Here is a 122,985-nt window from a genome sequence, read left to right on the forward strand (position 1 = left end):
AAATAAAGGTGGAAATTCCTTTCAATGCTGTGGTGGCTCCTATTCTTCCTGCAAGACAAATTCCAAACAGTGACGTTAGAGGATGCAGGTCTGAGACATTGATGACTGGTTGATGATGTCAACCAGGGTTGTTTTTTAACATCGACACGAAGCCACTGGGGGGAGATCATTAATGTGAAGAATACTGCAAAGTCCATTTTGAGTTCAATACTCCATTTTGAAGCATGCTGGGAATTAATCAGGGGAAAAAGGCCTGTGTCCCCAGTACCATCAGAATGAGTGCTAATTGGAAATGTTCTCAGGAAAGACACCTGTACTAGCTAGACTGACAATGGACTTGAAGATTGAATAACTAGGCCAACTTACTTACAAATTGGCTCCAGCTGGTTGTAAATAGGGAATAAGGAGTTTAAGGACCAGGGGGATTAAGGCAATATTAAGGATTATGTCAAACCACCATTTTCACTTGACTTTTCACCAGTTAAGGAACAGCAGTGCCTTTGCAGTGTTGACAGGAGGGGAAGCATCAGAACTCTGGCAGCAGTTTAGACTCAATTTTATTTACTTTCTATTAACTTTAGAACTTAAAGTTAACTTTAACTACTTAACTATATTACTTTCAATTTATTTTAAAATTTTGCATCCTATCCCCCCCCCCCCAATAATGGGGATTTAGTTGCTGAACTACACAGAGATGTAAGACTATAATGTGACACCTCAGGAGAAATCTCAGAGTCCCCGTACTCTGTACACATGAACACACTGGTGCAAGAACATGTCTCCCCTGCTGAGGGGTGCAAAAGAGACCAGCATTATGGGATTGTGGCTATTATTCTTCCCTGGAGCCATACAAATCACAGTCATTCTGGTGGAATCTCTGAGGGATTCAAACCATTAAGATAAAAACAAGAAAATTCAGGAGAAAACATACTTGGGATAGACAGACCTCAAGTCTGTCCAAACTGAAATGAGAGGAGTAACAGACATCTTGAGGCCTGATCATTCCTCCAAGTGGTCTACAGTCTGTGGAGGAAGTTTGGTAGCTGCACTCAGGGGAAAGGTCTCCATATGAGGTTGATGGTTTGGCTGTTGCTCTTCTTCTGGCTCCTGCCTCAGCCCAGACAAATGGCCCTGAGGACCGACTTGCTCTTGAACAGACCTTTGCAACTCCGAGAAGGCCGTAATTGGCAGCAACAGGGAGGTCTCATTGTTGGCAGCCATTTATCTGTGAGCAGAGTTTTAGCTGCAACAGAAGACTTTAAATGCAGCCCCCAAACGCAGAACCTTATTCATATGTACGTTTCGCACGGGGACTCTGGGAGAGATCCTTACAGCACAATCCTTTGCATGTTTACTTCATCCAGTTGAGTTTTGTAGAGCTTGCTACCAGGTCATGGAATATAGGATTGCAGCCTAAAATGACCTGTGACATCAGCTGAGAGTGATAGTTCCAAGAATCTGCATGTAGTGATATTGCTGGTTTGTGATTTAAATTAGAAGCCACAGCATTTTGTAATCATTACCACCAAAGGAGCTCTTGGAGATGTTATCTAGCTTAGATTGTTATAGACTCTGAAGAGATATCTTCCAGCCCTGATTCCCACAGTGGCTGCATCAATGCTGCAATGGGAGTGAACCAGGAATGCTGCTTTACAACTTTTTCCCCATTTCATCCTCCCACCTCCCTCCCTGTCTGCATATGTACAATGCATGCTAACTAGTCATTTAGCTATTTTTAAACAAATTCTGGTGATGTTGTCTTGCCTTTGTGCCCATCAATAATCTGGGCTCCTCAAAAACCGGATTATTGATGCAACCATGCCAGCAATATGTGTGCTGCATCCTGGGGAGGGCCAGCTATGGAGGCCTCCTCAAGGTAAGGGAATTTTTGTTACCTTGGGCCTGCATTATGACTGCATTGGTGCTGGAAAACAGGATAGGATTGAACCCTATCTCACTTCTGATGTCTGTATGACCCCCTCCTCTCTCTCTCTCTCTCTCTCTCTCTCTCTCTCTCTCTCTCTCTCTCTCTGTGTGTGTGTTTTTACACAATTACTTGATTTTTTTTTTTTTAAGATTTCTGTGATTCAACAATTAATGGCATTGAACTGCTATTCAGCTCCAGAAGTTTGTGCCCCTGTGGTGGTGGTGGTGGTGGGGAGGGGGGTGAATCTTCTTTGATACATGTTATTTCTGTTGAATATTCAGCTGGATATTAGGATCTCCTCAACTCACCCAATATAATTCTCACTGCAGCTATGAGTCCATGAAGTACCAGCATGTGCTTGCATTGGTTTTTGCCATCAGTGAGATCAACAAGAATCTGGACTTCCTACCCAACATCACTCTGGGATTCCGCATCTATGAAGATGGCAGCTACACAAGATGGAACAACCAAGCCAGTCTCTCTTTGCTTTCCACTTGGGGCAAGATGATTCCTAACTATAAATGCGACAAACAGGACAAGCTGCTCTCTGTCGTTGGGGGTCTTGACTCCAAAACATCAAAGCAGATGGCTGTCATCTTGGACATCTTCAGGATACCTCAGGTAAGGAGATTTATGTGGGAATACATGGGTTAGAAAGACTGATTGCACAGCTCAACTAAAAATATATGCATTCTCTGAAAACCATTTTATTGATACTATGTGTATATGGTGCTTGTGCTTTACAACAAATGAATAAGTTTTCTAGGTACTCCAAGCTTAAATAAAAATATTACTTTTTGTGTGGCACTGCTCTAGGGCCCAATCCTATCCAATTTTCCAGTGCCGGTGCTGCTGTGCCAATGGGGTATGCACTGCTTCCTTTGAAGTGAAAGCAGTCACAGAGGCCTCCTCAAGATATGGGAACATTTGTTCCTTTACCTCAGGGCTGCATTGAGGCTGCACCGGTGCTAGAAAGTTGGATAGGTTTGGGTCCCTAGTCAGCAGATGGTTATGGCCAAAACAGATGCACACCTGTGACAAAGTGCGGCTGCATAGAGGTCCATTCTGAATAATAATAATAATAATAATAATAATAATAATAACTTTATTTCTACCCCGCCTTTCTCCCCGAAGGGACTCAAGGCGGCTTACAACATATTAAAAACAATTTAAAAACAAATAAAAACATATTAACACATACTAAATTACAGCAGTCAGAGTAAAAAAAAATAGGTAAAAAGAGCATAGAGCAGCAGCAAGTCATAAAAGAATCAGGCCTGTAAAAAATATTAAAAGATGTTAAAAAGATGTTAAAAGGCCAAGAACTCAGAAGGCCTGTTTAAACAGAAGGGTCTTCAGGCCTTGCCGAAAGGTCTCAAGAGAGGGAGCCATTCTTAAGTCAAGGGGAAGGGAGTTCCATAGCGTTGGTGCCACTACTGAGAAGGCCCTATTTCTTGCAGCCGCCCCACGTACCTCCCTAGGCGGCGGCACTTGTAAAAAGGCCTTCTCTGATGACCTGAGAGGGCGAGCCGGATTGTACGGGAGTAGGCGATCTCTAAGATACCCTGGTCCAGAGCAGTATAGGGCTTTAAAGGTCAATACCAGCACCTTGAATTGGGCCCGGAAACGAATGGGCAGCCAGTGCAGCCGCTGGAGAAGCGGACTGACAGAGTCGAACTGCCTACCTCCAGTAACCACACGGGCCGCCGCATTCTGCACTAGTTGCAGTTTCCGAACCGTCTTCAAGGGCAGCCCCACATAGAGCGCGTTACAGTAATCTAATCTCGATGTCACCAAGGCATGGATCACCGTGGCCAGGTCTGCACGATCCAAGTACGGTCACAGCTGGCGCACCAGCCGAAGCTGAGCGAAGGCCCCCCTTGCCACAGCCCCCACCTGGGAATCCAGGAGCAGCTGCGAGTCCAGGTGGACCCCCAAGCTGCGGACCTGCTCCTTCAGAGGGAGTGCAACCCCATTCAGCGCAAGCCGATAGTCCAGCACCTGCATCGAGGATTTCCGAACCAGGAGAGCCTCTGTTTTATCCGGATTTAATTTCAGCTTGTTAGCCCCCATCCAGATCCTCACTGCCTCCAGACAGCGCTCCAGGTCCTCAACCGCCACCCTGGAGTCTGGAGGAAAGGAGAGATAGAGCTGGGTGTCATCAGCATATTGATGGCACCCCACTCCAAACCCCCGGATGACCTCTCCCCGGATGACCTCTTTACATTCTGAACCAATGTAAAGGGATGAGGAAGACACTGGAGAAAAGTAGGGTTGTGGTCTGACAGCCCAATCCTAACTAAATTCCCAGATGGCAATACAGCAGTACCATCAGGGGATCCTCTGATGCATTGGGCAATGCATTTTTTTGTTGCTGGAAGTTACCTCAGATTAAGGGGACATTTGTCCTCTTGTTCCTGGGTAAGCCCCCGCAGCTGCTATGGGTCAACTCGGACGGGTTCGCATTGATCTGTGCAGGCAGATCAGGCCTGGGAAGGGGAGATATGCCGTGGGCTGGCACCACAGATCCTGCCCCCTCCCAGACCTGACCTACACACCTCATTCCACCCCCTAGCTTATAAAAAGAAGATACTTGTTTATGACTAATAATAATAAAAACCATATTTGGAAATCAGTTTTTTTAAATAAAGTTCTTCCTTTTTTCAGCTAGGTTATGGCCCGTTGAACACAGTCTAGAGAGAGAAAAAACATGTTTCCTTCCTTCTACCGGATTGATCCTAATGAGCTCCCAAAGTCCATGGGGATAGTCAGGCTCATCTTATATTTCCACTGGAACTGGATTGGGCTCATCGCTCCAAATGATGACAACGGTGAATATTTCACTCAGACCATGAAAATGGTTCTTGCACAGAATGACATTTGTGTGGCCTTCACTAAAAGAATCAACGCAGAAGAATTGGAGAAGAATACTGCAAAATTATATGACCCTTCTTTGATCCTTGATGTGGAGAGAAAAGCCAAAGTAGTGATTTTCGCTGTGGAGTCTGGTGCCATGCAGTCAGTTACGTGTATACTTTATTTCCTTGCGAAACAAGTCAACCCCTTATCTCAGAGACTTTGGGTCATGACATCTCCAGTGAAATCTGTTGTGGAAAAATGGCAAGTTCAATGGGAAGATCTGAAATCTTTCTATGGTATTCTTTACTTCAGAGTCAAAACAGGAGATGTGCCAGGATTCCATCATTTTCTTCACCATTTAGATCCCTATCAACCCCAGGGAGATGTCTTTCTCCCATACTGGTGGAGTCAGGTATTTAACTGTGGGTTTCTGAAATCAGGTGAGATGGTTCGCTATGGAAGAAGAAATTGTACAGGGAAGGAGAAGGTAGAGCACTTGCCACCCTCTGTATTCCAAATAAGCATGACTAGCCACAGCTACAATGTTTACAATGCTGTCTACTCTGTGGCACATGCATTGCATGCTGTGTATGCGTCAGGATCAAAACATGCAATGAGAAGGGATGGCAAGAGACTCCTGGATGTGCAACCATGGCAGGTAACTTTCTTTGGTATGCCTCCCTGCAGGAATAGACAGTAAACCGATAACGGCCCCCTTGCCTTCTGAGAGTGCAGTCCTGATTGCACGATCAGCCAGCGCATGTCCCCTGCACCGACCCAGGAGTGTCACAAACATGCTGAAAAGCATGTTCATAACTACTGTTAAGCTAGCTCAGCTGGCATGGAAGTTCACACTAGCCCCTGGAGGCCAAATCTGGACCCAGAGTGGGTATGTTTGTGCCGGCCTGGACAGGCCAATGCAGGGGATGGGAGAGGGTGGCAGAAGGATGGAACGGAGATGGAGAGGTTGCATTTTGGGGTGGAGGTGAGTGGGCCGAGAGGCAGATTGGGCTCTGAAAGGGACGGGATTGGGCACAGCAGCAAAGGCCTGTCCACTGACCAGTGGTCCACTCCTTGACCAATCGGTCTTACACGGGCTGCTTGGATTTCTGTCAGTGAAATTGCCTGTGCAGATTCAAGTAGCCTCGGAAGCTAAGCAGGGTCAGGCCTGGTTAGTACTTGGATGGGAGACCGCCTGGGAATACCGGGTGCTGTAGGCTTATACCATAGTCTTTCGAGACTGAAGGTTGCCAACCAATGGACTTGTGGACTGTACTCCTTACAGAGACACTGTTGGCCCCTTCAGGGGATGTAAAAAATGTGGCATTTTGTTCTGTTTTTCAATGAGGGTTTTGTCAAGCAGAGGATGATTGTTGGCTGTTACTGTTAGGATTTTTCAGTTGTTGATTTACTGCCTTTTTAATTAAAATGGTTCTGTTGCTGGCCTGATCTTGAGGTAAGCTGGTGCAGACTGCATCAGTGGTGGGCTGCAAGCCATCCAGAGGGGTGGCAGATTTCGTGTGTATCTCACTTTGCGTCTGCCATGGCTTTCTTCCACCCTGCCGCAGATGTGATCATAGTGATCCTGAAATAGACTGTTTCCCTCCTTACCCTGCGTCTTCCACAGCAACCTTACTGTTAGATGTGAAGGACTTCCAGTTTTATTTACAGGGCAATGTACACAAAGGAGCAATCCCTTTAAATAAACCATCCCTTTAAATAAAACTGGGAGTCTTGCAATTCCAGGTCTGATGAAACTGCATGAGACATACAGTAGGAAGCTTTTCGTTTTTTCTTGTCTAAACTCTAAAGCAGGGACGTCAGACATAAGGCCTGTGGGCCAGATGTGGCCCCCAGAAGCAATTTCTCTGCCTGGGCTCTCCAAGCATGATACTCAGGCTCTCCCTTGTCTTGAAATTATGAACAAGATTTGCCCATTTTCTTTTCTGTCATTTGCAGCTAGTGCGTTTCTAGGTGAGAACAAAGTGCTTATTTCTGGTCATCATCTGCTTAATGATGTCACTTCCTGCTTAATGAGGTCACTTCCAGCCCTCAGCAGGCACCATGAATGGCATTCAGCCCACTTTATGAAACACGTTTGACACCCTCGTTCCACAGCATCATAGCAGCCACACTGTTAATGTGGTGTAGTGCTTCGGCTTGTGTCACCACTGATTAATTTGCTTTGTTTTGTAAATTGCTTTGTTATGGTGCTTTTCTTGGCTTTTGTCACCTTGTGTTGACTTATAGGCAAGAAAGGTGATGTAGACATGTTTGTAAAATAAATGAGGCAGAAGAACCCATACATTCATCATCACTTGATTATTCCAGGTTCCATTTCATTTCAGATCCATGCCTCTTTGAGGTACATCCAGTTTAACAACTGTGTTGGGGATGAAATATCTTTTACTGAAAATGGCAAGAGATTAGCTCACTATGATATTCTGAAGAGGATCCTTTTCCCAAATAAGTCTTCTTCTTTTGTGAAAGTTGGAAGGATGGATCCTGCAGCTCTTCCAGGACAAGAATTCATCTTTAAAAGAGACATTTGGACTACTGAGGTGGGTACAAGGTGATTTAGTAGAAGTTATAAGAACATAAGAACAGCCCCACTGGATCAGGCCATAGGCCCATCTAGTCCAGCTTCCTGTATCTCACAGCGGCCCACCAAATGCCCCAGGGAGCACACCAGATAACAAGAGACCTCATTCTGCTGCCCTCCCTTGCATCTGGCATTCTGACATAGCCCATTTAGTGTATGTTGCAGTCCAACATCATAGAGCATTCCTTGAAGGATCAGGCCATCTTTCCTGGTTTGGTTCTTCATTAAACATCTGAAGAGATTTGTCCTTCTGAAATTAATTGGACTCACAGGAGTAACCCCTTTAGTAACTTTGCATCCTTTTCAATACAGTTTCAGTTCATGTAATTCTTTCTTCCGTTGCAGGGGCTGCCATTTGGACGGTGTGTGGAGAGCTGCTCTCCAGGGCACAGCAGAACTGTTCCCCAGGGGCAGCAGGTTTGCTGCTACAAATGCAGGCGCTGTCCAGGAGGAACCTTTTCTAACCAAACAGGTAACTTGAAACTCGAAACATATTGTAGTGCGGATCCTACTACAGTGAGAGAATGGCGGAGTGGGAAGTCACCCATCATGGATGAAGCAAAGCACTGACCATTTCCCCCAAGAAAATTTTAATGGAAATTGAGTTTTGGTTTGCATACTTTGGTGGTTTCAGTGGTTCATTAATCACAGATTACTAGCAAAATATTCTAGTCAAACAATGATAGGCAGCAAATAAATAAGGAATGATATGGAAGTAGATGTCTACTATCTCCTGTCGGCCCAGAGCATGCAGCACTGCCAATGGAGCACACGTTTATGCTACGGTGGGAGGGCAGACATATGACCTGGGAGAGGCAAACAAAATTTGTTTTTGCTTACCTTCCTGTAGGCTGACTGGCCTCCAATGTGTCTCCTCAGATCTACCTCAGCCATTCAGTCTGAGGAAACTTGGGAATCATGTTGAGCTGGAAATAGGATAAAATCTGGGATACACCACTGCTGCCAACATGCTTCACCTCCCATGCCTGAGTTTAACCCACCTTGATCCTCCCCTGAACCAGCCCTGAATTGCCTCTGCCACCACCATACCTGCTCCAGCAGGGCTTTTGGTCTTTTGCCTTGGTGGCTCTGAAGTGCACAGTGGAAGAGATCTATCAGTGTAATCCTAGCATTGGATTGGACTGTTTGCTAGGTTTCACCTTTACTCAGATAGGCTGAGTTTTCTTGGAGATGCTGCTTACTTTCCTGTACAAGTATTTTCCCATTAGCAGCAATGTTGGCATCAGACCAGAATATGTACTGGTTGATGGTTCAGAGAGCTAATGAGATGTCAGTGGCATTGCAACTACCTAATCACTATGCACGTACATATCCTTGCACGCACCTCTCAGGCTGCAATCCTATGAACACTTTCCTGAGAATAAGCTCCACTACACACAATGGGACTTACTTCTGAGTAGACAAGTATAGGCTTGTGCTCTCAGTTTCTATTGAGAGACCCTATTGTATATTCTATTGTATATTCCTTAGCACTGCCCATTGCAAACTCAGTTCATTCACTTAGGATTCAAGTTTGTTGTCTGTTCATTGCAGTGGTGAGTGTTGTTTACAAAGTTGTGAAGCTTCTCTCAAATAATCCTTATATGTGCATAACATTTATTAAAGTGTTTTGTAACTTTTAGAACCATTTATCAGAAGTAAAAATAGGGGGGATAAAAAGAAATGAGTACCCTTCGATTTACAATGAATATAACTTTTCTTCTCCTTTTCTATGGGCTGAGTTGGCCCAAACAAGGTGCATTTGAGTCATGTCTGAAATATTTCCAGTGTGGTTCTTTATCCCAGATGCACGTCACTGTTTCCAGTGCCCAGAAGATCAGTACCCAAACGAGAACCAAGATCAGTGTCTCTCCAAGAAGGTCAACTTTCTTACCTATTATGAATATCTGGGGGGCATTTTAGCTTCTCTTGCCCTGTTGTTCACTCTCATCACATGTCTTGTGCTGGCAATCGTCATTAAACATCGCAACACACCAATTGTTAAAGCCAACAACCAAGACCTCACCTACATCCTCCTCATCTCCCTCCTGATGTGCTTTATCTGCTCTTTCTTGTTCATCGGTAAACCTGGGAAGGTCACCTGTCTTCTCCGGCAAACCACTTTTGGAATAACCTTCTCTGCTGCTGTTTCTTCCACGTTGGCAAAAACCGTCACAGTGGTTCTGGCCTTCATGGCCACCAAGCCTGGAAATATGGCAAGAAAAGTACTGAAGAGACAGCCAGCAAACTCCATCATCCTGGTGTGCCCCCTCATCCAGGTTGTTATCTGTGTTACCTGGTTGGTCACTTCCCCCCCATTCCCAGACTTGGACTTCCATTCCTTAGCTGAAGAGATTGTGGTGGAATGTAATGAAGGGTCAACCACCATGTTGTACATAGTTCTGGGCTATATGAGTTTTCTGGCCCTTGTCAACTTGATGGTGGCTTTCCTAGCTAGGAAATTGCCCGACAGCTTTAACGAGGCCAAGTTTATCACCTTCAGCATGCTGGTGTTTTGCAGTGTTTGGATCTCCTTTGTACCAACCTACCTGAGCAGTAAGGGGAAGTTCATGGTGGCCGTGGAGGTCTTCTCCATCTTGGCTTCTGCAGCTGGTCTCCTGGGTTGCATTTTCCTCCCCAAATGCTACATCATTGTTCTAAGGCCCAAGCTCAACAGCAGAGATCATCTAATGAGGAAGAAGACTCAGGACATTTAACATCCTGGAAAATTCTCTGTCTGCTTTTCAGCTGTCTTTTTTGTCTGTAGGATTACATTACATATGGAATGCAATAACTTTATGCAGAAATTAATATGATCAGCATGGTTTTGTGCTCATTCATAAAAGCTTGATCAAGCTGCCCAGACTGAGTGTCAAACAACCTGGAACAAAGATAGATGGCATCACAAGCTGTGAATGGGTGGCCATGCTTATCCTACATCCATTTGAACTTTGCTATGCACCATGATCATTTGGACCTACTGTTTACCATTTCCTGCCTCCTCTATGCCTCCATGGTAACTTTTTATTTAATGGACATTGTAAGTTGCAAAACAGAATTAAGCTCTTGAAACATTTTTTTTTAATATACTGAATGGGATGTGAATGTGATTCTGTAGAGATGCTCCATAGTTACCTAATAAAGTATCTTCGGCTTTACAAGTAAGAGTTTTGCTGTCACTTATGATTTACAAGAGAGGTGATGTTTGAGTATTCAACACAGAGAGAGAGAGAGATGGATAGCTTACTTATGGTCAATCACAGATATCCAAGATGGTTGCTACACCGAGAGCCATTTGGTGGTCTATAAGGGAGCAACCCTTATTATTGCTCTTATGTTGTTCTAGACATCACACGTTTAATTGGAGATAAATCTCCAGGCAGGAGGTCTGGTCTAGAGGGTAGAGCCTCCGTTTGCCTGAAGATAACATCCGATGGTCACCAGTTCAAGGCCACCGGCACTGTGAACAGCGAGACCTTGAAGCAGCTGACAAGCCTAGCCGAGTTATGCCGAGTTATTCCACCTGCTCTTTGGCCGCTGTCAGCCTGTGTGGGACGAAAATGGAGGCCAGAATGTGATACCAGATCATAAAAGATCCATCTGAAATGTTGTGGTTCTTGAAAGACAGAACCTTCTTCAATTGTAAGAATCCCTATTGAGATTTAGTATAGCCTGCCTATGTAAACCGCCTTGAATTAAAGTCTGAGGAGAAATCTGACGACCAAGAAAGGCGGTATATAAATACCTGTATTATTATTATTATTATTATAAATCTCTCCAATGAGATAGATGTAGGAGCCCAAAGTGACATTGACATTCTGACTGTCAAGGCCAGAATGCACTGGTCTTCCACCATGCTATAATTCCACTCTTTGTAAAATTAACACCAGTGCTTTATGCATTTTACTTACTATTCTGATTCTATAGCTTAATTATATGCCACCTTTGCTGAGACACTCCTCAGCAGGTGTTCCTCTCCTCCTGCTTCTGCTTCCTTTCCTGGGTAAGTGCCAGGAAGCAGAGTGGTACATTGGTGCTGGGGGGAGGCATTCCTGGGTGGGGGGAGGGAGTTGGGCAGGTGGAGAACGGAACCAGCAGAGCAGAGCTCCGCTGGATCCAGAGCCTTGCGTCAGGCCTCCTGGCCTAACACGGGACTGGTTTACTCTGTGCTGGCTAAATAGAGTCAAGTAACCCCATTGTGTGGCCTCCTTTTACCTTGGGGAAGGGAACAAATGTCCCCTTCTCCTGAGGAGGTGCTGGCAGATTCAGGACAACTCCCCAAAGCTGAAAAACAGGAAGCAGAGACAAGGCTTAGAGGCTGGAACTGAGACTGAGAAGAGAAATGACAGTGTAACATATGATATGCTTGACCCTTGCAATGTCCTTCAGAAGCTAAAGGAATAAAGACCATGGATAAAAATGTTAGGAAATATATTAGCGCTGCAATTCTATACATATTTTACAAGGAGGAGCCCACTGGACTCAATGATATCTACTTTTGAGTAAACATGTATAGAAATGGGTTAAAAAAATCATTAATATGGAATCAATAAGCATTCACTTGTAGCTTTTGTTGTTGTCGTCGATCTGGGTTTTGGTGTTGACCTGCGGGACTCCAGAGGGGATTGAGCAAGAAGCAGAATTAATTACAGTCCTCTGGTAATTATATAGGACTAAATTCAAGGTAGTGTATTCTCTATGGCACTACAGAGAGAAATGTCACTTTTTGTCAATTTCAAAGAGAAACACTGTTTCACTGCTTGAAGCAATCTGGGGCAAAATGACTTTATTGATGTGCTTCATGGTTCCACACTATTTACATGACACCTGACTTTGCTTTTTGTCCCAGGAAACGTGGCTGGCTTTAAGCCAGTTGGCCCAATTGCTTCCAATTTGGCCCTTTGCCTTAGAGCCCCCCGCATTTGGGTAATCCAATCTTGTATGCAATTTTATATTTATATGTGCTTAGATACATTTGGCCCATTAACTCATGGGTACTTTCGAAGCACTTGCTTTGATTGCTTTCCCTTCTAATATAGACATATAAGATCAATAATCAATTTTATTTATAGCTCTAAGATTCTACCAACCTTGCCTGTAAACCTGTGGCCTAACCCCCCCCCCCCAAAAAAAAAAAATCAAATTGGGCCCATAGTTCCTAAGGCCAGCCCCACCAACAGTATAGGATATGTGGAGCGAGGCCACCAATTTTTCAGTGTTTTTGTCTTGGTGGCATAGTGAAAATATGTATGGAGTGAGTGAACATTCCATTTGAATCTATTATTCCAAGTGTTCTAGTGTTGCCTTAGACACATGTGTTGACAGTATGGATTTCTTGTAAGAGGGGCCAGCAAGATAGAGAATAGCCAGGGCTCAAAAAAGGCAGGAGGTTCATGAAATTAGATGCCAAGGAGATTTCTGACACAGTAAGTCCCGTGTCTGTGGCAAAGAGGAGCATGTTCTACATGCTGATTCAATGATCAGCAAAATTGAATGAGTAGACAAAGAGGAGACAACTCCAAAACTTTCAAAGTATTTATTGTCACAACTTGGGTGTTTATGAACTGTGTAAAAGGGAAACAAGCAGTTTATAGGCAGTATATATGTCACAGGGGAAGTAGACTCAACTGTTGGAGTTGGGATGACTTTTGGAAGTTAAATAAGATGGATGGAGTAATGGGCAATCAACAGACTAGGACAGCTGTTGAGGGCTTGCTTAATGCCTGCCTAGCGGGTTAGAACCTTCTACTCATAGCAAATGATAGGTCAGGGTTGAATAGGACAGACCCAGGAATTCATTTCTTGTGCCTGGTTAGCCATGTCAGTTCCTCTTGAGGTAGTGAGTGAAGGCAATGTCCCTCCAGTTGAATTTTTGGCTGATTCCTTAATAAAAGTTGCTGCCCATTTTATCTCAGTTTTTCTGTGATACCTCTTTATTGCCACTGTGATAACCAACACACATTTAACTGAGCCTGGAAACCAACTGGTAACCCATGATGCTAGTACAATGGGAGTCAAATGCTACCATCATGAGCCCCAGCAAATACCCTAGCTGCAACATTCCCTGCCACCTTAATTTTTCATATATACATGGAAGCAGGAAGAGCTCACAGGAAGGGAGTTGGAGGACAGAAAATAATGCCACACTAAGTTCTATTAACTCTATGATAAGCGTTGCGTTCTTTGAGTTGAGTTCCAACTTGCTTCCTGTAAAAGCTTCCTGCTTCCTGTTAGTATTTACGGACAGCTAAGAGCCTTCCATACACAGGGACAGGAAGGCTGCAATTCATTTGCACTGTGGGGGGATCTTTGAACCACAGATAAATGAAACTACAGATACGGGATCTGCATATATAGTGGGGGAGAGGCTGTACCAATTTTGATATTTGAGAAAATTCACTAACTTTGGTCCAAATGGTTATTTACTTCAATACACGTGAGAACTGGAATTATTTGAGACTTTCTTTCTGAGTGGCATTTCAGAATTCAAATATTTCAAACTTTATAGTTAAGGATAGAGATGCATCAGTATCTCACTGATTTCTCCTTACTAGCTGTTCCCTTTTGTTCAGCTCAGGCCTAAACACAATAATGTACAATTTGGGGAAAAAAATGCATCCAAGCAAACCAGCACTGGAGGCTAAGATAGAGAAGATCTCCACAGCTACCATGTGTTTTCCCTTTGTACTCAAGTAGGTTGGAACAAAGGACAACCAAACACTGCAAAAGACCAACATGCTGAAAGTGATCAACTTGGCTTCATTGAAACTATCTGGTAACTTCCTAGCAAGGAAAGCTATAGTGAAGCTGACAATGGACAGGAAGCCCATATAGCTGAGGGCAGAGTAAAACATAGTTATGGAGCCCTCGTTACATTGTAGTATAATTTCTTCAGTCACTGAGTGGTAGTCAGTATCTGGGAAAGGGGGAGTGGTTGCCAGCCATGTAATACAAATGCCTGCTTGAATGAGGGAGCAGGAAAGAACAATGGAGGTGGCCAGTCTTGTTCCCACCCACTTCCTCATCCTGCTTCCAGGCTTGGTGGTCATGAAAGCCAGAACCACCATGATGGTTTTTGCCAGCACACAAGAAACAGCCACTGAGAAGACGATACCAAAAGCAGTTTGCCGGAGGAGACATGTCCATTTTTCAGGTTGGCCGATGAAGAGCAATGCAGAAAGGAAACAGAGCAGGAGGGATATAAGGAGGGTGTAGGTGAGATTCTGGTTGTTGGCTTTGACAATGGGAGTGTTGTGGTGCTTCATAAATGTTTGCAGTACCAAACCTGTGATCACAGAAAGGGAAAGGGCAGAAAAGGCTAAACTGATCCCAAGAGGTTCTTCATAAGACAAGAAGCTGATATTTCTGGGAATGCAGAAATCTTGTGCTTCGTTTGGATAGTAGTTATCTGTGCACTTAAAACAGTCATTCATGTCTGAAAGAAAAATATGTGGTTTCAATTCCATGTACATGGAATAGATGTTCTTATCAGAGAATAAAATACTCTCTGACAAAGTTTTCCCCCCCCCCCAGTTCAAATTTAAAAATGGTGAAATGTGTTAGAAAATCATGGTGAGTCTAACCCAGGGGTGTCCAAAGTTATTGGCAGGAGGGCCACATCATCTCTCTGACACTGTTGGAGAAAAAAAGAATTCATTTACATTTAAAATTTGAATAAATTTACACAAGTTTACATAAATGAATATATTAGAGATGAACTTATATGAATGAATGAAGGTCTTGCAATATCTCAAGGCCTATAAAAGGCCTTGCACAAAGCAAGGCTGGCCTTTCCTTTGCTGCTGCTACTGTGTCACAGACGTGAAACAGCAGGCAGTGGAGGAAGCCCTCATCCCACAGCTCACGCGAGAGGTCAAACAGTTGCCCTCACGCTGAGAGCAGTTGCATCGGGCCAGTGCGGGCTCCAACAAATCTCTGGAGGGCCAGAGGCTCATTGGAGATTGGGGGCTCCCTGAGGGCCACATTGAGAGACCTCGAGGGCTGCAAGTGGCTCCAGGGCCGGGGTTTGGGCACCCCTGGTCTAACCAATCATTTCATGTAAAGCCTGCAACATTAACCAAAAGATGCAAGCAAGTAGTTTGGAGTTCATTCAAGACAGCTTCTACCTAGGAATCTATGGGAAGTCAATCGAGATCGCAAACCCATGCTATATATGTTGTGTCCCGCACCTTTGACCAAGCAATCCATCATATTCTTGCCTAATTATATCTTCTATATTGGTTCAAGCTCTGCTGAAAACCCACTGTGGAATAATGGCCAGAGAAGGCTATGGCTTCATGCCCTGCTTATGGATTTCTCATAGGCAACAGGAGGGCCTGAAGCAGATCTCATCTTGCTTTGATGACACTTAGTATAGCTCTCTTACCCTCTTGGTCTGAAATCTTTCCTTCTGGACATGGGATGAAATCATAGCAGCAAAATGGCTCCCCCTCCTTCATTTTCTTGCTATAACCAGGATAGCAATGGTCACTGCACAGTGAAAAAGGTTGCATCTAATTAATAGATAAAAAAGAAGAATGCCAAGCTTGAGGGTATTGAACTTGAAATCATTAACACTTTGGAGTCTTTCATCATTCACTCTGATGGGAGTGTTTGTGGCCCCTATGAATGACTTTTGGTAGGAAAAATAGGGCCTTCAATCAACTGCAGAGAGCTGGGTTGAATCTAAGGTGTGCTGAATGTTTCTGTGGTCTCCACCAATTGACATACACCAGCCATTTTGGTGGCATATGTATGAGGAGAGAAAAAAGGGAGTGGGAAGTTTTGAAAGGTAGGGAACAGATCCAGTGTGTGAGACTGCTGCAGGGTACACGCCTTCCTCCTCATCCTGTTCCCCAGTTCTTTCTCCAACATGTCTGATTACTCCCCCTTCCAGCTTGTGGTTCACCCCCTTGCTGACTTACCAGTGTCTGAGAAGGGTCATTCTCTCGCTGTTTACTACAGTGCCCAGCAGCACATGACAGCAGCCCAGCTCTTGTGCCACCATACAGGATCTTGCACAGCCAGATCTCTAGGTTCCCCAATAAATTTGGCGCATATGACTTCTAAATGGCTTACAGTTGAACCCTACCTGGTTAAAACAGCTGTGCCATGTGATTTTCTCCTCACTGATGGTCAGGGCTTGGTCTGGGGGAATCTGGGGATCCATCATCCCAATTTTTACTCTATGAAAGGACTGGTTTGGATAAATAATCCAGTTGTTTATATCCAATCCAACTATCAAGTTCCCATTGTGATCAAAGGACACTTTATCCCCAGCACTGTTGTTAAACGAGACACTTCTTAGGAAAGGATGAGACTAATTTGAAAAAAAGCCATTAAAAAAAATAAAGAAGATAGAACTGGACAGTTAAATATATATAGTCAGTCTGCATCTTATGCACACTTTACTTGCACAAATTGAACTGAGCTCGGCAAAACAAAAAAAGAGAAAACAAACACCAGTTTATTTAATGCAGGTGATTCTGCCCTCCATTCCACTTACGTACTAAGTTTATGCTCCGGTGTTAGAACGAAATGAGAGAGTGTATTTATTTAATTATTTTTTATCCCACTTTTCATTCATATGAACCCCAAAGCATCTCACAAATCATATAAAATATGCAAAGCATATACAGGCATGCACCACTTAACAACCTTCCGCTTAACAATGGAAGCGTATATACAATAGTGGTCAAAGCACAACAAAGAGACTTTCAATGAGGCAGTCAGGTCTTCCATAGCCTGCAGCACAGTGTCTGTTTAGATTACAAAGGGCTCTTAATGCAAAGAAGAGGCAATCTGTCTCCAGCAGCCTGTGCAGCCAGCTAGTGTCTGACACGGAGTGTCTGTCTACACAACAAAGGCACTAGATTGGGCTGAATGTTCGCTTAATTACCTAATCGCATAACAACAGGGATCAGAGAATACGTTCCTGTCATTAAGTGCAAAAAGATATATAAATCAATTAATAACAATTAAAACCAAAAACAACTAAGAACATTTTAAAAATCATAACATTAACACATTGCTAAAGCAGTTTTTAAAAACCAGCTGAAAACAACCAGCAGGATAAGAGGGTAAGAAATGAGATGAGGGTGAGGTCTCAGAAGCAAAAGAAGTTAAGACCCCGATCTTCATATGTCAACCAAATTAAATTTGGTGCAGTCCCTAGCCCAGCAGTTTCAACGTTTTTCATCTCATGGCACGATGACAAGGTGTTAAAATTGTCAGGGCGCATCATCTGTTTTTGAACAATGGACAACGCACACCATGCTGTTGGTGGGGGGCTCATATCCTCCAGTGATCCTAGTCCTAAATGTTCCTCCCCCAAAGCCCCGCGGCACACCCGCAGATCATTCATGGCGCACCAATGTGCCATGGCACTGTGGTTGAAAATCGGTGCTCTAGCCAATAGGCTCATAGTGCTTTAAAAGCAACAGGAAGTGACCAATCAGCTTGGCCCAGGCAATTTCCAAGGCAGCATCCACAAGGATACAACCAAAATGATCAAAGGGTTGGAACACATCATTATAAGGCTGCGGTTTTCAAACTCTCAGGGAGTTTGAAACCCGCAGTAAGTCTTTGCGGGGGAGGGGGGAGGCAGCAGTGGCAGGGGGAAGGCAGCGACGTGATCCCCAGGGGGCTGCAGGGACTAGGGTGCACCCTGCAGCAGCTGTCCCTGGGTACGGGGAGCTGTGCACGAGCGCCTGCAGGGCTCCCCAGGTCAGGGAAAGCGAGAGTGGAGAGATCGCGCTCTTCCTCCGCAAAACCGGAAGCAGAGCACGATCTCTCCACTCTCACTTTCGCTGACCTGGGGAGTCCTGCAGGCGCTGTACCCAGGGACGGCTGATGCAGGGACTGGAGGGTGGACCCCAGTCCCTGCAGCCCCGTCAGAAGGGAAAGCGGAGCAATCATGCTCCGCTTCCAGTTTAGCAGAAGCGAGGCGCGATCGCCCCACTCTCACTTTTCCAGACCTGGGGAGCCCTGCTGAAGGTCACGCAGGGCTTCCTGCACCCCCAGGAGGCTTCAGGAGGCTTGGGCAAGTGTACCCAAGCCCCTGCAGCCCCCCTAAGCAGCGCAATCCTGGGGATCGCGCCACTGCCTCCTCCCTGCCTCCTGGCTGCCCCTGCCCCTTAAGGGGAAAGTGACCAGGACCCTCAGTTTGAATACCCCTGTTATAAGGTAAGAGTAAGAGTTATAAGGTAAGAGTTAGCATTTTACATTACGAGGTAAGGGTACAAGCATATTAGCTTGACTAAAGACAATTGGGGGTGACCTCATTGAGACATATAAAATAATGCAGAATGTTGAGTGAGTGGAGAGAGAAAAGCTTTTCTCCCTCTCTCACAAAATTAGAACCAAGCATTATTCAGTGAAACTGGTTGACAGGAGTTTAAGATGAAATGTATTCACATACCAAAAGAGGCAAAGAAGGAAGGCCCAAAGCTAGGGAGACAGACCAGGGACAGACTGCACTTGCTCCCAGTGTGGAAGGGATTGTCACTCCCGAATCGGCCTTTTCAGCCACACTAGACGCTGTTCCAGAAACACCTTTCAGAGCGCGATACCATAGTCTTTCGAGACTGAAGGTTGCCAACTATTCACATACCAGATATATAGTCCATCGAATGTGTTGTAACAAGATGTGATAATGATCACAAGCTTGGATGGTTGGGTAAATGGACACATTCATGGAGAAGAGGCCTATCAATGGCTACTAGTTATTAGTCACAAGATAAAAATATATATACAAATCCCTGTCTGAAGACACATTTTATTTATGGCAACAGCAGCATCAGAATGATACCATAGCTTGGTGGGACAAGGGGGAGTGATGGAAAAAAGGTCATCCTTTACAAGTCAGACACAGCAGGAGAAAAAGAGGGAATGCTGATTTAAACAGGAATGAGAATTGTCTAGAATGAAGGAGTGGAGAATGTGAGCACTAGCCAAATTTTGAGAGGCCGTACAGATTAGGACCAGTTGTTACACCCACAGACATAGCACTTTCCAACATGAGATTCTGAGTCCATTACCTGCCACAACTGTTGATTCTGAAGCTTCAGTTCTCCTCCATTGCCCACTGTTCTGTGTCTGAGTTGTGATGAGGACATAACACATAAAGCATGGGCCACAGCGTGGACTGCATTGTAGATGCTGTAGCTGTGGCCAGTCATGCTCATTTCAAAAACAGACCGATGAAGGCTCTCCAGCTTCTCTCTCCCTGTGCACATATTTTCATCTGCATTGCCCACATCTGTATCTGGGAATATACACCCAAAGGCCTGTTGCCAGAAGTCCAGAATAAAACCGTCACCTTTCATGCTAGAAGGGTTTGTGTCATCCACAAACTGGTGAAAACCTGGGGGGTCACTGGAGTGAAGTGAGAAGGACACAGCACCATGGAACATGTCTACATTCCAAGTCCTCTGATATACCATCGAAGTGAGATCCATCTGGGTTGTGATGATCCACACTTTTCCTTGTACTTTATCTGTCAAGTTAAATAATTCTGAAAGATATGGCAACCACCTTAAAGATGTCATAGAAAAAGATTCTCCATGGCACACTAACACATTGGCTTGGCTGTTAAAGATTTTATCATATATCTTGGCCCCAATTTGCAGCATTTCTTCCATGTCACTGACAAAGTTTATTCTTCCAGCTCTTTCAATGAAAGCAAAACAGATGCCACTCTGAGTAAACAAAGGCAACACCCTTTCTACAAATCTTTCTCCAATCTCATTGTCCATTGTTAAAGCTCCAATCCACACCCACCTGAAATGCAGGAGTAAGGAGCAAATCCCCACATATTGTAGATCTTTACTAGGGGCCATCTGATAGAAGGGAAGGCCTGGGGTTTTATCGTTCATCTCCGGAGCAGAGCCATAGATGAGCTACAAAAAGGGAGAAGAGGCAGGACTATTGAAGCAGGAGATATTGATATTGGGTTCAGAAGAGCCACAACTGATAATAAATCTCACTGAAAACCTTCTTATGAACTTATTTATTTTACGGAAGCATTTCCATCCTCCAGGCTCATTTAAAATACTGAAAGCTACTCACAAATAAAAATAAATCCAGAAATACAAGAACTGTAAAAAAAAAAAATCACAAATGAAAAGGGGAAACAGTCTGGAATGCAAAGACAGCAATTGAATCTTAAGTTGCAGCTGCTGAAAGGCAGGCAGAGAGATAGAGGAGCAGTTTCCACATAGGAAAACCTTCAACACTCTAGCCCAATCCTATGGTGCTCTGGCACCCAGTGGTACAACAGTACCAGAATGGCTACTGTTATATCCTATGGAGCTAGGGTAGCCACTGGAGTTTCCTCAGGTAAGTCATTCCCTTACCCAGTGCCGAGCTTACAGTCATTCCCTTACCCACTGTTGAGTCATTCCCTTACCCATGGTTGGCAATAGGTCTCCTCAAAGCTGCTCCCAATATTTAGCGGGTGCAGAATCAAGGAAAGGTGTTTGACCTTTCAGGCTCCGGAGGGGGCATAGGATTTGGTGGCAGATTCTGCCGCCATCCCTGCACCCCTCAAATGCCCAATCCTCCCCTCGGTCTGTCCTCCCTCTAGCCGGCTATGCCCTCAGTCCTCCTTCCCCCTGCTCTGAAAAGCCTCACTGCCAGCTGGTGGGAACACTTACTGGCCCTCCTGCTGTGGGCTTACCCTCACACTGATGGCAGCAGCAGACATGGGGAGATGAGGGTAGGTGGTTCCAGGAGGCGGAGTTTGGCAGCTTGAGAGGAGAAGAAAGTCTTAAGAGTTTGTTCGTTTGTTTGCTCAAGGACTTGACTTGTTTCCCAAAATAACTTGGAACTCAAGTCAAAATTTCCATGAGTTGAGTTGCACTGGTATGACTTGTGACTCAAGTCATGGGATCACTAACTTGGGATTCAACTTAAGACACAGTGCTCTGACTCTAGCACATCTATGGCCTGAGGTACTTAAGATATTCTTTTTTCAGATCCACGCCAACACACATGAATCAAGTCTCCATTAGGTGTATCATTTTGTTTTGACTCAGTATTGCAGATCACTCAGAAACGCAGGTAAAATAAAGAACTGGGTTTGATGTTCACACATCAGCTAAGTCTACAATAACATTTCTAAACCACAAAAATACATTTGAAAGGAGACTGGAAATTATGACTATGGGAGACATATACACAATTGTACATGCACAAATGCATACATCCTACCTGTGGAATCTTATAGATATCCAAGACAGTGGCTACATGGAGGTAGGTTTGAGAGTCCAGTCCCACAATGACTGCCAACAGATTATTACGGACATCACATTTGTAGTTGGGGATGAATCTGTCTGGAGTGGATAACATTTCCATGGTGTCATAATAGGTCCACTGTGTATTGAAATAGTTTTCATTGATGTGGAAACCCAAGGTGACATTGGGTAAGAGCTGAGGGTTTTCATTGATCTCCCTTACTGCAAAAGCCAAGGCCAGGATGTGCTGGTAATTCTTAGTCACTCCTCTAGAAGAAGAGTTGCATAAGGAAGAAAAAGAATGAAAGTTGCCAAGAGTGCAATGCATGCATAACTACCATGTGTATATAGGCACACAGCTGCACAGAGTTTGTGTCTGGGTTTGCCTGGCTCAGAATTAAATCACATTGGGGAATTTATATTCAAGAGGTCAAAAAGCAGTTGCTATTTTAGGATCCCTGACTGGTAGGAGCGTGAACAACCCCAAAGTACTTCCAGTTAGGCTAACAGCACCCACCAGCCAGAGTTTTCCAAATGAATATAGATTTTATTAAAAGCGATAGGAAAACAAAGGCAATGTTTGCTTCACATATGAGTAGTATTGAGATTTAAGTAGTGGAGGGTGAAAGAATATTTGTGAAGAGCTCTGTTTGGTCAGGCACAGGTTAAACAAAGGAGGAAAAGAAGGAATGTGTCAGACTGCCAGCTGGGCTGAATTCTACCTGCTAGAGATGACCCAGAATTAAACCACATTGGGGGAATTTATACTTGAGAGGTCAAAAAGCAGTGTGTAGCTATTATAGAGATTTAGGAGAGACAAAAGCGAGTTTTTCATGCAGAGCAAAACTAGCCTATGGAATGCCATCCATGGCACATGATGTAGTGATGGCCTCTAGCTCAGGTGGAGTAAAGGAGGAGTAGACAAGTTGAAAAGAGGAGTAGACAAACAGCCCAATCCTGAGTTGCCTGGGGCGCACGGCTGCATCGGCGTCAAGAACGGCTGCCACCTCATCCTGCGCACCTCAGCCTGCCGTGGGAGGCACCTTCAGAGAAGGAGACTTTTGTCCCCTTCTCCCAGATAAGGGAAGCAGCCCCGCAATGGGCTACTCACTTTACCGCAAACCAAAAGGTCGGCGGTAAGGTAAAGCTGTTTGTGTAGGGCACCAAGCCCTGCATGAACAGACAGGATCCGGCGCAGCAGAGCTCCACCGGACCTGCCTCCTGCCTCTCCACTCCCTCCCCCTGGCACACCTCCCAGTGCCCTCTCCCCACCCATCACTGGTCTCCCCGGAATGCCTCCTCCCTGCCCCCCTCCCTGCCCCCGCTTACTGTGCTGCGGCTTGGCGGTCCATGAGACCGTCCATGAGCATGCAAGTGGCTCCTCCCCTCCCCTTTGGAGCCATGTGGACGGAGAGGGGGAAAATGGAGGTGAATGGCTCCTAAAGGAAGGAGGAGGAGCTGCTTGCACACTGCAAGGAGGTGCCCTGCTAAACGTAGTGCACCCCCCTCTAGCTACGCCAGTGGGCAGAGGAGCAATCGCAGTCCTCCTGCTCTCACCTGAAACAGCAGATATCACGCAGTAGAAATTGCCCCTCCAAAATTCACAGCACAGATCACCATAAAAATCACCTCTCCAAAGTCTCTGCAAAGAGCCACAGCCTGCAAACAGCTACAGCCTCCGAGTCATAGAAAAGTACATGAGGCAGCAGCCCTGAGGATCCAGGAGAGCAAGGAAAGTGAGAAAGAGGCCATGAGCCCCAAGCAGCTCTGACAAGCCAAATGCAGCAACTAGCCCTGAGAGCAACGCAAAGGAGCAACACAAGCAATGCATTCCGTTTTCAGCCAGCAGCCCAGTCCTCCAAGGGGCTGTTTTGCAACCAACCTTGCAGACATGGAGGAAAAGGTTGCAGAAATTGCGAGGCAGGTTGCAAAACAGCTCCTCAGGGACATGCCAATTCACAAGCAGCAAATTTGTGTGTAGTGAGAACTGACTGTACTTCACTTCAGAAACAAAAAAAAACAAAGAATTCATGGCTTACGCAAGCGCTTCAAACCGTGTTGGCTGAGGTTCTTCGCTGAAGGTGGCTGAATTTGAAATGATGAAGGTCTGAGAAGCGATGCCACCAATGATAAGGTCTCCTGGCTGATGGTATTTATGGAGTGGAGGGTGTGGGTAATGGGCCTTGCATTGAACAAGGCTAGCCTTACATGTTATGGCTAGACGTGGTATCAGCAGCACCACTAAAACCAACATTCCGAGTAGATTTTCACTCCGGACACAATTTCCTTGATTTTAATTCCTAACACCACTAACAAAATTTACACAATCACAACAATCGGATTCGAATAGGCACTGAGGCTGCAATCCTATCCACACTTTCCTGGGAGCAAGCCCCATTGACTATAATGGGATGTACTTCTGAGTAGACATGCATAGGACTTGGGCTCTGAGTCTGCTGATTTTCTGGAAGCCTGAAGTCGAAATGTTAAGTGTCTGAATTCAGACTGGAATAGCCTTCTCAGTCCCTGCAGCCTAACCCCATGCACACAGCACAAAGTATATTTATAAATAATTGGCTCTTACATTCACTAGTGCCCATGAAACTCCTCAAAGGTTTTGCTTTGTCTCAGAATTAATTATGGCCCGTTTGATGTTGAAGAGGGATGGTAACCACCAATTTTATGGTGAGGATTCCCTCTGGAGACTTGGAAGAAAATGTGTTTGTTATATCCAAGCAGAAGTGGCTCAGGTTGTTTTTTTTGTCTTTTTTTTTTAACTTTCACTTCCTTTGATCACAAGAGCTTGGAATGACCACAGCAGGAAGTCGATTTGGCAGCCTTTGCCATCTTTCCTGTTTCAAATATATGACAATTAAAAGTTACTTATACTGTATTACACATGCCCAATCTCGTCTGATCTTGGAAGCTAAGCAGGGTCAGGCCTGGTTAGTATTTGGATGGGAGACGGCCTGGGAATACGGGTGCTGTAGGCTTATACCATAGTCTTTCGAGACTGAAGGTTGCCAACCATATTACAGGTGTGATGTAAATATAAAAATAACAAATGCAACAGGCTAGCAAGCCCATCCTAACCAGCGCAGCAGGGCCACATGGCCCTGGCAGGCTGGATGTTTCCTTGGGATAAGGAAACATTTGTTCCATTAACCCATTTCAAGCCCCAACTGAGAAGCTCCATGTCAGGCTTTCAAGCCCAATATGGGGAAGACTGGACTAGAGGGTAGAGCCTCCGTTAGCCCGAAGATAACATCAGAAGGTTGCCAGTTCGAGGACACCGGCAGCTCCCTGAATGACTAAGAATGGTGAGACCTTGAAGCTGCTGACAAACCCAGCTGAGTGATTCCACCTGCTCTTGGTGTGAGCAAGAAGTGTCTTGGCTGCCCTCCATGTGAGAGATGGAGCTGCTTGTCAGCCTGTGTGGGAGAACTGGAGGCCAGAAGTGAGACCAAACCAGGAAGATCCATTCTGAAATGTTGTTGGTTCTTGAAAGAGAGAACCTCTTGTTGTTGGCAACCTTCAGTCTTGGAAGACTATGGTATCACGCTCTGAAAGGTGGTTCTGTCACAGCGTCTAGTGTGGCTGAAAAGGCCAATTCAGGAGTGACAATCCCTTCCACACTGGGAGCAAGTGTAGTGTGTCCCTGTTCTGTCTCCCTGGCTGTGGGCCTTCCTTCTTTGCTTCTTAGCCTCAGATTGTTGGCCAAGTGTCTCTTCAAACTGGGAAAGGCAATGCTGCACAGCCTGCCTCCAAGCGGGCCGCTCAGAGGCCAGGGTTTCCCACCTGTTGAGGTCCACTCCTAAGGCCTTCAGATCCCTCTTGCAGATGTCCTTGTATCGCAGCTGTGGTCTACCTGTAGGGCGCTTTCCTTGCACGAGTTCTCCATAGAGGAGATCCCCTTGAGGGATTTAGAAATGCCTGCCTATGTAAACCGCCTTGAATAAAGTCAGAGGAGTAATGCGATGACCAGAAAGGCTGTATATAAATGCCTAGTTGTTGTTGTTGTTATTATTATTATTATTATTATTATTATTATTATTATTATTATTATTATTATTATATGATACATAGGCCAGCACCGCCAATCATGCCGCCTCCTGGGCCTGAAGTGCCCTATCTATATCTTCCCTCTGTCCCTTTACACCCCCTCCCTGCACCTGTTCCGTTCTACCTGCACCTGTGCGCTGCCCAGTGGACACTTATCTGTTCCGGCAGGTGTAGTGTCTGGATTCAGCATTCTGGATTCAGCATCAATGGGATGGCACAGGCCTTCCCACTAGAGTGCTGCACCCTAAGCCAGTGCCCCAGAGGGCTTCCTCAGGCCTCCAAACCTGTTATAAGTAATTGAAAACAGCACTTCTGATTTTATTGTAAAACTGGAAGTTTTTTAATTTTTGATTTTTTATTAATTTTAATAACTGAAATCTGTGGATGCCTCACCAGCAGGCCCACTGTACTGCCAAAGAACACGAGAGGTGTTCTTAAAGGTTCTTAAAGGTTTTTGGTTTTTTTTTCACAGATTTTGTTTTTTCCTGAAGAGGTTTTCTTCCTGGTTTGGAGAAATAACCCAGTTGTTACGTGTTTTTATTCCAAGGCCACACTTTTATAAATTATAATAACTATACATTATAATAGTTTTTAAAGTGCATTAGATAGGTGAGGTAGGTGGTATAGTATCAGCAGATGCAGCCACCAGCCCAATCCTGAGCTGCTTGGAGGACGGGGCTGCCGTGGGGCCGAAAATGGCTGCCACGGCGTCCTCAGAGCATCCAGGCAGCTGTTGATGGCTCCTTGGGGAAGGGGACTCTGTCCCCTTTCCCTGGGTAAGGAAAGTAGCTCGACAATGGGGGTACTTGATTCTGTGGCAGCTCTGGAGGTGCCGCAGAATCGAAGAGTTCCATGTTGGGCTGCGCAGCCCAACACAAGAGTTCAGGATCCTCTTCATGCCCCAATCCCTCCCCTCAGCATGCCTCCTTCCTGCCCACTCCCTCCCCCTGCCCCAGATCACCTCCCCACCTCCCCTACACCCCACCTACCTCTCCTCTGCCCTGCAGTTTGAGCAACCTGAGTGGCGAAGCACTGGTGTTCCACGGGCACTAGCGCAGAGTGGCTGGCACTGGGCTAGCTCCAGCACTGAGCCAGCACTGAGGGTCCACAAACAGCTTTGTAGCATGTTTGTGACAGTGTGCACTGATGGTGAACCACCACGCACTGTTTACGATTGGGCCCACAATCATTATCCATGCACCCCCCTGCAGTCCAGCCCAACCAGCCTACAGTGACCAATATATAAAGGTGTTTTGTTGTTGTTGTTGTTGCAGATTTCTAGGGATTTCTTTTTTGCAAAAATGAGAAGTGCAGAAAGCAGTTTTATGTGTTTTTATTTCATTATCACCAAAAAATCACACCTCTACTCATGACCCAGAATTTCTTTGAGATTTCTCTCTTGAAGGGATGAATTTAAGGGATTCAGTGGTGACCATGAGGTATCAATGTATGCTTAAAAAAAACACATTCAGGGTGCAATCCAAACTGCGCCCTAGGCTGGCGCAAGTCTCTTGTGCTGGCCTTTGGGTGTTGCAAAAGTGCCTTAAGGTACTTCTGCAATGACTCCGGAGCAGCGGAAGGACACGCAGGCCTGCTCTCGACGAATCCAACCCTGAACTCAGTAAGTAAGTAAGTAAGTAAGTGCCAGCCTGAGAAACCTGGAATGGGGGTTGGTAAGAGCAGGGGAGGGTGCTTCAGGGGTGATCTGGGGTGGAGGGTGAAGGGCAGACAGCAGTCCAGCTGTTTGGAGGACTAAACCCAGAATGGGGGTGGTGGTGCTAGGATCTGACACTTTGCTGGATCCTAACCCCTCCCCCTGCACTTGAGTGGCTCAGTCTTACAAATGGCAGCTCCGAAATGCACCTCCTCTTTAGGTGGTACAGATCCAAGTTGCCCCATGGGGCAGCTGCCCTGCAACACAGGGTAAGAAGAATGAATTCCCCTTACTCCGAGCTATGCTACAACTCAGCCCAGCCCTGATCTAGATGCAGTGCAAGCCTGCCTGCCTCCCTGCTCCAGCCCATGTTAGGATTGGGCTGCCATTCATTTAAAAATTGGGCATCCTTAAAAAAAAAAAATTCAATTTGACAAAAATTCTGGTATTGGTCTTTTACCCCAAAAGTAAGGCCCCCAAAGTGGGGCAAAGCCCAACTTCATCCTGGCAAACTGGAGGGTGACAATTCATGACACTTATTTAAAAAAAAAAATGATTCAGTTTGCAGATCTTTGCAAAAGATATAAAACAGTTGTTGAAAGTGAACCATTCTGAAAATAATAATAATAATAATAATAATAATAATAATAATAATAATAATACTAATATGGACCATATACTAAACAAAGAGACACACCAATTTCTCAGTGATTTCTTCTTACTAGCTGTTCTCTTTTGTTCAGCTCAGGCCTCAACACAATAATGTAACATTTGGGGAAAAAGAGGCATCCCAGCAACCCAGCACTGGAGGCCAAGATAGAGAAGATCTCCACAGCTACCATGTGTTTTCCCTTTGTACTCAAGTAGGTTGGAACAAAGGACAACCAAACACTGCAAAAGACCAACATGCTGAAAGTGATCAACTTGGCTTCATTGAAACTATCTGGCAACCTCCTGGCAAGAAAAGCTATAATGAAGCTGACAATGGACAGGAAGCCCATATAGCTGAGGACAGAATAAAACATAGTTATAGAGCCCTCATTACATTGCAGTATAATTTCTTCAACCACTGAGTGGTAGTCAGTATCTGAGAAAGGAGGAGAAGTTGCCAGCCACACAGTACAAATGCCTGCTTGAATGAGGGAGCAGGAAAGAACAATGGCATTGGCCATTCTTTTCCCAACCCACTTCCTCATCCTACTTCCTGGTTTGGTGGCCACGAAAGCCAGAACCACTGTGATAGTTTTTGCCAGCACACATGAAAGAGCTGCTGAAAAGATTATGCCAAAAGCAGTTTGTCGGAGGAGACATGTCCATTTTTGAGGTTGGCCAATGAAGAGTAGTGCAGAAAGGAAGCAGAGCAGGAGGGAGATGAGGAGGGTGTAGGTGAGGTTCCGGTTGTTGGCTTTGATGATGGGAGTGTTGTGGTGCTTCATAAATGTTCCCAGCACCAAACCTGTGATGACAGAAAGGGAAAGAGCAGAAAAAGCTAAACTGATCCCAAGAGGTTCTTCATAAGATAAGAAGCTGATATTTCTGGGAATGCAGAAATCATGTCCTTGATTTGAGTAGTAGTCTTCTGTGCATTTAAAACAGTCATTCATATCTGAAAAAAGAAAAGTTGCAATCTCAGTTCCATAACATGGCCTAAATCAGGGATGGGAACTTGAGTCAACTGAGTCTAGCACAAGTTGCTAAAACACATGTTTGTGTGACTCGTGCATAACTCGAGTTGCACATCTCTATGACTCAGGACTTTACTCGAGTTTCAAGCCACTAACTCAGAAATGAGTCCTCATGTGTGCCGACTCAAGTCTAACTGGGTGTGCTTGCTTACTTTTTTGTAACTTCCACATCATGCAAACGACAACTTACAGCGATCTGGAAGTCAGCATTAACTGATGCGAGCAGCAGGGTAGGTTCGTTCCAGCCAGTATGCAGGGACTGTGGGTGGGAGGGGGGTTAGGAGAGGAGGAAGGGTTAAGGTTTTTGTTTTGGGTAGCTAAATCGAGCATGAGGCGGGGGGAGGAGGTGCATTTTTGTGTTGTTACACTTCACATACACACACTGCCAGTACCTCAGTTTTTTCTTCTGGAGTCACGCCAGACACATGTATCAAAAAGACTTATGACTTAAGTCAAAACGAGTCAGTAAAGGGCTCTGGATGAGACCCAACAGCCACCCGTCATGACTTGATTATGAGTTGAGTCAAAGGGGGCAGAGACTCGGGTCTTGACTCGAGTCTGGGGAGGCTGCCTCTGGCACATCTGTGGCATAAGTCTCACTGCCATACTGTAAAGAGCTTCAAATGGAAAATACTGAGAACTATATCAGTTCTCAGTGGTGAGTCTTCCTAGTTGTTACATATAAAGCTGACCAAATTATATACTGAAGTCAGTTGGTTTTAGGTTTGGATGTTTTAAAGCATCCATTTGTTTCTATCCCTAAGGGAAGTCAATGGATAACTTATTTTATTTATTTAAAAATATTTCTATCCCTTTTTTTTGTTTGCAACAACAGCCCCAAGTTGACTAAGAAACGCAAATATTAAAGTATGTACAATGAAATCTCTATAAAATACAAACCCCCACAAAAATCAACAGTAGCAATAGCAATAGAATTCACAGAGTTGTGTAATATGTGTCATGTCTCAGATTTCTGACCAAGCAATGCAGCATGTTCTGCCTTACTTGAATAGCATACAATGCTTGAAGCTCCTCTAAATACTCCTTGATCTGTAGGAAGGGTGACATCAAGGTATGCCTTCATCTCTCACCTCTGGATTCATCAGTGGAAACTGGTTGACTTGATCCAACAGAACTCATCTTTCTTTGATACTACTTTATATTTTTCTTACCCTCTTGGTCTGAAATCTTTCCTTCTGGACATTTAATGCAATCATAGCAGCAAAATGGCTCTCCCTCCTTCACTTTTTTGCTAGAACCAGGGTGACAGTGATCATTACACAATGAAAGGGGTTGTATCTAATTGAAAGATGAAGGAGAAGAGTGTCAGCTTTGAATTTATTCTGTTTAGAATCCTTAACATTTGTTTTCATCATTCACTCCAGTAATAAATCATGGGGCTTCAATCCTGAGTGGTTTGTAAGCGAGAGAATCTGACTCCAACCAAGTAGGGTGAAGTTGAAGAATTCCTGGGGTGAGGAATTCTGAAGGTTAACTTCTACCAAAATGAAGGACTAATAGTCAAGGACTTCTGTAGCTTACTCAGCATTGATGGGAAGAGAAAAGTAGATCCGGATGCCCAACAGGGAGATCCCTGCTCTTTACTCTGGCTTTTGACCTGCACTGCAGCTGCATTGGATCTGGAAAATTGGATAGGATTTGGACCTAAATCAATAAATGGTCCCCTGTTCTCAAAGGGCTCATAATCTAAAAAAAAATAAAATAGAATACAGAAGAGACACCAGCAACAGGCATGAGAAAAGATGTCATGCTGGGGTGAAGAAGGACAGTTGCTCTCCCCCTGCTACTGAATATTGAGGAAGCTGTAGAAGGGAAGCACATTCTCTCTAATAGCACCGCACAGCCCATTCCTAACTTCCACCACTCCACAGCATGTAGCCGTGCCAAGGTAGTGCACTTTTCATGCTCTGGTGGGGGGTCTACCAGAAGGCCAATGAGATGTAAGTAAAAAACTTTTCACTTATCCCTTGGTAGGCCTTGTGGTCCCCCATGGGTTTCCTTGGATCTATGCTAATAGCATATATACTTTCATATTCATTCTCATTCTCTTTTAGGAATAATAACTTTTCATTAATTCTTAATTAATATCCATGAGATTGAAAGTAGTATTTTTTTAAAAAAATTGTTCATGTGTCTATGATTTCCAAAATTATATATAGGTGATTTCTACCTGCTCAAACCAGCTGTGCCATGTCATAGCATCCTCATTGATGGTCAGAGCTTCACCTGGAGGAACCTGGGAATCCATCGCCCCAATTTTTACTCTGTGAAAGGACTGGTTTGGAGAAATAACCCAGTTGTTTATATCCAATCCGGCTATCAATTGCTCATTGTGATCAAAGGACACATTGTCCCCAGCACTGTTATTAAATGAGACACTTCTCAGGAAAGGATGGAGCTAGTTTGAAAAGGAAAAGTGGAGTGATTAAACAAGGGGAGGGGCTGTAATGGAAAAGAAAATCAGAATGATGTTTAGAATCATCTAATCTTGATGTATGGTATTATATTTTAAAAGATATTTAAATGGGGTAAAATTGACCTCTGCGCAAGCATTTTCTCCAAAGTTTCTTTTTCGTTTTCATTTATGAAAATTATTTATTTTACTATGGAATGCAAAAAAAAAAAAAAAGAGAAAGAAGACTTCAGCTCCAATGCACAAAGAAGATTACCAGTGCATTGGGGGCAAAAACAATCCTTCTCATTATAACAATGTATAGGTGGAGCCTCTTTGTCTGCAGGGGTTCCATTCCCAGACCCCCCCCCCCCCCGCAGATACCAAAAACCAAAATCCATGGTTTTTGGAGCCCACCTCTGCTCCAAACATGACCAGAGCCTAGTCAGAGGCAAGGAGAGGTAATCCAGGGATTCCTGTTCTTACAGCCACAGTCCTGGGGCTTTCCCACATCAGATGTGAAGTTCATTACCTGCCACCACAGTTCATTCTGAAGCTTCAGTTCCCCAGAATCAGCCATTGCTCTCCGTGTGAGTCTCGACATGGCATGGAAAGCATGGGCCACAGCATGGACTGCATTGTAGATACTATAGCTGTGGCCTGTCATGCCCCTTTCAAAAATGGACCTAGGAAGGCTCTCCAATGTCTCTGTCCCCATGCAAGGCTTCCATTCCACCTTGTCCCCCCATGTACTTGGGAATACACAGGCAAAGGACTGTTGCCAGAAATCCCTGATGAAACCATCTGTGGTCATGCTGGAAGGGTTTACGCTCTTCACATATTCATGGAATCCTGGTGGATCACTGGAGTGAAATGAGAAAGCCACAGTACCATGGAACATGTCTTTATTAAAAGTCCTCTGGAATGTGAATGATAAGAACTCCATCTGGGCTGTGACAATCCAGACTTTTCCTTGTACTTTTTTGGTTACATTTAATAGTTCGGATACATATGGGAGCCAAAGTAAAGTCGTTATAGAATACGTTTCTCCATAGAGCAACACAACATTGGCCTGGCTGCCAAAGATTTTATCGTGTATTTTGGTCCCCCTTTGCATCAAGTCTCCTACATCACTGACAACATTTGTTTTGGGAACTTTTTCTATGAACGCAAAACAGATATCGCTCTGGGAAAAGAATGGCAGCACAGTTTGCACAAACCATTCTCCTTTCTCGTTATCCCTGGTAAGGACCCCAATCCACGTCCACCTGAAATGCAGAAGTAACGAGCGAATCCCCACATACTGCAGGCCTTCATTGGGGACCATTTGGTAGAAGGGAAGTCCTGGGGTTTTATCATTCATCACTGGAGATGATCCATAGATGAGCTACAGAGAGATGTGGAGATGAGGAAGAAGAAGAAAAGATTCAATTAATAGAGCAGGTTCAAGTGTTTAATTTGTGTGATGGCTTAATTTGTGTTCAAGTGTGAATTTGTGTGATGGCTTTTTCATGACATCTAAGCTAGTGGCCATCTAGGGTTGTCCACAGATCAATCATAAACTGTGTGAAGAACCACTTCCTTTTCAGAACGGCATATTTACCCCCAATCGGTTTCCTGGATAACAACTGGCTTCAGTGTTGCAGGAGGGGGAGAATAACTTCATCCAATTTCTCTCTCCAACATACAATTTAAATAAGCCTCAGTCATTTGTAGACACTGATTGAGAGAGGATGATGATTCGGGGTTATAAAACCACGCTTAGCTATGGAGATATTGAAGGAAGAAGAGCTTGTGTGACTATCACAAAGTTAGAATCACAATTTGCTCAGTTGATTTGAGTGGTGGGATGTTTAGAAGACATTCTTATATGTCATCATTCTTGTCGTGGTATTATTATTATTATTATTATTATTATTATTATTATTATTATTACTGAAGTGCAAAGTGGGTGCCTCAGTCAAAGTCACACTTCAGTTTGAAATTGTGGGTTCTTTCCTACAAACACTTAAAGAGTGGGAAGGGACTGTGCAAGGGAAAAAGCATGCCAAAAACATTTGGTATCTTATTAATTGTTTACTCATTTGAACTATTTATGAACCCAGGAGAATTAAAACTTGGTACGTATGTGAACGATGCAGTCAAAAATGGGTGGAATGTTGTGAATGAAGTAGTGCAGAGATGCTCTCCTTTTTCAGATAAATGGAGACATAAAAGTCTCATCTAGCTTCTTGTTTTCCTCTGCTACCCAAATAAAATACCAAATCAGGTCTGATATTCACACAAAAGTTGCATATTACTCTATTACTGTCTCATAAAATCAAATTGGGAAGGTGACTGGAATATGTCTGCATAAAATTTAAATGCAACACACATAGTCAGTCACACACAAACACACACAGATCTATATACAGGGACACATCCTACCTGTGGAATCTTATAGAGATCCAAAAGAATTGCTACCTGCTGATAGGTTTGGAAATTCAGTCCCATAATGACAGCTAACAAGTTATTGTGGGTATCGCATTTGTAGTTGGGGACAAAGCTCTCTGGAGTGGATGTAAATTGAATGGCATCATAATAGGCCCACTTTGCACTGAAGTAGTTTTCGTAGATGTGGAAGCCCAGGGAAGTATTAGGTAAGATCTGGGGGTTTTCATTGATCTCTTTCACAGCAAATGCCAATGCCAGGATGTGCTGGTAGTTCTTAGTCACTATTCTGCAAGTAAAGTTGTATAAAGAAGGTAACTTGAAATTTAACCACAGTTCAGTACAAACTTCAGAAAGAGCAGAGTTTATCAAGGAGGATAGAGCTTTACTTTACAAAATATGAATATCTGCAAACTTTATTTGAATGTAGAAACATTTAAAGCTATGATGAGTGTCATATAAAAAAAAATGCTGTAAGAGGAAGTATATAATGTATAAAAGATTCACAACACCTTCTACAATGGTTTCTTTTCCCTGTGAAAAAAAATGTATTTCGTAAATGAACATTTTCTACAGCATAGGAGGAGCTCCTGTTGTGCATAACAGAATGTCTGTAAGTTAATGAGCCACTCCAGTGAAAGATGGGCGGCCCAACCCTGACTTGCACTGGAGCAGGCAGGCCAGCAAGCCTGTGCTGCATCCAGCTCAAGTATGGGGCAAAAAGCGGCGCAGCCCAAGGCAAGGGAAAACCTTTCCCCTTACCCTGCACAGTAGATCCTGTGCAGCAGCCCCAGTGGGCCTACTCAGATCTATGCCACCTGATGAGGTGGCACAGATCCGAGCAGAATGGAGCAGCCAGGGGCCACTCCATGTCTCCCGGGAATGGGGCTAGGATGCGTCATGACTGTCAGATCCTGGCCCTGCCTCCCACTCCCCACCTGCCTGCCCCCCGGAATGCCCACCACCCTCCCTCCCTTACCCTGAAATGCCTCCCTCTCACCTTCTCCCCCCTCTCCCCACATCCCCAGACCCCTGCATCAGCCAAGCCAGGCCGACACAAACTTAACCCATCAGGGCTGCATCCAATGCAACTCCTTGTGATGGCCTCCCAACTCCCAGGTCGATGCAAACGTGCCTTACAGCATGTTTGTGACACTCCTGGGCTGGTGCAAGGGACCAAGTCCACCTCAGGATTGTGCTCTGAATCTTTCACTGGAGAAGAATGATGAGAATAAGAGAGATGAACAAGCTCCTTCTTACGTAAGCTCTTCAAATGTTGTTGGCTGAGGTTCCTTATGAAACGTGGCCACATCTGAGATGGTCAGGGACTGAGAAGCAATGACACCAATGACGAGGTCTCCAGGCTGATGATACTTATGAAGTGGAGGGTATGGAAAACGGGTCTTGCATTCCACAATGTGCATTTTGCACACCATGTGAGGAAAGAACATCAGGAACACTACAGAAACCAACATTTTGAGTAACAGACAAATCCTGACTCTAACCACAATTTCTCCTTCTTTTCATCTACACAACTACTTTCAATGTGTCCATCCTCACAACTGATTGGGTGGGATAGGAACTGCTGATATTCTGAAAGCCTGGAGTAGAAAGTTAAATATGAGATATACTGGAGCATGCGTCTCAATTCTTATACCCTAGTACCACCTCTGAATATTTCAGGACAGATATATCATTATTTTCTTCCTACACTTTCTAGTATCCTCAAAACTCTTTGGGGATTTTGAAAAGCCTTATAAAAGCCAGAATTAATTATAGACCTTTTGATGATTAAGGGGGAACGTACTCACAGATTTGGATCTGACAATTCCCTCTAGAATTTCGAAAGAAAACATAATTGTCACAGAAGAAACCTCTTTTGTTTCTTTTCCCTTTCATTTCCTTGAAAAACAAGGGACACTTGGGCTTGATCACCCACAGTAAAACAATGCCATCACAACTACTTGGTGGTCCAACCCTCCTCCCATCTGCAATCTGCATAATATTACCTATCTCAGAGGATGATGTAAGGATTACAGGAGAGTAGATGTTACACTCTGAATCACAAAGGGCTACACAAATGTTTGTTATTCTTTAGCTCTAAGGAGGAAGAAAATATGTTTCATCACCAGAATGGACTATCTGAGCATGTGAGACAGAGACCTTTAACTCATTGCCAACTCACAGCTCCCACACATGCAGATATTGCACAGAGATTGCTTGACCTCCATTTGTCTAATTGTTGCTCTAAATATTGAATGAGGCTGCTGCTTCCTGTAGAATCTTTCCCAGGTCATTTCTTGTACAAGTTGGTGACATTTTAAGGAAGCACTATGAGTTTATAGACATTAATGAGGCAGTCATCAAGTGAATTAAATAGGTCTAGGCCTTCTCCTCACATGCCCCTGCACTGTTCTCCACAGATGTTAAGAAGTCTCCTGTTTCACTTTGGGATCGATAGAGTCATTGCTGGCCAGTTTTAAACAAACCTGTGCAGACTATGGGCCCAATCCTAACCAGTGCACTCTGGGTCAGTGCTGGAGCGCACTGTCGCAAACGTGCCATAAGGCATGTTTGTGGGCCCCATCACCAGTGGGGCACTGGTGCTAGCTCAGTGCTGGCTGGCACTGGGCTAGCGCCAGTGCTTCACCACAGCTGCACTGCTCGGTGGTTGCATGGACCGCTGGGCACCGGAGAGGTAGGTGGGGCCATGGGGGGAGGCAGAGAGGAGGATTGGGAGAGGGCAGGGAGGAGGTGTGCTGGGGGAGGGAGTGGGCCAGGAGAGAGGCAGGACTGGTGGAGCGAATCTCCACCGGATCCTGAGCCTCTATGTCAGCCTGCCCACCAGACACGAAGGCTCTGAATTCTATGCCGACCCTCAGGTTGTCATAGAATTGAGTAACTCCACTGCAAGACTACTTGCTTTACCTGGGTGAAGGGGACAAAAGTCCCTTTCTCCCATGGAGAAGTCAGCAGCTGCCTGGGGTGCGCTGGATGCAGCTGCAACCATTTTCAGCACCACTAAAGCCCCACATGCTGGACAGCTCAGGATTGGGCTGTATGGCAGTCAGCAGGTGGAGTTAATGAATCTTCTCAAATGACAGATGACCAGACCCATGGCAGAGGTTGCTGCTTATGTGGTGACTAGAATTACATAAATATTTACACCTTGTTTGAGGAGTGGGTTAGAGACAGGTTGGCTCTCACTCCTGAACACTACTGCTGTCATTTCCACAGGTGTGTAAGACACTCCATGAGCCATATGCCCAGCATTGACCACCTCTTGTGGGCTATCATTGCTAGAGGGCAGACTTGAGGACAGTGGAGGAAACTGGACAATTTCGATAGCATATTCCTGGAAAAGACCACAGTGCAATGTGAGCAGTGGCAAAGCTAAGGCCTCTGGTACCTGGGAGCACAAAATTTTTAACACCTACCCCGTTGCGTCCTAGAGGTGATCTGAGGCATGGGGAGGCCTATTGATGTTTATTGTAAGTAAGCTCCACCAATATCTACATGACATGTTCCCAACAGAGAGTGCACAGGACAGAACTGCAATTGTTTCCTAAAGTTAAAATGTTAACACGTATTTCCTTGATGAAAACATCTGTACCATGAAAAGCACATCATTTCTCCAAATGAACCATTTCCTAGGGGACTGTCTTTGTTCCTTTGCCTAGCATTCACGGAATAGAGAGAAAGATATGGGATAGGTACATACTAGTAGGACTGGGGTTAGTACTGGGTGACAGGAGGAACTTTGGGGAACAATCGTACCACTGCTGCCTGACATCCAAAAACTGGAACTGATTTCAAACATGCAATCTGTCCTCTGGTGGGGAGTGATGTGCTGCTATTGAAACAGAAACGGTAGAGTCCCATTCAGAAGTTCAAAAGCTACCTGCTGCTACTTTCTGACCAAACCTTAAAGAATTGGATCTGCTACCAGTTTCACCATTTTGAAGCTGAAATTTGTAATGAACATTTTGTTCAGCCCCAGCACATTCTCAGTTTTATTTCTAAATAAATAAACCTCCCACCTTACCCCCCTCCCCCCGTAAGCACATGAGACACAGGCTTGGGATCAGAAGCAGAGCTAGGGGGGTAGTGCGGTAAGTACGGCACACTCCTCAACGACCCCTTACCATCACAGCCATTCATGGCAGTAATCATGGTAGATTGCCATTACTGCCCCAAATGACTCAGACACCGAGGGGGAGGGACTGTTTACACAGTGCATTGGAAGCGTGCCATTCTTACCACACTGCCCCTCCCCTCCAGCTCTGCTTTTGCTTAGGATGATGACTAAAGATTGACAATGACATAAACTGCAGCAAGGAAAACATATCTAAACAACCCTTAGCATGCAGGCTACTGATCACTTGGGGGAAATGGCACAGGTCATCTACCTCCCCCAGACCCCATGGATGTGGCATCCTGGCTCAACGTGACACACAATCTGAGACTAACAGCCCAATCCTGAGCTGCCCTGTGCCCAGTGGAGCAATGGTACCAAAATGGCTGCTTCTGCATCCAATGGCCGCCAGGCAGCCGTTCATCCCCTTCCCCTGGGTAAGGGAGCAGGCCCCGCAATGGGGCTACTCAAGTCAGTGCCAAATATTTAGCTGGTGCAAAGTCAAGTGGCTATGTATTGGACTGGGAGGCCTGATGTGGGGCTCTGGATCCGGTGGAGTAGAGCACCTGCCTCCATCCCGCCCTTCTCCCTCCCTAGCAGCTGCTAGGGCTTGATGACGGGTAAGGGAACAATAAGGAAGGAGATCTCTAGCTGCCTCCCAGCCCACATGGCACAGAGCTGTATCACAACATTGGCTGTCCTGTTCGGATTAGGCTGTTCATGTAGTACTAATGTAAAACCTGCAAAATGTAATTTTCTTGAGGTTTTCGATCAGAGTTGCAATAGAGAAGAATCCAAATATTTCAAACTGCTCTTAAAACATGTATATTTTCAGAGCTTTACAAACTATATACAACAATTGGTGAGAACAAACCAAGCACAAAAATTATGGTATGTACCTAAAAACTGAATGGATCGCATAATATAGCAAAGGACAGGGACACATCCAATTATATCAATTATTTCTCCTTATTAGCTGTTCTCGTTTGTTCAGCTCAGGTTTCAGCACAATTATGTAACATTTGGGGAAAAAAATGCATCCCAGAAGCCCAGCACTGGAGGACAAGATAGAAAAGACCTCCACAGTGACCATGTGTTTTCCCTTTGTACTCATGTGGGTTGGAACAAAGGACAACCAAACACTACCAAAGACCAACATGCTAAAGGTGATGAACTTGGCTTCATTAAAACTATCTGGTAACTTCCTAGCAAGGAAAGTTATAATGAAGCTGACAATGGACAGGAAGCCCATATAGCTGAGGACAGAATAAAACATAGTTATGGAGCCCTCATTACATTGTAGTATAATTTCTTCAGTCACTGAGTGGTAGTCAGTATCTGGGAAAGGGGGAGAGGTTGCCAGCCATGAAATACAAATGCCTGCTTGAATGAGGGAGCAGGAAAGAACAATGGAGGTGGCCAGTCTTGTCCCCACCCACTTCCTCATCCTGCTTCCAGGCTTGGTGGCCGTGAAAGCCAGAACCACCATGATGGTCTTTGCCAGCACACAAGAAACAGCCACTGAGAAGACGATGCCAAAAGCAGTTTGCCGGAGGAGACATGTCCATTTTTCAGGTTGGCCGATGAAGAGCAACGCAGAAAGGAAACAGAGCAGGAGGGATATAAGGAGGGTGTAGGTGAGATTCTGGTTGTTGGCTTTGACAATGGGAGTGTTGTGGTGCTTCATAAATGTTTGCAGTACCAAGCCAGTGATCACAGAAAGGGAAAGGGCAGAAAAGGCTAAACTGATCCCAAGAGGTTCTTCATAAGACAAGAAGCTGATATTTCTGGGAATGCATAAATCTCGTGCTTCGTTTGGATAGTAGTTATCTGTGCACTTAAAACAGTCATTCATGTCTGAAAGAAAAATATGTGGTTTCAATCCCATGTACATGGAATAGATGTTCTTATCATAGAATAAAATACTCTCCGACAAAGTTTTTTTCCCCCCAGTTCAAATTTAAAAATGGTGAAATGTGTTAGAAAACCATGGTGAGTCTAACCCAGGGGTGTCCAAAGTTTTTGGCAGGAGGGCCACATCATCTCTCTGACACTGTGTTGGAGAAAAAAGAATTCATTTACATTTAAAATTTGAATAAATTTACATAAGTTTACATAAATGAATATATTAGAGATGAACTTATATGAATGAATGAATGAATTTTTAAATGCTCCCAGAACCAAACCTGTGATCACAGAAAGGGAAAAGGCAGAAAAAACTAAACCGATCCCCAGAGGTTCTTCATAAGACAAGAAGCTAATATTCCTAGGAATGCAGAAAACATGTCCTTTATTTGGATAGTAGTCTTCTGCGCATTTAAAACAATCATTCATGTCTGTAAAAAAAGAATATATATGATCTCAGTCCTAAATACGATGGCATAATTCTCATCCTTATAGCTCAAAGGACACCCTCTGAATTGTTTTTTACATATTTCAAAGGCAGAATTCTGTCAAATGTGTCAGCAGCATGGGGAACAGCTTGTCGTCCATCACTACATGAAAAGGTTGTAAGTTTATCTGTAAGGTCTACATAACTCCGGGCACAATCCTACTTGTGCTGAAACAGGCAGGCCAATTGGTCTGCACTGTATCCAGAGCAAGGTGGGGATTGCTGGAGCACAACTCAGAGTAAAGGGATATTCATTCCCTCACCCCATGTCACTTGCCAGCCACTCTTATGGGGCTACTTGGATCTGTGCCTGCGATTCCGCTGGTGCAAATTCAAGCAGCCCAGTGTAACGTTGGGCTGTCCAGGAGAGGGGTTAGGATCCGGCAGACCAAGGCCAGTTCCACCCACTCCCAGGCTCTGTCTGCCTACTGGCCTGCCCCCCCCACCTTCCCCCTGCTGAAAAACACTCCTGCCCCACCCTCCTGCCACCCTCTCCAACCCCTTGCACCAGCCTGTCTTCGCCAGCATCACTGGATCCGTCCTCGTACTAGCCCGTTTGACTACCAAGGTGACTTGAACTTGCTTCTTAGCATGTTTGCAACATCCAGAAGGTGGCACAATTCACTTGTGCCAACTTAAGTGCCGGTTTGGATTGTGTTGCCCATGTATTCGAGCTTGGTAGGTTTAAAACAGTAATTTTATTTCTACCCAGAAGTCACAGGGCTGTGCTATAGTTGTTTTGTCCCACCTGACCAAGTGATCAACCAGGTCATGTCCTACTTGAATCCACCATGTTCTGTCCTACTTGTGCTGTCCTACTTCAACTATTATCATTGAAGTTCCCGTGAATATCCCTTGAAGGGGAGCAATGTGGGAGTATGCCTTTGGCTGCAATCCTAACCAAACTTTCCTGAGAGTAAACCCCAATGAACAAAATAGGGCTTACTTCTGAGTAGACCTGGTTAGGATTGTGCCCTTTGTCTTTTACCTGTGGGCTTCCCAAAGGCAACTGCTGGTTCATTGACCTGATCCAGAAGAACTCATTTTTCTTCAATGTATATTTCATACCCTCTTGGTTTGAAATCTTTCCTTCAGGACACAGGGCACAATCATAGCAGCAAGATGGCTCTCCCTCCTTCATTTTCTTGCTATAACCAGGATAGCAGTGGTCATTACACAATGAAAGGGGTGGTATCTAATTTAAAGATGAAACAGAAGAGTGTCAAGACTATTGAGCTTGGAATCGTTTACATTTTGGGGGCATTTTTTTAATTCCCTCTAACAATAACATCTGTGGTTCTGATCCAGAGTGGTTTTTAAGTAGAATGGAATCTCCAACCAACTAGGGTGATGTTGCAGCATACTTAGAATAAATGTTAAATATTTTGATGGCTCTTTTATTAAAAATGAAACACCCATTAAGGACTTTCCCAGCATTCAATGGGACAGATAAGTAGAAGTCACCCCTGCAGGGTGACTTCTGCCTTCATGATGGCCTTTGGCCCTAGGCATATCTCAGGCTTCCATTCTGTTCCCCATGTTATTTATGCATTTAGAAGATATCTGTACCACATTTCCCCAATCAACATCTCTCCCTTATTCAGCATCTAATGATACTGCTGGAAGAGATGGTAGAGTTGGGTATTACTTATGTGTCAATGACACGTAGCACTACCTCTCTATTCCACCAAATGCTGGAGAAATTGTAAATTGCATTGTGCCTGTGGTCATTATGGGACCAATTGAAGGCAAAAAGTGGAAATAAAATCTTGGTTTGGAGATCTGCGGAGCATGACTTGGACCAAGAACATGTTCTGAAGTTGCATCCCTTTGCACCAGCTAGTTCTCTGCTCAATTGCTTGTTGCTCCAGGATGGGCAGCTGGCAGTGGTAGCGAGGGACGTTCTTGTCTAACTTTGGCTGGTGCACCAGCTTTGACTATACTTGAACATATCAAAGCTGACCACAGTGGTCCATGCGTTGGTAACTTCAGTTCTGACTATAGTGATGGCCTTTACATGGTCCAACCCTTGAAGGTTATTTGGAAACTGCAAGTAGTTAAGAACACTGCTGCTTATGGGGTCATGGGGGTGAGGCAGTGTGACTGTGTCAGGCCTCTGTTTCCCTTCCCACAGGTAAACTGAGTAGACCCGCAATGGGGCTACTCACTTCTATGGCGACCCAAGAGTTGGTGGCTAACCTGACACAAAGACTCAGGGTCAGCTTCGCTCCACCAGTCCAGTCTCCCTCCCGCACCACTCCCTCCCTGGCACACCTCCTCCCCACACTCTCCCCACCCTGCCTCCACCTCCCCCTGCCCCGCAGTGCCTCCTCCCCACCTCCCCCACACCCCACCTACCTCTCTGCTGCTTTGCAATCTGCGTGACTGCCGAGTAGCAGAGCATCAGTGCTCAAGTGGTGCTAGTTCAGTACCAGCCAGGGCTGGGCTGGCACCCGCAGAGCACCGGCGTTAGGGTCTTATGGTACATTTGCAACAGTGCACGCCGGCAATGAGCTGGCATGTGAAGCTTAGAATTGGGCTCTAAGTCTTTTACTGTAGAACAGAAGGGTGGGATATAAGTGTTTTTAAATAACTAAATGATGCGTTAATTTTTCAATAATACTGTGCCCCACGCTACCATTCACACATCATGGTATATCAATATTGTTGAAATTAGGTGGTATGGTAGTGTATGCTTCTAAAAATACTTCCATATCCATTCCAAACAGGTTTTAGGAATAATAGTGTCTAAGTAATTAACATAACCAGGCATCAAGCTCTGTTTCATTTATCAAGCTTCATGAGTCTGAAGTTTTGTTTTTAATTGTGCTTTTTTCATTGGTGTGTAACATTTCCAAAACTGAAATTTGTAACCTACCTGGTTAAACCAGTGGTGCCATATCACAGAGTCCTTATTAATGATCAGGGCTTGGTCTAGAGGAACCTGAGGATCCATCATCCCAATTTTTATTTTATGAACAGACTGGTTTGGAGAAATAATCCAGTTGCTTATATCAAATCTGGCTACCAACTGCCCAGTGTGATCAAAGGACACTTCGTCTCCAGCACTGTTGTTAAATGAGACGCTTCTCAGGAAAGGATGGAACTGGTTTAGAAAGAAAGAAAGAAAGAAAGAAAGAAAGAAAGAAAGAAAGAAAGAAAGAAAGAAAGAAAGAAAGAAAGAAAGAAAGAAAGAAAGCTGCAATTTATATTGAACAGCATTGACTGTTGTATAGAATAATCTTCCTGAGATGACTTTTTTCATTTTGTTCTGGAGATGTGTCAGTATATGAAAGAGAGAGATTAGTTTTTAGAAAAAGACATTCAAAGGGACCTCCATCCAATTTTTAAGGGTCTTTTAAAATGGTTGTTTACGAAAATATGTTTTTGTTTATTCTTGAATACTAAATATGCATAAAAGTGAAGAAAAGACTAGCTCTATTGTAAAATGAGGACTCTAAAAGTTCATAGGACAGAAAGACTATCTTTCACACTAAAATAAAAATGTACTCAGAAGATTCAGAAACACTTTAGAAATATCATTCTCTGTTAAAATATTTTAAAAATCTGCATCTTTGCACTTTACCTCTTAACCATTAAACTAGTGGAGTCACTAGGGTTGGTGTCACCCAGTGCAGTAACTCATGATGTCACCTCCATGGACCTCCTCCCAGACCAGACCATTCAGAATCTTTAGTAAAGTCTTTTGTACTAATGTTACTCATCCCCCAAGGTGGCAGGCTGTGGCAATGTGAGGGGTGGAGCAGAAATGGAGCAAAAATGCAATGATACGGGGTTTGGCCAAAAGCCAGGCATCACTGACTGAGACCTGTGAATGGTTGCTCTGTGGTCACTCAAATAGTGATGGTGGTGGTGAGTGCTTGCAATAGCACTTAAATAACAATCGTGTGCTGGTCCCAAATGCAGAAACTGAATGCTGGTCTAAAGCTGGCAAAGAAACAAAGGAGGCTGAAAGTCATTTTGGTGTCACATCCCAAAGGTGCCACCTAGTGCAATCTGCATCCTTCGCACCCCTCTAATGATGCCATTGCATTAAACTATACATACATATATAGCAACAGAATGATTCCATAGCTGCTGGGTAAATGGGAAGAAATTATGCTTTACGATTCAGACATACTGGGGAAGAAGACAGGGAAGGCTGATGGAAACAGGATGGAAATGAAGCAATGTGAGAATGTGAGCACTGGACAAATCTATGGAGGCCATACAGATCGGGGTGGCTGTTTCAACCACAGAGAGTGCTTTCCCATATTAAATGTTGAGTCAATTACCTGCCACAGAAACTGATTCTGAAGCTTTGGTTTTCCTCTGTCAGTCGTTGTTCCCTGTGTGAGTCTCGATGAGGACATGGTATGGAAAGCATGAGCTATGGCATGGGCGGCATTATACATGCAGTAGCTGTGGCCGGTCATGCTCATTTCGAAAGCAGACCAAGGAAGGCTCTCCAGATTCTCTTTCCCTATGCAAAAGTCCTCCTTGTCCATACCTGTATTTGGGAATACACAGCCAAAGGCCTGTTGCCAGAAGTCTAGGATAAAACCATCTCCTGCAATTCTGGAAGGGCTGATGCTTTGTAAATATTGGTGAAATCCTGGTGGATCCCTGGAGTGAAGTGAGAAGGACAGGGCACCATGGAATAAGTCTATATCCCAAGTCCTCTGAAATGTGAATGATGAGAACTCCATCTGGGCTGTGAAGATCCACACTTTTCCTTGTATTCTGCTTGTCACATTCAATATCTCTGGTAGATACGGGAACCATAACAGATTTGTCATGAAATAAGATTCTCCATAGACCAAGATTACGTTGGCCTGGCTGCCAAAGATCTGATCATATATTCTTGCCCCCCTTTGCAGCAGGCCTCCTACATCGCTGACAACATTTGTTTTGGGGACCTTTTCTATGAATGCAAAACAGATGCCACTCTGGGAAAATAGTGGTAACGTAGCTTGCACAAACCTTTCTCCAGTCTCATTGTCCCTGGTAAGGACCCCAATCCACATCCACCTGAAATGCAAAAGTAAGGAGCGAATCCCCACGTACTGCAGGATTTCATTAGGGACCATCTGGTAGAAGGGAAGGCCTGGGGTTTTATCATTCATCACTGGAGAAGGGCCATAGATGAGCTATAGAAAGAAAGGGATAGCAAGTTCAGGTGAGATAGGAAAATGTAAGATCACAGCAACTTTCTGGGCCCCTTCCTTTGGATCCTTGGCCCCCTTTCTGACCCTGGGCCCGGATACAAATTACCCCCTTTACCCCCCCCCCCAGGAGAGACCTGAGAAGAATTAATACCTTGATATATATTTGAACAATGCAGGGAGATGAAATTGAGTTCCTGTGAATGTTGCCTAACCTACTACAGAGATGTTCTTCTTTTTCAAGCCAAGGGCACAATGGTTGACACAAGTCTAAGCCAGTTGTTTTTTTTAAATTATTATTATTCCTCTAATATCCAGATCAAATAATGAATCAGATCTGATATCAGACAAAATATAATTCCTACATACCTATTTCAAGTGCCCCATATTACTGTCCCTAACTATAGGTTTGATATAGCAGTTTAGTAATGTAGAAGCACTGGATCTTTGTGCTTTTCATGAACCATGACTACCTTCTTTGGGTGGGAACACCCCCCACCTCTTCCTCCTCCTTTTTTCTTTCTTTTCTTCCCACGGAGGAAAACCTTGGTAACTTTTCTTTGTTACCAAGTAACAAAGAAAACTTTGTCTTGGTAACTTTGTCTTGGTAACTTTTCTTTTCTTTTCTGAGAGCTAAAAGAGGCCCAGAGCTGAGAAGAGCCAGGATGAGTCATTAGTTTTAGAGAAGACCTAAGGGCAAGGAATGTGTTTTTGCCTGGGAACAGCTTCTTGTTATCAGTGGCTGAGAGCATCTCAAGCCTGTGTGTAAATTGTTTGATGAGACTAAGAAAAAGCTTGGGCAGCCTCAGTAAAAGCAGGTCTGGCCCTTCACACTCAAGCTGACATTTGATCTCTGAGTCTCATTGCTGCAACTCGTGATTGCTGCACCTAACTTGTAAAATCCCATTTGGAAAGAGAATGGGAGTATGACTGTAAAATTTAAACATAGCATATGCATACATACAGTTACACTGGCAGGCAGGTAGACAGATGCATGCACACACAAATGCTACCTGTGGAATCTTATAGAGATCCAAGAGAGTTGCCACATGGAGGTAGGTTTGGAAATTCAGTCCCGTAATGACAGTTAACAAATTACTTTGACTATCACATTTGTAGTTGGGGATAAATCTCTCTGGAGTGGATGTAACTTGGATGGTAGCATAATAGGCCCACTTTGCATTGAAGTAACTTTCATAGATGTGGAAGCCCAAGGTAGCATTGGGTAAGATCTGGGGGTTTTCATTTATCTCTTTTACAGCAAATGCCAAGGCCAGGATGTGCTGGTAGTTCTTCGTCACAACTCTGGAAGGAAAGTTGTATAAAGAAAGTGACTGCAAATTGAATCACAGTTTGGTGCAAACTACAGAAGCAGTAGAGTTTATCAGGAGGGAAAGAGAGCTACTCATTACCAAAAAAATGCACCAATAAAAGCAAACTTCATTTGAATGTAGAAACATTTAAAGCTAGGATGAGCAACATATGACAAAGAAAATGTTCTAAGAGGCAGTATATAATGTAAAAACGGATTCATTGCATCCTACAATGCTTCTTTCCACTGTGGGGGGAAAAGGAGCTTTGGCCCGCATTTTGAATGAACATTTACTATAGCCCAAGATAACGAACCACTGTCATGCAGCTATGATTTGTATAATGAATCCATCACTGGAGATAAACAATGACACGAAACAAAGCCAAGGAAAAATTCTTACGTAAGCTCTTCAAACACTGGCTGAGGTTCTCCTCTCAGTGTGGCTGAACTAGATATGATCAAGGTCTGAGAAGCAATGACACCAATGACAAGTTCTCCAGGCTGGTGATACTGATGAAATGGAGGGTGTGGATAACGGATCCTGCATTTAATCGTGTGATGTTTGCACACAATGTGAGGAAAGAATATCAGCAACATTACCAAAACCAACATTTTCTTAGTGCAAATGCCAATCTGGGCTTTAGCCAGAATTGTTCTCTATTTTCATCTACATGAGTGTTGTTAACGTTTCCATCATCACAATGCATTGGTTGGGACAAGGGTGCTGTTGTGCTTGGAGCTTGAGATAGAAAGTGCTATGTATCAGAGCTTACAATAGAGCAGCCTTCTCGGTTCCTATCCCTTAGCCCCAGCACTGGATATTTCAGAGCGTATTTATAAATATTTTGTTCCAACAATTCATCATGCTCACAAAACTCTCCTGAGTTTTTTGTTTTTGTTTTTGTTTTTTTTTAAATTCATCAGAACTAATTATGGCCCTTTTGGTGATTATGGGGGAAGCTACTCATCAATCTGAGTGGGAGAATTCCCTTTGGAATTGTGGAAGAAAACATGTTTGTTACAGAAGTGGTCTCTTCCCCTCTCCTTTGGTTTTCTTGGATAACGAGGGACACCTGGGCTTGATGGCCTGTAGAACAGCACATAAATAACATACTATAGCAACTACTTGGAAGTCTAATCTCTCCTCCACCCCTAAATCTGTAATCTATTAGGTTACTTATCTAACTGCCTAATCCTTTCCCCCGCCATAGCATGCAGCCATGTCAAAACAGGGTGTACTGCATCCTATGGTGGGGACGATCTGGAGGCTTGGGTAACATAAGGGGGAAAAAATTAACTCCCTTACTACTCCATAAGTCTCTGCTAACTGGGCAAGAGGCACTTTTTAAAGTGATGCTCCTCTTGTATTTAGCAGGGGGAGAGTAACTGTTTTTACCCTTATGCAGTGACTTTTCTAGTGGCTGTTTGCTGGTGTTCTTCTGCAACTGCACTCTTGGGAAGAGGCAAGATAGTTCTCTAGGTTTCAACACTCTCAAGGGTCCAAATCACAGATATGAATCCAAATGGCATGGAAGGAGCCATGAAGAACTCCCACTGAGGGTGAATCTGGTCATTCTCAGGGAGCAACTTTGACCAGATTGAGTCCTGGCAATAGCAAGTAGAGGACTATCATAGCAGAAGACCTGGCACATGGAGTTGGAACTTGAACAGATGTGCCTAGGGACCAGAGGAGGTGGCTTGGAAGTATGAATCACTGCCAAACTCTCTGTTCAAATCACTGCTCTGGAGAATGATATGGACTGCATGGCTCTTGCAGCTGAAATGAGGATAATTAAAAAGGGCTAGTCTCCCCTGATCACCTGCTTCTGCACTGGTCTCCATAGATGCCAAGAAGCTCCCTGGAATCCAAACAGGGTCATTCCAGCCCAGTTTTGAGCAAATCTGTACAGACTACAGGATTCAGAAGGCAGACTTGGGGCACAATCCTAACCCCTTATGTCAGTGCTTTCCAGCACCGGCATAGCGGTGCCAATGGGACATGTGCTGCATCCTGCGGTTGGGTGTCACTCACAGAGGCCTCCTCAAAGTAAGGGGATATTTGTTCCCTTACCTCGGAGCTGCATTGCTCTTAAGTCAGCGCTGGAAAGCACTGACATAAGGGGTTAGGATTGCGCCCTCAAGGAAACTTCTGAAAGTACAGATTACAGGACCCATAGCAGAGGTAGCTGCTAATATGTGATCCAAAACTGCATAAACAGTTATTTAAATAATTATACCCTGCTTGGGGAGAGGATTCGAGATGTCAGGTCTAGCACCAGAACATGTCTGCTGTCCCTTCCACCATGTGTGTAAGTGACTCCAGGAGCCATATTCCCATTTTGCCAATAACACTAACCACTTCCTTTGGGCTACAAGTGCAGAAGGGCAGACTCCAGAACATTTGGAAATCAGAACATTTCTAAAGCCTCTTCCTGGAAAATGAGCAGTGTGCAGTAAAGAACCCCAATCTATGGTGATTGGTTGGTGCACTCATGTGGCAGTGGGGAATCTGAAAACCATTCAGGATCTGAAAATCATTCAGGATCTGAAAACCCAGCATCATGTGAGAGCTGCTGCATGGTAGGATGAAACTCTCCCACTCTGAGGAAGGAGATTTCAGCCTTCATGACGTACTGTGCTTGCATCACAAACCTGTTTCTGCTCAAGGGACAATATGTTTCCACTGCAACTCGTTTTGTCATATATACTGCCCAATCCTACCCTCCTGCCATTGTGAAATATTTAACTGTGCCATGGAGATGCACACTGCGTACTATGCTGAGGAGGCACCCAGGAGGCCTGTGAGAGGGCAAGGAATATTTTCTTTCCTTACATCTGCAGAGCTGATGTCCTATGGGTCTCCTTGGACATGCCATAAGTCCAAGTCTGGCACAAGTCTGAAGAGATTGTGGTGTGGGACAGATAGAAAAATTAGGAATAATATCCAGTTTGTGCAACTGCTACTGGATCCACCCCCTTAAACATCTGGTTCCTCTCCCCAAACACCTTCATGGCCCATCTTACCCACTGCCCACTCTCAATGCCAACGTACCTCCTCTAGTGGTGGCTGTGGTGGTGCATGAGTGTGGTCACACTGATGTCAGCATTGCACACATCAACAGGGTAGATTTTCCACTGACAGAAGGCTCATTCTGTCAATGGAAGGTGGCCTTAGGATTGGGGCCTGAGAGTCACACAGCCAAAACACAGTAAAGAGAATTGTGGCTATACTACCACAGTTTGTGTGCCCTGCCTTGAGCTCTTTCCTGAGCCACTGGCCCAGAAATGGGGAACGCACATTGATGGGTCTGTCTGGAAGAGTCTGTTACAGTGGTTCTCAAACTTTTTAGCACCGTGACCCACTTTTAGAATAACAGTCTGTCAGGACCCACTGGACATGATGTCAGGGCCGGAAGTGACATCATTAAGCAGGAAAATTGTAAATTAAAAGTTTACAATAAGTTGGGGGCGGAGTTAACACTCAGTGAAACAGCAGGGAAGCTTGGAGGGCTCCCCGGGGGAACTGCTAAATAGATGTGTTTTCCAAGGACCTCAACAATGAGGTACTCTGTTGCCAAGAAGAAGGAACGAAGGCTGAGAGTTTGAACGGGGGAATCTCTTGAAACGGCCATTTCAGAGATTCCCCCCCCCATTGCTCTGTGCTGAATCACATCGTATCCCGGATACCATCTTCGGAGACAATTAGGAGAGCTGAGGACCCCCCCCCCCCACGGCCTAGATACAACAACATGACAGCAAAAAAAAAGCTTTAAATTGTGAGTAACCAGTTCATTAAAAGGCTATAAAAAGAATTGCAATCAAGAGGTTGGAAGGAGGGGAAGACAACTTTAAGATTATTTACGTTGGCTTGTAGCCACCCAGAGGAGAAATGAGCGAATCTGGATTTAAAGAAACTCTTGCTGGAGTATTTTTCTCTTTTTCGTAATAAGGGTGACTGCAAGAAAAGGAGAGAGATAAGAAGAGAAAAGTTCACCCTGCTGAAATGGTATGCATGGAAAAGAAATAAATAACTAATCTTCAATGGCTGAAATAACTTTAACTTTAACTTTTAACTTTTGGATATTAAAAATCAAGGATTACTTTGGACAAGAAGGGATGTGAGATAATAAGACTTGGATGACTCTTTAATTGTTTGACTGATTTGACATTGTTATTGTCAGGAAGTGGAATATTGACTTACCCCTTTTAGATATAAAAGTTGGAAATTAACCCTACAAGAAGGTGAAACAAGATAATGAGAGTTGGTTGATTTTTTATTTGTTGGATCATTTTATCTCTGTTTTTTTACAGCCAGAGGTATATTGGCTTGATTTGATATTGATAAGAATGGCATTCAAAAATTTAAAGAATGTTAGTAAAAGCCAGCCCTTATTCATGAATTTGTTGTGGGATTTCAGAAACGAAATGAAGCAACAGGTCAGAAAATTATCTGAACAAATGAAGCAAATAAACTCCTCCCTGACAAGCATGCAGGAACAGGTTACAAATAACAGACAAGAGAAAAGAAGGGATCAAATGTTGGATGAAACTAAAGAAGTGGCGATTTTTTGAAATGAGATGGAAAAAGCAACCGTTATTATCAGAATTAAGAATTTTAAGGAAGAAAAAAGAGAGAACTTTCAGAGAGCACGTTGTTTGAAGAAGAGGAAGAATTTTTGGATTAAATCCAAAAAGAACAGAATGAAGAAAAAGAAAAAAGAAAAGAGAGGGATTAAGAAATTTAAGAGAGTTAAGAAGTGGAAGGAGCAGTGGGAGGAGCAAGAACGAAAACACCAATAAAACAGAGAACAAAGAAAGTACTAAGACAGAAAGTGAAAATGGCTGAACAACAAGTAGAAATTTTTTTTCTTTTGTAGATATTAATGGACCGAACTCTTTTTAGAAATGAAGAGTATTCCATTAATTATATTAAATCAAAGTAGATGTAAAGGCAGCTAGCGTGCCCGTATGGGCATGCTAGTGCTGATTGCCAGGCTAAACCCCCCTATCAGCCGGCAGCAGGGCTTTGCTGCCAGCTGATTGGCTGGCTGGCCTTGGGGGGCGGGACAACTGAGCCAGTTCTAGCGCGCAGGCGCTAGACCTGGCTCAGTTCCGTTCCTGGAAGCGACCGAGCAGGTCGCTTTTCCAGGAGCTGAGAGAGGCTGCCCCACGACGGGGCTTGAGGCGCGGAGATCCGCGCTTGCAGGCTCCTGTCGCTTCGGGCAGTGGGTGGCCTCTCTTCAGCAGCGCGCTCTGCGGTTTTAGCTCCGGGGCGCAGCGTCAGAGCGGCCCCGTGAGAGCTATTGAGGAGGCATCCCGCTGCGCACTCTGCAGACGGCGTCAGGGGGGGTGACCCGCTGCGCGCTCTGCAGGGTGCTAGCGAAGGGGGCGGCCCGCTGCGCGCTCTGTCCGAGTGGCAGCGGTAGGGGGCGGCCCGCTGCGCGCTTTGCCAGCCGCGGGGCTTGCAGCGCTTAGCGGATCTGTGCACCCCGCGGCGGCGGGTGCAGTTTGGGGGGTCCGTGGGGGCGGCAGGCGCCCGTGGTGGGCGGCCGCCCCGCATTCCTCCTTGGCGGGCCTGCCTGTTGGGGTGCATTTTGGCAGCCATTGGGGGGGTGCCTCGTGGCTGGGCGCCATTTTGGGCCCTGCCTCGTGGCGCTCCGCCATTTTGATTATTTAAATACAGCCTGTCGGCCATTTTGTGGGCCCCAACTGCCAAAAGGGTCTCTAATTTTCAGAGTTGGGGGACTTCCAGTCACAGCAGTATGCTGACACAGCGCGGAAGGCCAAGATTCTGTACTGCTGAGGCGTATCGTATCCAGTTAAAAACTTAGAGCACAGGGGGCGGTGGGCCCCACTCGGGATATTCCTTTACTTGGGGGGTGGACATGGGGAAGAAAGCCCAGAAGTCGGGTGGCAAGGCCACCAAAAAGGCAGCTCCAGCTTGGCCTATCCACTCCCCTCCCTCATCATCGGATGAGGAAGATCAAATGGCTGAGTTGCGTGCCTTAATGGCTCGCTATGACGCATGCAAAAAGGAGAAGGCCCTTCACAAGGCGGGGCAGGGTGACGGGGGCTCCAGCTCCAGGGCAGTCCCTGTACCTCGCAGATCAAGTAGGATAAGTAAAGGGGCCTCTCTCCCTCCCCGGCAGGTTCATGTTTTGGAGGACAAGCACGTTACTGTCGAGGAGGGTGAGGCGCAGGACGGCAACACCCTAGAGGCAGAGGAGGAGGTGGTCCGTCCTGTTAAAAGGCCTCGGCCACGGGCTAATAGTGGCTGCGATGGGCAAGGCGAGCCGTGGGCGGGCTTTGCTCACAACGCAGAGTCTGCCTGGGAAGACAAGGAAGGCATTCCTTGGGCACCTAGCCGGGCTGCACCAGATCAGCCCTGGTCTCCTTGGGGGCCTCCTTTCTTCTGGCAGGGGCCCAATTACCCACAGTACCCCTGGGCCCTGGGTTGGACATATCCCTGTCCCAAATCTGGTCCCAGGGCTAGCAGGGCACCCCCCCCCCAGTGTGGTCATTGTCCTGTCACGGCCGATACAGAGTTGGACCAGCAGGATGTGGACTGGGGGGAAGAGTCATTGGGATTGGTGGTGGAGAGGGAGAAGCCTACGGTTTCGTATGGCATCATCGCCATCCCTCTGGGCTCTCACCTCGCCATGTCGGTCAAGGAGAAGATATGGCGAGGTGACTTTGTGGACATGTTCAGTCTCCTTCACATCGAGCCTGAGCCTACCCCCAAAGTGGGAGACCCTGTGCGTGACGAGGAAACCGTCAGGCAGAGGAAGATAGACAAGAATTGGACCAATTGGCTAAATGGGTTCATTGTCTATGCTGGGGTCACTGTCCAGTTGCACCCCAAAAAGGCGGGGAAACTATTCAAATACCTGGACATTATTCATCGCGCTTTGCGTGATCATGCTGGTGCGGCTTGGATGGCTTATGACCGTCAATTTCGCATCAGAGCCGCACAGGACCCATCTTTGGACTGGACTATACCCCAGTGGGAACTCTGGGTGCAGTTAGTCCTGCCGGCTAGGGCAACGTTGGGGGATAGGGCGGATAGCGGGCATTTGATTGCTCGTTCCAGACCCGAGCAGCCTGCGTCACCTGAGGGTGCGCAGTGGGTTCAATCCCCTCGCGCTTGCTTCCAATTTAATGCCACTGACAAATGCAACAGGCCAGGATGTTCGTTTTCCCATGGCTGCCCCATGTGTGGGGCTGGGCATCCCGTGGCAAATTGTCCACGGATCAGTGGACCACGGCAAGGTTTCCGCCCCTTCCGTGGTAAAAAGCTGGGTGGTGGACCCTCAACTGGTGTTGGCAAAGGGCCCGACGCCAATTGAGATTCCCTCCTTGGTTTATTGGCTGCAATTTTATACAGATCATTCTGCAGCCAGAGTATTTGAGGGTTTTCAGCTTGGTTTCGAGATCCTAGCCCCACCTCCAGTTAGCCCCACGTTCGCTCACAACCTCCGGTCAGTGACTGACATGGAGGAGGTGGTGCGAGGTAAAAAATAGCCAAGGAGTTAGAAGCGGGTAGAGTAGCTGGACCGTTTCGCGGATCCTCCGTGGAGGAATTTGCAGGTATCCCCCCCTGGGTGTGGTGCCTACAAAAGCACTGGGCCAATTTAGACTGATTCACCACCAGTTCTTTCCGGAGGGTTCCTCCATAAATGACGGGATACCGACCCACCGGTGTTCAGTCAGATACACTTCTTTAGACTAGGTGGTTGCCTGCCTCAAGAAGTGTGGCCCTGGGGCCTTGATGGCCAAGGCAGATATTCAGTCTGCCTTTTGATTGCTTCTAGGGCACCCCCAGGATTTCTGCCAGACAATAGGGCATTGCCAATGGGGTGTTCAATTTCCTGTTCGGATTTTGAGGCGTCCAGTACATTTTGGAATGACTGTGCGTTTCAGAACTTTGTTACGATCCACTGCCCACTACTTTTTATGGGACCATTTGGGTCTGGCGTCTGTGCTCGGCTCCTGGGTGACTTTACAGTGCTGTGTGAGCAGCTGGAGGTCCCCCTGGCACACGAGAAGACAGAGGGCCCCCCCCTTGGCAAGCTCACCTTTTAGGTATCGATTTGGACTCGGTTACACAGACCAACCACCTGCCAAGGGACAAATTAGATAAGCTGATAGGGATGTGGACTAGCGCCCTAGGGTCCCAAGTTATGAATCTGGTTAGAGTCTTTGTCAAACAGTGTCTTGCTATCACCACTGTTTTATCAGCCAGACATGAGCCTGGGCTTGAAGATAGCATGGCCATCGCTCTCTCTCTATTTCAGGGGGAACGCTTTCGGCTGCTGGCCTTGCGGCCAGGCTGTGTCCGGATCCCAGGCCCCCACGGCTGCTTTGTTTAGGTCATGGTTTGCCCCCCCCTGACAGAGTCCTTCAGTGGGGGGACTGTGTGTCACGGTCTGGGAGTTTATCCATAACATACCAGTTAGGGCGTGGGCAGTGGATTCAGTGGTAACAGGCTCCGAGCCGGTGTCTTTGTCCAGTATCTGTCAGGGAACAGTGCTGCTTAATGGCTCCAGCAGGAGTGGGCCCGCTATTCCGGCACGAGGATCGCCCCACCCCTTCCCCTTTACCAGTTTCAGGCCATTTTTTAAACGAGCGCAGTCTCAATTAGGCCTGCGGCCTGAATTGTTTGGGCTGCATTCATTAGGATTGGGGCAGCATCCATTTAGGATTGGGGCAGCATCCATTGCGGACAGCATTGGTTTCTCCCCCCAGGGCATCAGGCGCATCGGTAGATGGTGCTCTGGTGCCTTTAAATCCTAAGTGTGTAAAGGTGCCGCCCGGGCTCTGTGTGCAACGCCAGTGGGCACAATGTGTGCACTGCCAGGTTGGCACGATGTGTCAGAGCCAGGTAGGCCCTGTTGGCAGTGCTCAGTGAGCGTGTGCCGTGCCAGTGTTGGCGAGATGTGTCAGAGCCAAGTAGGCTCTGTTGGCAGCGTTCAGAGGGCGTGTGCCGCGCCAGTGTTGGCGAGATGTGTCAGAGCCGAGTAGGCTCTGTTGGCAGCGCTCAGAGGGCGTGTGCCGCGCCAGTGTTGGCAAGATGTGTCAGAGCCGCGTAGGGTCTGTTGGCAGCGCTTGGAGGGCGTTTGCCGCGCCAGTGTCGGCGCAAGGGGTAGGTGGGGTCCTGTAAGTTAGCTAAGGCGGACCAGGTCACTGTCCGTGACTGGCCATGGGAGTGAGTATTAGAGCGGAGGAAGGATTCCTCCTTTCTCTTGGCCTGTCCAGTGAGCTTATCTCACGATGTGCTTCTTTTTCCCACAGGTCCGCGAAGGAGCTGCCCAGCCAGGGTCTTGATCTGCGGACACTCCATAGTTTTTGGGCCCAGTAGCATGCCATGTCATCCAGTTTCGGCTCTCAGCTGGCGCTGGGTGATGTTGCGCACATTGATTGGTTGGCCAAGAGGGGTATGTGTTGGGGCCAATTTTTTCCCAGCCATTTTTGAGTACATTGCTGTTAACCCCCTGCCACAGGTAATCGTGGTGCACTTGGGTGAAAATGACTTGGGTCAGAGGACATCCATGTCCTTGAGGCTCCAGGCCCGCAAGGATTTTGACTCATTAGTCCGTCAGTTTCCCGGGATTACTATCCTGTGGTCTGACATGCTGCCTAGGAGAATTTGGCGCTGGGCGAGTTGTGTAAAAAGAATTGAGGTAGCACGAAAAAGGGTCAACGCTTACCTGGGCAGGGTCGTCACGGAGCTTGGTGGAGCGGCTATCCATCATCCCAGCATTGCTTTTGAGGAGCCTGCTCTTTACCGTGGCAATGGGGTTCACCTTTCTCCTATGGGTTATGGGCGCTTTCTTTCAGAGTTGCAACAAGGCTTGGCCCTCTTTTTGGGTGTAGGGAAGGCCAAGCGCGAGGCTGACCTTCCCTTGTGGTGGTAGAAGTGCGGGGTGGGTAGACAGAAGACCTTCTCCGGCATCCAATCTAAGCCAGCAAGGGCAGGGGTGAGCCAGAACCGCTCTTTGGATGCTTGTCCGGCTCGAGGAGGCAGGCTGGCTAGCCCCTGGTCTGAACTTTGGGGCCTTGCAGGGGTGACCTGAAGGCAGAGTAGTTTGGCTGGCTTACCCTCTTTGGGCGACAGTGAAAGGCGGGCTTAATAACAATTGAGCTATGCCTGGAGTTGGGTGGACGCCCCATGAGACTGGGGGACGTAGACAGCTAGGCCGTTTCCCCCATTTAGAACCCCGCACTTAGTTTGGGTATTGTTTCCTATTTTGCCTTGTTGCGCTTGTTGTAAGTTAATAAAGTGGCCCATTTAATCCCATACCTGTTGTCGGCTGTATTTATTGGGGAATGCATGGTAAATGAAAACTTGGAACACAAATATTGCAAAAATTAAAGTACTATTAAGATAACTAAAAGGGTTATTTTTTAAAAGAGAAATTATATAAAATATTTTACAGATGGTATTTAATTCCAGTGAAAATAGTAAAAATGTACCCTGGGTCATTAAACAATTGTTGGATAAGTAAAGAATTGAGGGAATTTTTGTTATATGTGGTGGATATGTGAAAAAGCAAAGAAATATTGGGAAATGATATATAAACTGTTATAAGAGATATTGAAATGTGTATTACCATTCAAACTGGAAACATTCCTCTTAAAGGCGACATCAGAAATTAAGAATCAGATAAGAAATATTTTATTCTAAATATTTGTTTAGTGGCAAGAAGAGCATATAAGTAAAAATTTGAAGCTTTTTTATGATTGAACAGACAAGTTTAGATAAAAAATATTGATTTAGTTATTAATCAGTAGATTAACAAATATGATAATTTTTGTATTGATGAATAATTTTGTTTTTAGACATTATCAATTTTTTTTTGGACTAATATGTGTTGTAATTGATGGCCAATACCCTCATGTGTAACCTGTGTAGTCCCAGCCCTAAGTCTAACCTATTTTCCTTACCTGTATCTGTAATAAATAAATAAACTCCTTTGCAAAAAAAAAAAAAAAAAAAAAAAGTTTACAATAAGTTAAAAAAATTACATAAAATAAAGAAGAACCCTCCTAAACTTCTGAAGAGCTGATGACCTGTTTTTAAAAAATTCCCCAAATATCCCATAGCTTGCAATCCACTTACCTGGGAGTAAGCCCCACTGACTATCTCTGTTAAAAGCACAGATCTGTAACATTTCCCCAAATGTAGTCACATACCACAGTAGCATCAAGCATTTATTTTTCACATATGAAAAATAAAATACGCATTGAAATGAATGGGGACCCACCTGAAATTGACTTGCAGTCCACCTAGTGCGTTCCAACCCACAGTTTGAGAAACGCTGGTCTATTAAATTAAAAGAGTTTCATTCCACAGGAGTACCTTGAAAAGATTCATTAACATCAATCATGCTGCAACAATGAAGCTGGCAACCCCAAAAGCATGTAAAAGTGGAAAGTGGACATGTTGAGTGCATGTGATATATGTAATATAGCAGATTTGGCTGTAGTTCACTTGGCAATCTACATGCATACACATGAAAAATGGGGTTTCTTTGAGCTGTTCACTCTGAGTTACATGAGAGAAGAATTCAAATACTTCAGATTGTTCTTAAAACTCAGGAATATTCTCAGAGCTTCGCAAAAACATATACAACAGTTGCTAAGATGGTACCAAGTACCAGGACTATGGTGTGCACTTTAAACTGAATGGCTTGCATATTATAGCAAAGGACACACATCGGATCATTTCAATTATTTCTCCTTATTAGTTGCTCTCGTTTGTTCAGCTCAGGTTTCAACAAAACTATGTAACATTTGGGGAAAAAGATGCATCCCAGCAACCCAGTACTGGAAGCTAAGATAGAGAAGATCTCCACAGCGACCATGTGTTTTCCCTTTGCACTCAAGTAGGTTGGAACAAAGGACAACCAAACACTGCAAAAGACCAACATGCTAAAAGTGATCAGCTTGGCTTCATTAAAACTATCTGGCAAGCTTCTGGCAAGAAAAGCAATAAGGAAGCTGACACTGGCCAGGAAGCCCATATAACTGAGGACCGAATAAAACATAGTTATGGAGCCCTCATTGCACTGCAGTAGAATTTCTTCAACTACTGACTGGTAGTCAGCCTCAGGGAATGGGGGAGAGGTTGCAAGCCACACAGTACAAATGCCTGCTTGAATGAGGGAGCAGGAAAGAACAATGGAGGTAGCCATTCTTTTCCCCACCCGCATCTTCATCCTGCTTCCTGGCTTGGTGGTCGTGAAAGCCAGGACCACTGTGATGGTTTTTGCCAGCACACAAGAAACAGCCACTGAGAAGATGATGCCAAAAGCAGTTTGTCGGAGGAGACATGTCCATTTTTCTGGTCGGCCGATGAACAGAAACGCACAAAGAAAGCAGAGCAGGAGGGCGATGAGTAGAATGTAGGTGATATTCTGGTTGTTGGCTTTGACGATGGGTGTCTGGTGGTGCTTCATAAATGTTCCCAGCACCAAGCCTGTGATGACAGAAAGGGAAAGAGCAAAAATGGCTAAAGTGATCCCTAAAGGTTCCTTATAAGACAAGAAGGTGACGTTTCTGGGAATGCATAAATCCTGTTCTTGATTTGGATGGTAGCCTTCTGTGCATTCAAAACAATCATTCATGTCTGAAAAATAAGAATTGTTGATTTATTCCCATATACTTGGCATAAATGTCATCATCATGGTGTAAAGAACTCCCTCAGAAAGCATTTGTCTTTTCCAATGCAGATTTCTGTGGAATGTGTTATCAGATCATGGAGAGCCTTGCTCATCAGTACATATAAAGCCTGTAATGTTAACCATACAGTCTAAGCAAATTGAGGGCGCAATCCAACCCCTTATGTCAGTGCTTTCCAGCACTGACATAGTGGTGCCAATGGGACATGTGCTGCATCCTGCAATTGGGTGTCACTCACAGAGGCCTCTTCAAATTAAGGGAATGTTTGTTCCCTGACCTCAGAGCTGCATTGCCCTTATGTCAGTGCTGGAAAGCACTGACATAAGGGGTTAGGATTGCGCCTAAAGTGGTTTATATCTTGGAAGGGTTAAGCCATCAATTTTATTTCTACCCAGATGCCATATAGTTTGAGCCCTGCCCTTCTCACCAAGAGACACAAGATGTTGTGTCTTACTTGAATTGCATGTTTTGGTTGTAGCTCCTCTGAATACACCTTGATGGGGAGCTATGGTGGCATAAGAGAATGCCTTCATATCTCACCCCTGGGTTTATCAGTGGCAACAGATAGGCTTTTGACCTGATCCAGAAGAGCTTATCTTTCTTTGAGAACATGCAACACAACGTACAATTCTTACCCACTTGGTTTGAAATCTGTCCTTCTGGACATGGGATACAATCATAGCAGCAAGATGGCTCTCCCTCCTTCATTTTCTTTATAGAACCTGGATAACAATGGTCATTGCACAATGAAACGGGTTGTACCTAATTGATAGATGTAGAAGAAGATGTAAATCTCCTGGCTTTTGAGCTTGGAATCCTTAACATTTGGGGGCATTTTCATTATTCCCTCTAATAATAAAATGTGGAGCTCAGATTCTGACTGGTTTATAAACAGGGAGACACCTGCTCTTTAACTTGGCTTTTGGCCTATGACATATCTCAGGCAGTGGTGTACTTAGAGGGGGTGCAAAGCACTAAGTTTTGCAGGGAGCCGCACCATAGCATGAGGCTTCCACAGCCTGGAATGGCTCCAAAGGGGAGAGGGTGGGGCCCCTTGCATGCTGCAGTGAGGCTTCCTGCAGAACTTAGTGCTTTACACCCCCTCTAGCTATCCACTGATCTCATGGTTCTATTTTGTCACCCGTGTTAGTTAACTTCTGCTAACACTATTGGAGAAAATCACCTGGGCATTTCTAGTTGGATATCACTTATATGAGAATGGCAGCCAGCATGACCTATCATTTCCACCAAACGTTGGAGAAGCTGTAGAAACCCTTGATCAGTGCTTGTGAATCACTGCAGAACTGGATGATGGCAAAGAAGTTGAAATGAAATCTGACCAAAATAGAGGTCCGGTTAAATAAAGATGCAATGGGTTAATTTTATCAATAATACTGTGTCCCACACTTTTTTTTTTTAACTATTCAGATATAGTGGAAGTATCAGCATTATTTAAAACAGGTGCTAAAGAAGCACATGCTTCTAAAAATGTTTCCATACACATTCCAAATTTGCTTTTGAATAACTATTTATTAATTGTATTTAAAACATTTAAGTCAGTACTTCCCAAACTTTTTAGCATTGGGACCCACTTTAAAAAATGAGAGTATATCGTGACCCACGACATAAAAAGAGAAGTAGAAAGAAATAATATTTTGTGTATCAATAATAATAATTTATTAGTAATAATGGGGGGGTCCTGAGCTCCCAAGACTACTAGAGGCCTTACATTAATCATATGTGTGTATAGGGATTTGCTAAACTCTCCCTAAAAACAGAGTTCCAGGACTGTTACCCCAAACCTTTGCAATCATTCCAGGGAACTCAGAAGATTGAATTGGAGAGCAAGATGTGCAGTTAGGGACTTCCAGGCCAGACTAAAGACTGAAACTGGATTCACACATGATCTATGGCACTCCAATTACTAACTAGAGAAAATAAGAAAATGTGACATTTTAATTTGGGGCTATGAAGATTACCTCACACTCAGGTTAGCATTCCAGCTAGAACTTTTCTTCTGCCAACCAGGCAAGGGTGCTTGCAAAGTGTGGTTTTTTAGTGTTTCAAAAATGTTTTACGACCCACCAAAAATCAGCTCACAACCCACTGGGGGTTGTGACCAGTTTCAAAATAAACGCACATTTTGAAAACATTGGTTTAAGTAATTATCATTGTGGTGCATCAACCTCTGTTTTATTTACATGAGATTGAAAGAAGGTTTTTTTCTCCTTGTTTTCCTCATCTGTGTGTTTGCAGAACTGCCCAAATTGGGATCCTACCTGGTTAAACCAGCGGTGCCATGTTATAGTGTTCTCATTGATGCTCAGGCCTTTGTCTGGTGGAATCGTGGGGTACGTCATCCCGATTTTTACTCTACGAAAGAACTGGTTTGGAGAAATAATCCAGTTGTTTATATCCAATCCAGCTACCAGTTGCCCATTATGATCAAAGGACACTTTTTCCCCAGCACTGTTGTTAAATGAGACACTTCTCAGGAAAGGATGGAGCTGGTTTGTGAAGGAAAAATCAGGAAATTAAAAAATAAAAAAGGGAGGGGCTGCAAAATTCCTATTTATTTTTATTTCATTATTTGTTTTATTTAAAAGATTTTTATGCTGTTTTTCCATTGCTCAACGCAGCATACAACACCATCAAATTATATTGAACACAAAGTGAAACATCATCAAACTAGATTGAACACAAAGTCAGACAGGTGTATAAAATTAACAGATATGTGCGAGAGTGTAAAATATGTGTGTGTATAAAATTAACTGTTAGATGTGTGTGCATGTGTGTGTGTGGGACAGAGAGAGAGGTTTTCAGAACAAGGCTGCAATCCTAACCACACTTTCCTGAGAGTAAGCCCCATTGAACAAAATAGGACTTACTTCTGAGTAGACCTGGTTAGGATTGTGTCCCAAGAAATTTAAAGAGGTAAAATGGTCCTCCATATCACACATACATTTTAATGTATATACATTTAATATTTCAACATTAATCTTTAATATTTATGAATTAAAATATGTTATTTATTCTTTAAAGCTTGCTAATGCTGCATTCCTACCTACAAATACCTGGGAGAAAGCCTCATTGACTTTCATGGGACATATTTCTTAGTAGACATGCATAGGCTTAGGCTCTAAATATACATACAAAGAGAAAACAAGTTTTTGGTTCCAATGCAAAATAAAGAATCTAAAAGTGCTTTGAACATAGAGATCATATTTCCTACTAAAATTAAAAAAAATACACAAATAGGACCTCATCTAGCCATCTCTATTCAATATAATTGCAAAATCTGTAGCTTTGCAGTATAGCTTTTGTCCATTAAACAGTATGTGTACAGGATACACCTTAGCTATACTGTAGGCACTGGCTCAGCCCTTCTCAGTCACAGGAAATGATGAAAGGTGAATGCAAAACCACATCGAAAGTATATCATAGTGATGACAATGGGAGGAGCAGCAGAGTGACACCATAGCTAGTGGGGTCAAAGAAGGGGAGACAAAAAACTTCCTTCATGAACTTCCTTCCTACTTCCTTTATGATGTATCTTATGAGTCAGGCATATGGAGAGAGAAAACAAGGTAGACTTATTGAACCAGGAATGTCTGAGCATTTTCCAGCAGATGGAGATTAAGGGCCCAATCCTACCCAAATTTCCAGTGCAGATGCAGCAGCAGTGCACCCTGAATTAAAGGAACAAGTGTTTCCTTGTCTTGAGGAGGCCTCCATGACTGTTCTCCACCACAGGAGGGGCTCACCCCCTTTAGCAATGCTGCATTAGTGATGGAAAGTTAAATAGGATTGGGTTCTAAGAAATAAGAGAATGTTAGCACTGGAGAAACTTTTGGAGGCCATATACATTGGGAACTATTTTCATGGCAACAGACATAGGGCTTTTCCACATCAAATGACAAGTTCATTACCTGCCACGATTGTTGATTCTGACGTCTCCGTTTTTCGTCATCCATCTTTGCTCCCTGCATGCGTCTTGATGAGGACATGGCATGTAAAGCATGGGCCACAGCATGGGCAGCATTGTAAATACTATAGCTGTGGCCTGTCATGCTCATATCAAAAACAAACTGAGGAAGACTCTCCAGCTTCTCTTGCCCTATGCAAACACTGCAGTTCATCTTCTCTGTAACTGTCTTTCGGAATACACACTGAAAAGCGGTTTCCCAAAAGTCTCGGATGAAACCATCTCCAATCATGCTAGAAGGATTGATGCTTTCTAAAAATTGGTGAAATCCTGGAGGATCACTGGAGTGAAGCGAGAAGGACATAGCACCATTGAGTAAGTCTAGATTCCAAGTGCCCTGAAACCCTAGTGATGTGAACTCCATCTGGGCTGTGATGATCCACACTTTTCCTTGAATTCTCTTTGTCTCACTCACTAGATATAGGAACCATAATAAAGACATGGTGAAAAAAGATTCCCCACAGACCAACACTACATTGGTCTGGTTGCCAATGATTCTATCATACATTTTTGCCTCACTTTTCAACAGGTCTCTTAAATCACCGACGGCATTGGTTCTGGGGACCCGTTCTATGAATGCAAAACAAATGCCACTCTGGGAAAAGAACAGCAATGCATTTTGCACAAACACTTCTCCGGGCTCATTATCCCTGGCCAGGACCCCGATCCACATCCACTTGAAATGGAGAAGTAAGGAGCGAATCCCCACATACTGCAGTTCCTCATCAGGGACCATCTGGTACAAGGGAAGTCCTGGGGTTTTATCATTCATCAGTGGAGAATAGCCATAGATGAGCTACAGAGAGATAGGGAGAGGAGGAGGAGGAGAAAATGGTACTATCAATAGAGCAGATTTGAGTGTTCGAGGTGCTTCAACAAACATTAGTTTAATAGTTGAACTATGGTGGAAAAGGAGGGCAAGAAACATTTATATTTGGTTCAGAAGGTCCACAACTTGATTTATATGTAAAATCTATTTACAGTAATGTGTTATTAAAATCACTTTTTTTCCTATTCGGATAAGTCTAGCCTGCCTGTGCATTCAAGGCACATTTGGATATGTTTGGGATATATTTGGGCAATGCAGTGAGGGGGAATAAATGAATGGAATGCTTTTGTGAATGTTACCTGAGGTACAGTAGAGATGCTCTAGTATTTCAGATCAGCAGTACAGTGGCTGACACAGGTCTCAACCCATTTGACACAGTACTTCAACCAATGTACTGCGTACATATTTGTACCTAGGCAGGAGCTGTGGGCTGGCGGTTCAACAAGGTCAGCTTAGGCCTTGACTTGGATGGGTGACCTGAAGCCTCTGATTAGAAATGAAAGAATGTAGAATGGCAAGAAATGGAGAACTGCCTGAGGCATATTTTGCCACTGCCTGTGGAAGTTTGTCCGGAAGAGCAGTACCTCGTGCAGCTAGGATGACGATAGCACCATAAAGAGAAACATCTGGAGAAATGGAGGGTTCTATGAGTTTTTCTCATAGAATAACATTTGTAAATCCCCATTTGGAAAAAAAAATGGAGTTTATGCACAATCTGCCTATGTAAACTAACTTGAGTCTATGTGACTCAAGTTACATGTGACTTGAGTCTCATAGACTCAAGTCTATGAGTCTTTGTGAAAGTCGGTATATAAATATAGTAATAAATAAATAAGAGCCCAATCCTGGGCTTGGCACAGCAGCTCACCGCCACTGTGCACTGTCACAAACGCACCATAAGACACATTTGCAGGTCCTACTGCTGGGCAAGCGCCGGTGCCAGGCTATCACCAGGCGGGTGCCCAAACTCTGCCACTGGACTGCCGAGCAGTGGGGAGGTAATCGGGGTCATGGCGGGGAGGTGCGGAGGAAGCATTCTGGGGAGGAGGGAGGCAGGTGGAGGGAGAGGAGAGGGGGGGAAGAGGCGTTCCAGGGAGGGAGCGGGGAGAAGGCCTGCCGGGGACGGAGCGGGGAGGGAGGAAGGTGGGACCGGTGGGGCAATGCTCCACCGAATCCACAGCCTCTGTGTTGGGCTCACTGCCCGACACAAAGACTTTTGATTCATTGCCAACCTTTTGGTTGGCAGTAAATCAAGTAGCCCCATTACGGGGCTACCGCACTTACCCTGGGGAAGGGGACAAAAGTCCCCTTCTCCCGAGGTGCCACCTGCAGCTGCCTGAGGTGTGCAGGATGTGGCAGCAGCCACTTTCAGTGCTGCCGCAGCCATGCACACTAGGCAACTCAGGACTGGCTGTAAATGTATTTAAGTTGCCTTGTATCACTATCCCTATATCATTAAGATCTCATTTGAAAAAACACTGGCAGTACAACTAGAAAAAATGCTGTGTTTAGTGCCTTCATAGTCACACAGAGACACATCCTACCTGTGGAATCTTATACAGATCCAAGAGAGTTGCTGCATGGGGGTAGGATTGGAAATTCAGTCCCATAATGACGGCTAACACATTACTGTGGGCATCACATTTGTAGTTGGGGATAAATTTCTCTGGAGTGGATGTAAATTGGATGGTATCATAATAGGCAAATTTTTCATTGAAGTAACTTTCATAGATGTAGAAGCCCAGGGTAATATTAGGTAAGATCTGGGGGGTTTCATTGATCTCCTTTACTGCAAATGCTAAGGCCAGGATGTGCTGGTAGTTCTTTGTCACAACTCTGGAAAGAAAGATGCATAATGAAGGTAACTGCAAATTGAATCATAGTTTGCTACAAACTACAGAAGTATTAGAGTTTATCAGAAGGGGGAAAGAGCTTCTCATGACAAAAAACGCATCAATATTCAAATGCAAAATTCCTTTGAATGTATAAACATTTAAAGCTAAAATGAGCATCATAAGATAAAGAAATTGATACAAGAGGCAATATGTAATGTTTAGAAGATTTCTCTCATCCTACCATGTCTTCTTTGTCCTGTGGGGGGAAACAAAAGAGTTTTGGTTCAGTAATATCAATCCTTCACTAGAGAAAAACAATGACCCCCCCCCCCCAAAAGGCAGAGAAGAATTCACTCCTTACGTAAAGTCTTGTAACACTGGGTGAGGTTCCCCTCTGAATGTGGCTGAAATGGAGACCATCAAAGTCTGAGAAGCAATGACACCAATGGCAAAGTGTCCAGGCTGATGAAATTTATGAAAAGGAGGGTGTGGATAATGGATGCCGCATTTAACTATGGGAGCTTTGCACACTATATGAGGAAAGAATATCAGCAACAGTACTGAAACCAGCATTTTGAGTGCAAGTACAAATCTTGACTCTAGCCAGAATTTCCTCTGTTTTCATCTACATAGCTATTGTTAAGCAGTAGCGTAGCTAGAGGTGGGGCACACAATAAGTACTGCAGGCACAGCGAGGTACAGTGGACGTAGCCTCTTCCACTAGCCATCAGAGCTATTCCAGGCAGCAGCAGCAACGTGCAGGCACTTGCCAAACCAAACAGTGTCTCCTGTACATTGCTGTCATTGCTGGAACGGTTCTGGCGGCGAGTGCGGGGGGGGGGGCTGCTTAAACGGCGCGTTGTGGCATCTGCAGTACTTACCGTTTTGACCCACCCCAGCTACACTTTTGTTGTTAAGGTTTCCATCATTACAATGGGTGGGATCGGTGCTGTTGAGATGCTGGATGCCTGGAGTAGAAATTGCTAAACCTCAGAGCTCATATTGGAGCAACTTTCTCAATTCCCATCCCTTTGACCCAGGACGGAATATTTCTGGATGTATTTATAAATGTTTTGTTCCAACAATGTGCCATGCACATGAAGCTCTTCAGGGGTTCTTGTAATGCATCAGTATTAATTATGTCCATTCTTGTAATTGCAGGTGACGGTACTTACCAATTTGAATGTGTGAATTCCCTCTGGAATTGTGGAAGAAAACATGTTTGTTACAGAAGTGGCCTCTTTCCCCCCTTTCATTTCCTTGGATAAGGGACACCTGGGCTTGATGACCAGCAGAAAAGCAACTACTTGCCAGTCCTACCCCCCCCCCCATCAGTGGAATGTTTTCTATCTCAGAGGTTGATGTAAGGATTACACAACATAACAGATGCCACAGACTCTGATCAAAGGGCTACGTAAACATTTTGTACAGATATTCACTAGAGCCAAGGAAGTAGAAACTAGGAATGGTCCATGGCTACCTAGACCAAAAATGTGCTTTTGGGTAGCCCAAGCCTGAGCTACCCGGTCTGCGCAGCGGCATCCAAAAATGGCAGCCGCGGCATCCAACGCAGCCCAGGCAGCTGCTGCCACTTCTTCAGGAGAAAGGTGCATCCCTTTCCTCCACAATGGGGCTACTCAGTTCTGCGCCTGCTATTGAGCAGGCACAGAGTAACAGAGTTCTGGGTTGAGCCAAGAGGCTCAACAAGGGGGCTCTGATTCCACTGGAGCCAAGCTCCACCAGTCCCTCCCCCTCCCTCTCCACTCCCTTCCCCTGCCTACCCTCTATCTACCTCCCCCCACCCTGGAATGCCTCCTCCCTGCCTCCCTCCACACCCCCACTGACCTCTTTACCACCAGGTGGTCTAGGTGGTCTCCCACTGCTGGGCTTGCTCAGATGCCGGGCTGGCGCTAAACCCTGCAAACATGTCTTATGGCACGTTTGCAACAGTGCACGCTGGCAGTAAGTCACAGAGCTCAGAACTTGGGTCTCAGTTACACTGATGTAGTAGTGACTATAATAATTCCAAACTTTATTTTTATGTGACTACAATACCATGGATAGGGTTGTAATGTACACCCATCTGAGCACCTATAATAGTTTCACTATGGATTTCATTCCCTTCCGTATGTTTTTTATGCTTGGCAAAATAAAAAGCTTCCATTGGACCAAGCATCAGTATCTTTGTACTCTTATGATGACTGTGTTCTCCATGCTCCCTTCTTATTCATCTTCTTGGCCCCTTAAAGAAAGCCACAACATAAGGTTAAGCAGGGATGAAGCTTCCCTGAGATATTGTGAACTCAGCACCACTGTAGAAAGACCTCATGGTCAACAGATATGTTGTTTTGTAGATTTGCTGTAGTCTTCATCTAAGTCCAGTCAGGACAATAATCCCTAGACAACCCTTTTGAAGTTGGCATGCCCCAGAAAATGGGACATCCAAGCCCACCCAACATGGGTAAGAAATCAAGTAAGGATGATCAAATGATTATATACTGTCCAATCAGAATGACCAATGAGAGCATTACTCATAAGGTCAAGCCAAAAACTCCTGTGTGTGTTCTATCTTGGCTTCATCAGAGAAAGCATCTCTGTGTCGCCAAGTTCTCCCGTCTCTCTGGGTCACAGTATGATATAAACACAACTGGAAAGGAAATATTCAAGGACAGTTTTCCTCTGCCTGAATCATAGGGTAGATTGAAAGATAAGGACATCACTCCATGTGAACTCTTGTTAAGCATCAAGGCAGCCCTATAAGTTTCAGAACTAAAGGGTGATAAGAACTCAGTTTGTGCAGATGCTGACACGATCCTCCCCCTCCTGCCCTTTGCTCAGCCCTCTACCCCAGGGGTGTCAAACTCATTTCATACAGAGGGCCGAATAGCCAAGTCAAGTCAAGTTTATTAGGTTGATCAGCACATAAGCCATACACCTATTTATCTAAAATCTTAAAACCAGAGTTTAAAACCACATAAAAACAGAATTTGGCTATATCCACAACACACTCTTTGCAAAGACTACTTAACGGTAATTTCAGTCTTAAAGAGTCCGAAAACAGAAAATTTATGTATCAATTTCTTTAAGAATCGATCTCTCCCTGCTGCATATTTTGGGCATCGGAAAAAGATATGCACCGGGGTGTCTAATTCAGTTAAGGGACAACCACAATAACGCTGCTCGGGAGGGGTCCTTTGAAAACGACCCTTCATTTGTGCCATTGTTTAAGCATTGCATTGTGCATCATATAAGCAGGCCTCAACTTGGGAGCCGTCAGTATATAAAAATAAATGGGTAAAGAAAATTTAGTGGGAAATTTAATTCCGAAATAAGAAGGGAAGCATTTACACTTAGCATCCCTTAGAAGGCAATCCCAATCTTGAATGAATAGCTTTTCAACAAGTGGCGAATGGCTTCTTCCTCTGAATTTTTCTAGTGACTGTAGGTCCAGCTCCCATATTTTCATATTAATGTTGTTATTCCATTTTACCCAGCGGTGTTCTTGTGCTGCTAGTTTTGTGAAAATAGGAAGATTTTCAGCAATTGTAAGCCTGTATTTAAATCTGATAATAGCTTTCCAAATCAAGGTTGAATTCTTTGGAAGTCCCAATTCCAACCATATAACTTCAGAGGCTATACATGGGGGTAGGGCTAAAAGTTTCCGAAAAAAGACTTGCTGGAGTCGCTCGAGCTGTTCTATTGGTCCCAAAAACCAGATCGGTGAGCCATATAACATACGTGGCAATACCATTGCTTTATATACCTTTAGGAGTGCTGGCACGTACTATCCTCCTTTGATGTAAAAAATTTTTCCCAATGCTAGTAGTGTCAATTCAATTTTCCCCTTAAGATACTGTATATGTTTGGACCATGCAAGGTTAGATTGGAGCACTACTCCAAGATAGCAAAATTCATTAAACTTCTGCAACTTAACCCCTGCTAATTGGGTAAGAGGCACTTTTTCAAGTGGGTGCTCCTTTTTTTAGCAGGGCGAGAGTAACTGGCCCACCTCACCCCAGCACTGTCTGTTCTAGTGGCTGTCTGCTGGTATTCGTTTGCATCTTTTTAGATTGTGAGCCCTTTTGGGACAGGGAGCCATTTAGTTATTTGATTTTTCTCTGTAAACCGCTTTGTGAACTTTTAGTTGAAAAGCGGTATATAAATCCTGTTAATATAATATATATATAATATATAACTTATATGGGTCAATTTTCCATCTTTCATTGGTTCTTCTTATTGATTTTGTAAAAAACATTATTTTAGATTTATCCTCATTTATTTCTAATAGTTCTTCACTACAGTAAGCAATAAATGCTTTAATAGCATGTTTAAGACCAATCTGAGTTCTGGACAATAGAACAAGATCATCAGCATATAATAAGGCAGGAACTGGTTTGTTATCTAGCCATGGTGCATGTATATCTAAATCAAGTAATTTAGGAGCAAAGTCATTGAGATAAATTAAATAAATACAGCACAGAACACATCCCTGCCTAACCCCTCTTACAACAGATATGGGGCAAGAAATAGCTGTTAAAATTAATAATGAATTTATATACTGGAAACTCCTTATATGTTAAACTAAACAAAGATGGGGCCGAATAGCATTCATCGTGTCTGCTGAGGGCCGAAAGTGATGTCATTAAACAGGTCATAACCAAAAATAAACACTTTTTCTCACTTAGCTGCAAATGACAGAAGAGAAAACATGCAAATCTTGATCATATTTCAAGATAAGGGACAGCCCAATTTTCATGTGGACTGCCCTTTCAGTAGTAACACCTCAGCACTGCTCAGAAGCTGAGAGCCTGAGGGCTGGATAAAAAGCTTTTGAGGGCCTTATCCAGCCCCCGGGCCTTATGTTTGACACCCCTGCTCTACCCACATGGAACAATACATCTACCAGCTTTGGTGGGTCATCTGTGAGTCAATGTCACATGCTTGGGGCTTCTGAGTGCTTGCCTTGGTGGCCCCCCAGGTATAATAGTGGCACAACTTTCACACTTATGGGGAGGATTGCGAGATCTGCCTAGATAGGACTGGGATATTGGTGATGTACTGACTACACATGGGAACAGGAATTGCTTAGAGATTTTCCTTCTGAGTTGATTACAGACGAATTCAAATATTTCAAACATCTTAAAACTTAGGCATATTTTCAAAGCTTTGCAACTGATGAGAGGGAATCAAATACAAACCTTCTAGTGTGCATATTCAAACAGAACGGATTGTTCATGATAGAGAAAAACAGATACACATCCGTTTCTCAATTATTTCTTTTTATTAGCTGTTCTTGTTTGTTCAGCTCAGGTTTCAACAAAACTATGTAACACTTGGGGAAAAATATACACCCCAGCAATCCAGCATTGGAAGCTAAGATAGAGAAGACCTCCACAGCTACCATGTGTTTTCCCTTTGTACTCATGTAGGTTGGAAAAAAGGACAACCAAACACTGCAAAAGACCAACATGCTAAAAGTGATCAGCTTGGCTTCATTGAAACTATCGGGTAACTTTCTAGCAATGAAAGCAATAATGAAGCTGACAATGGACAGGAAGCCCATGTAGCTGAGGACAGAATAAAACATAGTTATGGAGCCCTCGTTACATTGTAGTATAATTTCTTCAGTCACTGAGTGGTAGTCAGTATCTGGGAAAGGGGGAGAGGTTGCCAGCCATGTAATACAAATGCCTGCTTGAATGAGGGAGCAGGAAAGAACAATGGAGGTGGCCAGTCTTGTCCCTACCCACTTCCTCATCCTGCTTCCTGGCTTGGTGGCCATGAAAGCCAGAACCACCGTGATGATCTTTGCCAGCACACAAGAAACAGCCACTGAGAAGATGATGCCAAAAGCAGTTTGTCGGAGAAGGCATGTCCATTTTTCAGGTTGGCCATTGAAGAGTAGTGCAGAAAGGAAGCAGAGCAGGAGGGATATAAGGAGGGTGTAGGTGAGATTCTGGTTGTTGGCTTTGACAATGGGAGTGTTGTGGTGCTTCAAAAATGTTCCCAGCACCAAACCTGTGATGACAGAAAAGGAAAGAGCAGAAAAGGCTAAACTGATCCCCAGAGGTTCTTCATAGGTCAAGAAGCTTATATTTCTGGGAATGCATACATTCTTTTCTTTATTTGGATAGTAGTCCTCTGCACATTTAAAACATTCATTCATGCCTGAAAAAGAAGGTGTTATCCCAATGCTATGTAAACTGCACAAATTTAAAGGAGCATCATGGAGAATATAGAAATGGAATATCTTGTGTCAGCAAATGATAGTGAATCTTACCCAATATTATATATAAAGCCTGTGAAATTTGTCATAAGCTCAAATGAACTTTGATAGTTTCTGGCTCTGACCCCTGCTAATTGGGTAAGAGGCACTTTTTCAAGTGGGTGCTCCTTTTTTTAGCAGGGCGAGAGTAACTGGCCCACCTCACCCCAGCACTGTCTGTTCTAGTGGCTGTCTGCTGGTATTCATTTGCATCTTTTTAGATTGTGAGTCCTTTTGGGACAGGGAGCCATTTAGTTATTTGATTTTTCTCTGTAAACCGCTTTGTGAACTTTTAGTTGAAAAGTGGTATATAAATACTGTTAATAATAATAATAATAATAATAATAATAATAATAATAATAATAATAATAATAATAATAATAGTTTTAAAACTTCAGTTTTATTCCCCATCCCCCAACATGTGTGCAGAAGGCAGTAAACACAGAGTTGTGCTATGTATGTTCCATGTCCCACCTTTATGATTGAGTGATCTACCATGTTATGTCATAGCTGAATCTTTAGTACTTGCTGAAGCTCCCCAAATACTTGTTGAAGGGGATCAGTGGTGGGGAAAAGGTATATGTTTATATCCTGCTTGTGGGCTTCTGGGGACAACTGGAAGGAAGACAGTGAGGAAAACAGGATACTTGACTAGATGAACTTTTCACCTTGTTCAGCCAGGGTTTAAATAGCCTTCAAAGACTTCTTCATTTTTTATCACAGTATAAATAATAGATCAAGATTAAAAGAGAGCAGCTTATTTCATAAATGTGTTTTCCCTCAGGTAAAATGGGAGGGGGGACAGTATTCATGGATCAGGGATCCACAGGCTCTGTGCACTTCTCCAGCATATGTTTTTATACCTTTAAAAGCAAAAAAAGCTTCCCCAGTCCTTTAAATGCCTTTTACAGGCATAAAAGCATCACTTCTGGTTTTTCCAAAAAAAAACAAAAGTAACTTTTTCACTCTAACAGTCATTCAGAGGTCTGCAGAGACCATAGGTTAATGAGTGCAGCCTCTGCAGGGGTCTTCTGAGGGGTCTCACCTCCAGAGAGGGGATCAGAGCTCCCCTTGCCTCCAGATGGTGGGGAGAGATGTCCCCTGTATCCACGGATTCAAATTAGGAATGGAGCCCCTGTGGATATGGGGCATGCCTCTACATGCTAATGCTAACCAACCAACTCAACTCAACTCAACTAATGCAAGAGATTCACAGTGAGTGAGTGAGTGAGTGAGTGAGTGAGTGATTTTATATTGAATGGAGTCGAAATGGACTCAAACGTTTCATGTTGGGGAAGTTTGCATTTAGCTTCCCCAATTTAAAGTCTCCTGCTCTCCCTAATAATTGACTCTTCCCACTTTGGATTCTTTCCTCTGCAGCTTCATCCTAGTCAATACTTAAGAAACTTTTCATCCATGTTTCAAACAATGAAAATCCCTGAGATTCTGTCAACATCTTTGATGGCACAGTTTTGCAGCCTATATTTCTTACCCACTTGGTCTGAAATCTTTCCTTCAGGACATGGGATGCAATCGTAGCAGCAAAATGGCTTCCCCTCCTTCATTTTCTTGCTATAACCAGGATAGCAATGGTCATTGCACAATGAAAGAGGTTGTATCTAATTGATAGATGAAAGAGCACAGGTCAATCTTGGGTCTATTGGACCTGGAATTCTTGATGTTTTCAGACCTTTTCACACCAAAAGATTTCCAAAACTGCCTACAGCTGAACTCTACCTGGTTAAACCATCTGTGCCATGTCATAATATCCTCATTGATTCTCAGGGCTTGATCTCGAGGAATCTGGGGGTGCACCACCCCAATTTTTATTCTATGAAAGGTCTGATTTGGAGAAATTATCCAGTTGTATATATCAAATCCAGCCACTAATTCTCCATTGTGATCAAAGAACACCATGTCCCCAGCACTGTTGTTAAATGAGACACTTTTCAGGAAAGGATGGATCTAGTTTGAAAAGGAATAGATGACAGATTTAAAAAAAAGAGAGACAGGAGCTGGAAAACAAGTTTGACTTATATATAGAATCATCTGCCTCAGAGGTGTGATATCTTCATTTTGATCTGGCCTCTGTGCTCATGTGCACATTTTTTTTTTTAAAGGAAAGGACATTTAGGGCCCAATTTAGACCCGCACTTGGGCCAATGCAAGTCCCTTGCACCAGCCTGTGAGTGTTGCAAAAGTGCTGTAAAGCACTTTTGTGGCACTCAAAGGGGAGACAGGCCGACACATGGATGTGCACCAGCCTCCCTGTGCTGATGCGGGCCCCAGAGAAAGGGTGAGTTGTGTTGACTGAGCTTGGCTGACACAGGGGTCTGGAGGGCATGGGGAGGGTGGGGAGCAGAGGGAGATGTTTTGGGGTGGGGGGAGAGTGGGCATTCCCAGGAGTGGACGGGGAGAGGAGGCGAGACCAGGACCCAGCATTTATGCCAGATCCTGACCCCATTCCTTGGCAGCACGATGTGGCTCTGCTCTACTCAGATCTGCACCAACTCGTTAGGTGGTGCAGATCCAAGTAGACCCATTGGGGCTGCTGCAGCATGACAAAAGGTAAGGGGAAAGGTTTCCCCTTGTGTCGACTGTGCTGCTTTTGGCCCCAAATTTGTGCTGGATGCAGCACAGGCCTGCTGGTCTGCCTCCTTCCAGCACAAGTTAAGATTGCCCAATCCTATCCCGTCTCTTTTGCCATGTAGCTGCACCAATGAAGCACACACTGCATGCTATGATGTGGGGGGAGGGGCATCAGATGGCCAGCAAGAGTTAAGTAAAAAATGTTTAACCTCCTGGTAGGCCAACTAATTACCTATGCGTCTCCTCAGACACATGCCAATTATACTGCTGGCGTAACTTGGATGAGAGGAAGAGGCAGAGCAGATTGGAAAGTCAGAGATAAGATCCAGCATGTACTTTTGCCACCAAAATACACCTTCTGGGACTTGCGCCAGCCAAGTGCACAGTTTGGATTGCGCTCTTAGGGCGCAATCCTAACCCCTTATGTCAGTGCTTTCCAGCACTGACATAAGGGCAATGCAGCTCTGTGGTAAGGGAACAAACATTCCCTTGCTTTGAGGAGGCTTCTGTGAATGACACCCAACTGCAGGATGCAGCACATGTCCCATTGGCACTGCTATGCCAGTGCTGGAAAGTACTGACATAAGGGGTCAGGATTGCGCCCTGAGTCAGTTAAAGACATAAAACTTTCCCACATGAGCCCATTACCTGCCACGACTGAAGATTCCAAATCTTTACTTCCCCCCCATCACTGATGGCTCTATTTTTTAATCTAGCCAGATGCATGGCATGTAAAGCATGGGCTACGGTTTGGACGGCATTGTAAATGCTGTAGCTGTGGCCAGTCATTCTCATTTCAAAAACAGACTGAGGAACGGTCTCCAGCTTCTCTTTCCCTGTGCAAATGTTCCAGTCTGTGTTGTCCACACCTTTATCTGAGAATACGCAGTCAAAGGCACGTTGCCAAAATTCCAGGATGAAACCATCTGCTGTCGTGCTGAAAGGGTTTATGCTATCCACAAATTGGTAAAATTCCGGTGGATCACTGGAGTGAAGTGAGAAGGACACGGCACCATGGAACATGTTGACATCCCAAGTCCTCTGATACCCCAGTGATGTGAGCTCCATCTGGGCTGTGATGATCCACACTTTCCCTTGTGCCTTAATTGTCACCTTCTGTAGTTCTGGCAGATACGGTATCCATCTTAATAGCGACATGAAATAAGATTCTCCATAAACCAACACTACATTGGTCTGGCTGTGAAATATGTCATCACGCATTTTCGCTGCCCTGTGCAGGCTGTCTCCCATGTCACTGACAAAATATACTTTGGGGGCTTGTTCTATGAATGCAAAACAGATGCTGATCTGAGTAAACAAAGGCAACACCCTTTCTACAAACCTTTCTCCAATCTCATTGTTCGTAGTTAGGACCCCAATCCATATCCACCTGAAATGCAGAAGTAAAGAGCAAATCCCCACAAACTGCAGGCCTTCATTAGGAGCCAACAAGTAGAATGGAAGGCCTGGATTTTTATCATTCATCACTGGAGAAGGGCCATAGATGAGCTACGGAGAGAGATGAAGCAGAGGAAGAAGAGAAAATAATAGGGCTAATAGCAAATTGATTTGTTGCAAGAAATATCTCAGTGAGGTGGGATAATATCCAAAATATTTCTTTCTTTAGGGCACGTGTATCCTTTTCTCATCACAAAGCAGACAGCAGTTTCCACATTTTTGAAAACGATCAGTAAAAAAAAGCCTCGGAAAACCTACTCAGAAAGCCTCAAATAAAAGGGAAATCACAGCATGATTCAGCACAAATTCTCACTGTATTCCATGGGTAAAGTTAGCAGGTGGGTCTCCTCAGGGAAAGGCAATATTTGTCCTCTTGCCCCAGGGAAAGCCTGAGCCTCTGCAATGGGTCTATTTGGACCTGCTCGAGCCCTGTTGCTGGTTCAAGTCTGTGTTCACCCATGTCTGAGGATCAGGCTCAGGAGGAGGGATACAATGCGGGACATGCTGGCACCACAAATCCTGCACCCTCTCGGGCCCAATCCATTTATCCCCCACCGAACCTTGCCACCATCATGCTGGGTGGCATGCTGACAGAGTGTCTTTTGCAATGGTGCCAACTGTTTTACGGCTGTCAGTGCCAGTGGAAGAAGAATTGGAAGGAGTAGGGCTGATGTAAATTACTTTGACTATCACATTTGTAGTTGGGGATCAATCTCTCTGGAGTGGACATAAGTTGTAGTGCATCGTAATAAGCCCACTTTGCATTGAAATAGCCTTCATAGATGTGGAAGCCCAAAGTAGCATTAAGAAAGATATGGGGGCTTTCATTGATCTCATTTATTGCAAATGCCAAAGCCAGGATGTGCTGGTAGTTATTAATCACAACCCTGGAAGAAGAGTTGCATAAGAAAGGTAAGTGGGAACTAAATTGTAGGTAGGTGCAAATACAGAAACAGTAGAGTTTATCAACAATGAGAGATTTTTCTTTTCAAAAGAAGTATCCAGTGGCATAGCTAGAGGGGTGCAAAGCACTAAGTTTTGGAGGGAGCCTCACCACAGCATGCAAGGGGCCCCTCCCCCTCTCCTTCCGTGCCATTTTGGGTTGTGGGAGCAAAGTGGAGGTGTATGCCTCTGTTTTGCTCCCACCACCCAGAATGGCTCTGAAGGAGAGGGGGAGGGGCTGCTTGCAAAGTGTGATGAGGCTACCTACAAAACTTAGTGCTTTGCACCCCCTCTAGCTACACCATTGGATACACAAGTAACTGCAAACTTAGTCTGAATATATAAAACATTTAAACTAAAATATGTATAAAGATGTGTCCTAATAACAAAGTGAAAGAAACTCAGGCGATGACAATGGATACCTATAGGTTACAAAGAACCAACAACTTGGATGACAACAGAGTAGTGAAAATAAATGAGAACCAGCAAAGGTATATTAATTGGATGTGCTGTTTAGCTTGAATTTTCTAAAATAAAACAGAATGTATGGCCATTTAGATACAGAGGGAGAAAGGTTATGGGCCAAAGTAAATATGACATGTCATACGCCATCTTCAAAAATAGTCCTGAAGGAATCAACCTGAGTAAGACCAATGGAGTTTGCTCAATATGCCTCTCTCTCCTCCTTGAGGGCAGCCCAGAGTCATCTGGGCACATACCTTGGGGAACTTGCTGGACTAGAAGTGTCAGATTCCAAGAGGTTTTTCTTATGATTTTAATGGATATGTAGGAATGTCTTATTTTCCCAGTCTCACTAAGAGTGTGTCCATGTTATGGACACTATTACAGGTTGAATATCCCTTATCCAGACTGCACGGGACAGGAAGGCATCTGGATTTTGGAATAATTGCATAAATAAAATGAAAGATACTTCCTCCTGCTCTTTTCACTGTTATCAATACAAGTGTCTGCTGGCTTCTTTGATATTTTTCAACAACATCTACACATGTACATACCACAGAGCAGAGAGCAGAACATACAGCCTGGACCTGCTCTGTACATGGAAATGAGCATAAGACCTTCTAGTGTTCACACTATAGAAAGTTAAAAAAAAATTATTGGACAAAAATGTCTGGATTTTGGAATAGTCCAGATAAGGGATAATCTACCTGTATGTTGTATTTGCAATGAAAAATGACGACTAATAAGAGAGTGGTATGATAAATTTGCAGTGATGTAGAAATTAGAAGAAGCAAAAGTCCAGGAATAAGTAATTGAGGGCGCAATCCTAACCCCTGATGTCAGTGCTTTCCAGCACTGACATAAGGGCAATGCAGCTCTGAGGTCAGGGAACAAGCATTCCCTTAGAGGAGCTTCCATGGCTCACCCAACTGCAGGATGCAGCACATGTCCCATTGGCACCTCTATGCCAGTGCTGGAAAGCACTGACATCAGGGGTTAGGATTGCGCCCTAAAGGAAATAAATAATTTTTAAGAGAGTAAAGGCATCTACAGTGACTTCTTGTACTGTGGAAAAAAAATGAGCTTTTCTTTAGCATTCCATTTCTTGAGTTAGCTTTTTTTTTTTATGGCCTAAGCAGTGGGCCACCATTTTACAAATTTTGTTGAAGAACCTTCATTTGATGAAATCAACCGAAATAATAGCAAAGAGTAGTTCAGTCCTTACACAGTCTCGTCAAGGGATGCTGGTTGAGGTTCTTCCTTGAAGGTGGCTGAATCTGAGATGATGAAGGTCTGAGAAAAAATGTCACCAATAATGAAGTCTCCGGGCTGAAGATACTTATGAAGTGGAAGGTGCGGAGAACGGACCCTGCATTTACCCATGTGAGCTTTGCATACCACGTAAGGAAACAATATCATCAGCACTACTGAAAACAGCATTCTTTGTAAACGTGGAAATTTTCACTCAAGCCGCAATTTCCCCTATAGTCATCTTAGCCACTATGAGTAAAGTACACAAGATCAGAGCAGCCTCTCTTGGATTGTCACCGAGTCTGCTGATATGCTTGAAGACTGGAGGAGAAAAAATGAAGCATAATTGTCATTGATTTTTTAATGCCCATGAAACCTCTCAGGGATTTTGCTATGCATCAGAATTAATTATGGCTCTTTGGATAATTTAGGGAAGAGTTATTCACCAATGAAAATATGAGATTCCCTCTGGAATTATGGGAGAAAAACATGTTTGTCATGCCTTAATAGTTGTTCTCTATTCACCATTGTTGTTCTCTCTCTCTCTCTCTCTCTCTCTCTCTCTCTCTCTCTTTCCCTCCCCCTCTCTCTTTCCCTCCCCCTCCCCCCCCCGGCTAACAAAGGCATTTGGTCTTGGAATGTCCACAACAGAAAAACAATATTTTCTGCCATGGTGACAAGATAGCAGCAGTTCTCAAACTCTTAGGCTCTGCGAACCACCTCATCCTCTACCATGAGTTGCAATTCTCCTGGTGGTGCCAAAAGAAGCCCAAGGGAACTTCTGGGTGGCTCCTCTGGGTTGCACAGCAATGTAGACCCATTCTATCAGCTTCTGTGGGCTCGGAATGGCCCCAAAGGCCTCCAGAAGACACTTCCAGTTTTTGGAAAGTTGGTTTGCTTCCAAAAACCAGAAGTGGTTTTCAGAGGCTTCTGTGGGCTATTCTGAGGCCCATGGTGGCCAATAGAGTGGGTCTGCAGCCTGGTGTGACAAAGGGGAGCCCCCAGGAAGTTTCTGGTAAGTTGTTCATCTCCCAGAATGTCTCTTATTTGGAGCTGTTCAGGAGCAAGAGTCAGTGGGAGGGTGAAAACTGTGACCCAGTTTGTGTGGGCTTGCGACTCCGGTAGGTCATACTATTTAATGGCAACTCCTTGGCAGCCTCGCTTTTCACCTATCTGGTTTGATGTAAGGATTGCAAAAAAGATAATACATATGACAGGCTTTGAACACTCAGAGTGCTATAGGACTGCTTATTTTCAGTACTAGTGTTGTTATTCTTCTTGTTATTGTGATAGAGTTGGTATTTCCTTCTCTGTCACATTCCTCTCCAGGGAAAGTGAAGGATATTGGGTGTGGGGAAGGGGTGGTGGGGGAAAGGGTGGGGAAGGGGTGGTGGAGTACCTCAAGACATGAGGAATGCAAACATCATCACGCTGTACAAGAAAAAAGGTGACAGGGGTGACTGCAACAACTGCCGCGGCATCTCTCTCCTTAGCATTGTAGGAAAGCTGTTTGCCCGAGTTGCACTAAAGAGGCTCCAGGTACTTGCAGAGAGCGTCTATCCAGAATCGCAGTGTGGATTCCGAGCCAACAGGTCCACCACTGATATGGTATTCTCCCTTAGACAACTGCAGGAGAAATGCAGGGAGCAACGACAGCCACTCTTTATAGCCTTCATAGATCTCACAAAGGCTTTTGACCTGGTCAGCAGAGACGGCCTCTTCAAGATTCTCCCCAAGATTGGATGTCCACCCAGGCTCCTCAGCATCATCAGATCTTTCCACAAGGACATGAAGGGCACTGTTGTCTTCGATGGCTCCACATCAGACCCCTTTGACATCTGAAGCGGAGTGAAGCAGGGCTGTGTTCTTGCGCCAACCTTGTTTGGGATTTTCTTCGCTGTCCTGCTGAAGCAGGCCTTTGGAACTGCAACAGAAGGCATCTATCTCCGGACCAGATCAGACGGAAAGCTCTTCAACCTCTCCAGACTGAGAGCAAAGTCCAAAGTCCAGCTGAAATGTCTGTGTGACTTCCTCTTTGCCAACAATGCAGCTATCACTACCCACTCTGCCAAAGATCTCCAGCAGCTCATGGATTGTTTTAGCAAGGCCTGCCAAGATTTTGGACTGACAATCAGCCTGAAGAAAATATAGGTCATGGTTCAGGATGTGGACTCACCTCCCTGCATTACAATCTCTGAGCATGAACTGGAGGTTGTCCATGACTTTGTGAACCTTGGCTCAACGATCTCCGACACTCTTTCTCTCGATACCGAGCTAAACAAGCGTATCGGTAAAGCAGCTACCACGTTTTCCAGACTCACAAAGAGAGTCTGGTCCAACAAGAAGCTGACGGAACATACCAAGATCCAGGTCTACAGAGCTTGCGTCCTGAGTACACTTCTGTACTGCAGCGAGTCATGGACTCTTCGCTCACAACAGGAGAGGAAACTGAGCGCTTTCCACATGCGCTGCCTCCGACGCATCCTCGGCATCACCTGGCAGGACAAAGTTCCAAACAACACAGTCCTGGAATGTGCTGGAATCCCTAGCATGTATGCACTGCTGAAACAGAGACGCCTGCGTTGGCTCGGTCATGTTGTCCCTAGCATGTATGCACTGTTGAAACAGAGATGCCTGTGTTGGCTCGATCATATTGTGAGAATGGATGATGCCGGATCCCAAAGGATCTCCTCTGTGGTGAACTCGTGCAAGGAAAGCGCCCTACAGGTAGACCACAGCTGCGATACAAGGACATCTGCAAGAGGGATCTGAAGGCCTTAGGCGTGGACCTCAACAGGTGGGAAACCCTGGCCTCTGAGCAGCCCGCTTGGAGGCAGGCTGTGCAGCATGGCCTTTCCCAGTTTGAAGAGACACTTGGCCAACAGTCTGAGGCAAAGAAGGAAGGCCCATAGCCAGGGAGACAGACCAGGGACAGACTGCACTTGCTCCCGGTGTGGAAGGGACTGTCACTCCCGAATCGGCCTTTTCAGCCACACTAGACGCTGTTCCAGAACCACCTTGCAGAGCGCAATACCATAGTCTTTCGAGACTGAAGGTTGCCAACATGATATTGTGATGGAGTTGGTATTTCCTTCTTTGTCACATTTCTCTCCAGGGAAAGTGAAGGGTGTTGGGTGTGGGGAAGGGGTGATTCGAAGTGGAGATTTTCTTCCTCAGAAATAGTGAGTGTAAAAGTTGCCCATCTATTGATGTTTGTTTTGCCAAATTCCTGGTCCAAGTTTCACCTATACCCACTTTAAGCTAATTAGCTCCCCTTTGTTCCCCAACAACGGCACTAGTTTTGCACTGCAGGACCCACCACCAGGGTCACTTGCCTGTTCAACCTACAGAGGTCCTCCTTCCTCCCCTCCCCTGCCCTGCCAGCAACCTCTCCAGCCACCACAGCAACACCTTGGTCCTCTGCCAGTCTTGGGTGTGGCAGTCACACACCAGTCTCTAGCAGTCTCTGTTCCAGCAGTCCCCATTCCAGCAATACTCAGAAGTTCATTTGCTCATCTGACCATTAGTCAGTTAGTCCATTAGTTAGTCAGCAAGTCCAGTAGTCCATCAGCCAGTCCATTAGTTCCTCCATCCATTAATTTAGTTCTCTCTCCTCCAATCTTCTTCCTTCTGCTCTCTTAATCTCTCCCTACTCCTTCCCTCTACAACCACCCCTTTTTCCTTCCTGTAGGTGCTACTTTTAACCCTGAGGGTCTTTTTGCCTCCAAGCAGCTTCAGCTGTGCAGCACACTCACTGCAATCTAAAACCCCAATGTTAACCCCATGCTTGCCTGCCAGAGCAAAGGGTCACTGTTGACACCACACCCTATCTCCTCCAAGGATCTTGCGCATTTCCATTACAATGTTAGAATGGATGGTCAGAGCTTAGTTCTTTCCCAGTAAAATAAGCTGACTATTTAGAGACACTTGGCACCAGGATTTGGGGAGCAAAAGGGAGTTATCCAAGTGGCCTATTATTTGATGAGCTGCTGAGGTGCAAGGACTTAGATCAGGGATCTCCAAACTTCTCAGTACAAAGGCCACATTGTATATTTCACATTTTTGCAGGCTGAAAAACAATCAGTTTTACAAATGAAAGCATGAAATTTAAATGAATGAATGTGTTTTACTTGGATTTTTTTGTAATCCGCATGAAATGATTGAGGACAAAAATAGTTCAATTACACAGAAACAATGCTGTGCTTAAACTGAGGAATGATAATGACTAAAAATGTCAAACATTAGCAAATGCTCTGACAAAAAAAAAAAGTTGCCTGAAGGCCAGATATAGTTTTGTGGCAGGCCAGATGTTGCCCCTGGCCCATATATGGAGACCCCTGACTTAGATCATGAGCTATAATTAGGATGTTTACCAGACACCTGCAAACATGGTGTACATATCTTACAACCCAATCCTAAGGGGCCTGTATGCCACCAGAACAAGTCTTTTGGCGGCCAATGTACATGGCCTTGCATCATCATCATCATCATCATCATCATCATCATCAATAATAATAGCTGCTGCTTCGGTCCAGCACCAGTGAAGAAACAGCAATGAGTGACCCACCTGACAACATGAAATTGACAGGTGTAACCTGTTGTCATCATTGCCCTTTTATAGTTTCCACCCCTCCAAAGACTGCAGCAATGAATGGCTTGAACTGCCCACCAGTACTCTAATTATTAATTAAAGATACTGCTCCTGTACAACTGCCACATCCTCTAAGGAAGCACTGTGCCTTGTACAGATGTCAGGCAGACACTCATCAGGTGTATCACTTGCAATTCAATTCTGAGAAGTTTCCCCAGTCGAATTATGTCTAAAAGATTCCCTCCCCAGTTCCAAGTTAAACTAAAAGACCATGGCAAAATGGGGTGCACAGAGCCTAATTTGTAAAAGAAGCATTAGACAGGAAACTGGACAAAGTCTTTCCTGCTGACATGGCCCATTATTCAGGCAACCACCTTGCCACCCAATGTTATGCTTTATGGAGTATGAGTGAAAATTGAAATGGGGGGAGTTTCTGGAGGTGCAAGAAGGAAGGAAGGTGGAATGAAGGAGGGAGAGCATTGTTTGGATGGCAATCATGTGTAGCTGAATCCTATTCATTTTGGCTGCCGCTACATGCCTTAGTCCTGCTCCAGCAAAATTGCTGGCACAAGATTGAGTAGTCCCATAATAACAATGGAAGTTTTCCCCAGGGCAAGGGAACACAAGTTCACTTACCCTGAGAAGAACTCTCCTACCAACGCCAACCATGAGATAAAGCATGTGCCACTGTAGTATGGCTGCATCGATAAGTGGGTTGGCAACCTTCAGCCTCGAAAGACTATGGTATAAGCCTACAGCACCTGGTATTCCCAGGTGGTCTCACATCCAAGTACTACCCAGGCCTGACCCTGTTTAGCTTCCGAGATCAAAGAATGAGTAAAGGGTGATGAATAAGGACAGGGCCAATTAAAAAAAATGGACAGGGTACCCCCTCCCCACTGTAGCCCTGTAGCCCTGTGTAGCCTTTGTAGCCCTGTGCTACAAAGAGAGAGCAATCTTCAGGTCAACTTACTTGTCGATGCAGAATGAGGCCCACTGTTTTGCTTGTTTCATTTTGAAACTGTGGCCGATGTGTGTGTGTTTTTACACACGCAAAAGAAAGCAGAACTGCTGCGGAGGGAACTGGCTTTCAACAAGTCAATGAAAGGTTTTGGTTTCGTGTTTTTCTCTTTCTGGTAGCACATATGAATGGAAGGGGTTTGTGAAATGGAGGCCCATTGATAGCGAGCGCCTGCATGTTAGAAATTAGGCAGAGGGAAGAGAATGCAGCATTGGTGCACTTAGAGGAGGTGGGGGGGGTAAATGCCCTGGGCGGCATCTGCTGAGGGAAGTTGCATCACCCCACCGCCATTTTTTTTGGGCCTAGACTATTGTGTCCTGGTCAAATGTGCCCCGGTCATTTGCATCCCTGGATGTTCACATCTATCTATCTATCTATCTATCTATCTATCTATCTATCTATCTATCTATCTATCTATCTATCTATCTATCTATCTATCTATCTATCTATCTATCTATCTATCTTATTTATTTATACAGTTATTTATATACCGCCTTTCTTTGGTCGCCAGATTTCTCCTCAGACTTTAATCCAAGGCGGTTTACGTAGGCAGGCTGTTCTAAAACCCCGTAGGGATTTTTACAATTGACTAGTTCTAGTCTTTCATAGAACTCCTCGTTCCAGCTGGATTCCTTCCCGGTCTGGCCTCTCTCTGGCTCTTCACCTCCCACGCTCCACTTGATGGCAACTCCTCTCTGCCACCAAGGGTCAGCTCATCAGTATATCAGCGTGTCATCAGTTCTTGGGTACTTTTATACTAGGCAACAAACCCCAATGAAGTATAAGCTAATCCTCGTGTCTCAGCCCTAATCCTAACCCTATGTTTGAGTTTTAAAAATAAAAAAGTACATCTAATATAAATATGCATTTATTGGGACACAAATGTCTAGCATGTAAAAAGAATAGATGCAAATGTCCAATGCTGGAACACATTTGAGCCGTACAGAGTTGTTTGGGACTCTGTCACTGTGACAAGTGATCCTATCCCTTTTAAGAAAATGCAAGGGAGCTGCTGGAAGGGGCTGTGGGAGAGAAAACATTCCAGAGGGTAATTGAAGGTTAAAGACTATAGGTAGGAAAGGACTATACAATAAACAGAACTTTGGAGGCTGGGGACTATGGACCAGGAAACCAGGGAACTATGGTATTAGTAGGAACAGCTCATGAGGGATTATATGTTGTGATATTGGTCGGGTATCATGGGTTTGAGGGCTACAAGGCAATGAGGATCCATTCATATATCACCATAATAGTTTTGGGTTTTAACACCATAACAAGTTTAGGCTCTTCCCTGTAGTATTTGCACAGCTTCTAATTCCCTGAACAAGTTCATCTACATGCATCCCAGGACTGCTATTGCACTGGTATTTCTTCACCCCAGAGCAAGTTGTGGTGTGTCATGGTCATTTATGACCAAACTCATAGCTGAGTTTCACTTGGCCTTATGATGGTGAAGGAATGGGTAGGCAGGTGGGATGAATCTGCAAAGTGGCTTTTGGCAACCGATTTGGCATGGCAGAGGAATGAGCAAACAGCAGGATTTACCTGTGAGGCAGTCTTAGGCAGTGGATGCTGCATGATGGAGAAGGAATGAGAAAGCAGGACTGAGGAGCAACTAGTGAACAACCCAGGAACAGAAAAGGCATACTTAGCTGACATTTGGTTGTTTCCTATGAATATACACAGTAAAATTCTTCAACATTTCTTCCTCATGAGTTGTTCCTTCTTGTTCAGTTCAGGTCTCAACACAATGATGTAACATTTGGGGAAAAAGATCCAACCCAGCAACCCAGCACCAGAGGCCAAGATGGAGAAAATCTCCACAGCTACCATGTGTTTCCCCTTGGTGCTCAGATAGGTCGGAACAAAGGACAACCAAACACTGCAAAAGACCAACATGCTAAAAGTGATTAACTTGGCTTCATTGAAACAGTCTGGCAATTTCCTGGCCACAAAGGCTATAATGAAGCTGACACTGGCCAAGAAGCCCATATACCCCAAGACACAGTAAAACATGGCCGCTTGCCCTTCATTACAGCCCAGTAAAAATGTTTCAGTCATTAGGTGCATGTCAGCATCTGGGAATGGAGGAGAGGTGATCAGCCACAGAGAGCAAAGGCTTGCTTGAATAAAGGAGCAGGAAAGGACGATGGAATTAGCCAGTCTTTTTCCCACCCATTTCCTCAGCCAGCTCCCTGGTTTAGTAGCCATGAAGGCCAGGACCACCATGATGGTTTTTGCCAGCACACAAGAAACAGCCACTGAGAAGACGATGCCAAAAGTAGTTTGTCGGAGGAGACACGTCACCTTCCCAGGACGTCCAATAAACAGCAGTGCACAAAGGAAGCAAAGCAGCAGGGAGATGAGGAGGGTGTAGGTGAGATTCCGATTGTTGACTTTGACAATGGGAGTGTTGTGGTGCTTCATAAACAGTCCTAACACTAGGGCTGTGACCAAAAGAAAGGAAACAGCGAAACAGGCTAAACTGAGTCCCAAAGGTTCTTTGTAAGACAAGAAACTGACATTCTTTGGAATACACGAATCCTGGTTCATATTTGCGTAGCTTTCCTCTGCACATTTATAACAGTCATTCATATCTGAAAGAGAAAAGCTGTAATGTTGATTGAACACGGTTCCATGGATCTCACCAGAGCAATGTAACATGCACACCTTACTCTATGTTCAAATCTGAACAAGCATTCAAATTGAAGCACCATGTATTGTATGCAATGTTGCAGTTAAGGATTATATTTACTTACACATTGACAGTCCAGTCCTATCTAAACCCTCTCTGCACAGCTGCACCAACGGAGCACATGTCACATCCTGCAGGGGGCAGTCATGGAAGAGGCAGTCATGGAGGTCTCTTCCAGGTAAGGGAAAATGTGTTCCCTTGTCTAGGGTAAGCAGCAATTGTTACCCTGCACATGCCCGATCTCGTCTGATCTCGGAAGCTAAGCAGGGTCAGGCCTGGTTAGTACTTGGATGGGAGACCGCCTGGGAATACCGGGTGCTGTAGGCTTATACCATAGTCTTTCGAGACTGAAGGTTGCCAACCATAGCAATAGTCTAGGGTAAGCAGAGTAGACCCAGGAAGGAGGATCGGGGCTGGGAAGGGGGATATCAGCACATCTGCTGCCACTGATACTGTCCCCTCCCTACCCTGCTCATTGCTCCATTCTGCCTACGGCCCACTCCCTACCTGCTCCCCATGCTGACCTAACTGGTGCCCGGGCTTTTCAAGAGGCCAATGACATGTAGCAACAGCCCAGCTGTGTGGAATGATGGGATGCATTTGGCAACCACTGTAACGCACTCTGCACACCAAAACAGTGGCTGATAGGATTGGGCCATAAGCTATCTTTAAAATAAGAGTTCCTTTCCTAGAGTCCCACATATACAGAACATAGAGTTAATCTGTTTGTTACCTCTGTATAGTTTATTTCTTACCCTTCTGGTCTGAAATCTTCCCTTCTGGACATGGGATGCAGTCATAGCAGCAAAATGGCCTCCCTTCCTTCACTTTCTTGCTAGAACCTGGCTGACAGCTCTCAGTGCATACAGAAACTGGTTGTACCTAATCCATAAATGAAATAAGAGAATGACCATTTTCAGATTAATGAGCCTGGAAGGTAAGCATCTGACTGGAGAAGGATGATGAGTCTGACTATAGCAGCGATTTTCAACCACTGTGCCATGGCACACTGGTGTGCCACAAATGTTCCACAGGTGTGCCGCGGGAGTTTTGGGAGGGTTGTTTATTGATAGGGTAATTGGGGGATTGAGCCCCTCACCAGCAGTGTAGTGTGCCTTGTCAGTTGTCAAAAAAACTGATGTGTACCTTGACAATTTTAGTGCCCAGTCAGTGTGCCGTGAGATGAAAAAGGTTGAAAATTGCTGAACTGTAGTGTTAAAGAATGAAATAGTGAATCATTGTTATATCTCATGGAAAGAACTTCACACTAAGGGCCCAATTCTATCCAACTTTCCATTGCTGATGCAGTTTTGCCAATGAGACATGCACTGCTTTCTGGGGTGGAGGGCAGTTATGGAGGCCTCCTCAAAGTATGGGAACATTTGGATATATTAATGTTTGACTAACAAGCAGATATAGCAAAGAGGATAATTTATTCAGGCCAAATTATTTTAGGAGGTTCAGAAAAATGGTTTCCTATTGGGTTACTTGTATGCTCCAAAGGCCATTCAGTGTCTGAGATAATCAAGGGACCATGCCAACTTGATTAGGATCCAGGCAGAGAAGAAGCAATGCTATTTACATTACTGGTGAGAAGATCACTATCTCTTCCCTATATTTTCCTTGAGGCACTACCTTTGGCCAAGGTTTGATTCTTTGACCAAATTTTCATGGCATCTATGCTAGAGGAAAGGCAAAATGCTGGAATGCTCAAACTTATCACTAGGTGCATGGTATGCTACGTTAAATATGTTTCACTGACCAATTTTGGAACAAGGGCAAAGGTTTGTAGAGCTTCATCACTGCTGGAAAACATCCATTCGTTTTTTAAAAAATCAGTGTTTTATAGTGGTATTGTCCAGTTACATAAAGTTTGCACATGTACATGGAGACTGAGTGCCCAGTGAAAACTGGGAGATCACCCAAACTGCAAATAATTGATACTTACTTGATTAAACCAGCTGTGCCATGTTATTTTATCCTCATTTATGGTGAGTGCCCAGTCTGGAGGAGCCTGGGGATCCATCCTCCCAATTTTCACTCTCTGAAAGGACTGGTTGGAGGAAACAACCCAGTTGATGATGTCAAATCCAGCTACTAATTCTCCATTCTGGTCAAAAGAAACCATGTCCCCAGCACTGTTGTTAAATGAGACCTCTCTCAGAAAATGATGAAGCTGGATTAAGAGGCAAGCAATTAGAAGAGTTCTGTGTTTCAGACTGCAGAGATGTGCAGTCAGGGGAGGCAGAGCCTCCCCTATCCTGCTCCAATGAAAATAACTTCAGAGCCTAACGTGTCTGCAAAGAAAATAGCCTCACATACAGGGAGAGACTAGAGCTTGTGGCAATGACAGCTCAGCCTCCTCTGTGATTGCACAGGTGCTGGTGTAGACCCCTCAATGCAGCAGTTTTCAACCTTTTCCATCTCATGGCACACTGACTAGGCACTAAAATGGTCAAGGCACACCACCAGGTTGTTGACAATTGACAAGGCACACCCACTGACAGCAGGGGCTCACGACCCGCATGGCCCTATTAACAAATGACCATCCCCCAAACTCTTGTGGCACACCTGCAGACCATCCGTGGCACACCAGTGTGCCACAGCACAGTGGTTGAAAATGGCTGCCTCAATGCCTTGTGGTGCGACATCGTCACATCACTCCATACTTCTGGGTTTGCCTCCCTAGTCTTGGACCTCACCACATGCCACTGTCAGACTGAGATATGCAAATTTCAGATCTGGGGGGATGCATTTTCATTTTATTCAGGGACCAGCCATGTTTGAAATATTAGAGATAATTATTCTCATATTCTGCATACTCACTGACTCAAGTTGAGTTTTCAGTCGTTCTTGTGGGTCATTTAAACACCCTATTTTAAACTACTATTAGTATAGGTGTGATAAAGAAACAAAAGTATTCTGACTGTCTCCTTAGATGATGGCTATTTTAGTCTTTTTTATGTACGGTAAAGACAGCAATAGAATGATGTCATGGCAAGCTGGAGGGGGATTATGGAAGAAAAGTTCTACCATTATGATATAAACATAGGAGCCATACAGCAGAGAGTACTGATTGAAATGGAAGTGTCTCTTGTTATTTCTAGTGGATAAAGGAAGGTATACATATCAGATGGAGAACAAAGCAAGAGTTTCAAAAGATAAACGGACTGGGGACCATTGTTCCATCCACAAAGATGGCGCTCCACCATATTAGAATGGTCTGTCCATTACCTTCCATAATGGTTGATCCCTAAACTTCAGTCCTGCTCCAGCCACCGCTCTGTGTTTACATCTAGATGAGGACATGGCATGCAAAGCATGAGCCACAGCATAGACAGCATTGTAGATGCTGTAACTGTGACCAGTCATGCTCATTTCAAAAAAGGGACCAGGAAGGCTCTCCAGCTTCTCCTCACTTGTGCAATTACGTCCTGTTGCCTTGACCACAGCTACACTTGGGAATTCGCATTTAAAGGCCTGTTGCCAGAAGTCCCTGATAAAACCATCTCCTGTTGTGCTGGAAGGATTTCTATTCTCAACAAATTGGCGAAATGCTGGCAGAACACTGGAGTGAATTGTGAATGATAAAGCACCGTGGATTATATCTGTCTTCCAATCCCTTTGAAAGACCATCGACGTAATCTCCATCTGGGCAGTCAAAATCCACACTTTACCTTTGGGTTTATTGGTCACATCTTCTATTTCTGGCAGATATGCCAACCACTGAACATGCACCATAGAATACGTTTCTCCATAGACCACCACAATGTTGGCTCTGCTACCCATGACTTTATCAAATATTTTTGCCCCTCGTTGCAGCACATTTTCAATTTCAGCGACAGATGGAGCTATCCTGATTCTTTCAATGAAGGCAAAACAGACACCTCTCTCAGAAAACATTGGAAGCGCACCTCTCTCAAACCTTTCTCCAGTGTCATTGTCCATTATAAGAACTCCTATCCAGGTCCAGCTGAAATACAGAAGTAGATTAAGAATCCCTTTGTACTGAATGGCTTCATTTGGGACCATCTGGTAGAAAGAATGGCCTGGGATGTTCTCATTCTTCATTTGTGCAGAGCCATATATAAGCTGATGATTGATGTGAAAGGGAAGAGGAAAAGAAACACATAATAGTAGCAATAATGTAGTAGATCCATGTGATCATTCACATACATGATATCAATAATATTGAAAATTGTGACATCCATGAGATCAATAATGCTGTAAAGTAAGGCGCAGCCCCAGCACAACGAGGCCGCATGTTCTCCTCTGTATCCAACCTAGCTTAGGAGCAGGCTGGAAGTCTCTTCAGGGTAATGGGATGTTTTTCCCCTTACCCCGAGTAATGCCTGCCCTATGGGGCTACTTGGATCTGTGCTGCCATTTAGCAGGCACAAGTCTGAGCAGCCCTGTGTAAAGTCAGCAGGCCTGGGATGAGGGTTAGAATACGCTGGGGACCTGTTCCACTAATATTGTTCCCCAGGCCTGATCTGCCCTTGTTCCACCACCCCCATGCCCAGAAACCCCTCTCCCCACCTCTGTTCCATCATCCCACCACCCCTCCACTACTGCTGCTTGACTTAAAATTGAAGTTCTTTATTGTAAATTTGGGTTCTTTTCAGCAGTTAGAAAAGGAGTGGAATGGAAACCAGTCAAGCACAAGTGATTATAAGATAATTCCAGTAATTTATGAAACTCATATCTGAAGAAGAAGAAAGTGTCAGACCTGACCCAAGGGAAAATCACACTTTGAGTTGCATCTCCCTGCTGCCTTCTTCTTGCTGCTGCAGTCTCCTCTGCTTCTATTTAGAATTAAAGGAAAAGTGATGACAAGGGTGGCAGTTGCCACCTCAACTCAACACCTTCTCCTTCATGAAAGGAGGTGAGAGAGACAATGGAGAAAACAACCCTATTAGCCCTCTTCCTCCTTGCTTGTGGAGGAGATGTCAGTGGGTGGACTAAGAGGGCCTCTGCTGCCACTGATAGTGCTTATTCTCTTCCTTACTCAGGGAGGAAAACAAGGAGATGATATCAGTGATGATGCCCCTCTCCCTCCCTGCTTACCTCCTTGGCTCTGCAACACAGTTTTGAAATGGGAGGAACAAGGAAGTCAGAATAAAGATTGGGACTTTTCCTGGCTGCTTTGTCCTGCCATGTTAATTTGGACTCGTTCAAACCTTGAAATGGCAGAAGGAACAGATGAGGGGTAAATAGGAGCAAAGGGAGTTGGCCTTGGAGATGGCTGATGGGTCCAGGGTGCTGCCCACATTCACCTCATCACATGGCTGGCTTTGGAAGTGTGAACAAGGTATTAAATTCCTGTACCACACACACACACATCATCATCATCATCACCACACACACACAAAGAGAGAGAGAGAGAGAGAGAGAGAGAGAGAGAGAGAGAGAGAGAGAGAGAGAGAGAGAGTCCTACCTGTGGAATTTTGTAGGTATCTAAGATTGTTGCCGCATGAAAGGAAGTCTGGGAGTCTAGTCCTCCAATGACTGCTATCAGGTTATTCTGGATGCTACACTTGTAGTTGGGGACAAATCTCTCCAGGGTGAATATAAGTAGCATTGTAGCACAATAGGTCCACTTTGCACTGAAGTAGTTGTCATAGATGTGGAAGCCCAAAGTGACATTGGGTAAGATCTGGGGATTTTCATTGATCTCCTTTACTGCAAATGCAAAGGCCAGAACATGCTGGTAATTTTTGGTCAATACTCTAAAAGAAGAGTTGCATAAGGAAGGTAACTGGAAATTGAATAACAGCTTGTTAACAAAATACAGAAATGGCAAATAGCAGAGATCATTGGAAGGAAATTGAACTTGCTTTGTACAAAATCAATAAATATCCACACACTAATATGAGAAAGTGCTGGCATAGATCTGAGTAGGTCTACAGGGGAGTAGGGAGCAGTGGAATAGGTAAGTATAAAATTTCTTTACTTTGTCAGTGCAATTGCATGCTCTGGGCCACAAATGATGCTCAGGATTGCTATTATCTCCTGGCAGAGAAAAGGAGTTTCTTTTCTGTAGCAAAGTTCTGTAGCACTTTGATTGCATTAAGCTTTTGTGTAACTGACACCAAAAAGCCATTATGCCCAGGCTACAGCTTCTATAGGACCGATCATTCCAGTGACAAACAATGGAGTAAAGGAAAACACAGAAATGAACTCCTTACACGAGGTCTTCGAACAATGTTGGTGGGGGCACTTCCACAAAAGCTATTGGATTGGTGACAATGAAAGATTGAGAAGCAATGCCTCCAATGATGAGGTCACCCGATTGACGATAGTCATGAAACGGCGGGTGCGGTTCATGAATGCTGCATGAGATAACATGAAACTTGCAGGCCATGCGAGGAAGCAACACCAGCAACACCACAAATACTATCATTCTGAGTCCAACTACAAACACTTCCTCTACACCCAGATTCTCCTCTTATCATCTGCAATACTCTCATTCGAGTTTGGGTGATTATAATGGCCTAACTTGAATGGTCATTCTGTCTATGGGTAGTTCTGAACTCTGGAGGGTATAAAGTATCCAAAGTCAGACTCTTTGATCCATCCCTGGTTTCAGCTTCAAATGTTCCAAGGTATATTTATAACTACTCCACAGACTTTGCTATTCATTCTGCAAGGGCCCAAATGACTCCACAGAGGTTTTGAGAAGCAGCAGCAAAATTAATTATGGTTCTTTTGATGATTAAAGGGGAAGGTAATAACTGACAAAAAGTGGAGAAGTCCCTGTGTAATTACAGTACAGTACAGTAATTAAAAAGAGGTTTTGTCATCAACTTAGTTGAACTGGACATTGAGTTTGGAATGATCCATAGAGAAGAAAACAGATATGAATGAATCTTCCTTGTTCTGTTCCATAACCGGTCCACATAGGGTCAGATCATGGGTCCAAATGAAGCAGTCGCCTGGGGGGGGGCACTCATCCTTGTTCACCTACTGGCCTCCACTACTATTCCTCCCACTCCCTGGATTTAAAAAAGAAGGAGAGGCAAAGGAGATTAGAAAAAGTGAAGGGGAGGAGAGTGCTGAGTCACAACATTGGAGAGAGGTAGAAGTAAAGGCTGGCACATCATCAGATGGGGTCAGCATTTAGCTAAGGTGTTAAATAAAAAGGATTTTTGTCATCCCCATTCATTTTTGTTTCCTGTTGATTTCACTGGGAGACCCACCAACAGTCCCGCAGCCTGCAACTTCAGTATTTTTGTTCCAGCCAAATGGCATGATATTTTAAGACAGTCTATATGACAGTGGTTCCCAAACTGTGTGTCAGGACTGACTGGTGGCTTGCAACCTGATTTTGTGGGTCCCAAAGCAGCTGAGCAGAGCCTCCAATGAAAACACAGGTGATGGAAGGATCAGATAACTAACTGCCTCAAGTTCTGAGGCTTTTCAAAAATCAGAATTTCCCTGCAAAAAGCTCCTGCAGTTTGCAAACCTGTGTAAATATTGAGAAATAAAACTTGGAGCAACTTCTTTTTCTGGTTATTGTTAGTAAAACATAACATTAAGTAAAAATATTAAGTAAAAATATTATTTCTCTCTAGATTATTTTTAAGTTTTGTAAACCTAGGTGGGCCATTTTAAAAAGTGGGTCCCAGTGCTAAATAGTTTGGGAATCCCTGGTCTATGACCTCTGTACAGGATCATGCTTGTCAAGATTCAGACTGATGGAATGTAGGATCTACACCATAGACCTTATAGGGTCCCTTGTGGTGTTTTGCAGATCGAACCTATAAAATATTTGGGGTGAATTTTTGTTACAATCTTACATGGACTGCCCAACAGAAGCTGTCAGCTAACTTAGCCCACTATACCATTCAGTCTAGCACTCATTTCTTCTTTAGGCAAGGCAATGGTCATATTCCATCCACTCTTAAAGTTTATAATGCCAAAGTAGCTCCTATATGGTTCTCCAGTATGGCTATGCTCAATTAATCATTCGTTTGAGTGTCCTCAGGCTAAGTTCTTTAGGGATATACTGCATCTCCCTAGATGTGCACCTTATGCAGCTACTTGTTTAGAACTGGGGCAGTCGTTGTTGAAGACGAGGCAGTTTAACTACTGGCTGCTTGTCCTTTTTCATACTAGCCAGGATAGTCTGCTATATCTCATGATTTCTGAACATGATACCTCCATGTGGCTCACTAGAGTCTGGAAGAAAATAGAATCTATGGGCCTTCTTTTTGACCATCTGGTCCAGTCTTTGGAAATAGAACTCATTTCAAAAGTTAAACAGAGGCTTCGCGACATCGAATTTCAAAACCTTCTTAGCCAGGCCACACGAACCTGTTCCCCTTTAAATTTCCACATTCTGTTAGCCCACAACCAGATGGCTCCTCGTTTGACTCTTTTGATTAATCCTAAGGAGCGTCAGGTAATTACACAAGCTAGATTTAATGTTGCTCCTTCGGCAGTAACCTCAGGAAGGTACCATAAGGTCTCTCTTCTTGATCAGCTCTGCCCTTGTTCTCTACTCGAGGTCGAGACCCTCTCTCATATATTTTTCTCTTGTCCTATTCATTCAGCTTATGCGCTTTATTCATCTAGAATCTCATCTAGCAAAGAAGAATGGGCTCCTGGAGCAGATGAAACTTGCATACTTATTAAATGACGGCCCAGTAGATGTGTTGCAGCCACTGCTAATTTTCCTTTGTCAGTCATTGAGAAGTATGGAAAGAGATTGGAGTAGCGTTTATTTGTATGCTCTGTTTGCATTTTAACCTTAAAATTTGTGTGACCTTAATTTTATTTTATTTTTTATTATTTCTTTTTATTTTACACCTTGTTTTACTTGGATGACTCATTTGTTAGAACATGAATTAATGCCAATAAAGGTCTCTCTATAAACTGGGATACTTTCATGTGTATAATGGATCCTAGTGACACTTTGTTACCTTTATTTTGCTAGATAAATATAAATAAATAAAACAAAAGTATCACAACAAAGGATTGGCAGATCCCCAAGTGTGGGATAGAAGGCTGACTGACATATCCGTTTTAGTGAGTCAGTTCCATGATTAGTTGGTGAGTTTAGTGAGTCAGTTCCATGATTAGTTCCATGATTTAGTGAGTGTTCCATGGTTCCAGTGATTTATCCCGTTTACTTCAGAGTCCAAACTGTTTTACAATCTCATTTCAACATATAAACACAATGAAGTAGGGATCGCAACCTCGTTTAGTCATGCCAAAAACCTTCACTCAGTCTTGTATAGCTGAAATGTGCCTCTCAAATGAGACAAGAGGATCTTAAAGGAGGGCACATAATTCCAGGCCTGAGGAGGGGGGGCAGGGGGCAAAATCTCCAGGGCCTGGGCTCTGAGAGCCTGTTGGGTTCTGGACCCAACAGTGAGTTGTGACCCAGTTTTTGGTGGTTCACAATATTTACAGGGCAGATCAGGCCATGTGCGTCAAGGGTCAAAGAAGCTGCTATGGGGACAGCATTGCTGCCCAATCACCATTATAGCCACATCCCTTTGCATTTATAAATCAGGCAGCAACTTCTAAGGCCTCTAAAAAGTTTGAGAACCTCTGAACTAGAGCATTAGATCTTGAGTTTCACATGCATACTAGAATTGCTCTGAAAACTCCAGAAGCTGCAACTACAGAATTCTAAACTCTTCTGATATTAAGGAGTTTACACGTTTCAAGAAATATTATCAACAGGGGAATACAGGCAAAAAAAAAAAAAAAGGTTTGTTCCAAAGAAACTGAATCCTAACTACACATCAATGAGACAACTTTGTTGTGAGTTATTCCTAATTCTCATAGGTCTCCACTGTAATGCACTCATGGAAAAATGTCTTAAGATACAACCATATGGGTCAGTCTATACACAGTGATTTCCCAAAGATCAAACTTTAATTCAAAACTATAATTAAATAACTAGAATTTTGAATCAGTGTCTATCAATCAATTACTTAAAATTTGTTTAATGCTAATCTTTTATTTAATCAGTTGGAGAAATTTGAGGAAGTTTCTACAGATGCTGCACAATAAACATTAGTGAAGATTTTGTACATGCATACATCTAAATTGCAAATTGTAGCAAAGGACAAAGGCATTTGATTTCCTTCACTTTTTTGTCTTTATTAGTTGTTCCCTGTTGTTCAGTGCAGGCTTTAACACAATAATATAGCATTTAGGGAAAAAGATGCAGCACAGCAACCCAACACCAGAGGACAAGATAGAGAAAATCTCCACAGCTACCATGTATTTCCCCTTAGTGCTCAAGTAGGTTGGAACAAAGGAAAGCCAAACACTACAAAAGACCAACATGCTGAAAGTGATCAACTTGGCTTCATTGAAACTGGCAGGCAACTTTCTGGCAAGAAATGCCACAGTGATACTGATACTGGCCAGGAAGCCCATGTAGCTGAGAACACAATAGAACATAGTTATGGATCCCTCATTACATTCTACTACAATTTCTTCAACCGCAGAGTGGATGTCAACATCTGGAAATGGCGGAGAAGTTGCCAGCCACACAGTACATATGCTAGCTTGAATAAGGGAACAGGAAAGAACAATGGAATTGGCCAGACTTCTTCCCACCCACTTCTTCATCCTGCTTCCTGGTTTGGTGGCCATGAATGCCAGAACCACTGTGATGGTCTTTGCCAGCACACAGGAAACAGCCACTGAGAAGATGAGGCCAAAGGCAGTTTGGCGAAGGAGGCATATCACCTTCCCAGGTTGTCCAATGAACAGCAATGCAGAAAGGAAGCAGAGCAGGAGGGAGATGAGAAGGGTGTAGCTGAGGTTCCGATTGTTGGCTTTGACAATGGGAGTTTCATGGTGCCTCATAAATGTTCCTAGTACTACAGCTGTTATTAGAGAAAAGGAAAGAGAAAAACAGGCTAAACAGATCCCCAGTGGTTCTTTGTAGGACAAGAAGCTTCTATCCCTGGGTATACATGAATCCTGGTTTTTATTAGGATAGTATTCATCTGGGCATTTATAGCAGTCATTCATGTCTGAAAAAGAAAATATGCAGTCTCTGTCTCATACTGAAGTCACAAATCCCACCTTCATAGTGTAATTTTAACTCTCATGCAGATAAAGTTTGCCATTCAAATGGAAAATAAAGGCCAATGCAGATCTTGTCAAATGTGCCTAATCAAATCTGCTGAGTGCCAGTCATTACATATCAACTCCCCCCACAACTTAATCTATAAAGATCTATAATGGATGTAGGCTTTCATTTTTTTCATGAAAGAACATTTCTACCCAGGAATCTGTGTATTTCTATACACCAAGTGTGCAGAAGGACCCATTCACACACACCCCAATCTAGCCCAACCAGCCTACAGTGACCAATATGACGAGGTGTTTTACTTTTTTTGCAGATTTTATTGGGTTTTTTTAAAAAATGAAAAATGCAGAAACAGTATTTTTATTACCAAAAATATCACACCTCTAGTAATGACTGTGACCCCAATCCTATGCATGTCTACTCAGGCATAAGTCCCATTATAGTAATGGGGCTCACTCCCAGGAAAGTGTAGATAGGATTGTAGACTCTGTATGCATCTGCAGACACTATACCACTTATATCCCCTATCTAGTACACTCTTAAAGCGGTTATAATTTCTAATTATAATTTATAATAAGTGTATAATAATATATATATAATTATTATATAATTATAAATATATAATATATAAGTGTGCCCTCAGAATAAAAACACATAAAACCACTTTCTGTACTTTTCCTCCTTGGGGAAAAAAGAGATCTGCAAAAAAATAAAAATATTAAGAACACCTCTGCTAATAACACTATACATTGTATACGTCTTACCGTCATGCTCTGAAATCTTTCCTTCTGGACATGGGGTGCAATTGTAGCAGCAAAACGGTTCCCCCTCCTTCACTTTCTTGCTGTAGCCAGGGTAGCAGTAGGCATTGCATAATGAAATGGGTTGTACCTAATCCATAAATGAAAGAGGAGAGTATCACCTTTGAGACGACTGGCCTTTGAATTCTTCTAGCTTGCAGAACTTTTCACATTTTACTGAAGAGGAACAAGCATCTTTTTCATAGTGTCCATCAGTTGCCATTTGAATGGCAAGAAAGGAGGACAATCCACTGACTACAACATAAAGGATTGGCCCGTCAAATCAAGGTCTAACCCAGCCATTTTCAACCACTGTGCCATGGCACACTGGTGTGCCGCGAGTGGTCCACGGGTGTGCCACAGGAATTTGGGAGAAAGTCATTTATTTATAGGGTCAATGGGAGATGTGAGCCCCCACTGGCATCATGGTGTGCCTTGTCAATTGTCAAAAACCTGGTAGTGTGCCTTGACCATTTTAGTGCCTTGTCAGTGTGCTGTGAGATGGAAAAGGTTGACTATCACTGGTCTAACCTTCCAAATATTACTGCCATAAACTGGGATAGGACCATGTAAAAATGGCTCCTATGATATTTCAGTGACATTGGAATAGGCTCATAGTAAATCTATGGTAGGCTACCAAATTATAGGTGATTCCAACTTTCTGCTGCTTTCCAACAATACTACTACAATAGTAGGGGAGGTGGGTGGAATGGGATGGTGATAGGGGCAGGGAGGATGGCGGATCAGGTCTGGGTAGGAGCACATCAAATCTGAACCCCCTTCCTGGGCCTGATCCACCTTCCTGAGTCAACATGGGCTTGCACCAGCTATTGAACTGGCACAGTCTGCATTGATCCATAGCGGCATACCCCAGGGAGTGCCCTGGGGCAAGGGGACAAATGTCCCCTTACCCCAAAGAGACCTCCAACAGCGAAAAATCCCCTGTAGGATACAGTGGTAGCCACACAGGTACCACTGCATCACCACCCAGGAATTTAAATATAATTGAGTTGTTAAGCTAATTGCAAATCATATAAAACATGGGTGTTTTATATGGCCTCATCATTGTCCAGTGATATTTGCTTTACATATTCATCCTGAAACTTCATAGTCACTAGCATGGATCCAAGAGAGCTCATCTCTGGGAGATTCTTCCATTGAAATAATCCCCTCTGAATTGAATCAGTGTGGTTTTGGACCAATCCTTTTTTACTGCTAACCATACTACTTTGTTTATAAAATTCCACTTCCTTTAACTCCTGTACTTTTGGAGACATCTATGTAAAAATGGAAAGCCTTCAAAAACTGATGACTATTGAATCCTACCTGGTTGAACCAGCTGTTCCATGTTATGGTATTCTCACTGATGATGAGTGCTTGTTGTGGAGGAGCCTGGGGATCCATCCCACCAACTTTCACTCTATGAAAGGATTGATTGGAGGAAATAATCCAGTTTATAACATCAAACCCAGTGACTAACTCCCCATTCTGGTCAAAGGAAACTTTTTCACCAGCGTTGTTGTTCAATGATACTCCCCTCAGAAAATGATGGAGCTAGACAGTAAGAGAAATGCAAGACTTTAGAAAGGATTTGTTTGGCCATTGTGTGCAGAATGTCTTGTATTCGGATGTACTAATTTCTGTTCATGTTGGATATAATTTTCATTGTCATTTTTCATGGAACCAAGAATAAACACAGCTCTTCTAAATATGTATATGTCACAATCAATTATTTTTTGTACACCTGAGAGGCCTTAGAAGGTCACTTCAGGTTTTTTATGAAAACCGGAAGTGACATTTTAAGATCTTAAAGAGCCTTCAGAGGGCTAAGAAAATCTGGATTATTCCAAAATCCAGACATTTTTTTCCTAGGTCTTCTTGGAAGGTCTTCTGCTCATTCTCACGTATAGTGCAGGGTACAGGCTGCAAGTGGTATTCTCTGATGTGCAGTTGTACAAACATTGTTGAAAAATGTCAAGGAGGCCAGCAGACACCCGTATGAGCAACACTGGAAAAAGCAAGAGGAAGCATTTTTCATTATATTTATGCAATATTTATGCAATTTTTTCCCCCCAAATCCAGACATATCCGTAATCAAGACACATTTCCATCCCAAGCAGCCCGGATAAGGGATACTCAACCTATATTAGCGTCAGAATGATTTCAAGAGTGATTGAGAAGCGGAGAAGGGAATTGAAGAAGAGATTCCACTCTTGAGCAGTGATTTAGATGTGGGGTAAAAGCACAGTTTAAAAATGGAAGAAATATGGGAATTAGAGACCAGGAAGCATTTGGAGATTACAGTTGGCTACATAGATTAACATATCTTATACACTGATTGTGAACCCAGGCAAAGCTATGGGAGAAAGTTCACAATAAACACACAGATCTCTCCAACATGAGATTGCGGACTCATTACCTGCCAAACCTGTTGATTATGGAACTTCAGTTCCCTTCTATCTGTCATTCCTTTGTGATGGAGTCTGGATGAGAACATGTCATGCAGAGCATGGGCCACGGCATGGACAGCATTGTAGATGTTATAGCTGTGGCCTGTCATGCTCATTTCAAAAAAAGGGCCAGGAAGGTTCTCCAGCTTCTCCTCCCCTGTGCAGATACTGTCCTCTGTCTCATCCAGAGTTGGAGTTAAGAATACACAGCCAAAGGCCTGTTGCCAGAACTCCCTGATAAAACCATCTGCTGCAGTGCTGGAAGGTTTTATACTTTTCACGAAGTGGTGAAATCCTGGTGGATCCTTAGAGTGAATTGTGAAGGCTAGAGCACCATGGAACATTTCTATAACCCATATCCTTTGATACACTACAGCATTGAGCTCCATCTGGGCTGTCATTATCCACACTTTACCTTTTGTCACTTCTCCTGACAAATATGGCAACCATCTCAAAGCCACCATAGAATAGGATTCTCCATAGGCCACTAGTACATTGGCTGTGCTTCTCATTATTTTGTCTCGTATTCTTGCTGCTTTTTTCAGTAGGTCATAAAACTGAGTGATAAAAGTTAGCATAGGTAGTCTTTCTATGAAGGCAAAACAGATGCCTTTCTCAGAAAACAATGGCGACACGGTTTGAACAAATCTTTCAGCATTGTCATCTTCCATAGTAAGAATCCCAATCCATGTCCACCTGAAATGCAGGAGTAAGGAGCGAATCCCCACATACTGAAGGTTCTCATTAGGGGCCATCTGGTAGTAGGGGAGGCCTGGGGTTTTATCATTCATCACTGGAGCAGACCCATAGATGAGCTGGAGAGAATGGTGAAGGGGCGGAGGAAATACTTAGAAATAATACTAAGATAATACAACAGTTTCAGGCTTTCAACGTATTTACATATTCCTAGCACCCAATCCTATCCTACTTTCCAGTGCTGATGGAGCCCGTGCCAATGGGGTACACAGTGCATCTTGCAGTGGAGCAGTCACAGAGGCCTCCTCAAGGTAAAAGAATAGTTGTTTGTGCTTGAAATGTTAAATTCCCATCATTTGCCCATACTCAAATACATGCACATCTCACCTGTGGGATCTTGTAGATATCCAAGAGAGTGGCCACATGAAGGGAAGTTTGAGAATCCACAGCACCAATAACAGCTATTAGGTTATTCTGGAGCTTACACTTATAGTTGGGAACGAATCTCTCTGATGAGGATATAAGTTGCATTGTGTTATGGTATGTCCACTTTGCATTGAAATAACTGTCATAGATGTGAAAGCCTAAGGAGATATTGGATAAGATCTGGGGATTTTCATTGATTTCCTTTATTGCAAATGCCAAGGCCAGGACATGTTGATAATGCTTGGTCACTACTCTAGGACAAAAGTTGTATAAGGAACATAAAGAAAAATTTAACCATGCTTTGTTATGAAATACAGAAATAGGAGCAACTATCAAGAAGAAATTAGATATTTCCTAATAGAAAATGCATCAAAACCTGCAAACTATTTTTTTGCTATGAGAAACAAGTAAAACTCTGAAGGGAAGCTTATGTATAAGTACATACAGTGGGTCCTCTTTATCCACAGATACAGAGCCTGTGGATTTGACGCACCGAAGGATCTGAACCTGTGTCAGGAGGACACACAGAGGATGTTTCAGGCGTGACCTCATTAAAAACCAGAGGCTCCTGCCAGAAGGTTCCGGCAGGCATTCTGAAGTGTGGGGAGGTCATATGAACCTCTCCATGCCTCAGAAAACAGGTCAGACCATGGCTTTCATTATCCATAATTTTCAGCATCTGCGGGGATTCCAGGAAAGAACCCCTATGGATGTTGAGTACCAACCTGTACAAGTTGAAGAAATTAGATCTAGTTAAATGCATGAAAAATGAATGCATATATAATATTTGACATTATGTTTTGTAGAAGGAGCAAAGGATATTTGATATAGGCTGCAATCCTGTGCACACTTACCTGGGAGTAAGTCCCCTTGAAATCAATGGGGCTTATTTCTGAGTAGACATGTGTAGGACTAAACTGATGGAGACCAACCCTGTATGTTTCTAGCTAGAATTTCACCACATGAAGTGTAGCATTTGCCTAGACCACATATCGAGACTATATCGAGACATATAGAAAAGACTATGACCACAAAAAAACAAAGATAGCTAAAAAACTATCCTGAATTCTGAACAATATCCTACATTATTCTTAACAATAATTCTACAAAAGTCAACTCTAGCACCTCAGGACGTACAAGGTGTGAGAATAACTTCCTTTCTAAAGAACATGAAAACAGATAGGAGGAACAAGTGTGTTGTACACTATTTGAAGAGCTTATGATAAAAACAAGAAGTAAGGGCAGTAGAATGCAGAGAGAGAAGCACACTGTGATGAAGACTAACTATAGTTCTAAGAGCGCAATCCTAACCTGTACTGGTACAGCCAGTCTGCATGGCCTGTGCTGTGTCCAACATAAGTTTGGAACAGGCTGGAGATCACCTCGGGGTAAGGTGATATTTTTCCACTTACCCCATGTAACACCCCATCCCGCACTATGGGGCTACTCGGGTCTGCACCAGCTATTTGTCACTGCTGATCCCACCCCCCTCCAGTGCATGATCCTTCCCCTGTTCCACCCTCCCCCTTTCAGAACACTATCTCACCACTCCCAGAACACCCTCCTGCCACCCTTTCCCACGTCCTGCACTGCCCATCGCAATCTTACCTGCACCGGCCAGCACAGGGTCTGGATCTGGCACTAGCAGGCCAGTGCATGTCATTGTGCCAGCATAGGCAGCTCTTGAGTTGGCACAAATGTGCCTTACAGTACATTTGAGACACTTGGGAGCTGGTGCAGGAGGCCTGCACCGGAGCAACACAATATTAGGATTGGGCTGACCAATGTAGATCCAACTGATCAATCCAGATTTTAAAAATAATTTTAAAAAATCAAATAAACTTTCATCCTTACACAATATCATCAAACAATGCTGGTGGATATTTTTCAGTGAAGCCCTCTGGACTGGGGACAGTGAGTCTCTGAGAAGCAATACCACCAATGATGAATTCTTCTGACAGATGATACTTCTGAGGTGCAGGGAGTGGATGCCAAACACTGCAGTTAATAACATAAGCCTTGCATAACATCTGAGGAAGCTGTGCTAGCAATAACACCATAAAGATGACCATCCTGAGCCAAGATGCAATCTTCCCTCTACATATAGATTCCTACAAAACTATCATCTGAGCCTCCATAGTTACATCAGACTAATTTGAATGGTTGTTCAGTTTGCTGATTGACCTGAGCCCTGCAGTATAAGATGTACAATATCTGAGATAAGACTGGTGCAACCTTCTCTTTTCAGTCCCAGTTCTGCAGGGTTTGGGATATATTTATAAATACTTCACAACCTTTTATACTAGTTTTGTTCATGCCCATCAATTTCAGCAATGGCCTTGACAAGCAACAGAATTAATCATGGCCCATAATTATCGATTATGGCTTTTGATGATTAGCTAGAAAGGTGATCATTAATTTAAACTGGACAAATCCCCATGGAATTGTAGGAGATAATATGCTTGTTATATGTGAGCAGATGTTCTCTTCCACTTATTTGAGTAACAAGGAATCCTTGGGATACTGTACCTATCTGGATAGAAATCAATTACCTGTTTTTGTACAAAGAGAGGAAAGAAGGGTAGGAACAGTGTCAAACATCCCCTTTGCTCATCTTGGAATATTTTCAGATTTTTAAGACTACTGATCATGGAGGGAGGGAAGGAGGCCTTCCTATGAATGCATTCGTTTCGGACATATTTGACCTTGGCTGCAATCCTAACCACACTTTCCTGAGAGTAAGCCCCATAGAACAAAATGGAACTTACTTCTGAGTAGAGCTGGTTAAGGTTGTGTCCCTTGACTGTGAAAGTATTGACTGTGGACATCTCTACTTCATAACAGAAGCTGAAATTACACAGGCCAACACACATTTTACATTTAAATATTAGACCTATTCCTGGGTATATCTGGGTAGCTGATTCCAAAAATGGCATTGGTTTTGCCCTATCATGTCTAGTTTCAGAGATATGGCATAGCCTCTGTTATGTATGCAAGTTATGCAGGATCGAAATCCTGCATAACTGATTGGCCCAGACTTATTGCTGGCCAATCAGATGATGGATCAAAATCCTACCATCCGATTAGCCCTCTAGTTAATGTTTCAACTGCACCAATCATGGGAAGTCTGGGTGGAGCCAAAGGGTATAAAAGCTGGGGGTGTTTGCCTTGTGTCAGATTCATTCAGATTCATTGCCAGGTTCTGTTCTGAAGATGGAATAAACATATTGAGCTGTTATCTTTCTGCCTTCCTTTATTCGCATGGATTCGCATATAACAGCCTCATTAGTGAATGGTTCACAGCCCAATCCTGAGCTGCCTGGAACGGGGGGCTGCCATGACACCAAAATGGCCACCGCACCATCCAATGAGCAACTGGATAACCCACGGCAGCTCCTTGTGGCCCCACAATGGAGCTATTCGATTCTGCGGGAGCTCAGGAGCTGGCACAGAATTGGAAAGCCCCATGTTGGGCTGCGTGGCCCAACGTGGGGCTCAGGATCTGGTGAAACCAAGCTCCACTAGTCCTGCCCTCCTCCCGCCCCACTCCGTCTACCCGCCACACCTCCTCCCTGCCCTCTGCCTGTCTCCCATTGAAAGGGCTCGCAAATGTGCTGGCATGCACTGTTCAGGATCGGGCCCTCAAGCAGCTTCCTCATGAGGCTATGGCATATCTCCAAAACTAGACAGGATAGGGCAAAACCGATGCCATTTTTGGTGTCAGTACCCCAATATTAATATAAAACCACCATTAATTTTGAAAAAAAAGTTTTGTTTTTTGCCTTTTTGTCTCTTTTTCTTTCTCTTCCATACTCTAGACTTATCTTAGTACTCCACCTTGCTAATTTCACCTCCCCACAATGCTAACACACATATGGACTTGATCCAATGCCACGTGTTTTATTATTATTATTACAAAAAGTTAACAAAGCTGTTTACAGAGAAAATCAAATAACTAATGGCTCCCTGTCTCAAAAGGGCTCACAATCTAGAAAGATGCAATACAATACCAGCAGACTAGAAAAGACACTGCTGGGGTGTGGGGGACCAGTTACTCTCCCCTTGCTAAACAAAAGAGGAGCACCCACTTGAAAAAGTGCCTTTTACCCAGTTAGTAGGGGCAAACTAGACACACACTAAACCACAAGTAGGGCTGGAGCTTACTACTGGGACCTGGCAATGGGGCCTGATCTGAACTGGGGCCTAATAGTTCTGGTCTAAATATGTAAGTTTCAGCTTCCCATGTCGAATTCTACTAATACAGTAGGTACTTTTGGAGAAAACCTGGGCTGCATTTCCACTACAACTTTGATCCACTTTCAATACACTTTTATTCTCCCAGTTCATTCTGCGGAGACTGTGGTTTGTTCAGGTTTCTGGTGGCTGAGCTACCCTTAATCATCTGCAGAATGCCTTGGGGGAATAGAAGTCCATTAAAAATGGATCAAAGCTGTAGGGCAGTGGCTCCAAAACTGTGAGCCATGGCTCCCTGGGGAGCCATAGAAACCAGCCGGGAGCCCGCAGAATCCTCACAAAAAACCAGCCACCCATACAATATGTAGTTTTGTAGCCCTAATAGGGAGTCACAGCCATTGGCCCTGTAGGTCAAGGGAATCACCAGCTGAAAAAATGTTTGGAAACCGCTGCCCTAGGTGAAATATGGCCCTAGACAGGCTGTGATTGAGATCCCTGCATTTATTTTGTAATAAATTTGTTTTGTACTCATAATTTGTTTTCTCATTGCCCACCACCCCCTTTGAAGCCTGGGTCCTGGAAATTTGCCCCCTGCCCCTCCTCCTCAGGCCTGGCTTCGGGGAACTGTCCCTATCGTTAACCAATGCAAACCTGTATAATAAAAGACATGGGTATTTAACTTATTTCACTTTTTAACTTTTTTTTAGCTGCTCCCTGTTGTCCAGTGCAAGCCTCAACACAATAATATAGCATTTGAGGAAAAAGATACAAGCCAGCAACACAGCGCTGGAGGACTAGATACAGATCTCTACAGCTGCAATGTATTTTCCTTTGGTGATCAGGTAGGCTGGAACAAAGGAGAGCCAAACATTGCAAAAGACCAACGTGCTTAAAGTAATGAACTTGGCTTCATTAAAACTAGCAGGCAACTTCCTGGGGAGAAATGCCACAGTGTAACTGACACTGACCAGGAAGAACATACAACCAAGGACACACACACACACACACACACACACACACACACACACAACATAGTTATGGATCCCTCATTATATTCTATTACAGTTTCTACAACTATTGAATAATGTCCAAATCCGGGAATCTAGAAAGTGAGCTGCTGCTTTACTGTATATGCTACACAGCAAACATTATGCTACACTGTATATGCTACACTGTATATGCTACACACATATGCTACACAGCAAACATTAATAAAGATTCTGAAGATACACGATTCTCCTCTCAATTACAAGATCTACTAAAGAATATGGACATCTCATTTCATTAACTTTTTATTCTTATTAGCTGTTCTTTCCTATTTAGTTCAGATCTGAACACAATAATGTAACATTTGGGGAGGAAGATACAACCCAGCAAACCAGCACTAGAGGCCAAGATAGAGAAAGTCTCCACAGCTGCTATGTATTTTCCTTTGGCGCTCAGGTAGGTTGGGACAAAGGAGAGCCAAACACTGCAACAGACCAACATGCTGAAAGTGATGAACTTGGCTTCGTTGAAACTGTCTGGCAACTTCCTGGAGAGGAAAGCTATCATGAAGCTGACACTGGCCAGGAAGCCCATATAGCCCAAGACACAGTAGAACATAGTTATGGATCCCTCATTACATTCTACTATAATTTCTTCAGCCACAGAGTGAATGTCAACATCTGGGAATGGGGGAGAAGTTGCCAGCCACACAGTACAGATGCTGGCTTGAATAAGAGAACATGAAAGAATGATGACATTGGCCAGTCCTTTCCCCACCCACTTCCTCATCCTGCTTCCTGGTTTGGTGGCCATGAATGCCAGAACCACCGTGATGGTCTTTGCCAGCACACAAGAAACAGCCACAGAGAAGATGATGCCAAAGGCAGTTTGTCGGAGGAGGCATGTCAACTTCTGAGGTCGGCCAATGAACAGCAATGCACAGAGGAAGCAGAGCAGCAGGGAGATGAGAAGAGTGTAGCTGAGGTTCCGATTGTTGGCTTTGACAATGGGAGTGTTGTGGTTCTTCATGAATGTTCTCAGCACCAGAGCTCTTATCAAAGAAAAGGAAAGAGCACAGCAGGCTAAACAGATGCCCAAAGATTCTTCATATGACAAGAAGCTTATATCCCTGGGGATGCACGAATTCCGATTTTTATCAGGGTAGTACTCATCTGGGCATTTATAACAATCATTTGTGTCTGGAAAAGAAAAAGTACCATTTCTGTTTCATATGCATGCCATCAATCTCACCCTCATACCTTACATTTAACTCCCATACAGAAGAAGTTGTCTCCACTTAAATATAAAATAACTGGAAATGCAGTTCTAGTCAAATGTGATAGCAGATGACATTGAGGATTACCAATCACTACTTATCAACTCCCCTTTAGTATATAAAGATACTGAATGCTGCAGTACTTCATAATCTTCATATAAGAATGGTTCTTCAAGCCAGAAATCTGTGAGATCAGATGAGGTCACAGAGTTCTGCCACATGTGTCACTAGAGGACTTCTTCCTTCTCCTCCTCCACCTCCTCATGGTGGCTTTCTCCAAATGTGATGGAGGAAGCCACCATGTTCTGCTCAAGGTGAACAGCCCTAACAGCCTTCAAGGGGAGGCCCATGAAATATAATGAAATATCTTCCATTATTCAATTGTCAACATCACAAAAATATGAATGATTGATGCGGTCTCAGAGAAAGGTGTGCAGCCTTCCTAATATAGTATTTTTAATGAGGAAATATGCATTCAGCAGACAGCAATGCAGGACAGTCATAGTGAGCTTCATAGGAAGTTGAATCATACCGCTGAAAGGGACTTACTTTTGACCATCTGAATACCTGTGATTCTACACACATACAGTCAGGGTTCAATCCTATCCAACTTTTCAGCGCCAATGCAGTCACTGTGCAGCCATAAGATAAGGGAACAAATCGTCCCCCACTGCAGGATGCAGCACACCCTCTGTTGACATGGCTGCATCAGAACTACAAAATTAGATAGGATTGGACACTGACTGTATATGTGTCATATTATAAAGACAATATTCATACACACACATGCGTGCAAAGTTATCATTGGAGTTGGCTTGCACTAAAATCCAATGGGGTCTTTAAGGAATTTCCTTGGACTTTTGAAAAACATATGGTTCCCGTCCCCAAGTGTACAACAGATTATGTACAATCCTAGATGGTATCTAGGAAAGCATGTTTGCGCCACTGAGGGAAATGGGGAGGCTGGAGCAAGGATACACCATGGCCTCCCCGCACCAGAGCAAGACCCAGCAAAGGTAAGTTTGCGGGCCACCAGGGCAGGGGTTTGGGGAGGGCATTTGGGGGCGTTCTGGGGCAGGAGATGGCAGGTGGACCAATGGGTGGGGCAGGCCTGGGAAGGGGGTAGGAGTAGCCTCAGGCACTTGGGGGGTTGGACCCTAACCCCCCTCTGGAGCAGCCTAATACCAGCTGATCCAGTATATCTGAGTAGCCCCCATTGCAGTTTCTAGGGCAGTGCTTGGGGAAAGGAGAAAAATATCCCCTTACCCTGAGTTGTGCCACAACCACCTCCAAACCTGCACTGCATACAGTGCAGGCCAGCTCGCCTTGTGTTCCAGCGGAGGTTAGGATTGGGTTGCCCATAACTTCAGTTTGTGGCTCCCCTATTCTCTTACAATGTGCTCAGCACCTTCCCTAAGCAAAAAAAAAAAAAAAAAAAAAAAAGAACAAAAGGGAATGAACTATAAATGGAAGTGATTCTTCTCCTGTAGCCTGTTAGACCCTTTCCCTTCCAGGTTTCAGTCAATCGATCACACAACACTGTGTACTGTATATTTCTTACCTTCCTGCTCTGAAATCTTCCCTTCTGGGCATGGGATGCAGTCATAGCAGCAAAATGGCTCTCCCTCCTTCACTTTTTTGCTATAACCAGGATGACAATAGTTATTACATAATGAAAGGGGTTGAACCTAATCCATAAATAAAAGAGGAGAATATTATCTTCAGAGGAATTGTTGACCTTTGTATCCTTATGACTGTTTAGTCTTTTTTCATATTTTACTGAGGAGTTACAAACATTTCATTCGGGGCAAAGCATTATCTCTCAGACCGCCAAACCAATGAGCCTATTGCAGTGGTACTCAAATGTTTCTGGCCAGTGGCTCCCTTGACCCCCATGGCTGTTGGCCATGACTCCCCATCATGTTCCTGAGGGCTGGAAGTGACATCATTAAACAGGAAGTGGCCAGAAATATTAAATATATTAATATTAATTATATTAATCATATCATTAATTAAATGCAGATATTAAAATATATTATTAATACTCAGCAATATACATGCTTTATAAATTATCAGCTGCTGATCACTGTTGGAGACAGGATACTGGAGTAGGTAGATTTTGTCTGGTCCAGGAAGACTCATTTTTTTTAACTTTGTAAGCATACCAATAGAATTGTTTTATCAAATGAACATTGTGAACCACCAGTCTGACCAACATTACACACACACACCCTGTGGACCCCAATCCAACTAGTCATTTCTCTCATTCTCCTTGGATAGGATTCAACCCTTTATTAATTTAATTTAATTTAATTTAATTTTTCCAGCAGCTGGTGGGGAAAACAAAAATAGACCATGAAAATATATCAGAGCTGATAAGGGTTTGGTTAGGAGGCTGATTTGTCTCCTATACTAGGAAATGCACAGCTCAAGCCTATGCATGTCTACTCAGAAGTAAGTCCCATTAGTCAATGGGGCTTACTCCCAGGAAAGTGTGGATAGGATTGGGCTGGCAATCACTTCATCAATGGCTGATAAGTATTCCCTTCAAATAGCAAGATTCATCACTTTAAAAATACAGCCTATCCTCTTCGGTCAAACAACAAGATTAATAAACCACTTTAAAAACAGTACCCTTTTTCTGCTCCTGGCCAAGTAAAGTGTGTGCTTCTCTCTCTCTCTCTCTCTCCCCCCCCCCTTTGTCAACTGCATGGAAACAACTTTAAGGGGAGGTGGAGGAAAGTGGGAAGGTTTGGAGATCAAAAGGGGGGAGTGGAAGAGGGAGGGGGTTGAAAAGAGAGATTTCACTTTGATGAGAAATGATCCCAGGCTGGGAAATAGGAACCAACCACACAAGGATCAAGGAGGGTTTCTTTCTGACAGTCAGCAAAGACAAGGACTGCAAGCTGAGCATGCTTGGTACTTTCCAGATGGGGGATGGAGTGGAAGAGCTTTGCAAACAACATGCAGTGAACACAGAAGGTGGCAGCCTCAGAGAGGAGGGAGAAGAGGGCGGGGCGGCAGCAGCCACTCTTGCAGCTGAGCAACTCCCATTTCTTCTGCTTTAAAAAAAAAATCCAGAGTCGGGCAGAAGACGGGCTCGTATTCTGTCCAGGGGTGTGACTCTATCACTGCGAGAGGTCATCCCGCACCTCCCCTTTCAGTTCCTGGTGCCTCCCTAATGAGGCACAATTTGAATAACACTGGCCTATGGAGATGTGGATGTAGATGCCGCCCCAAAGACCTGACCGCTCTTTCCCATACCATACAGCCTCAAGGGAACAGCCAGTTTTCTTTTCACCCCCTGGTGACATCAATCCTTTTTTTCCATACTTCCATGCCCCTTCCGTTGTGACCAAAGAAGTGAAGACCTAACAGCATATGCCTATTCATGTCTGCTCAGAAGTAAGTCCTGTTGTTTTCAATGGGGCTTATTCCCAAGAAAGTATAGGATTAAAGTATAGGAAAGTATAGTACAGCAGCTGACAAGCTGAACCGAGTTATTCCGTCTGCTCTGAGCGTGGGAGGATGGAGGCCAGAATGTGAAACCAGATCAAGAAAGTAACACCTGAATGTTGTGGTTCTTGTAAGATAGAGCATTCTTTCAAATTGTAAAAATCCCTATGGGGATTTAATAAGCCTGCCTATGTAAACCGCCTTGAATAAAGTCTTGAATAAAGACCAAGAAAGGCGGTATATAAATACCTGTACTATTATTATTATTATTATTATTTTTGCAGCCTAAGCAACCCAAAAGGTTTACAGTAGGTGAAAACAAATGAACCCTTGCCTTGGCCAATTTCATAGAAGGGACTAAAATTTTTTACTTAGCCCTGAAATAAATAACCAACTGATTCCATACTGTGAATAACGGAGGGGGCATGGGTGTTGCATCTTTCTCCCTAATGATCTCAAGCAGGCTGAGCAGCATGAAAAAGACTAGCTCTGCCCTCCGCAGTTGAATCAAACTGATCCTGATTCGCCCCAAGCCTCATGCCTTTTCCTACAGGAATGGGGCAAAAACCATCCCAGCTTGTAACATGGTTTGGGGAAGATTGACATAACAATTGTGAACCTGCTATAGGAATAGTAAATTTTGAATAACCAAGTCAGACACTCTTTTGAGCATGTAGCACAGCTGTCTCCAAATTGGAGATTGCTGTGTGCCAGTAAAGGTATCCCCAGTGTGGACGGAGCTTACCGTTTCACCCAGGGGCCTCTCCATTCTGGTGCAGATCACCCCCAACCTTTGCGATGGCCAGTCGCTTTCAGGGTCTGTCACCTCAGCAGATTTATACCCAGATTTCCACGCATGCAGGAACATCCTCCATGAAGGTGGGGGGGGGGCAATCTGTGCCAGAATGGAGAGGCTCTTGGGTAGAATGGTAAGCTCCATTCACCCAGGGGAAGGATCACAGCATGTGCCCATGGGCCAGGGTTGGACCTGCTGATGTAGCATATTGTACCTTTCAGTTTTGCAGCACAAATTTCCTTTAACTTGATGTTAAAATATAGAAAGAGCCACAGATAAGGGGTGACCAAGAATTTCTGCAAATATGAATGTGACCTTCTGGGTGGAGCTTGGTTGAATGTTTGAGAATGTTAACTGTGGTTTTTATCCACACACAGAAAAAAGTATGGTTAATATTAGTTTAAATTGTCTTATCTAAATTGTCCATTAATCTATTTAACAGAACAGGATGCAAGGTAGATCGCTGTGGGACTCATTCGTTACATTTTTCCATATCATTGAACTAGTTTTCATTTTTTCTGCTATCCATACTTGGTTTGTATGCAAAATTTCCCATCCTACAGCAGAAGAACTTTGGATAAATTCCCAGTCAGAATGGGAAGACCTCACAAACTTATGCCAATTGGATCATACCTGGTTAAACCAGCTGTGCCATGTTATGGTGTTCTCATTAATTGTGAAGATTAGGTCTGGAGGAACCTGGGGATCCACCTCACCAACTTTTACCCTATGGAAGGATTGGTTGGAGAAAATAATCCAGTTGATTATATCAAAACCGGCAAGTAACTCCCCATTTTGGTCAAAGGAAACCTTGTCACCTGCACTGTTGTTAAATGAGACACTTAGAAAGTGATGGAGCTGAATGGTAAATGAAAAAGACAATAATTTAGAAAAAAAAATGGTTGCTAGGTGTTCTTTTGATTATTAACTTGGAGAATAAACAACTTCTGCTTGCAATGGTCATACTTTTCATGTTGGGTTTTTCCATGGAACCAAATTACCTTCGAATAATAGACACATCCTACCTAAGCTGTAAGGCCCTGTTACGAATGGGCTACAAATGTTACTCTTTATTCTAGAGGCTGTTTTGTGAATTTTGTTCTTTACACAGTGTGTGTGGTATTTGCAGCACAATCCCATACATGTCTACGTAGGAGCAAGTCACGTTAAATTGAATGGCAATAGGCTGTAATCCAACCATACATACGTGGGAATATACTCCACTGACTAGAATGGGACTTACTTCTGAGTAGAAACGCATAGGATTGTGCTCTTAGTCTCAGGGAACTCTATGTAGGCTTGTAGACTTAGGGCCCAATCCTAAACTGTCCCAGTGCCAGCGCTGAGCCCTAGCGCCGGCGCTGGGTGTCGTAAACATGCCATAAAACACATTTATGGCACCCAGTGAGTAGGGAGCACTGATGCTTGATAAGAGGCAGTCAATGCCAGGCTCAGTTGCCAGCAGGAGGAGTACATGCTGTTGCCAGGGGTAAGTGCAACTGCCGGGCAGTGGTGTGGCCTCTGGGAATTCCAAGGGGAATCACTTCCCATTACCCCGGGAAGAACAGCAGAACCAATGGGGCTACTCAGATCTGTGCCACTAAAGAGGTGGCGCAGATCTGAGCAGCCTGGAGCTGCACTGGGATGCTCAGGAATGGGGTCAGGATACAGTACAAGTGGTGGATTCTGGCCCTGCCACCTGCTTCCCAGCTACCTGCCCATGGGACCGTCTGTTGCCCACCCTCCCCCCACCCCCCAGACCCCTGCGCTGACCTTGAAAGGCTGGCATGAACTTACTAGGCCTGGGGCCTGCGTTGGCATGGGCCTCTCCAACGCCAAAGTCAACGCAGTCCTGAGTTGGTGCAAGGGACTTACGCTGACCCAGTGTGTGGATTGCGCTCTAAGGCACATTTTGAGGCAGCTTATGAACATGGGAAGAGTTATAGGAGACAATTCAGCATAAACACATGATTCTCACAAAAGGAAGTTGATCCTATTACCTGCCACGATGGTTGATTCCAAAACTTCACGCTCCCTCTATCCATCATTGCTCTGTGACTGAGCCTGGATGAGATCATGGCATGTAGAGCATGGGCCACAGCATGGACAGCATTGTAGATGCTGTAGCTGTGGCCTGTCATGCTCATTTCAAAAAAAGAGCCAGGAAGGTTCTTCAGTTTCTCCTCCCCTGTGCAAATACCCCCTCCTGTCTCATCTACAACTGGATTTGAGAATACACAGGCAAAGGCCTGTTGCCAGAACTCCCTGATAAAGCCATCTGTGGTTGTGCCAGAAGGATTTATGTTCTTCACAAACTGGTGAAATTCCGGTGGATCTTTCGAGTAGACTGTAAAGGCTATTGCGCCATGGAACATTTCTGCAGTCCAAATCCTTTGAGGGACCAATGAGGTTAGCTCAATATGGGATGCCATTATCCACACTTTACCTTTTGGTTTATTTGTTTTGTCCTCTCTCTCTGATAAAAATGGCAAGCATCTTAAAATCACCACGGAATAAGATTCTCCATACACCACCACTACATTGGCCTTGCTGCTCATGACTATGTCATATATTTTTATCAGCTCTTCCATTAGATCTTGAAACCGAGTGAGAAAGGTTAGCATGGGTAACCTTTCTCTGAAGGCAAAACAGATGCCGCTCTGGGAAAAAAATGGTAACACCGTTTGCATAAATCTTTCACCATTGTCATTCGCCATAGTAAGAATTCCAATCCACATCCACCTGAAATGCAGAAGTAAAGACCTTAGCCCCACGTACTGAAGGTCTTTGTTAGGGACCATCTGGTAGAACAGGAGGCCTGGGGTCTTATCATTCATCACTGGAGCAGGGCCGTAGATAAGCTGGGGAGAGTTGTGAAGAGATGTGAAACAACAACAAAAAAAAAACCCATTGATAGTACACTTCCAAGTTTTTAAAGGATGTGGCCCGTGTTTTATGTGAACCACTTTTGCAATCACTGGAGAAGCAAATGGAAATTTAATATTTCCATAGTACAGAAAAGGCTGATGCAGAGAGATCGGTGTTTTTCTTTATGTCATTTGTCAAGAATGTAAAGGTAGCTGAGGGTAGAACTCCACTCAGGACTTAATTCTCCCTCTTTCAACCTTGTATCCCATTAGAAGTCATAGTGCAATGTTTTAAAAATGAAGTTTTGTGCTCATCTGTGTCTATAGGGAAAGATGAAGAACAGTAGCGTAGCTAGAGTGGTGCAAAATGATAAGTAGTGCAGGCTCCTGATCACAAGCAGCCCCTCCCTCTCTCCCTCGGACCATCCAGGCAGCAACAACCAGTTGCACTACTGATGAAGAACAGGAAATGTCTGAATTGTGAAATGTCACAATTCAGCACAATCAGCACAATTTTCAAGCTGAACTGTGCTTCCTCTGCCTGCCCTGTAAGGGGAGGAGGAGAAGAAGAATCCAGAAAAGTATTACCCCTTCCCCTTTCCTTTTGTATTTAATTATTTTACAGGCAAAAAAAAAAAAAAAAAATACTATAAGCCATAGTGGTTACTTCCCAACTGAGAGGATAAAGTGATAGTGGTATATTTGCTAAATGAAAACAGTGCTCCTTGGCTATCCAACTTTCATTTACAAACAACATTTTTCTGTGGTGTATGTACACAGGAGACAATCTCTGATTGTATTCTCATTTAGCGTGCCTTTCGTGTCAGGAGGGGAATCACAGTGGTTGGCATATTACTTGTGTAGCCACCATGTTAGGTCTTATATCATGGTCAACACACATGTTTGCCGAATGAATGAAATGTACTTTGAATGAAATGCGAAAGTGCTTTCACCATGTCTGGGTGGGCACAATTTCGGCCACGGAAGTGAGAAGAAGGAGTAGGTCAAGACCAGGGGAGAGCTGTATTTAAACCCAACGTGCAGGCTGATGAGGAGGCTCAGACACGGCAGATCAATGGTGCCAGGTATGCCTTTTAATGTAAGCGCTGGGGTAGGTTTTGGGAGGCTTGTCCCAGATTGAGGTCAGGGACACCATGTCTGTAGGGGCCTCAGACATGGCTGGGGGAGGGGTTTGCACCACCCAGAGTCCTCCTCCCTAGGCTTGTTTTGTGGATCACTGGCTAGCCCTTGTTAGAGCATAGCCTCTCTTTCTGAGCCTCCGAACTGCTGAGAAAGACACACCAAAAACTGCTCAGTCATAATTGTGGGAAGGGAGACATTAGCTCCTACTTTTGTTAGGTTTTCCCCACAAACAATTTTTCACTCCTATACCACACACACACACACAGAGATACACTCACAATCATCCCACCTGTGGGATTTTGTAGATATCCAAGAGTGTTGCCACATGAAGGGAAGTTTGGGAGTCCAGTGCCCCAATAATAGATATCAGGTTATTCTGGCAGTCACATTTGTAATTTGGAACAAATCCTTTTGGTGAGGATATAAGTTGCATTGTGGCACGGTAGGTCTTCTTTGCATCAAAATAGCTGTCATAGATTTGGAAACCTAAGGAGACATTGGGTAGTATCTTGGGGTTTTCATTGATCTCCTTTACTGCAAATACCAGAGCCAGGATCTGCTGGTAATATTTAGTCACTACTCTAGGACAAGAGTTGCATACAGGTAAATGGCAAGTGAATAATACCTTGTTGGCAATACGAGTGCAGAAGCAACTATCAAAAAGGATATAGTGTTTGCATGAGTATTGTTTTAATGGGGGAAAATTCAAGGCTTAGATGACATGGTTCTGCTAATTTGGAATAAAAAAAAGAAAGCAACAGGTGTGGGATTAATGGGGATAATTAGAATGAAAATAGACACAGGAGAGGACTATGAATTGCAACTAGCAAAATCCTTTAAAGTCGATAGATGCACATAACATTGCGGATCTTACAACATTTGCTGTTGTTCTGATGATTGATGGCATGCCTGATGGTTTTGATTTTCTGTCTTCTTTGGGGTCTTGTTAATTGTTATTCTAATAGATATTGTGTTGCTGTCTTTCTTATGCTGTACTTTACTTTGAGCACCAAGTGAAATCTGATTAAGAAATAAGTATGGGCAGAAATTGTTGGGGAAGGGAGGGCCTGACAGCAATTTTAGCTGATTAAATATAGCACATGCCCAGACCATGGGTGAAGATATTGATTGAAGGAAGGCTGTAAAACCAATGGGGTGGGGTGGGGGGAACCTAAGGGAAAAAATATTCTGGAAGTCTATCCTGAGTTTTTGTTTGTTTGTTTTTAATAAATGTGAAATCTAAAGTACTGCTGCTCAAACTGTACACGTGCACATGTGTTTCTGTGTGTAGAACATTTCCAGTATGTACTTCAAAAAAGATACTGTTTATCGACATTGATAAGACATCAAGGTTAGATTATTGTAACGCGCTTTATGTGGGGTTCCCCTGAAGATGGTTCGGAAACTGCAATTAGTGCAGAATGCGGCAGCCCGTGTGGTTACTGGAGGTAGGCGGTTTGACTCTGTCAGCCCGCTTCTCCGGGGGCTACATTGGCTGCCCATTCGTTTCTGGGCCCAATTCAAGGTGCTGGTTTTGACCTTTAAAGCCCTATACTGCTCTGGGCCAGGGTATCTTAGAGATCGCCTACTTCCGTACAATCTGGCTTGTCCTCTTAGGTCATGAGAGAAGGCCTTTTTACAAGTGCCGCTGCCTAGGGAGGTACGTGGGGCAGCGGCTAGAAATAGGGCCTTCTCAGAAGTGGCACCAATGTTATGGAATTCCCTTCCCCTTGACTTGAGAATGGCTCCCTCTCTTGAGACTTTTCGGCGAGGCCTGAAGACCCTTCTATTTAAACAAGCCTTCTGAGTTCATGGCCTTTTTAATATCTTTTCTACATCTTTTAGTATGTTTTTACAGGCCTGATTCCTTTATGACCTGCGGCTTTATGCTCTTTTTACCTGACTTTTTATCTGACTACTCTTTTTATCATATCTGTCAATGTGTTAATATGTTTTTTATCTGTTTGCTAAATTATGTTTTAATCTGCTTTTAACTTTTTGTCAGTTGCCTTGGGTCCCTTTGGGGAGAAGGGCGGGGTATAAATAAAGTTGTTGTTGTTGTTGTTGTTGTTGTTGTTATTTCCTTAAAATAATTTTCTTTTGCTTCTACCATGCACCTGGGTGTTTATTGCTATACTATATAGTGACCCTGGAGAGAGAAAAAGATAAATGCTATCATTTTCCTTCCTTCCTACAGTAACATCCTCATATACAGCAGGGAGAGGAGCTTCCTCTAGCATTTTCTTAACCCTGTGCACTCAACATTTCAATTAAAAATATCATCATATTCATAGATATTATCTATCATAATATTTATAGAATTCAAAGCTTTCTGAAGATAATTCTTAGCAGAAGGTGGCCCACACAAACATAAGCCAATCAAACAATATCAGTATTTTTGAACATGAGCCTCCTTATTCTTTCTTGGAAAGTGTTTGTTGGGATGTAGAACATGAACAAAAGGATTCAAAATCATTAACACTTTGTTCAACGTAATCATACAAAATTAGCATCTACCCCCCCCCAAGTTTCCATTCTACTCTATCCCCTTGTGTCACCAGGTGTCTTTTCAAAAAGGCTACAATGTAGAAAAAAGTGACATTAAATGCACAAGGCAGGAGCTGGATAAATAAACTTCTTACACAAACTCTTCAAACACCGTTGATGAAGGTTGTGCAGTGAAATCCAGTGGGAAGGAGAAGATGAAGGTCTGAGAAGTGATGCCACCAATGATGAGTTCTCCTGGCTGAGGATACTTGTGTTGTAGAGGCTGTGGGCCATTAATGCCGCAATTCACAACGTAAGCCTTGCATAACATCTGAGGAAGCAGTAGTTCCCCCAACACCGCTACTAATAGCATCCTGAGCAAAAAAAACAAGTGGCAGAGAAACAAGTATCCATCTACATTTAGATCCTTCTTATTTACTACACTATTATTTGAGGCACTGCAATTATATCAGCCTTTGAATGATTTTTCAGTCTGCTGATTGTCTTGTCATGTGATTCAATTCTGTATGATGAAAGATAGATTTATAAATACTTCACAACCTTTGCTACTAGTTTTGCTCAAGCACATAGTATTTATTCAGCAGTGTCTATGACAAGCGATGGAGTAATTAGGATCATTTTGATGATTAACTAGAAAAGTGATCATCAATTTAAATTGGAGAATTCCCTGAGGAATTGTGGGAGAAAAATGCTTGTTACATCTAACCGAGTGTTTTCTCTTCCATGTATCTACATAACAAGAGATCCATGGGGCATTGTACCTATTAGGATAGAAATCAAGAAACTATTTTTATACAAGGAGAGAGGGAAGACAAGTGAGAGCAATAGAAAAATTTTTTTCCCCTGCCTCATCCTACAGTGAGTTTATCTGGGGGACTATTCATCTGGGAGAGAGGGAAGGAGGCCTTACTATGTCCACATTGACTGTGGATATCTCCACAACAGAGGTTAAATTTCTCCATTTGTCTATTGTAGTGCTAAAGCGGAATTTTCATATTGCTAAGTTGTAGAAAGTTATCAATGCTTCAGTACCGATAACTCATTCCGATAACTCAAGCATGAGAAAGTAGCAAAGTACTTGTAGCTCAGAAGCAGAGATTCAAATGAGAATAAAAGCAATGGGGAAACCTTCTTGAATGATTAAGAAAGGGATGCAGAAGAAATGGTTGAGCATAAAAAAGAATTACAGAAGGCCAGGAAGCTTGGTTTTGAGATAACAACAGTTACAGTCCAATCGTAACTAAATTCCTCCATGCCAATGCGATAGCACCAGCTATGTTGAATCCCATGAAGGAATTGTGGCTGCTTGAGGTCTCCTAGTGTAAAGGGACATTTCAGCCCAATCCTATCCATGGCAGGGCTGCTGGGTGCAGCAGCACCAGAATGGTGACCTCTGTATCCAGCTGCCCCACTGTGGCTGCCGGAGGTCTCCTTTGTTCCTTTTCATCACCTTCCCCTGAAAAAGTCCCAGGGCCTGCAATGGGGCTTCTCAAGTCTGCACCAGCTATTTTGCCAGCACAGAGAGAACCTTGTCAGCCCAACATAGAGGATAGGATCTGATAAAGCAAGGCTCCCCAGTCCTCCTGAGCCTGTTCCTCCCTCACCCCACCCTGTAACGCCTCCTCTTGCCTCAAAAACCTGCACTGCCACCCAGTGTTGTGACTTACTTCTGGATGCTTCTGCAGCATCCTCCATATGGCGCTGGCACAGGTCCAACTCCAGTGCTCCCTTCTCACAGGGTGCCATAAACATGCTTTATGGCACATTTCCGACACCCAGTGCCAGCGTTGGAGCTCAGCACTGGTGCTGGAGGCCCATTGGATTTGGCCTTAAGTCCCCTTGGTTCAGGGTGATCTGTAGCAGCAGCTATGGGTCAACTTGGACCTGTGCCAGTGATATCACTGCTCCAGTGATATCCCTTGCATGTGCCCAATCTTGTCTGATCTCAGAAGCTAAGCAAGGTCAAGCCTGGTTAGTACTTGGATGGGAGACCGCCTGGGAATACCAGGTGCTGTAGGCTTATACCATAGTCTTTCGAGACTGAAGGTTGCCAACCACTGAGTGATATCAAGCCCACATTGACCCAGGTCAGCAGATCAGAAGGGACCTGGAATTCAGTATGGGCTGCCACCAATCCTGCCCCCTCCCAGGTCAAATCCTCCCACCCTCACCCTCTTTGCCATGCTCACCTTGCCCCAACACCTCCACATCCTCCCCCTGCTCCTGCGTTGGTCTCACCTGCTCTGGCAGATGTCCTTCTCCCTGCTGGCGCTAGTGGGAAGGCTCTGGCCTTCCTGTCAGCGTGTGAAGTTGTTGCACTGTTGCAAATACTTTACAGTGTTTTTGCAATAACACAAAGGCCAGATGCACCAGCAGAATGAGCATTTCTCCATTGCACCTCTTCATTAGGACTGGGGGCTGAGTTTAGGACTGGAGTAAGAAAATATTCAGAAAAAGTGATCCTTGTGAAAAATATCTCACTAAAGGTCTGGGGGAAACAGCTATTGACCAGAAAGGATTGTATTTGTAATTCTGGAATTGGAAGTGAAGAGGTAATAGGTGAAAATGTTAGGTTGGGGTTCTAGTGGGGTTCTGCAGATCTTTCTGCATGAACGCGAACACATTTAAACAGGGGCCGAAACTTGAGTTAGCCATGTCACAAGCTGGTGCTCAGTCTTCTGAAATTGACTTGTGTCTCTTAAAGATAGGAAAATGCCTTCGAGAAGGGAATGTAGCTCAGTGATCCAGCATGTGCTTTGCAGGCAGAGAGTCCCAGTTCTAATCCTTGCATCTCCAAGTAGGGCTGGAAAAAAAAAAAACCCCTCTCTGAAGCCAGTGCCGCTGCCAATC

General features: G+C 44.1%; 8 protein-coding genes and 1 pseudogene across 8 annotated transcripts; 1 reads left to right on the plus strand and 8 right to left on the minus strand.

Moving 5' to 3' along the window:
• Positions 1 to 13,921: 13,921 nt before the first annotated feature.
• Positions 13,922 to 23,876, minus strand: LOC136653349 (vomeronasal type-2 receptor 26-like). Its single transcript, XM_066630257.1, has 6 exons — positions 23,662 to 23,876; positions 21,600 to 21,891; positions 19,427 to 20,287; positions 16,480 to 16,707; positions 15,775 to 15,901; positions 13,922 to 14,823 (listed from the first exon to the last, which is right to left on the minus strand). Exons 1-6 carry the CDS (start codon positions 23,874 to 23,876, stop codon positions 13,922 to 13,924), a joined length of 2,625 nt encoding a protein of 874 aa, XP_066486354.1.
• A 4,166-nt stretch (positions 23,877 to 28,042) lies between these two features.
• On the minus strand, positions 28,043 to 35,290 carry LOC136653350 (vomeronasal type-2 receptor 26-like). Its single transcript, XM_066630258.1, has 6 exons — positions 35,127 to 35,290; positions 33,864 to 34,155; positions 31,969 to 32,823; positions 31,215 to 31,442; positions 30,196 to 30,322; positions 28,043 to 28,944 (listed from the first exon to the last, which is right to left on the minus strand). Exons 1-6 carry the CDS (start codon positions 35,288 to 35,290, stop codon positions 28,043 to 28,045), a joined length of 2,568 nt encoding a protein of 855 aa, XP_066486355.1.
• Positions 35,291 to 38,956: 3,666 nt separating this feature from the next.
• On the minus strand, positions 38,957 to 47,467 carry LOC136653351 (vomeronasal type-2 receptor 26-like). The gene is made up of 6 exons (XM_066630259.1): positions 47,271 to 47,467; positions 46,572 to 46,863; positions 44,689 to 45,543; positions 43,272 to 43,499; positions 41,462 to 41,588; positions 38,957 to 39,858 (listed from the first exon to the last, which is right to left on the minus strand). Exons 1-6 carry the CDS (start codon positions 47,465 to 47,467, stop codon positions 38,957 to 38,959), a joined length of 2,601 nt encoding a protein of 866 aa, XP_066486356.1.
• An 11,129-nt stretch (positions 47,468 to 58,596) lies between these two features.
• Positions 58,597 to 67,764, minus strand: LOC136653352 (vomeronasal type-2 receptor 26-like). The gene is made up of 6 exons (XM_066630261.1): positions 67,724 to 67,764; positions 65,910 to 66,201; positions 63,481 to 64,332; positions 61,831 to 62,058; positions 60,187 to 60,313; positions 58,597 to 59,348 (listed from the first exon to the last, which is right to left on the minus strand). The coding sequence occupies exons 1-6, from the start codon at positions 67,762 to 67,764 to the stop codon at positions 58,597 to 58,599; spliced, it is 2,292 nt and encodes a 763-aa protein (XP_066486358.1).
• Positions 67,765 to 71,466: 3,702 nt separating this feature from the next.
• On the minus strand, positions 71,467 to 79,299 carry LOC136653353 (vomeronasal type-2 receptor 26-like). The gene is made up of 6 exons (XM_066630262.1): positions 79,142 to 79,299; positions 77,271 to 77,399; positions 75,703 to 76,444; positions 74,203 to 74,430; positions 73,958 to 74,084; positions 71,467 to 72,368 (listed from the first exon to the last, which is right to left on the minus strand). The coding sequence occupies exons 1-6, from the start codon at positions 79,297 to 79,299 to the stop codon at positions 71,467 to 71,469; spliced, it is 2,286 nt and encodes a 761-aa protein (XP_066486359.1).
• A 3,896-nt stretch (positions 79,300 to 83,195) lies between these two features.
• LOC136653354 (vomeronasal type-2 receptor 26-like) lies at positions 83,196 to 93,877 on the minus strand. The gene is made up of 7 exons (XM_066630263.1): positions 93,663 to 93,877; positions 92,912 to 93,203; positions 90,709 to 91,566; positions 89,423 to 89,650; positions 88,230 to 88,356; positions 86,508 to 87,376; positions 83,196 to 83,327 (listed from the first exon to the last, which is right to left on the minus strand). The coding sequence occupies exons 1-7, from the start codon at positions 93,875 to 93,877 to the stop codon at positions 83,196 to 83,198; spliced, it is 2,721 nt and encodes a 906-aa protein (XP_066486360.1).
• Positions 87,682 to 87,801, plus strand: LOC136654834 (5S ribosomal RNA; annotated as a pseudogene).
• Positions 93,878 to 97,575: 3,698 nt separating the features above from the next.
• LOC136653355 (vomeronasal type-2 receptor 26-like) lies at positions 97,576 to 104,337 on the minus strand. The gene is made up of 6 exons (XM_066630264.1): positions 104,321 to 104,337; positions 102,870 to 103,161; positions 101,756 to 102,601; positions 100,663 to 100,890; positions 99,301 to 99,427; positions 97,576 to 98,477 (listed from the first exon to the last, which is right to left on the minus strand). Exons 1-6 carry the CDS (start codon positions 104,335 to 104,337, stop codon positions 97,576 to 97,578), a joined length of 2,412 nt encoding a protein of 803 aa, XP_066486361.1.
• Positions 104,338 to 108,386: 4,049 nt separating this feature from the next.
• On the minus strand, positions 108,387 to 121,178 carry LOC136653356 (vomeronasal type-2 receptor 26-like). The gene is made up of 7 exons (XM_066630265.1): positions 121,168 to 121,178; positions 120,270 to 120,488; positions 117,917 to 118,208; positions 115,618 to 116,478; positions 114,251 to 114,475; positions 110,927 to 111,053; positions 108,387 to 109,288 (listed from the first exon to the last, which is right to left on the minus strand). The coding sequence occupies exons 1-7, from the start codon at positions 121,176 to 121,178 to the stop codon at positions 108,387 to 108,389; spliced, it is 2,637 nt and encodes an 878-aa protein (XP_066486362.1).
• Between the last annotated feature and the right edge of the window lie 1,807 nt (positions 121,179 to 122,985).

This window comes from Tiliqua scincoides, chromosome 5 (genome assembly GCF_035046505.1).
Source record: "Tiliqua scincoides isolate rTilSci1 chromosome 5, rTilSci1.hap2, whole genome shotgun sequence".
Classification (NCBI taxonomy): domain Eukaryota; kingdom Metazoa; phylum Chordata; class Lepidosauria; order Squamata; family Scincidae; genus Tiliqua; species Tiliqua scincoides.

What these genes read in the sequence shown, in the direction of transcription:
- LOC136653350 (XM_066630258.1), bottom strand. Translation starts at nt 35,290, where the DNA reads ATGCACATTGTGGAATGCAAGACCCGTTTTCCATACCCTCCACTTCAT. An exon ending in ATCTCTATAAGATTCCACAG is followed by an intron (nt 32,824 to 33,863) that starts GTAGGATGTGTC and finishes ATCTCTCTGTAG; the next exon opens with CTCATCTATGGATCATCTCC. An exon ending in AGAATGAACTGTGGTGGCAG is followed by an intron (nt 31,443 to 31,968) that starts GTAATGAACTTC and finishes TTTTCAAACTAG; the next exon opens with CTCCATCCTTTCCTGAGAAG.
- LOC136653353 (XM_066630262.1), bottom strand. Translation starts at nt 79,299, where the DNA reads ATGGGTAAATGCAGGGTCCGTTCTCCGCACCTTCCACTTCATAAGTAT. An exon ending in GAAGGCTATTTCAATGCAAA is followed by an intron (nt 76,445 to 77,270) that starts GTGGGCTTATTA and finishes TCTGCATTTCAG; the next exon opens with GTGGATATGGATTGGGGTCC. An exon ending in GGCACAGATGGTTTAACCAG is followed by an intron (nt 74,085 to 74,202) that starts GTAGAGTTCAGC and finishes TCTATCAATTAG; the next exon opens with ATACAACCTCTTTCATTGTG.
- LOC136653351 (XM_066630259.1), bottom strand. Translation starts at nt 47,467, where the DNA reads ATGTTGCTGATATTCTTTCCTCACATTGTGTGCAAACATCACACGATT. An exon ending in CCAGTGTTTGAAGAGCTTAC is followed by an intron (nt 46,864 to 47,270) that starts GTAAGAATTTTT and finishes CTTTCCTTCCAG; the next exon opens with AGTTGTGACGAAGAACTACC. An exon ending in AGAATCAGTTTCTGTGGCAG is followed by an intron (nt 43,500 to 44,688) that starts GTAATTGACTCA and finishes TTTCTAAACCAG; the next exon opens with TTCCATCCTTTCCTGAGAAG.
- LOC136653355 (XM_066630264.1), bottom strand. An exon ending in ATAATCAACAGGTTTGGCAG is followed by an intron (nt 100,891 to 101,755) that starts GTAATGAGTCCG and finishes CTTACTGTCTAG; the next exon opens with CTCCATCATTTTCTGAGGGG. An exon ending in AAAGATTTCAGAGCATGACG is followed by an intron (nt 98,478 to 99,300) that starts GTAAGACGTATA and finishes TTTCTTTTTCAG; the next exon opens with ACATGAATGACTGCTATAAA.
- LOC136653349 (XM_066630257.1), bottom strand. Translation starts at nt 23,876, where the DNA reads ATGTTGGTTTTAGTGGTGCTGCTGATACCACGTCTAGCCATAACATGT. An exon ending in ACACGGTTTGAAGCGCTTGC is followed by an intron (nt 21,892 to 23,661) that starts GTAAGCCATGAA and finishes CTCTTCTTCTAG; the next exon opens with AGGAGTGACTAAGAATTACC. An exon ending in ATATCTATAAGATTCCACAG is followed by an intron (nt 20,288 to 21,599) that starts GTAGGATGTATG and finishes CCCTTTTTGTAG; the next exon opens with CTCATCTATGGCTCTGCTCC.
- LOC136653354 (XM_066630263.1), bottom strand. Translation starts at nt 93,877, where the DNA reads ATGATAGTATTTGTGGTGTTGCTGGTGTTGCTTCCTCGCATGGCCTGC. An exon ending in ACATTGTTCGAAGACCTCGT is followed by an intron (nt 93,204 to 93,662) that starts GTAAGGAGTTCA and finishes CTCTTCTTTTAG; the next exon opens with AGTATTGACCAAAAATTACC. An exon ending in GAAGATTTCAGACCAGAAGG is followed by an intron (nt 87,377 to 88,229) that starts GTAAGAAATAAA and finishes TTTCTCTTTCAG; the next exon opens with ATATGAATGACTGTTATAAA.
- LOC136653356 (XM_066630265.1), bottom strand. An exon ending in GGAATCAACCATCGTGGCAG is followed by an intron (nt 114,476 to 115,617) that starts GTAATAGGATCA and finishes TTTACCATTCAG; the next exon opens with CTCCATCACTTTCTAAGTGT. An exon ending in GAAGATTTCAGAGCAGGAAG is followed by an intron (nt 109,289 to 110,926) that starts GTAAGAAATATA and finishes TTTCTTTTCCAG; the next exon opens with ACACAAATGATTGTTATAAA.
- LOC136653352 (XM_066630261.1), bottom strand. Translation starts at nt 67,764, where the DNA reads ATGCCGCGGCTGCCATTTTTGGATGCCGCTGCGCAGACCGG. An exon ending in ATCTGTATAAGATTCCACAG is followed by an intron (nt 64,333 to 65,909) that starts GTAGGATGTGTC and finishes ATCTCTCTGTAG; the next exon opens with CTCATCTATGGCTATTCTCC. An exon ending in ACAGATTTCAAACCAAGTGG is followed by an intron (nt 59,349 to 60,186) that starts GTAAGAATTGTA and finishes CTGTCATCACAG; the next exon opens with GCTTGGTGCTGGGAACATTT.